Source organism: Equus asinus, chromosome 6 (genome assembly GCF_041296235.1).
Source record: "Equus asinus isolate D_3611 breed Donkey chromosome 6, EquAss-T2T_v2, whole genome shotgun sequence".
NCBI lineage: Eukaryota > Metazoa > Chordata > Mammalia > Perissodactyla > Equidae > Equus > Equus asinus.
The window spans coordinates 8,023,202-8,167,380 of record NC_091795.1 but is presented as its reverse complement, the minus strand read 5'-3'; the positions used below and the strand labels follow the sequence as shown (position 1 = coordinate 8,167,380).

The 144,179-nt window shown below is 40.5% G+C and overlaps 1 long non-coding RNA gene across 2 annotated transcripts; it reads right to left on the bottom strand.

Annotated features, from left to right (window-relative positions):
• Positions 1-90,897: 90,897 nt before the first annotated feature.
• On the bottom strand, positions 90,898-141,622 carry LOC139045482 (uncharacterized). Of its 2 annotated transcripts, XR_011503813.1 has the most exons (6): positions 141,456-141,622; positions 133,741-133,839; positions 132,990-133,086; positions 109,207-109,250; positions 106,108-106,324; positions 90,898-91,523 (listed from the first exon to the last, which is right to left on the bottom strand). It is a non-coding gene; the product is annotated as an uncharacterized lncRNA (long non-coding RNA). The 2 variants fall into 2 exon arrangements; XR_011503814.1 differs by lacking the exon at positions 109,207-109,250 and having other exon boundaries at positions 141,456-141,620.
• Positions 141,623-144,179: the final 2,557 nt, after the last annotated feature.

Sequence of the window (144,179 nt, the reverse complement as noted above, 5' to 3'; positions counted from 1 at the left end):
GAAAGGGCTGATTATTGAAGTTGGAATTGACACACACATGTATAAAAAGATAAATAAATTAATACACACACACACACACACACACTATACTGGTTCTGTTTCTCTGGAGAACCCTGACTAATACATACAGGAAAAATAGTAAAATAGTTTGAGTCCTTACTCTGGGACCATTGGTATGCTTTGTAGTGACCTCTATTACTGCTGCCCCTCCCCTTTGGGACAACTGCCAAAATCAGGCTTGGCTGTGTACCTAGTGGTACCCCTTCCTACAGGAGAATTGTACTTCCCCACTCCATTAACAACATAAGGCTTGCCCATGTGACTTTCTTTGGCCCATGGCAAGAGAGTGGATATGACCTAAGTGATTTGCAAGCATATGCTATTTTCCCTCTGTCGCATGAACAGCACCGCCTAGAAAGAGACTGTTCCTTCATACTGAACCCCAAAGTGAAAAGGCACAGGGACTAGAGCTGTGACTAATTTATAAGCACTGAGCATAAATGTGAATAAAAGATAAGCCTCGCTTGTTTTAATGATTTTACAATGTACATTACGATAGGAAAACCAGCCTTAATGGACTGATACCATCTTAATGGATTATTGAACTAATGACCTCCCTTGTCACCAAAAAAAACTTTATGAAAACTTTATATATATATATAAAATATATATATATATATAGTCAATGCAAATAACAAAGAATCATTCTATAGATAAGAGAGATAAGGTGTTTTACTGGAGCCAAGCTCAGGACCAGCCCAGGAATGCAGTTTCCACAAAGGAAGAAAGTGTTCCAGAGAAGCATTATTTTCAGTACAGTTTTATATCTTTTTAGAACAAAGAACATACATCAAACATGCCCAAGATACATATTTGTGAAAATTTCAAAGAGCTATTTAGTTACAGATTAACAGGTCAACGTGACCCTGCTGTTTGGGAGAGGAAACTTATCTTCAGGAGTACTGATACTGGCATTATAGGAAAGGAAGTGTGCATTCTTATCTTCAAAGAGTATATTATTTTACTTTGAGATAATGTTTCAGGCACTCTTTACTTTAATGGTCCAAGCAGACGCACAATGTATGTTTGACAAGCCATAAGTCAGGTTTCTTTAGTTCAACCTGAATCAGGTTTAAACCAGAATAGCTACCTCATATATCTCAATGTGTGAAAATTTCTTATCAATATATATGCTATTTCTGTATCCTTGGGCAAAGACTGTGTTGAACATGTGACACATACTCAATATTCTTGAATGCATTTTGTTCTCCATTCATGTATCAAGTCACTAGGGCAGTCCCTGGCAAGCTAGGTGTCTGGTTGCTTCAATGACAGAGTTAGAATCTCATGAACTTAATCTATGTGTAGTAACCCTATAAACCATTAATTACCAATCCTCATAGGCAGCAACGGTAGCATAGGTAATCCTAAGGAAATAATGGAGATGCCATTCATATCATTCATTCTTCCATTCATTTGTTGAGGGAGAGGTAAGCCAAACTGCCAGGGCACTACCAAAATAATACCTATTGAGCTGCTGTCAACTTCTCTGCTGCCTAAGGCTGTGATCTTCTTTGGGGCAAACAAGAGCCTGGTCAGGAATTAAAAAGAAATCCTGGAGAACTACATGACTAGAAAACTCTGAAAATCTCTAACAGGACATATTCTGGAGTTTCTAAAAGGATGCCCACCTGGCCAGGAAAGACCTAGGACAGGAGAAGGCACGAGCTGCTCACCTATGATTGACGTTGTCTTGTGCAACCATGAAATGAAACTTCACACTGTCTCATGTAACGTGTGAAGTCTGAGGTGGACTTTCTCACACAAACCCCCTTGGCAAACGGTGAGAAACATATAGGCAATGCATTTAAGGAAATATGACCCATCATTAACAGACCACCAAATTACACTGACACAGACGTGGCCTCTAGGAAGCGAGCTTAAAAATAAAAACAAGAACATAAACAGAATAAACAAACAAAAGGCTGGTAGAAAACTCATTGTCCACACACTACAGGTAAGACAGAAGCTACTGAATTAGTCCAGGAAGATTGCTAAACAATAAGCAGCAACAAGAAACAAAAACTGCAACAACAACAAATACTAGAGAGTGGAGAAACCTCATCCAGAGTTGTCACATTTTTAAAAGTCCAGTTTTCAACAAAAAATTATGAGACATGCAAACAAACAGTAAAGTATGCCACATACAGAGAGTAAGAAAAAGTAGCCAACAAAAAATGTTCCAGAGGAGAGCCTCAATATTGGAATTAGTAGACAAAGACTATTATCAGCTATTATAAATATGTTTTTAAAAAAATCAAGGAAACCATGCCTAAAGAAGTAAAGGAATATATGACAATGACATCTCATGGAAATAGAGAATATCAATATCAATAAAGAGTGGTATGTTACAAAAAATAGACAGAAATTCTGGGGTTGAAAGTACAATAACTGAAATGAAAAGTTCACTGGAGGTGATGTGGGGTCGGTGAGCCAAGGAGTTGAAAGAAAGATTTCTTGGACTCTCAAGATCTGGGAGTAGTACTTTTATTTAGAGAATAGTGTGCAATAGCATGGGGACAGGACCCATGGGCAGTCAGAGCTGCTGCTGCCACTGCTGCTCCTGGGAACATGGGTGGAGAGTAAGGCTAACTTTAAGGCATAGATATTTGAGTTATGTCTTTACAAGACAAAGGAAAGAATATGTGAAAAGAGTTGTTAAAATGGTATCAGTGCCGTAGGTCTGGTTATTGGGTGGTCCTATAACTTTTAGATAAGGATCAAACTGCATTAAGTAAATGGCAGAAGCCACCACTTAAATATTATCTTCAGCTAAAGACAAAGGAGGGTGTTGCGGGGGGGGGGGTCAGTTACATGAGGTTGCCAGACAGTAAACAACTTAAGTTCTTGCCTTTGGTATTGAATTGATTAAGAGTTTCTAGAGATAAGGTCATCCCCCTTCTTCCTGGCACAAGAGAGGAGGCATCTTTACAGATGGAGGTTTCCCTTACAAATGTAAATGTTTCCCAACAAAGTGCAAGCAAACTCCACTCCTCAGAGTTGCTTTTATTAAAGGTAACCAGCCCCCTTCTCATCTGCAGTTTTAAAAGCAACCAGCCTAAAATAATCCTCATCAGAGGGACTCAACAAAAGACTTGAGCTGGCAGAAAAAGAATCTTTGAACTTGGAGAGTGATCAATATAGAATTTTCAGTCTGAGGAGCAGAATCAAAGGAAAATGAACAAGGCCTGAGAGACCCGTGTGACACCACTGAGTGTACCAACATACACCTAAAGAGTGTCCCAGAAGGAGAAGACAAAAGCAAAAGGGTAGAAAAACCCTTTGAAGAAATAATGGCCAAAGACTTCACAAATTTGGTGAAAAATATTAGTCTACTCATTCATGAAGTGCAATAGAATAACCTGAAAGAGATCTATACTTAGACACATGTTAGGCAAATTATAGAAAGGCAAAGACAAAAGGAAAAATCTTGAAAGCAGCAAGAGAATAATGACTTATCACATATAAGAGATCCTCAACACGATTAACAGTTAACTTCTCATTAGAAGTCATTGAACTAAGAGAACAGTGATATGACATGTTCACAGATTTGAAAGAAAAAAACTGTCATCCAAGAACTCTGTATCCATTAAAGTCTCCTGCAAAAATGAAACAGATATTAAGACATTATCCAGATGAACAAAAACAGAACTCATTGCTAGCAAATGCAACAGGGAGGGTGGATGAAATGGGTGAAGGGTGTTAAAAGGTACAAACTTCCAGTTATAAAAATACATAAGTCATGGGGATGTAATGTACAGCATGGTGACTATATTTACTAATTCTGTATTGCATATTTGAAAATTGCTAAGAAACTAGATCTTCAAAGTTCTCCTCATAAGAAAAAAATTTACAACTATGTATGTTGATGGATGTTAACTAAAGTTATTGTGGTGATCACTTGGCAGTACATACAAACATCCAGTAATTATGTTGTGCATCTGAAACTATGTTATATGTCAATATACCAATTTAAAAAAACAATAGCAAAGATTTAGACTCTTCGTGAGATATACAATTGGCCAATAACATGTGAAAAGGTGTTCAATATCTTTAGTCATCAAAGAAATGCAAGTTAAAGCCATGATGAGATTCCTTTTCACATGGACTAAAGTGACTAAAATCAAAATGTCTAATAACAATGCAAATGTTAGTGAGGATTTGAAGTAGCTAGAGCTCACACATTGCTGGAGTGAGTGTAGAATAGTATAGTCACTTTGGAAAACTGCTTGGCAATTTGTTTATAAGTAAACATCCATCTATCCTATTCATAACCCAACAATTTCACTCTTAGATAGTTACCAAAGAGAAATGAAAATATAAGTTTACAAAGACTCATACAAAGAATGTTTAGAGCAACCTTTTTCATAATAACTAAAAACTGGAAATAATCCCAATGTACATCAACAGGAGCATACATAAGCAAATTATATATTTATACAACAGAAAACAACTCAGCCATAAAAATTAACTGTCAATACTCTTTCATGATTAGAAACAAAGATCTCAGCAAACTGAGAACAGAAAATAATTCCTCAATGTGATATCAGGAAAAAGACACAAACATTTACTCTCTGCTTCTATTAAACATCGTGTTGGAGGTGCTGGCCAAGACAATTAGGCAAGAAAAGGAAATAAACGGCTTTCAGATTAAAAAAGAAATAAAACTATCTCTATGACATGCTCTTGTATATAGAAAATTCTAAGGAATCCACTAAACAAACTATTAGAACTAATGTACAGGTTCAGTAATGGGTCAAGGTACAAGACTGGTATAAAAAATTGGATTTCTATCTGCAACTGTAATGAATAATTCAAAAATTAAGAAACAATCTCATTTATAAAAGCAGCAAAAGCAATAAAATATCTAGGAAAAAATTTAACAAGTAAACATAAGAGGTACACTGAAAACTACCCAACACTGTTGAAAGAAAGACCTAAATAAGTGGAAAGACATCCAATAACTTAACACTGTTAAGATGGCAATACTATCCAAATTGATCTATAGATTAACACAGTTTTCATCAAAATTCCATCTGACTTTTCTGTAGAATGACAAGCTAATTCTAAAATTCAAATGGAAATGCAAGGAAAGGTGAATGGCCAAAACAGTTTACAAAAGACAACAAATTTGGAAGGCTTATTATTCTTTATTTCAAAACATACTATAACTCTACAGTAACTAAGACAATGTGGTCCTGGCATAAGAATAGATATATAGATTAATGCAAAAGATTTAAGAGTCTAGAAATAAACACTCAATTTATGACCAATTTATATTTGACGAGTACCAAGACAATTCAATGGTGGAAAGATTGGTTGTTTCAATAAATGGTGCTGAGATAAATGGATGTCCAGTTCCAAAAGAGTGAACTTGGAAACCTACCTTACATCATACACAAATATTAACTCAAAATGAATAATAGATGTAAATGCAGAGCTAAAATTGTAAAACCCTTAGAAGAAAACAGGAGTAAATTTGTGACCTTGGATTAGTCAATGGCTTCTTAGATATGGTATCATGAAAGTCTAAGCAGTGAAAGAAATAATAGACAAACTGGACACAATTAAATTTGAAAGCTTTTCTGCATCAAAGGGCATCAAGAGAGTGAAAAGATAACTCATAGAATGGGAAAAATATTTGGGAATCATGTATGTGTTAAGATACTGCCACCCAGAATATATAAAAAACATTTTCCACTCAACAATGAAAAGACATGTAACCCAATTTTTAAAAGGGTACGGGCTTTGAATAGATTTTTCTCCTAAGAAGGTGTACACATAGCCTATAATTACTGGAAAGATGCTCAACACGATTAATTACTAGGGAAATGCAAATCAAAATCACAATGAGATACCACTTCACACTCACTAGGATGGCTAAAATAAAAAAGACAGACAATTGCAAGTGTTGGTGAGGATGTGGAGAGATTGGAACCTGCATACATTGCTGGTGGAAATGTAAAATGTTGCAGCCACTTTGCCAGGTCCTCAAAAATTTAGACATAGAGTTATGATATGACCCAGTAAGTCTGCTTTTAGGTGCACACTTAAGAGAAATGCAAACATATTTCCACCAAAAACTTATACAGAGTGTTCATAGCAGTATTAGTCATAACAGCCCAAAATGGACAAAAGCTAAATGTCCAGTGACTATTGAAAGGTTTAAAAAAACATAGTACACCCATGCAATGGAATATTACTCAGCAATAAAAAAAATGAAGTAGTTCGGGGACCAGCCCGGTGGCAAAGTGGTTAAGTTCACATGCTCCGCTTCGGCTGTCCTGGGTTCATGAGTTCAGATCCTGGGTGGAGACCTACACACCACTCATAAAGCCATGCTGTAGCAGTGTCCCAGGTACAAAATAGAGGAAGATGGGCACAGATGTTAGCTCAAGGACAGTCTTCCTCACCAAAACAAAAACAAAAATGAAGTATGATACACACTACAACATGGATAAACCTTGAAAAATTTAACTAAAGTGAAAGAAGTCGTTCACAAAAGACCAGATATTGTATGATTCCATTTATATGAAATATCTAGAATAGGCAAGTTCATGGAGACAGAACGTAGATTAGTGGTTGTCAGAGGGTGGGGAGAGGGTTAGATGGGGGTCACTACTGATGAGTACAGGGTTTCTATTTGGCTAAAATTCTATTGCGGTGATGGTTGCAAAACTCTGAACACATTAAAAACCACTTAACTGTATATTTTAAATGGTGAATTTTATAGCATATGGAATATATCTCCATACAGCTGTAAAAAAGGGAAATTATGAATTGTACTATAATGTAATCTGTATTGCCAGGCAACTCAAATAAAGGTTAATAGTCATTAAAAGCCATATTTATTAGTCAAACTGGCACTGGTTACGGAAAAACATTTTAATCATAGCATTTAATAATTAAATAGAAGTCTAAATAGAAAGTTATATGTTAAAAACACGGAAAGTAAAAACTAAGGTAAAATAATGTTCTCATCAAAAGTATTTAAACTATAATCAAGCTTTACACATTCACACTTCGAAGACTCAGCATGCTTTGCTAGAGTAAATGTATATGTTCTTAGTGAATATTTACATAAGAAAAAGTGCTTTTTTGATAATAAATTCCATATAATTTTGATTTAATTACCAAAATACTTATTAGTTACCAAATAACATAGTCATCCCAGAGGGCAGAGTAGAAAAGGGAAAATGTGAGTGCCAGTTCTCCCACTTGCTTCAGCGCCATATTGTCTTGCTTGGTAGGCACTGAGCATCCTTACATTGGGACACACCCCTTCATGTCATATCAAATCTATTTAAATCTGAGTAAAGGCTGTATTAAATATATTGGCTATAAAATTTTGAAATTTTAAAATAAATTTGTTTCGATCCCTCTGGCCATGAATAACTGAATTTACGATTGGCTATGATTTCTCAGTAATCATTGTGTGAAGTGACAAATCTAACAACAAATTCTTTTCTAAGTGAAACAAAATTTTTACGAATACTAAATGTAACACAATCAGGCTGCTAAATCTAGTGACCATTTAGTTAAATATTTCTTCTTTCTATTTTTAAGATGTTTTATATTTTTTACCCCATTTTCCCCACATTTTATGCACTTTAATAGTCTGTGGGCTCTGGGTGCAGTGTTTAGAGTTTTTATTGGATATACCAGCTTGACTATACAAGTGACCTTGTGCAAATCAATTAAATTATCTTGTTTCTGTTTTCTCATTCTAAAATAAGACTGAGTAGTGTTTATATATGGTTGCTTTGAGGACTAAAGTCTATATTGCCTTAAATATTATTTAAATGGAGGATACATAGAAAATGTTTATTAAATTCAAGTTAATAATTATTAATACTTTCTTGTGCCAGACATTTTGCTATGCACTAGAGATAACTGAATAAGGCATAGTTTCTTCCCGGAAGAGGGATTTCACTGAATCCATCGACCACTTTGGGTGGTGTACATGTTAACAATATTAAGTCCTTCGGTTCACGAACACTGAATCTCTTTCCATTTGTTTGTGTCATCTTTAATTTCTTTCATTGACGTTTTCAGTTTTATAGTATATGAGTCTTTCACCTCCTTGGTTAAGTTTATTACTAAGTATTTTAATCTTTTTGGTGCTATTGTAAATGGGATTGTTTTCCTAATTTGCTTTTCAGAGAGTTTGCAGTTACTGTATAGAAACACAACTGATTTTTATACATTGATTTGTATCCTGCCACTTTCCTTGACTCGTTTATGAATTCTAACAGTTTCTTTATGGAGTCTTTAGGGTTTTCTGTATATAAGATCATGTTGTCTACAAGCAGGGACAGGTTTACTTCTTCCCTTCCAATTTGGATGTCTTTTATTTCCTTTTCTTGTCTAATTGCTCTGGCTAGAACTTCCAGTCCTATGTTGAATAAAAATGGTGAGACTGTACACCCTTGTCTTGTTCCTGATCTTAGAGGAAAAGCTTTCATCTTTTCACCATTGAGAAGATGTTAGCAGTGGGATTTTCTTACACAGACTTTATTATATTGAGGTAATTCCTTCTATTCCTAATTTGAGAGTTCTTATCCTGAAAAGGTGTTGAATTTTGTCAAATGCTTTTTTCTGCATTTCTTAAAATGATCACCTGATTCTATCCCTTATTCTGTTAAGGTGGTGTTTCACATTAATTGATTTTCATATGTTGAACTAATTTTGCATCCCAGGGATAAATCCTACTTGGTTGTGGTGTATGGCCAAATTTTACATCTATCTTCGTCAGGGATGTTGGCCTATAGTTTTTTCTTGTGGTGTTTTTGTCTAGCTTTGGTACCAGGATAATGCTGACCTCATAAAATGAGTTTGGAAGGATTCCTTCCTCTTCAATTTTTGGAAGAGTTGGAGAAGTATTGGTATTAATTTTTCTTTAACTATTTGGTAGAATTCACCAGTGAAGCCACCTAGTTTTTGGCTTTTCTTTTTTGTGAGAGTTTTGATAGCTGAATCAATCTCCATACTAGTTATAGGACTGTTATAGGACTGTTCATATTTTCTATTTCTTCATGACTTAGTCTTGGTAAGTTGTCTATTTCTAGGAATTTATCCACTTCTTCTAGGACATTTAACTTATTGGCATATAATTGTTCATGGTTGCCACTTATAATTCTTTTTATTTCTGTGGTATTAGTTGTAATGTCTCCTTTCATTTTTGATTTTGAGTGTTTCTTTTTTAATTTAGCTAATGGCTTGTCAAGTTTGCTTATCTTTTTGAAAAGCCCTTAGTTCCATTGATTTTTTCTATTATTTTTCTATTTTCTATTTTGTTTATTTTTGCTCTAATCTTAGTTATTTCCTTCCTTCTGATAGCTTTGGGCTTTGTTCTTTTTCTAGTTACTTGGGATGTAAAGTTAGGTTGTTTGAGGTCTTTCCTCTTTTTTTGTTTAGTGTGGGTGTTTATCACAGTAAACTTCCCTCTTAGTACCGCTTTTGCTGTATCCCATAAGTTTTTGTATGCTGTGTTTTAATTTTTATCTGTCTCAAGGTATTTTCTTTCTTTCTTTTTTTAAAGATTGGCACCTGAGCTAACAACTGTTGCCTATCTTCTTCTTATTTTTTTAAATTGCTTTCTCTCCCCAAATCCCCCCCAGTACATACTTGTGTATTTTAGTTGTGGGTCCTTCTAGTTGCAGCATGTGGGATGCCGCCTCAGCATGGCCTGATGAGTGGTGCCATGTCTGCACCCAGGATCTGAACCAGTGAAACCCCAGGCTGCTGAAGCCGAAAGCACGAACTTAACCACTGAGCCCTTGGGCCAGCCTCTCAAGGTATTTTCTAATGTCTTTTTTGATATCTTCTTTGACCCAATGATTGTTCAAGAGTGTGTTGTCTAATTTCCACATTTGTGAGTTTTCCAGTTTCTTTTTGCTATTGATTTCTAGTTTCACTCCATTGTGGTCACTAAAGACACTTGGTATGATTTCAATGTTCTCAAAATTTTACCTTTGTTAAGATTTGCCTTGTGATCTAACATGTGGTCTGTCCTGAAGAAAGTTCCTTATGCGATTGTGAAGAATGTGTATTCTGCTGCTGTTGGGTGAAATGTTCTGTACATGTCCATTAGGTCCAATTTGTCTATAGTATTGTTCAAGTCTGCTGTTTCCCTATTGATCTATCTGGATATTCTAGTTTTCTATGTTTTTAACCAAAGGAAAAGGTATAATGTGCTGAAAATACTGAGTGCAATAGCTAAAAATTTATTTTTTGTTAAAAGACATTTGTTAAAGAAAGCATAAATAAAATATTAAACATTTTGTAGAAGAAAATAAGATAAAGTTTGACTATAATTGCAACATATTTCGTGATCTGATTTGATAAAATCAGTTTGTACTACTTTTTAAATAGTACACATTGTCTTAAAAAAATAACATACAATTTTTTATCTTTGGAATTTATCCAACTTGCCTGGATGATTTCGTAGCCCCTGAAACATTTTAGTTAAAAATTAGCATCAGTAATCTATTCTGCTTTGGCTTTCTGTGGCTGTTATTATTTGCAGCTATTTACACGTCCTGGGCATAGGGTCTAGAACAGCTGAGGATGGAATAGCTTATGTTAAGTACTTGAAATGCCACATTTGGCAGTTAGTAGCTTTTGCTCTCACGGACTCTTCCTCTCAGACGAAAAAACGCATTTTTTTTTTTTTGAAAATGATGTGGATGAGGATGGAGATGTGGATAAGGGGCAAATTATTGAAAAGAGAATTGTTATTCTATCCAAAACCATATACTAGCATGTATCTGAACTCAGAACATCTCAAAAGATCAAAATAGCCAATTTGCAAAAATTATGCTTCACTTTTGAAGAAGAAACATACACAAGGAAGGAAAATGAGGGAGTGCTCAGGCTCTAGGACCCTTGATTAACCATTAAAGGATGCTCGCCCTTTGTTTATGTCCCAGAGGTTTTTATACACTGGAGCACTGCACTGCAGCAATTTGGGGATCAACAAAAGGGACAGCCAAAGGATTGGGGATCGTCTTTCTTTTGTAAAGGAAAAGCGTCATTGTGCGCCCAGGACTGTCTGAGGCAGAGTGATTTTAGGAAAGTATGCGAGATAGTTGAAGATTAGAAATTGCCTGTGTACCTCTTTGGAATTCTCAGTTTGATGACTACCAATCTAAATCATAACTTTTGTTAATAGGAGAAAGCTGGAAAAACAGAGGGGAGGAGAGAAGCAGAAAGGAAACAGCAATGGCTTAACTTCGCAGTAGGTTAGAGCCTAGTAGGAAGCTGCACGGGGAGAAATTCACGATACAGGGGTGTCCAAGGAACGTGAAATGTCTTTGTGGTAGGTTTCTGAGATGGCTCCCAACGATCCTCACCTCCTGGTATTCATGTCCTCGGGTAGCGTCGTCCCTTTGAGTGTGCAGTGGACCTAGTGATTTGCTTCTAACAAATAATACTACAGAAGTGATTAGATGTCATCTCCAGGTTAGATTACAAGAAGACTTTGACTTCTGTCTGTCTCTCCTTCTCTCTCTGACCTCACTCTGGGGGAAACAAGCTGCGCATTCTGAGTAGCTGCATTCAGAGGTCCTCAAGGCAAAGAACTGAGGTTTCCTAATGACAAACAGCCAGAACTGAGACCGGCCACCAGCCACACGAGTGAGCCTGGAGCGCCCCCTACTGAGGCGTCTGCAGCTCATCCCTTGATTGCAGCCACGTGAGACCCTGTGAGTCCAAGGCATGCGGCTAATCTGTGCCTCTATTCCTGACTTCAGAAACTGTGAGAATAACTGTTTGCCGTTTTCAGCTGCTGGGTTTTGGGGTAATGTGGTATGCAACAATGGGGGACTAGTACAGACACGATTATCTAATATTCTATTTTTAAGTTGTTTAAGTGCTTAGTGTGTAACTATTATCAAGCGAAATACAAAAGACTAGTGTAGGGTCCTTACCTTAAGAATCAGTATCAGAAATCCCATGATTGTAGCACAAACATATGTAGGCACACACATATAAACACAAAAGAAGATGAATTTAAAGAGCTGAACTCTCTAAGACTTTCCAGTTCTCAAAGGCACCGTTCCTCATGTTCAGTTCATCCCGATTTTCTCTCCAGGCTCTCTTCCATTTCCCCCCTGCAAACACAGTGCACGCCCAGGCACACACACTGGAGAACCACCTTCTATCACTAACCAGGTTGACTATTGCTGTTGGATGGAGGCTAGGTAGTTTATGAAGCATCTGACACACAATTCACACTGTAATTCAAATTTGGAAAAAAATACCATTACATTGTTGTTTTCTATAACTACCCTGACTCATGGAAATTGATCTAATTAGTTCTTGCCACAATTGCACCTATGTTTTTTACCTATGAAATAGGATTACACATCTGTAGTTTTAAGAATTTAGTGAGAGTTAAAATGACTACAGGTTAATAAAGCTGTTTAGAGCTTCCCTTTCAGCATATTTGACTTGTGATTTCTCGTTTTTGATGAAATATCATTTGCTACCCACAGAAGGCATTCTCTTCTTACGAGGTTTCAGCAAGTGTCAGCACCTCTCATGGAGACAGACATCAGCCTTATATCCTGAGCAGAGATACTGATTGTATTATTTACTTTTTTAAAGATTCAAAGTATTGCAAGGTGACATTCATACTACATATATTGTTCACTTAGGAATGGTTTAATTTATTCATACATTTGAACCTCTTCGTAGCACTGTCCTCATGTTCCTTGCTTGAAAACTCATTGCTTTGTCCCTTGTTCTTTCTGACATTTGAGTAGCTCACATGGAGTCTGCCACATACTCATTCTATACTGCACTTGTTACAAAAAATAAATAGTTCTAATCCTCAAATACATTTTATTTCCACTTCAATGAGACATACTCCTGTTACAGAAGAATTTTCTCTTGTGAAAGTGTGTACTATGCACAGAATAAACCACACTACTCACACTTGGTCCATTTTTCCATTTGGAATATGCTTATATAGAAAGAGAATGTTTCCACCAAATAAAGAGCTGCCATAGATTTTATTCTGAACTAAGAAATCCACTATAAATTTGAGCAAATACGGCTCTGATTAAATAGTCTCAGTGCTTTGTAGAAATAACCTTGGCTGATTGTTTTCCAGGGGGATCATTAAAGGACGAGGCAGAATGTTTGATCTGCAGTGTTACCGGCAAGTTTTGCTGGTTTGCTTCTCTCCATAAATGATCAGCCAATGGGACTTCTGTGCTTGTGACAGGTTCCAAGCAACCCATCTCTCTCAACCTTATGTCCATCTGACCACCAAGTGGTATTTGTCATCAATTCGTCATCTTCTTCTCTTCATGCCTACTGCAGCACTTTTCTTCAGATCCTCATTCCCCCCCTTCTTTTAAGTTCAAATGTTTTATAATTTACTTTTAAATAATTTCAAATGTATACAAAAGCAGGCAGAACTCCCATACCCCCTTGAACCAGAATACTCAATTGTTAACATTTTACCACATTTGCCCCATTCTGCCCCTCTGTATGGTGAGTGGGTTCATGGAGCTCCTCCTGCTGCCAACCCTCAAGAGGAAACTTCTCAATCATCACTTTAAAAAAGCACAGACGATAACGCAGAAGAGCTAAGGCTCGCCCTGAACTCCCTGGGGATTTCAGGCCTGAGAATTAGCCTGATGTCAATGCTTTTGTCCTGAGCAGTTGGGAGGTTGGCATTGCTATTTACTGAAATGAGAAAGCCTGTGGTGGAAGCAGGTTCGTGTGCAATATCAGGAGTTTGATTTTGGAAATGCTACGTTTGAGATGCCTACCAGACAGTCAAACAAGATAGAAGCGGACAGTTAGATATGTAATCCTAGAGTTTAGATGAGAGGCCTTTGGTAGAAGTTTAAGTTTGGGAAAGAACCATTTAGAAATAAGACTACTCAGGGCAACCCATAAAAATCATATGCCCTGGAAGTCTGACCTTATACTTCTTTTCCTGGTTTAATTACTAGTGGCACCTTCTTTTTCTCTTAAAAATGTCCTTATTTAGACAGGAAATTATATGGTATTCTCCCCGTAAGGTATATAAAGTATTCAATAAAGATACTAACAATTATTTATGACATCACACATTTTGAAGAATTGATTCAAGATATCTATTTTGTATAATGATATATTTAGATTAAAATTATTTTGAGAAACTTTGAAAAACAAAGTTATGTATACATATTTTGTGCAGATTTCTTGATGGTAAAAATGAGATTAGATCTTGATAAACTGGACTTTATTATTGGAATATCAAAATCTATAAAATCTATAAAATGTCAAATTACTAAATTTAATTAAGAACAGATAGTCAATTTAGAAGTCTTGAAGAATGTGTGCTCAGTGGCCAAAAAATAATTTAGCAGATCTAAAGTTAAGGTAATTATTTGAATGTTGTCTTTCAAGAGTAGCCATATATCAGCATTTGAATGTTAGTGCATTTAAAATATTCTGTAGCATTTCATTCAAATGTTTCCCTCATCTCTGCTTCAGTTTTCTTACTATAACTTAGCACCTGAAATATATATGTTTGTTTAGCATCTTTCTCCTCCCACTAGACTATAAGCTCCCTGCCTGTTCAGTTTTCTGCTATATTCCCAGTGGCTTGAACAGTGCCTGGCACATAGTCAATACACAATGCATGTGCATTGACTGAATGAAGAAATAATTTGATGAGACAAGATGCTGCATGAGATATAGAATATGGGATGAGTATATTTTAATAAAATCAATTGAAAGACTCCTGTGTTGAAGGAAGGTAACATGTTAGGAAAATGATAGTTAAGGTGGCTAGATCTTCATTCACTTCATGTACATTCACTAAAATAACATAAGCTCCCTTTAGTGCCAGTTCGCCATAACTAGTAGGGTCCCAACATCAGGTATTGATGGCTCAATTTCTGTGCCTATGATGCTATAAAAAGTTCTCCACTGTTTATTGCCTTCTGTCTCCCTAGAAAGCAGGACAATCTTGTCTCCACAGCAAGGACAGGATTATGGGAGGGTGTCAGGTGGCAGGTTGAGGGGAATCAGAGAAACTAAAGTGAGAGAATAGATGTGGAAAATCAGATTCATTGTATTATAGTTCTAACTGGGGATGGATATGGGAGTGTGCTGAACCCAAGAAACAAATTATTTGTGGACACAACAGCAGTTGCTAACTGTTGTATGGTTTGGTTTAATATAGCCTGCCATCCATCGGGAAAGAGTTCCATGCTTAAGTGGATTGCTTGCTAATCTTAGTCATTCTTACTAGCAAGGAGAACATACATTTTTCTCAAACTGTTACTTAGAAACATCTATATCAAAGTATATGTGCTGGATAGAAAGCTGAATCACAAACAATATTTTTATCAGCTCAGAAAGAAATTTGAAAAATAGAATAAAATGGCTTTGTCCAGATTAGGTAATTGCGTATCTTTTACTACATTTTTGGCACAAAGAAGAAATTCCTCTAAATAATACATAATATATAAGAGGATTTATACCTTATAAAACCCCCCAATTCAATGATGATTAACAGTGGAATACCAAAGGTAGAATGGCAGAAATGTCCGTCCTAGATTCAGTCAGTAAAAGGAGAGTGCGGGCAGCTCTCCCAATGTCCCGAACAGTGTACAAGTTTCGGTTTCTTTCACATCCTCATCATCCACATTGCGTATTGTCAGACTTCCTAAATTTGCCTTTCAGAAGGATGTGAAATGTGATGTCATTATGGTTTCAATTTATTCTCCCTGTTTACTCATGAGGCTGAACATTTTTATATTATTTATGGGCAATTTGGCTTCCTCTTCTGCATTACTTCATCTTTTAGCCTATTATTCTCTGGAGATTTTTGTTATTTCCTTATCAATTTGTAGGAATTCCTTATGTATTCTAGACCCTAATCTTTTGTCAGGAATGTGACTTACAAAAACATTTTTTCTATCTGTGCTTTATCCTTCAGTTTGTTTTGGTGTCTTTCTTTGAACAAATGTTTTTAATTTTAATGCACTCAGACTTATAAACGTCTTCCTTTATGGTTCATTCTTTTTGTCTTGTTATTTGAGGCAAGTTCTTTCATTTTGGTTTTCTCTTTTCATTTCTAGTTCATCTATCATTGCTGTTAGCACAGGGAGTGGACCAAGCATCAATTTATCGCTCTATCTGGACCCTCTAAATAACTCTTGAAGACATTTATGAAAGGCCAAAGGGACGTATGATAGCGGTTAAGGTAGAGTGAAGGCCACATCAGGGTGCTTTGAAAAATAAGAAGCAGAAGCTTACTAAGAAGCACTGGAAAGGATCTTACAGAAGGAAGAGATGGTTAATTTGAAGCCAATGGGATGTGTTTGATCGAGAAGAGGTTGAACATGCAGAAGAGAGATTTACTGCGTATATCATTGTGTCATATCACGCATAATCATTGTATGGATGTACAAGGACCCTGAAAAGATGGGAGGTAATGGAAGGAACAGCCAGGGGAGGGTGACAGGCCCCAGGTAGGAAGAAGGGCAGCTTCTCTGCTGTTAACACAAGGGAAGAAGCCGGGCTGTATGAGATGCAGCTGGGTTTGTATCTGTGGAATAAGGAAGACCAGGCTTTCCTGCCTAATGTCTATTTTCTCTGTAAAATGAAAGGATTCCTTGTCTGTTGAGAGTGAAAAGAGTTGAGATAGGAGAGGATGAGTCATTCTCTTCTTTGAAAGAAAGTGGAGCAGCCATGTGACACTGTGAAGGGTGGGAGAATGAGATGAGTAGAGAAATCTAGTAGGGTTGCCAGGCCGTGTTGAGGCCCATTTGAAGATCTTTTCCTCAGGATTCCACCCCCCTGGATGGGCTCGCTCTGTCTTTGCACTGGCTGAGTCCCCAGTGCCTACCTGGTAAGAAACCAGAATCTGAAAATTCCACACAGCTGCTGGGGCTCGTGGTGAGTCAGAGTGAGGCTGGGAGATGCAGCTGACCTAGGGTCTGTGTGACAGCGTGGGGGTAGCAGATTTGGGCTGTCACCCCTGGAATGGAGGCTGACTGGGTGACTGTGTGGAGAAGTGGCACATCTCCTTGGGCCTCTCCCAGTGGAATAAATAAATAGTTAATTATTTATACTTGGGCTATTTGATTACTATTCAGGTGGGATTTTGTCACCTTATCAGTTCTTTTTAAATTAATGGACTATTTTTTAGAGCAATTTTAGGTTTACAGGAAATTGGGCAGAAAGTGCAGAGAGTTTGCATATACTCCCTCCCTGCCCCCACAATTGCCCCTATTATTAACATCTTGCATTTGTGTGGTACATTTGTTAAAGTAGACGAAGCAATACTGATACATTATTATTTATTAAAGTCCATAGTTTACATTAGGCTTCACTCTTTGTGTTGCACATTCCATAGGTTTTGACAAATGTATAGTGTCACGTATCCATCTTTACAGTATCATACACAATAGTTTCACTGCTGGAAAATTCCCATGTTTCTTCCTTCCCACTCTCCCCACACCCCAATCCTGGGCAAACACTAATCTTTTACTGTCTCCATAGTTTAACCTTTTTCGGAATGTCTGGTAGCTGGAATTATACAGTTTGTATCCTTCTCAGATTGGGCTCTTTCACTGTGCTATATATGTTTAAAGTTCCCCCAGGTTTTTTCATGGCTTGATAACTCATTTCTTTTTATCACTGAATAAAATTCCATTGTATGGACCTACCACAGTTTGTCTTGGTTTCTTCCAAGTTTTGACAATTGTGAATAAAGCTATGATAAACATTCATGTGGAGGTTTTCTGTGGACTTAAATTTTCAGCTCAGTTGGGTAAATACTGAGGAGTACAATTGCTGGATCTTGTGGTTAAGACTGTGTTTAGTTCAGAAGAAGCTGCCAAATTGTCTTCTAAGTTGTTACATTTTACATTCTCACTAGTGATGAATGAGAGTTCCTGTTGCTCCACATCCATGTCAGCGTTGATGTTGTCAGTCTTCTGGATTTTAGCCATACTAATAGGTGGATAGTAGTATCTCATTATTGTTTTCATTTACGGTTTCCTAATGAGGGATGATGTGGCACATCTTTCCACATGCTTATTTTCTATCTGTGTATCTTCTTTGGTGAGGTGTTTGTTAAGGTCTTTTGTCCATTTTTTAAATTGCATTGTTTATTTTCTTATTGTTGAGTTTTAAAAGTTCTTCGTATATTTTGTATAATAGCCCTTTGCCAGATATATGTTTTGCAAATATTTTCTCCCAGTTTTTGGATTATCTTTTCATTCTCTTAACAGTATCTTTTACAGAACAGAAGTTTTTATTTCAATGAAGTCCAAATTATCAATATTTTATTTCATGAATCGTGCTTTTGGTGTTGTATATAAAAAGTCATTGCTAAACCCAAAGTCACTGGGATTTCTTCCTATGTTATCTTCTAGAAGTTTTATAGTTTTGTATTTTAAATTTAGGTCATGATCCATTTAGAATTAATTTTTTTGACAGTGTAAGGTCAGTATCTGGATTCATTTTTTTTTTGCAGATTGATGTCCAGTTGTTCCAGCACTATTTGTTGAAAAGACTATCTTTGTTCCACTGTATTGCCTTTGCTTCTTTGTCAAAGATCAGTTGGCTATATTTATGCAGGTCTATTTTTGGGCTCTCTGTTCTATTCTAATGAACTATTTGTCCATTCTTTCATCAATACCATTCTATCTGGATTACTATAGCTTTATAGTAAGTCTTAAAGTTGGGTCATTCCAGTTGTCCATCTTGTTCTTCTTCTTTTAATTTTTTTTTTAGGAAGAATAGTCCTGAGCTAACATCTGCCACCAATCCTCTTCTTTTTTGCTGAGGAAGACTGTCCCTGAGCTAACATCTGTGCCCATCTTCCTCTACGTTATATGTGGGATGCCTACCACAGCATGGCTTGACAAGTGGTGTGTAGGTACGTCCTGGGATCTGAACTGGCAAACCCTGGGCAGCCAAAGTGGAGCATGTGAACTTAACCACTGCACCACCGGGCTGGCCCCTTGTTCTTCTTCTTCAGTATTGTGTTGGCTATTCTGGGTCTCGTGCCTCTCCAAATAAACTTTCGGACCAGTTACTGATATTCGCAGGGTAACTTGCTGGGATTTTTGAATGGGATTACATTAAATCTATAGATCAAGTTGAGAAGAACTGACATCTTGATGATATTGAGTCATCTTATCCATGAACGTATATTTAGATCTTCCTTGATTTCTTTCATCAGAACTTTGTAGTTTTCCTCATATAGATTTTTGTTTTAAAATGTAAGTTTTATTATTATTCAGGTTTGGTGAGAACAACAGATCAGGATACAACTGCTATTGAAAAGATAGTTTGTTTTTCACAGTTCCCAAGAGAAGGGGGCATGCTATGCCAGAGGTGGAAACAAGGGGAAGCACCAAAGTCAGTCAGGAGGCACAGGAGTGGGAGGAAAATATGACAAAAGTTTTATTTCAGTTTCCGTGGAAAGAATAGGTGAGCCAGGCTAAATAAGTTTAGGACTGGCTATTTTGAATAATTTTAGCAGGCTCTGGGGTGTAGGAGCTGTATCAAGTTGTCCAATACCTGGCCCTGGGGTGATAAGGGCAGGGGAATTTTGACCCCCAGAGTGAGAGCCTGATAGAAGAGCTGGGGGAGTAGAGAATACGAGCTCTTGATTGGTAAATTTGCATAGGAAAGGCATGCCCCTGGGCAGGATTTTTGCTATCTCTAGGAATTAGTTAACCCACTAAGAGTAGGCCCACCCTAGTCAGTGAAGGCCCCAGATTCCAGAGCATCAAGAGTACAGAAAATAAGAAAATATAGTTAGTAGAATATTGTACGTATTTTGTTAAATTTATACTTAAGTATTTCATTTTTTGGTGCTAATGTAAGTGGTGCTGTATTTGCAATTTTAAATAATAATTTTCATTTATCATATTTAAAAAAACAATCGATTTTTGTATATTTACCTTGTATCCTGCAACCTCAACATAATCGGTCATTCGTTCCAGTAGATTTTTGGTAATTCTTGGGGATTTTCTTCATAGAAAATTATATCACCTGTGAACAAATTTTTATCTCTTCCTCCTCAATTTGTATACTTTTTATTTTGTTTTCTTGTTTATTCACGAGCTAGAACTTCCAGTGCGATATTGAATAGTTGTGGTGAAAGAGGATTCTTTTGCCTTGTTCCCTCTCTTAGAGGGAAAGCATCTAGTTTCTCATCAGTAAATATGACGTTAAGTGTAGTTTTTTGGTAGATATTCTTTATCAAGTTGAGGAAGTTCCTCTCTATTCCTAGTTTGTGGAGAATTTTTGTCATGATTGAGTGCTGGATTTTGTCAAATGCTTTTCTGCATCTATTGATATCATCATGTGGCTTTTCTTCTTTACCCTGTTGCTATGATGGATTAGATTAATTGATTTTTGAATGTTGAACCAGACTTGCATACCTGGAATAAATCTCACTTCTTTGTGGTGTATACTTCTTTTTATACATTGTCATATTCAATTTGCTAATTTCTTGTTGAGGATTTTGCATTTGTATTCATGAAAAATACCAGTCTGTTGTTTTCCTTTCTTGTAATATCCTTGTCTGCTTTGGTGTTAGAGCAATACTGGCTTCATCGAATGAGTTAGGAAGTGTTCCCTCTGTTTCTATTTTCTGCAACAAATTTAGAGAATTGGTATAATTCACCAACGAACCCACCTGGGCCCAGTGCTTTCTATTTTGGAAGGTTATTAATTATTGATTCAATTATTTTAATGGATGTAGGCCTATTCAGATTATCTATTTCTCCTGTGTGAGTTTGGTAGACTATATCTTTTAAGGAATCAGTCTGTTTCATTTAAGTAACCAAATCTGTGGGTATAGAGTCATTCATAATATTGTTTTATTATTCTTTTAATGTCCATGGAATCAGTAATAATGACAGCTCTTTCATTTTTGATACTAGTAATTTATGTTTTCACTTTTTTCTTGGTTAGCTCGGCTAGAGGTCTATCAATTTTATTGATGTTTCCAAAGAACTAGCTTCTGTTTTTATTGATTTTTTCCACTGTTTTCTTGTTTTCAATTCCATTGATTTCTGCTCTGATTTCTACTATTTCTTTTCTCTCACTTACTTTGCATTTAATTTGTTCTTGCTTTTGTAGCTTCCTGAGGTGAAAGTTCAGGTTACTGAGTTTAGATCTTTCCTCTTTTCTAATACTTGCATTCAATGTTATACATTTCTTTCAAAGCACTACTGTCGCTGCATCCACAAATATTGACAGACTGTTATTTTCACTCTCATTTAGTTCAAAATGTATCTAAATTTCTCTTGAGATTTGTCTATGAGTTATTTTGCATTGTGTTGTTTAATTTCCAAATATTTTGGGATTTCTTAGCTATCTTTCTGTTATTGATTTCTACTTTAATTTCATTGTGATCTGAGAGCATACTTTGCGTGATGTATATTCTTTTAAATTTGTTAAAGCATGTCTTATGGCCCAGAATGTGGCCTATCTGGGTGAATGTCTCATGTGAGCTTGAGAAGAATGTTTATTCTACTGTTATTGGATAAAGCATTTTATAAATATCAATTTAACCCAATTGATTTATGGTGCCGTGCAGTTCAACTCTGTCCTTCCTGATATTTCCCCTGCTGGGTATGTCAATTACCAACAGAGGGGTATTGAAGTCTCGAACCTATAGTGGAGGATTTGTCTGTTTTTTCCTGCAGTTCTGTCAGTTTTTGCATCATGTATTTTGATGCTCTATTGTTAGGAACATACACATTAAAAATTGTTATGTCTTCTTCGAGAATTGACTCCCTTTATCGTTAGGTAGTACCTCTTTATATCCTGATAATTTCTTTTCCCTTTATCGTTAGGTAGTACCTCTTTATATCCTGATAATTTCTTTTCTCTGAAGTCTACTTTATCTGAAACTGAATTATCTACCCCATTTATTTATTTATTTATTATCGAAGTATAGTTGACATAAAATATTATATTAGTTTCAGATGTGCAACATAGTCATGTGATGTTTTTATACATACAAAACGATTACGATAATGTCTAGTAACCATCTGTCACCATAAAAAGTTATGACAATGTTATTGTCTGTATTCTCTATGCTGTACAATACATTCCCATAACTTTATTTATTTTATGACTGAAAGTTTATACTTCTTAGTTACCTTCATGTATTCCACCTACCCCCTACCCTCACTCTGGTGACCACCAGTTTCTTCTTTGTATCTATGAGTTTGTTTGTTTTGTTTTTTCAATTCCACATATAAGTGAAATCATACAGTATTTGTCTTTCTCTGTTTGACTTCTTTCACTTAGCATAATATCTTCTAGGTCCATCCATATTGTCACAAATGGCAAGGTTTCACTCTTTTTTTTATCACTAAATAATATTCCATTGTGTGTGTGTGTGTGTGTACTGCATCTTCTTTATCCATTCATCTATTGATGGAAACACTTAGGTTCTTTCTATATCTTCGCTATTGTGAATAATACTGCAGTGAACATGGGGGTGCATATATCTTTTCAAGTTAGTGTTTTCATTCTCTTTCTTATAAATACCTGGAAGTGGAATTTCTGGATCCTATGTAGTTCTATTTTTTATTTTTTGAGGAACCTCCATGCTGTTTTCCATAGTGGCTGCACCAAGTTGCATTCCCACCAACAGTGTACAAGGGTTCCCTTTTCCACACATGCTTGCTAACCCTTGTTATTTGTTGTTTTTTTTACAATAGCCATTCTGACCGATGTGAAGTGATATGTCACTGTGGGTTTCGATTTGCATTACTCTGATGATTAGCGATGTTGAACATCTTTGCATGTATTGGTTGGCCATCTGTATATCTCTTTTGGAAAAATATCTATTCAGGTTCTCTGCCCATTTTTTTCTTTGAGGAAGATTTGACTTGAGCTAACATTTGCCGCCCACCCTCCTCCTTTTGCTCAGGAAGACTGGCCCTGAGCTAACATCTGTGCCCATCTTCCTCTACTTTATATGTGGGATGCCTACCACAGCATGGCCTCACAAGTGGTGCATGGGTCCACACCTTGGATCCGAACTGGTGAACCCCGGGCTGCCGAAGAGGAATGTGTGAACCCAACTGCTGCACCACCAGGCTGGCCCTGTCCACCCACTTTTTAATGGATTTTTTTTTGATATTGGGTTGTATGAGTTCTTTATATATTTTTGATATTAACCCCTTATCAGATATATCATTTACAAGTATCTTCTCCCATTCAGTAGGTTGCTTTTTCATTTTATTGATGGTTTCCTTCACTGTACAAAAGCTTTTTATTTTAATGTTCCACTTGTTTATTTGTTCTTTTGTTGTCTTTGCCTGAGGACAAAGATGAAAACAATGTTGCTGAGACTCATGGCAAAGAGCTTACTGCTTATGTTTTCTTCTAGGAGTTTCATGGTTTCAGGTCTTACATTGAAGTCTTTAATTCATTTGAGTTTATTTTTGTATATGGTATAAGAAAGTGGTCCTGTTTTATTCTTTTGCACATAACTGTAGTTTCCCCAGCAACATTTATTGAAGAGACTGTCTTTCCCCATTGTATATTCTTGCCTCCTTTGTCATAGATCAGTTGACCATGTAAGTGTGGGTTTATTTCTGGTCTTTCTGCTCTGTTCCATGGGTTTATGTATCTGTTTTTGTGCCAGTACCATACAGTTTTGATAGCTATAGCTTTCTATTATAGTTTGAAATCAGGGGCATGATACCTCCAGCTTTGTTCTTCTTTCTCAAGATTGCTTTGGTTCTTGTAGGTCTTGTGTGGTTTCATGCACATTTTAGGATTATTTGTTCTAGTTTTGTGAAAAACATCATTGGTATTTTGTTAAAGATTGCATCTAATCTGTAGGTTGCTTTGGGTAGTGTGGACATTTTAACAACATTAATTCTTCCAATCCATGAGCACAATACATCTTTTCATTTATTTGTGTTGTCTTCAATTTCTTTCATCAATGTCTTCTAATTTTCAGAGTACAAGTCTTTCATCTCCATGGTTAAATTTATTCCTAGATATTTTACCCTTTTTGATGTAATTGTAAATGGGATTATTTTCTTAATTTCTCTTTCTGATTGTTCATTATTAGTGTACAGAAATGCAACAAATTTCTGTATGTTGATTTTATATCCTGCAACTTTACTGAATTCCTTTATTAGTTCTAATATATTTTGGTCGAGTCTTTAGGGTTTTTCTCTGTATATCATGTACATATATCATCATATTGTAGTATCATGTTGTCTGGGAATAGTGAGAGTTTTAATTTTTCCTTTCCAGTTTGGATGACTTTTATTTTTTTTTGGATGACTTTTAATTTTTTCTTGTCTGATTGCTGTGGCTAGGACTTCTAATATGATGTTGAGTAAAAGTGGAGAGAGTAGGTATCCTCGTCTTGTTCCTGATCTTAGATGCTTTCAGTTTTTCACCAGTTAAATGCTTTCAGTTTTTAACCACTCAGTATGTTAGCTGTGGGTTTGTAATATATTGTCTTTATTATTTTGAGGTATATTTTCCTTACATCTTTGTTGAGAGTTTTTTTCATAAATGGATGTTGAATCTTGTCAAATGCTTTATCTGCATCTGTTGAGATGATCATGTGATTTTTATTCTTCATTTAGTTAGTGATGTATCACATTGATTGATTTGCATATATTGAGCCATTCTTGCATTCCTGGGATAAATCTCACTTGATCATGGTGTATGATTCTTTACGTATTGTTAAATTTGGTTTGCAAACATTTTGTTGAAGATTTTTGCTTGTAAATTCATCAGGTATATTGGTCTGCAATCTTCTTTTTTTATAGTGTCTTTGTCTGCTTTTGTATCAGGGTAATGCTGGCCTAGGAGAATGAATATGGGAGTGTTTCGTCCTCTTTAATTTCTTGGAATAGTTTGAGAAGGATGTGTACTAACTCTTCTTTAAATGTTTGGTAGAATTGACCTGCTAAGCCATCTGGCCCTGGACTTTTGTCTGTTGGGAGTTTTTTGATTACCAAGTCAATTTAACTACTAGTAATCAGTCTGTTCAGATTCTCTATTTCTTCCTGACTCAGTCTTGGAAGATCGTATGTTTTTAGGAATTATTTAATTTCTTCTATGTCTTCTAATTTGTTGGCATATAGTTGTTCATAGTAATCTCTTATGATCCTTTCTATTTTTGTAGTGTTAGTTGTAATGTTTCCTCTTTCATTTCTAATTTTATTTGGGGCCTCTCTTTTTTTTTCTTGATGATTCTTGCTAAAGGTTTACCAATTTTGTTTATCTTTTCAGAGAACCAGCTCTTAGAGTCATTGATATTTTCTATTGTTTTGGTTTATTTTTTTAGTTTCTATTTTAATTATTTCCACTCTGATTTTTATTATTTCCTTCCTTCTACTAACTTTGTGATTCTTTTTCTAGTTCTTTTAGGTGTAAGGTTAGATTGTTTATTTGAGATTTTTTTTCATGTTTCCTAAGGTAGGCCTGTATAGCTATAAACTTCTCTCTTAGAACTGCTTTTGCTGCATTCCATACATACATTTTGGAGTGTTGTGTTTTTATTTTCATTTGTCTCAACGTATTTTTTGATTTCCTCTTTGATTTCTTTGCTGACCTATTGGTTGTTTAGTTGTATATTGTTTAGCCTGCATGTGTTTTGTGTTTTTTCCAGTTTTCTTTTTGTAATTGATTCCTAATTTGATACTGTTGTGGTCAGAAAAGATGCTTGATATGACTTCAACCTTCTTAAATTTATTGAGACTTGTTTTGTGGCTTAACATGTGGTCTACCCTGGAGAATGTTCCTTGTGCACTTGGAAAGTGTGTCTATTCTGCAGTTTTTACATGGAATGTTCTATATATATCTATTGATTCTATCTGGTCTAATATGTAACTTAAGGCTAATGTTTCTGTGTTGATTTTCTGTCTGGATGATCTATCCATTGATGTAAGTGGAATGTTAAATTCCCCTACTATTATCATATTTCTGTCAATTTCTCTCTTTATGTATGTTAATATTTGCTTTATGTATTTAGGTGCTTCTATGTTGGGTGCACACATATTTGCAAGAATTATATCTCCTTGTTAGGTTGATCTTTTTATCATTATGTAGTCCCCTTCTTTGTCTCTTGTTACAGCCTTTGTTTTAAAATCTATTTTGTCTGATATAAGTGTTACTACCCCAGCTTTCTTTTCCTTTCCATTTACACAGAATATCCCTTCACATTCATTCTATAGATTTGAAGTGGGTCTCTCCTAGGCAACATATATATGGTTTTTTTTTTTATTCATTCAGCCACACTATGTCCTTTGATTGGAGCATTTGGTCCACTTACATTTAAAGTAATTATTGATAAGTATGTATTTAGTGCCGTTGTGTTAATTGTTTTCTGGTTGTTTTTGTAGTTCTCCTATATTTCTTCTTCTCTTGATCTCTTCTCTTATAACTCGATGACCTATGTGTATCCTTTAAGCTAAAGTGAGTCTCTTGTTATAGTTTTGTCGTTTTTTAAATCCATTTAGCCGGTCTATGCCTTTTGATAGGAGAATTCAGTCCATTTATATTTAAGGTAATTGTTGATGGATAAACACTAATGTTATCTTATTAACTGTTTTCTGGCTGTTTTGTGGTTCTCTTGTTCCTTTCTTTCTCTTGCTGTCTTTCTTTGTGGCCTAGGGTTTTCTGTAGTGGTATGCTTTGCTTCCCTCCTCTCTATCTTTTATGTATCTATTGTAGGTTTCTGACTTATGGTTGCCGTGAGACTTACATGAAACATCATATAGATATAACAGTCTATTTTAAGCTGATAATTTAACTTTGATCACAGACAAAAATTATACCATTTTACTTCCCCTCATTTTATGTTTTTAATGTTACAATTTACATCTTTTTATACTGTGTGTGCATCAACAAATTTTTGTAGCTACAGTTAGTTGATATTTTTTCCTTTAATATTTGTACTGGAATTAAGTCATTGGTACACCACCATAGTGCAGTGTTGGGGTGTTCTAAATTTAATTATATGCTTACCTTTACCAGTCTGTTTTATATTTGTATGTTACCAATTAGTGTTCTTGCCTTTCAGCTTGAAGAACTCCTTTCAACATTTCCTGTAAAGCAAGACTAGTGGTGATGAGCTCCTTCAGATTTTCTTTTGTCTGGGAAAGTCTTTATCTCTCCTTTATTTGTGAAATACAACTTTGCTGGGTAAGTATTGTTGGTTGGACTTTTTTCCCTTGCAAGGCTTTGAATGTGTCCTACTCTCCCCTGACCTGCAATGTTTCTACTGAGAAATCTGCTTATAACCTTATGAGGGTTCCCTTGTATGTGAAGAGGTTTTTTTCTTTTGCTGCTTTTAAAATTCTCTCTTTGTCTTTGATTTTATTGTGTATCTTGGAATATATTATACATGTATATTGGAATATATATATATTGAAATATTTTATATTGGAATATATTATGTGTCTTTTTGGGTTGAAACTCTTTGGGGACCTGTGAGTTTCATGAACTTGGATGCCCAACTTTATCCCCAGATTTGAGTAGCTCTCAGGCATTATTACTTTAAATAAGCTTTCTGTCTCTTTCTCTGTCTCTTATCTTTCTGGGACTCCAATAGTGTGTAGATTGTTTCTCTTAATGGTGTCTCACAGTTCACGTAGGCTTTCTTCACTCTTGCTCATTCTTTTTTCTCTGTTCTCTTCTGACTGGATAATTTCAAACAACCTGTCTTTGACTCCACAGACTCTTTCTTCTCTTGATCAAGTCTGTTGCTGGTGCTCTTTATTGCATTTTTCATTTCATTCATTCTATTCTCCAGATCCAGAATTTATGTTTACTTTGTTTTTTGTGTGATTTTTCTCTCTCTGTTCAACTTCTCATTTTGTTCACTTATTATTTTCATAGTTTAATTGAATTGTCTTCCTGTGTTTTCTTGTAGCTCACTGAGTTTCCTTAAAACAACTATTTTGAGGGGCTGGCCCCATGGCCTAGTGGTTAAGTTCAGTGCCCTCCACTTTGGTCACCCAGGTTTGGTTTCCAGGCACAGACCTACACCATTTGTTGGTAGCCATGCTGTGGTAGAGGACTAGTCAGAGGAAGATTGGCACAGATGTTAGCTCAGGGCAAATCTTCCTCAGTAACAATGGCTACAAAAAAAAACAAAAGACGCCAATTATTTTGAATTCTTTATTGCATGAATCACAGATCTCCATTTCTTTGGGTTGGTTTCTGGAAAATTATTGTGTTCCTTTGATGGTGTCATGTTTCCTTGTTTTTCATGTTCCTTGAAGTCTTGCATTGCTCTCTTTGCATTTGAAGTAGCAGTCACCTCCTCCAGTCTTTACTGCCTGGCTTCAGGAGACAAATACCCTCTGTCAGACCTGCTAGGGATCCTGAAGCTTCCTCAGACCTTTTATGTGGATATTCCCCCTCCATATTCCTGTTTCCTCTTGGAAGGGAATTTTTAGCTGTATACCTTCTTCAGATCCTCCAAAGCCAGACCAGGTACTTTCCCTAACGTGGCACTAAATGTTTAATTTGTATGTTTTCTCTCAATTCTGCAGAATCTGGCTGGCTTTCTGTGTGTTCTCACTAGCTGTCTGCAAAGGCTTGCACTTGCTGCCCTCAAGGGCAGACACAAGGAGCCAGCCACAGGTTGGTGGTGTGAGGGTGAGGCACATGGATTGTTGGGGGTGCCTGTGGGCCAGTTTGAGGGATCCACAGGCAAGGCATCTCCTGTGGCTTAGGAGAAGGCTTCCTCCTGGAGTCAGCAAGGCACATAGTAGGATCCATATCCCTTTGATGCTCTCTGAGAGCCCTGGCTGCTGTTCTCTTAGCCTCTCCTCATCCCCAAGTCATGCAGCACACTTCAGTATTCTCCATGGGACAAGGAAAAGATGGACTTCTTTTGCAGTATTCTGTACAGCTGTGGAAGTCAGGCACTCACTCAGATGTACTCACTTTTCCCCTTGAGAGAGAGAGAGTGGATTGAGAAGGTCTCTCTTGGCACTGAGCTGTGCCACTGTGGGGAGGGGCGACACAGGCAGAGCAAATCTGTTCCTCTTACCCTCTTCAGTGTGTCCAATATTAGACATTTTTGTTCTCCAACAGTGTGCTGGAACTTCTTTCCTTGACACCTGGACTTCCACAAAGGTCCTCTTATCCTTGGGTAATTGTTAAAGTTGGTTTATTTTTGGAGAAGACAGTAGAAAATGCCTATTCCAGCATTTTGATGATGTCACTCTCCTATACCTGCTTAGTCAATTCTAATATTCCCTTATTATAAAGAATGCTGTGATGAGCCCCATTGTGTATGGAGCCTTTCCCTATATTTCGGATTATTTCCCTCGAATATTTCCTAAAATAAAAATTACTGGCTGCAGAGTAAGAGCAGTTTTAAGCATCCTGAGATACACTGCCAAATTGCTCTCCTGAAAGGTCATGTTAGTTTACAGTTCCGCTGCCAAGAGTTAAACCCATTTGTTTCATTTCATTCCCCATCCTTGAGTATTACCAAGAAAATATTTGCTAATCTTACAAGCAGTTTTCAAGTTTTGAAATTCTATAGCACCCTGTTTGTCCCCAAATACGTGAGCTTAAATATCAACACAGAAATAAAAAAGAATACTCCTCATCTTGCTTTTGTTTAGTAATTATTAAAATAAAAAAATTCAAACACACTTTGTGTTCCTTTCCCTGTGATGTATATAGTAATTTGTATATCCATTTTCAAATCAAAATCATTAGTTGATTATCTCAAGTATAAACAAACATTCAATCAGATGTCATTAGTATTCACACTGGAAACAGCCCGCATCTTCATTGTGGATCATCAAGATTGCTCAACCCACAGGGAAGAGATGAAACAGAGACAGTTGCTAGAAAAACTAAGAGCACAATGCTTGTAAGGTTCCATAATGAGCATGTGTCTTGGCTTCCTGCACACCTGTTTTCATGTGCACTTTCACACTGAGAGAAGTTTACAGTGAGCTCTGACAGCAGCATGGGCCATATGTGTAAGACGATCATTGCCTCAGCCTCTGGCTCGCCCGTAAGAATTGTAGCTGAGAAATACTATTTTCTTTTCCTTTTTGTGTGTGCCTCAGAGTCCTCCCTCGCACCTGTGCACCGGTGTTGGTAGCTATATAAGCACATACCAAATATATAATTTAGGGGAAAAGGATCTAGTAAAAATAAGCATATGCTAATGGTTTAAGCCCAAAAAATGTTTTAATCTTTTGTTTTTGTAAATCATCTCCTTTAAACCTTCAAACAACTCTCCGGGGAAGAAGGAGCCATGGAGGAGATAGAATTGAACCCAGGACAGCCCCCTGGTACGTGGTTGTAAGTTAAACTCTTTAAATCTAGAGCTTCTGCTCTTTCAGTCCTGGGAAGTCTGCCCCTCACTTCTCAAACCAGATCCACAGCCGGCACCTTACTTCCCTGCTCCTTCCCTGGCAGCTGGGGTGCTGGTGTGACTTTGACGGGTCTCATTAAGTTTTGTGAACTTTATGGCCTCCATCCAAAGGACCACTTTTTGCCCCACCCAAAGGCAAAATCCAAGGACAGGAAGGGTGATGTGGGTGTGAGGCTTTTCAGTCCATAGGGATAGCATACATTTGACTGATAAAAATGATGTGGTTGGGCAATTTATCTCTGTATGTGAACTAACGTTAGTCATTATCAATTGGAAAGCCAGTCTGCATCTCCTTTGCCAGGATTCAAAGCTGGTTTCATTCACCTCTGCTCCCGGCTGTGTAGCATCTATGGGCAAGTGGCCAGCCGTTCACCTCAGCCCTGGAGAACGTAGCTACTGAGCCTGGAGGGAGGGTGGGGCAGTGGGAGACAGCTTCCCCTGGAAGGAGAGCCAGTATCTTGGGCACTTCCATCTTATCTTATGGCAGATGGAGATGGCTTCTTTCAGAAGGAAAGCCATAGGAGTTAGTGTTAGAAAAACTCAAGACAGGGATAAAAATAGATGTTAGTCCTGGCTTCGTATTAACTTTCTTTTCGTTCTGAGCAGGCCTCTTAAACACTCTCTAGGTTTTCTCAAGGTCTCAGTTGTCTTATCTGTACAATAGGGATAAGAACTTGGAGATATTGCAAAGATTTGCTGTATCAAATGACATAATAAGTGGGGAAGTACTTTGTAAAATTGAAGCTGTATACCAGCTGGTTGTGTAGATATCTGCTTTCTTAAATTTCTTTTTCCTCTGAGGAAGATTCACCCTGAGCTAACGTCTGTGCGAATCCTCCTCCACTTTATACATGGGTCACTGCCATAGCATGGCTGACAAGTGGAGTAGGTCTGTGCCCGGGATCCAGGCCCGTGAACCCAGGCCGCCAAAGCAAAGCGCACCGGACTTAACCACTATGCCACCGGGCTAGCCCCGTTTTCTTAAATCTTATATTCCTCTTCCCCCTGCTCTGTGACTCCTCATCCTCTCCTCTCCACCAGCAAGTGCATCTTGGAATTCCATCAGAAACGTTAGGCTAAGGCGACTTCCATCCAGAGAGCCGCGTGGAGAAGTCAGTTCCCCGTGGTAAACGCTCCAGGCGTGAAGCATTCTCAGTCCTGTAGAGGGACTGTCTGATCCATGACAGTGCACACCCCTTCACTGCTTCCATCACTGACGTTCTAGCAGAACGTTGCCTTTGCACGGGTCTCAGCTTAGAGAAAGGAAATTGCAGGTTTTGTGGTTGTTTGGTATTAGGCAGCAGAAAAGGAAACATTTGTACCCTGCTAGGCAGCCATAAAAACGGGATTTAGCTCTTCTACTGAAAATTAGAAGACTACTAAAACAGAGCACAGTTCACGGAAGGAAAAGATAACAGAGCATATGGTGAATTGAGCAAATGGTGGCTAGTAATGGTGTGAGAGCTGGAGAGGAAATTGCAGGAGCAAAGACATTCAGTGTGCTCTTAATTCAGCACCTGGCTGTGCACCAGAAACTCGTTTTCTTTAGGACTACATGGTTCAAAGACCAGGTTTAAAGCTGGAGTTTAAAATGAAAAAGGCAAGAATGACCTTTGACTGGACATAGGATAATTCATGCCAGTCTCTACTCAACAGTGCATGGACCTACTTTTTAAAAAAGCTTTTCATTTTGAATTAATTTTAAACTTGCAGAAAAGTGTAAATGATACATAGAGTTTCCATATATCTCTCACCCAACCTCCCCTAATGTTAACACCCTATGTAACATAGAACAATTGCTAAAACTAGGAAATCAACATTATGTATACATGATAGGTGTAATACATTTAACAAAATAAAAATGATTTAATGTAGTTAACAAAATACAGACCTCATTCTAATTCCATCAGTTTTCCAATAATGTTCCATGATGAACATTGCCTTGCATTTGGCTTTTACTTCTTCTTATGCTCCTGTAATGTAATCCTCAGTTGTCCCTTATTTTTCATGACCTTGACGTCTTTGGAGAATTTAGGTCAGTTATTTTGCTGGGTGTCCCTGAATTTGGTTTTGTCTGATGTTTTCTCCTGATTGGCCTGAGGTTATACACTTTTGTCAAGAATACCAGAGAACGAAGTTGTGTCTTCTTTGCATCATGTGAAAGGGACCCAGCTGTCAACATGTCTAATGACTGATGATGTTGACCTTGATCGGTTGGTCCAGGGGATTTCTGCTGAGATTTCTTCATTGTAAGGCTACTGTCATTTCCTTTGCAGTTAGTAGATATTTGGGGGAAGATACATAGAGACTAGTCAAATCCTGTTTCTCCTGAAACTTTACCCACTAATTTTAGCATCCATCACTGGATCTTTTCTGCAACAATTATTACTGTAGTGTTTGCCTAACTGAATTTTCTATTTCCTTCTTTCCTTCTACATTTATTATTTGGAATTATACTACAAGGAAGAACTCTCCCTTTTCCTCCATTTATTTACTTATTATGTCAATTTTTAAAATTTATATCAGAAAGGACTCATGGATGTTTATTTTTTGCTATGTCTTATAACCCAATACTGTCACCATCTATTTTGTACTCCAGATCATTCCAGGCTTGGCATTAGGATCCTTCAGGTTGGCTCCTGTGGTCTTTCTACAAACATTCATCTTTTTTGAGCATTTCCTTAGTTTCTGGCACCACAAAATGCTACAGGGTCCTCTTGCGTGTTCCCTGCTCTTGTCCTGGGATCAACTGCTTCTCAGAGAGCCCTGGCTCCTTTCATCAGTAGAAGATGATCAGAAACAAGATCTGAGTGCTAAGTGTGTTTATCACTACTGGGTGTCATTGCTTCTAGACCTTTCAGCAGACAGAGTTAGAAAAACGTGTACAGACTAACCCACACATGTACACACATCTGTATTTCTGTGTCTGTCTAACTAGCTGTCTGTACGTGAAAACCGTGAATTTTTATACTGCTAGTTCAGATGCAGTCCAACACTATAGGGTCCACTTAGCTTTCTCTCTTTCCTGATTTGTAACTTCCTTCTCTAGCAGTGAGGAACCTGGTTCTCATTATGTGCAGAATATTCCTCGTTGGCTCAATTTTAGTATATGTGTGAACTAGTTTCAGACTTGCTAACCCACACTCTGGTGAGAAACACATTTGTGGTGCGGCCCTTTCTGTCTTTGTTCCTACAGTATTCAGGCAGCGTCCTGCTTTCCCCATCACTCGTGTTAGTTCTTTCCTTCCCCGGGCCCTTCACGTGGTTATGGTGTTCATTCGCAACACGGTTTTTGAAACGACACAGATACTTGAGTTCGTAGGCCACGGTCAGCATGCTCGTGACTGCACCTGTTGAAACTGGCTTCCTCTTTCCTGACCGGATCAGCTCCTGCAGCCTTTCTCTGCACAGCCAGAAGCCCCTTTCCCAAGCTTGGACTTCTGTCCTACACTGACGCCGATGTCCTTATCTGAAGAACAGCGCATGTTCTGGGTTCCTAGGCCTGCCCAGGGTTAGGTCCAGTGCTGTCAGAAGAGGGCCCCTGCACACGCATACCGCAGCCCGAGGTGCCTTTACCCGTGTAGGAGCACGGGAACCTCCCGCTCCAGCTTTGTGTGGCCTGCTTGTAACTAGCCGAAGCCCTGACCCCGGCTGAGACTCTGAAGGGTGTAGCCGCCCCTGACACAGGAAGGGTTAATAATCACTGGAAAAAGCTTGCCAACAAACTGTGACCTGGAGGTGAGAAGGCCGGTTAGCCAATGACGGGTAAGACCCCCGGGGGGGGGGGCGGGGCAACCTAAGACAGGCGGCGGCCGCAGAGGGGCACAGATGGAGAAACGATATTGATATCAGGAGCAGGAGGGACCGTTGCCTAAGAGACCTTGCCTGCTCCGAGATAAAAATATACGAGCACAGCAATAACATGATAATATCAAAACAGAGGCCAAGGGAGGGCTCCTTGAGAAATCACTAAGAATTCTTGGCATTCGCTAATTATTTCATCCAGAACACCTGTGTATGTCTAACAGCTGTAAGCTATGTATATATTGAAACGCTGGTTACAATAAACTCAGAGTGGCCATCAGCCCTCTCCGCATCTATCCTGATGTGTACATTGGATTGCGACACGGACAAGGGGGCCTGAGGATGGGCTGGGGCAGGCCCACGACACCCCAGACAATGGTGTGTGATGCAGTCCTCTTGGGTTTATTGGAGACCAAACACAGAAGGGTCCTCAGGATGTGTCTTGTCGGCATGAAGTGTGCGCTCTGTTGTCTGTCATGTGTGTCTGTCAGGGCTCCTGGGCTGTGGCAGCCATTGCCACCTCCGTGGAACCCCCTCTGCTTTCAGCACCTCCTGCCTCTTGCCCGCAATCCGGCCCCCAGCGCTTCGGTTCCGAGGAAGCCTTAGGTGTGTCCGAGTGTGCTGCAGGCCAGCCTCGAGCCGGCAGAGCGAGGACCAGAGAAAAGGTTTCAGCACCTGTCCCACCCCTCCAGCCCTGTGAGGAAGGAGCTCAGTGCTCCCACTGCCTGGGCCCCGTCAGAGGCAGGGCCGGCCAGGCCGGGAGGCAGAGCCAGCCTGGGGCCCCAGCCCTCTTTCAACGGTGCCTGTGTTGGTCTGCTGGCCGCCAGGACTGCATGCCACAGACCCGGTAGCTTAAACAACAGACGCTTATTCTCCCTCTCTGGAGGCTGCAAGTCTGAGATCCAGGTGTCGGCAGCTTTGGTTTCTCCTGAGGCCTCTCTTCCTGTCCTGCAGATGGCCGTCTTCTTGCTGTGTCCTCACGTGGCCTTTCTCTGTGGGCGCATCCCTGGGGTCTCTCTGTATGTCCTAATCTCTTCTTATGAGAACACCAGTGAGATGGGATGAGGGCCCAACCCAAAGGCCTCGTTTTAGCTTAATCACTTCTTCAAGGCCCCATCTCCTAATACAGTCACATTCTGAGGGACCAGGGGTTAGGACTGCAGCATATGAATTTTGCAAAAGACACAATTCAGTCCATAAGTGTCCAGTGGTTGCCTTCTCTAAGGATCTCATAAATTTGTAATAAGCAGCTCAGAACTGCTGAGGGATCAGTGTCTTCCAGCCTAAGGGAAGTGGGCTTATAAAGAGCAGATCAAATCTTAACTGAAAGGAGTACATCTCCAGTCAAGTAATTTCGGACATAAGCCTAAGGGCCTAGAGTGATATTTTGGGAGTGAGACGCCCATATATCCCCTAAATCATAGCCAGAAGCTCGTGGAGCCGCCGCAGCTCCCAGGCTGCCCTCACGCGGTGCAGCATAAAGACTACAGCTTGCACCAGGCGGGAGGAGTCCTCCGTTCTTGGCTGTTGTCCTACAGATCGCTCCAGTTTTGAAGTGCTTTGTAACCAGAGGCAAAGTGTGGTTTCTCCTTGATACGCTCAGCTTATTTTTTTCTAAATTTTATTGCCATAACATAGATTATAACATTATATAGCTTTCAGATGTACATCGTAACATATTTTGAATTCTGTGTGGATTACATCATGTTCACCACCCAAAAACTAATTATAGTCCATCCCCTCACATGTGCCTAATCACCCCTTCGGCTCTTCCCCTCCCCACTTCCCCTGTGGTAACCACCAATCCAATCTCTGTTGCTATGTGTTTGTTTGTCATTGTTTTTGTCTTCTACTTATGAGTGAGATCATACGGTAATTGACTTTCTCCCTTTGACTTATTTCACTTCACATAATACCCTCAAGGTCCATCCGTGTTGTCACAAATGGCTGCATTTCATCATTTCTTATGGCTGAATAGTATTCCATTGTGTATGTATACCACATCTTCTTTATCCATTCATCCCTTGATGGGCACCTGGGTCACTTCCAAGTCTTGGCTATTGTGTATAATGCTGCAATGAACATAGGGTGCATGTGTCTTTATGCTTTTGTGTTTTTAAGTTCTTTGGATGAATATCCAACAGTGGAATAGCTTGATCATATGGTAGATCTATCCTTAATTTTCTGAGGCAACTCCATACTGCTTTCCATAGTGGTTGCAGCAGTTTGCACTCCCACCAGCAGTGTACGAGTGTTCCCTTCTCTCCACACCCTCTGCAACACTTGTTATTTCCTGTCTTGTTAATTATAGCCATTCTGACTGGAGTGAGGTGATACCTCATTGTAGTTTTGATTTGCACTGAGAAAGAGGCATAATGAGGAGACAAAGGAATACATTCCTCAGCTCTTTTTTTACTAAGAATCCCCAAATGGCCAGTAAGAAGCTATCTCGGATCCCCGCTCGTAAGGAAGGAAGGAGGCACACGCGTCCTGTTTACGCTCTAGGCCACGGATTCCTTCACGGTGTGGGCCAAGGTCACCCTCTGCTGCTGGCTCCACAGGACCAGGGAATGGAGGCCGAGCAGAAACCCCTTGCAGAAGGTGACCGGGAGTGCAGGCTGAGCGCTGGGAGAGGTCAAAGGGGAAGCAGCGTGCAAGCAGGGCCAACCTGTTGCTGATGAAAGGGTAGGTGTAGCCTTTTTTTTTTTTTTTTTTTAGTTTTTATACCCTGAGTTTTTTGTGGTTTTTTTTTTACTTTATTTTTTTTAAAGATTTTATTTTTTCCTTTTTCTCCCCAAAGCCCCCCGAGTACATAGTTGTAGATTCTTCGTTGTGGGTCCTTCTAGTTGTGGCATGTGGGACGCTGCCTCAGCGTGGTTTGACGAGCAGTGCCATGTCCGCACCCAGGATTCGAACCAACGAAACACTGGGCCGCCTGCAGCGGAGCGCGCGAACTGAACCGCTCGGCCACGGGGCCAGCCCCAAGTGTAGACTTTTATATATGACACCCTCTGACTCTACTGTGACTTTCGGTAGACTTTTCTCTCTCTCCTTTTATTATTTATTTATTTATTTAGGAAGAATGGCCCTGAGCTAACTGCTGCTAATCCTCCTCTTTTTGCTGAGGAAGCCTGGCCCTGAGCTCACATCTGTGCCCATCTTCCTCTACTTTATATGTGTGACAGCAACCACAGCGTGGTGGTGCCATGTCTTCACCCAGGATCCGAACTGGCGAACCCTGAGCCACCAAAGCGGAACATGTGCACTTAAGCGCTGCGCCACCGCGCAGGCTCCTTTCTCTCTCCTTTTAGATTGGGAGCTCCTTACAAGCAAAGACCTAGCTTTTATTTTTTTTTATCCTCATAAAACATATCAACTGAATGCAGAGTCCATGGGGAAATACATTAAAAAGGTGAGTTTAAGACATAAGTGTCTTAAGGAAAGGATTGCCAGAGTGGGGGCACCCAGGGAAGGCTCAGGAAGAGGAGCTCGATCTGGGTCACAAGGGGTGGGGAGAAGGAGGATGAGCAGGGAAAGGAGAAAGCCTTCAGTAAGGAGGACAGAGTGACGTGGCTAACCGTAAGAATATGTGGGGGCTTGTGGCTAAATGGATTGAGTTCAGGGAAGTATGAGGAGATCAGGCTGGGAGAGGTGGTTAGGACCAAAGAGTGGAGAGACCGAAGTTGTAATAGAGATGGGACTTTGTAGTCAGACGAAAGGTGAGTTTGGTTTCGCACAAGCTTATGTTTGGGGGACCCTTAACTCTTATGTGGCGTGTTCGTATACTTGTGAAAGTTAAAACAATTCTGAGGTTCAGGAGTGTGCATGTGTGTGTGTCTATCTCCATATCTATCTATCTATCATCTATCTATCTATCTATCTATCTGTCTATCATCTATCTATCTCTCTATCTCTCTATCTATCATCTATCATCTATCTATCTATCTATCATCTATCTATCTATCATCTATCTCTCTATCATCTATCATCTATCTATCTATCTATCATCTATCTATCATCTATCTATCTATCATCTATCATCTATCTATCTATCTCTCTATCTATCATCTGTCATCTGTCTATCTATCTATCTATCTATCATCTATCATCTATCTCTCTCTCTATCTATCATCTATCATCTATCTATCTATCTATCTATCTATCTATCTATCTATCATCTATCATCTATCTATCTCTCTATCTCTCTATCATCTATCATCTATCTATCTATCTACCTACCTATCTATCATCTATCTATCTATCATCTATCTATCTCTCTATCTATCATCTATCATCTATCATCTATCTATCTATCTATCTATCATCTATCTATCAATCTGTCTATCATCTATCTATCTCTTTATCTCTCTATCTATCATCTATCTGTCTATCTGTCTATCTATCTATCATCTATCTATCTCTCTATCTATCATCTATCATCTATCTATCTATCTATCATCTATCTATCTATCATCTATCATCTATCTATCTCTCTATCTCTCTATCTATCATCTATCATCTATCTATCTATCTATCTATCATCTATCATCTATCTATCTATCTCTCTATCTATCATCTATCATCTATCTATCTATCTGTCTATCATCTATCTATCTATCTATCTATCATCTATCTATCTATCATCTATCATCTATCTATCTCTCTATCTCTCTATCTATCATCTATCATCTATCTATCTATCTATCTATCTATCATCTATCATCTATCTATCTATCTCTCTATCTATCATCTATCATCTATCTATCTATCTATCTATCTATCAATCTGTCTATCATCTATCTATCTCTTTATCTCTCTATCATCTATCTATCATCTATCATCTATCTATCTATCTATCTATCATCTATCTATCATCTATCATCTATCTATCTATCTATCTCTCTATCTATCATCTATCTATCTATCTATCATCTATCATTTATCTATCTATCTATCTATCTATCTATCTATCTATCATCTATCTGTCTATCTGTCTATCTATCTATCATCTATCTATCTATCATCTATCTATTATCTATCATCTATCTAGGGTAGTATTAAGTCTATAAAGTTGTTCAATTTGTCAGAGATTGAATTGTGTCTCCAACACTTACTATCTCTGTGACCTTAGGGGAGTCACTTCATCTCTCTGAGTCCTCGCTCCCTGATCTGTAAAGTGGGGTTGGTAACAACAGCACTTGTTTCTTGGGGTTGCTGTGAAGGTGGGATGGCAGGTGAACCACGTGGGGAGGTGCCTGGCCCTGGGAAGAACTAACGTATGCTACTATCGTTGTCGTCAGGATGACACTGATTCTGTGGGAAATGTTGCTCCTTGCCGCCACATTCAAGCAGGAACCTCTCACGTTTCTGAAAAGAGGAGGAACATAAGGAAGCGAAGCTTTGGGAAAGTTGATCCCATAGTGTGTGGAGTGAACTGACATGGGGTGATTGACACGAGGCCTCAAGGCCTCAAAAGCCAGTTGTGGAAATAAATCATACACGTGTTTCATAAACAAAAACACAGCAACACAAGGAGGTAAATAAGGTTCAGGTGGATGACACAGTCGGGGAGAGTTCCTGAGAGGATGGTGAGGAAGAGAAAGGGGGTCAGAGAGGAGGTGTGGAAGAAGAAGTGAGATGGGACTGGTTCGACCGCTGACCTGGACCACAGTTTAGACTACACAGAACATCATTTATTTACGTCTGAGATGGAGTTCTGGGAAAAGCCTCATGTTAGATACAGTGGAAATGCTGGAAGGAGGCAGCGTTATGCTACCTTTCTTGAGAAAATATTATTTTCCTTCTCTTTGCCTAATAACCCTCAGCCAGGGATGATAGCCTGCCTTCCGGAAGACTGGTAAAAGCTGGTTAAAGCTGGCTAAAGGTGTGCGTTACCTTGATTCTCTAAGGCACCAAGCAGTCAGATGTTCTGTTCACAGGGTGCAGAAAAAGTGAAGGTGCATTTTATTCCTTACACATAAAAGGATGTGGTAAGCTATCTCTGGAAATGTATGTGTGGGTTTTCGTGAAGAAAGGTGGTATTTGGTAGGTCACTGCAGCTACAATATGATTTTCTTAGTAAGAGAATGAAAGCAATAAAACTAAAAAGTATATAAATGTCCTAGCAGAACAGGGCAGGCCTGTGGAGGCCCGATGTGCCATGGAGAGGACTCAGCTGGTCTACCCCACGGGACGGGAGTTTGACTGTGTCAGTCATTTGGTCTCACCTGTCTTAGGTGCATCTCCTTTCACTGCCTGAGGGTGTCTGTGGAGCTAATTATATACCACTCATTAAACAACCACAAGTTGTCTGTGTGCATGAATGTGTACACACTTGCTGCCACCAGAGCTCCACGGGAGTGCGTTTCTGATCTGAGCTTCAAGCTCTCCTGCTGCTGGGCGGAAGCATCTCTTCTCTACTTTCTCGTTCTTCTTTCCCTTCCCCGTCCTCATTTTCTCTCTTCTCCCTCCCTCTCCTATTTCTCCTCTTCCTCTTCTTCCCCATCCTTTTCTTTTCCTTTGGTTCTCACGTGGAATCAATATCTCACACAGATGAGTTCTTGTGTCAGAGATGATGTCCTAATGGCAAAAAGTTCTCTCATCCCACCATCATATGTCTGCCTCCACTCTTGGGATCTGCTCTTTGACATTTCAATCTCATTACATGTAACGGGTTGAATTGTGTCCCCTCCAAAGTCCTGTGTTGAAGTCCTAACCCCCCATACCTCAGCATGTGACCTTATTTGGAAATAGAATCATTGTGGATGTAATTAGTTAAGATGTGGTCATACTGGAGCATGGAGGGCTCCTAATCCAATATGACCAGTGTCACTATAAAAAGGGGAAATTTGGAGACAGATGCACGCAGGAGGAACTGTATGTGAGTATGAAGGCAGAGATTTGAATGTTGAATCTACAAGCAAAACAACACCAAAGATTTGCAGCAGCCCACCAGAAGCCAGTGGCGAGGCCAGGAACAGATTCTCCCTCAGAGCTCTCGGAAGGAAGCAGCCCTGCTGATGCCTCGATCTCAGACACCTAGCCTCCAGTACTAGGATTTGTGAGACAATACATTTCTATTATTTAAGCCACCCACTTTGTGGTTCTTTGTTATGACGGCCCTAGAAAACTAATTCTCCACGTTTTTATGTGTTCTTTATGGACGCATGCATTTAATCTCCTTTCTGATTCTGGAAATGACTTGAGACATTGGTACCAAAGAGTGAGTAAAGATTGAAAAAGAATAACATTGGGGTTATAGAAGGAAGGCAGTTGGAAGAAGTAAAGGCAAAAATTCTGACAATGAGCTCATCTTTTCCCTTAGCATTTTTTGTGAATCAAATTAATTTGGAAATAGGAAAAGGTGTGTTGATATTTAAACCTATGAAAAGGCTCATACTTTCAAAGAGTCATGGGTCAAGTTTCCGATTCTAGCTTGAAGCTGTACTGGGGGCTCTGTGAGGGCCCTGGCCATGTTTGTTTTGCCTGTCATTGTGCTCTCAATATCTGTCACATGGCTGGTACACAATACACAGTTATTGACTGCCTGCTTGTCTAGGGAAATGAACTTAGCCATTTGGTAAAACAGAAACCATGTGTGGTAAAAACATGCCATCATTTGAGGGAGAGAAATGTGAAACTTTAGCTTTGATTGGGAAGTGTGTATTATCAGTTCCTACCTGTTCATTGGGGATTATTTGTTAAGCATTCACCAAATACTAGCTGTGGAAGGTTCAAAAGAATAACATTACATGCTTGTTGGCCTCAAGGAGCTTATGATCCAGCTGTGGAAATTAGACTTGAGAGGAGATCTATAGTCATAGTTTAATGAAATGCCCAAATGTGTCTCCTGGTTGGTAATGCTGTGGGCGTCCAAAGAAGAGATGTGGGTGTGGCCAATGGAGGTTCGTGGAGAAGGTGGAACGAAGGCTCCCTGAGGCAGTGTCTTTTCATCTGTGTATCCCCAGGGTACCAGAGAGTCTGGACCTCAAAAAGAATTTGTTGAATAAACAAATGGATGAGTGTAAAGTTGGCTTCTAGAATTGGTAGGTTTAGGGTGGAGACGCAGAAGTGTTCCACAGGGCCAGGGCTGACTTCGTGGGTGTGTTCCTGTACAGCTGCACAGGGCCCCATGCTCAGAAAGGCCTCATGCTTGGCTAATGTGCTGCCGTGGCGTCTTGAGATTCTTAATGAATTTTACACAAGGGGCCTCTATTTTCATTTTTCATCAGGCCCCACAAATTATGTAGCTGATACACCTGTGCTATCAACACTTACAGGCCATGAAGAGGCTGGTCTGAGTGTTTGTGTGAGTGTGCATGGAGGAGCAACGAAAGCCAAGTCTGAAGGAATAAGGTGGATCTAGAGAGAATGAAGGCCAGCCTGGGGGCCAGTGTGTCCCATGGGTGAGACTTGCTTGAATGGCACAGTGGTTTTAATAAGTATAATTTTGAATTCTGCTGTGAAAAGACCTAAGCCAGTCCAGTTACTGACAAGCCTTCAGCTCTGCTTGTCGATTGAAGACGGGTGAGGCGGGAGACCTTCTCCCCAAACTTTCATACTTGCTTCACTACCAAGTGTTAAGGAGCCAGCCTCAGGAGAAAGTCAGCCACACACACCAGCATTAACTAAACAACCGTTCATTAACAGGCAGGCACAAAACCACTGACACGCCTGTCCTGGCAGCTCGATCAAGCCTCTGGGCTGTTGTTTTTGGGGCTCAGGCCACCACTTGCCATCAAGAGTTTATCCAAGGTCAGCATGGGAACATTCCAGGGCAAGATTCTCTAACCTTGTGGCTGGCATCAGGTGACCGATGGACAAATGCAGGGCTCCTTTGGGGTAAAGCCTTGGATGTTATCCAAGGATAAAGGATACAGGCCTCTCTGGACACTTGGCCCTGTTTATGCAGCAATGCACAGTGTCTACAGTATTTGTCAGTCCACATATTTTGAATACATTCGTCTTTACCAATGAGGGCACCTTTCTAACGTCAATCATGCTACAACAGGCCACTATTGTCTCCAGTGAAAACCTCTTCCTGACATTCAGTATGATCATTAGAAAAGATTCAAGTGTTGGTTGAGATGTCACTGACAGGAGCACTTATAGCTGCAGCCTCTAGAACATGGCTCTGTCAGGACTGTCACCCCTAGACTGTGGGTCACCCCCAGAGAGTAGTTTTAATGTTTGAGCAATTAGTTAGCTTGAGCTAACACACATGACACCATCTATTCTGAAGTGTTTTAAAAGGAAATGACGAACACCACAACAAATGCTTTAGGTAGGCCATGACAATTAAACACAGTCCCCACCGCTCCCCACTGTATTTCACCCCGTGGCTTCTGTCGTTTATGCCCCCTGTTTGGATCCTGCAGCCTTTTGACGAGGATGTGAGTGCTGAGGGCCAGGTGAGGGGATTCAGACTTGACTCAGTAACTGACACTGGCAGGCCATGCTGAAGATGGAACCTAGAGGAGCACATGAAGACTAATTAGACGACCGCTCCTGAGATGGGGTCACGTCCCAGTTCCACCCCGACTTGGGTGTGTGGAGTTGGCTGCTCCTTCACCTCTCTGAAGCTGAGCTTCCTCATCTGTAAACAGTGTAGACTATAGACTAGATAAGATATTCTGTAAGGAATCTTCTAACTCCAAAATGTTACTACTTTATACTCTACTCTGTGCACATAGGCAGCTCGGACTATTTGTGGAGGGAATATGGCAACAGTTCTAGTTGGGAGACAAACACAATTTAAAATTTGCATACATATCTGTAAAAATGCCATTCATGGTATGGAATGACTTATTTGGTTTATTAATTCCTACACACACCGTTATGCTATAAGGGACGTTGTTCTGTGGTCCATTTCCTCCTATTTATTTATCATACATGTATTTATTAGACTCTACTCTGTTAAGATAAGACTTAAGGTGGCATTTCTTCCACTCTCCATCCTCCTAATCATTTCATAATTTCTATCGCGAGCACTAGGTGGCGATGTTGTGCTTTTTCCTATTTTCTTTTTAGAATTCAACCATGGCTGAGATGCTGCTTAAAAATAATAATTGGGTTTTCAATTTTAGCTCATTTTGGAATCGTATTTCCTCATTGTCTAAAATGCGACAAGAGCCTTTTATTCCTTAAGCTCAGAGGCATTGGATTTTTTTGTTGTTATTGTTCAAGATAACAATCCCGATATCTAAGTAAAATAAAAAAAACAAATCTATCCTGTGGTATAAAAGGAATTGGGATTTTTCCTTAAAAGGGAATTTAGAATTCACCCTGAAAATATTTAGAGAATTGGCAGAGAGTCTTATTCTCTATGGAGGATGTGACAAGTTCAGTGTTAACCATCTTTTAGTATACCTGTTTTCAGAGAAAAAAAGAAAAGGCTACTCTAAAAAGCAAAAATCACTTTAGGTCATCATAATCATATAATTCTGTGAGAAGAAAGACATTAATCTATCTGAAAGATAACTCTTTGCGAACAAGGAAAATCACCCAGGGCATTGCTTTCTAGAATGAGGGTGAATGCCAGAAAGAAAGAGAAGTTCATTAACCAAGAATTTTCTTCTGCATGATAGTGAAGAGTATGGACTCATCTCTTCCACAGATACTGATTCCAGAAACTACCAGTTTAGAGGAAAAGTTGTTCGTGTGTTCAATGATCTAAGATCGGTTTTCTCCAAGTACTGTTATACTGACATTGGGCAAGTAGGGGCAGGAGTGAAGATGGATAATATGGTACTAGGCTTATTTGCTCTGTCATTTATGTCACAAATCCTCACTGATAAACACATAGCCAGTGGGAGTTGCAATCCTGGTTGGGCCGCGGGCTCTGTATGGCCTATCCTAGCTTTATAGCTAGGGCACCAATCTTTCAGGGCCTTGACTTATTCATCTGTTAAATGGAGGTTCCTACGTTTAGGACTGTCGTGAGGACTCAATAAGTGAGGATTGAAAAAAGGAAGGTATAGGGGCCGGCCCGGTGGCGCAGCGGTTAAGTTCGCACGTTCCACTTCTCGGCGGCCCGGGGTTCGCTGGTTCGCATCCCGGGTGCGGACAGGCACTGCTTGGCAGCCATGCTGTGGTAGGCGTCCCACGTATAAACTAGAGGAAGATGGGCACGGATGTTAGCTCAGAGCCAGGCTTCCTCAGCAAAAAGAGGAGGACTGGCAGTAGTTAGCTGACGGCTAATCTTCCTCCAAAACAAAACAAAACAAAACAAAACAAAACACACACACACACAAAAAGGAAGGTACGGTGCTTGGAGCGTAGTAGCTATTACCATTGTTTTCCCTTTTGTCTAAAGGTTGACCCCAAATGACCCTAAAGTCACCCAACCCGAATTACTGGCCAAAGTGAAGTTTAGATGTCAAAAGCCAACTCAGATCTTTAAAATGGCCATAACTATATTTTAATTTAATGAATGTATATATCTTTCCCTATTTGTATAAGGAATATAGCAAATTCATAAATAGTTTCACTTTTGGAATAAGTCACTATCTTTTTAAAAACCACGTGAACCTCTCCCCCACAAATAAAAAGCAAAAACAAAGAAATGAAAAACCCAATATGTGAAGCAACGGCCTCCACAAGTGACTTAATCCTGTAAGAAGCTCTGTTAAAACTGCCCTGGCTTAGCTGTTCAGAAACGCTCAAGATATGTGAGTACGGGTGTGACTACGGAAATCTGGTTTTGATTTGATTTCTCAAACTCATTTAACTTTTAGATGTAAAGTCTAGGTAAGCATAAATAATTTCTATTACTTTGCCTAATTGAACAGGTAAAGATTGAGGCGATACCAGAATCTACTATATATTCATACGATATATTCTATATATTCATATATTCATATATATATTCCTATATATATAACCCTAACCCTAATATATATATATTTATATAACCCTAATATATATATTTATATGTATTCTATATGTATTCATATATATATTCTATATTTATATATATTCTTATATTCATATATATAATTCATATATATGAATGGAATTCATATGAATATGAATTCATGTATATATTCATATATATATATTTTTTATATATCTATATATTCCTCTAACTTGTTAGTTCCTAGAACCAGTGTCTGTAAAGGGGGTGAGTCCTTTAACCGTCCTTCAGGAGAAAACATACACTTTCTCTGAGTCCTTGGTCTCAGATACTTGTCTTTCTTTCAGCTTCCCACTTTCACTCTAGAAAGCATGCCTTGGATGATTTCCCTTGTTTGTGAAGAATTCTCTCTCAGGTAGATTAATGTCTTTTCTCCCCCAAAGTATATGGTTTGAAATAATGAGACCTCAAGTTCAGAAGTTGCTTTCTTGCAAGTGTGACAAAAATGCTGGGAAGCACAGTCAGCCCCAGCAGCTGGGATGGGGAGACGGGACCCTTGATTATGGAAGGGGCTTGGAGCAATGTCACTAAGATGGAGGAAAACCATGACGATGATGATGAAAGCCAACTGCTCTCCCCGCAGCCCTTCCAAGTCAGAGACGTTGAGCACCCAGCACGTGCTGGACATCAGGTCTACAGCAATGTCCTGGCTCAGAGCAGGGCTTCTCCAATGGGGACAGTTTTCCCCCCCTTGGTACATTTGACAATGTCTGGAGACACTTTTGGTTGTCATAACTGGCGGGGGAGGACTACTGATGTCTAGCGGACAGAGGTCAAGGATGATGCTGAACACGGTACCGTGTCCAGGACAGCTCCCTCAACAAAGACTTAGCCAAATGTCAACGGTGCTGTGGCCGAGAAACCCTGGCTTAGAAGAAGCTTCTGCATTGTGGGGTTCGGCCCACTATGGTGTGGGTTAGGATTGTGAAGTGATAATGGGATATCTGGGCCTTAGGTAAGCACTTTAGAATACCCTATAATGAAAAAACACATTTTTTTAACTCTTTGCTCTTTTTATCATTGTGTCCACAAGAAATGCAAGCTCATAGCTTTTTAGGGCTATTTTATAAGACTTCAACGATATTTTTAAGAAAATTACACAAACTAAACATTGTGTACTACTAATGTTATATGCTTACTCTAACATGATATGAGCTGTCATTCTGAATGAGCCTGTTAGAAATGGTGTTTTACTAGCATACAAAACAAGAGAGAAGTGTTGTTTTTAACACCAGCGTTCAATTGCGGATGCAGCCTGGGGATATGCTGGTGAGTAAAAAGATGCACTCACAGACTTCATGGAACCAATAGTCTTAGGGAAAGACAACCATGAGTCAAACAGTGACCTGAATCAGTGTGAAACTGCAGTGGGCTAAGTGCTATGACAGAGAGGAGTCTGGTCTCCAGGAGCAGAAGGTAGAGAGCTGTTGGCTGGAGATGGGCAAGGGTGCAGGTCAAGGAGGCTAAGAAGGCCCGCATGGCTGGGGAGCAATAGAGAAGATGCTGGAAGGTAGAGCTGGGGAGGCAGGAGGGGCAAACCAGGCTAGGAATTTAGATCTTTATCGTAAGAGCAGTAAGAAGCAGTAAATTAATCAGAAGCGTGAGATAATCAGCTTTTCTTTTTTAAAAAAGGCACTCTGGTTGCAGAATGGAGAATGGATTGGGGGCAAACAATTTTGTTGTTCTTATTCTCATCATGTAAGTGTATCCAATGTCTCTTCCCAAACAGGTTTTGGTGAGATGAAGGAGAGGCCTTGCCTGTAATATCCTGGGATGTGGGATGGGCTTCTTAACGGGGTTGATGTATGGAACCAATGTGAAAACTCTAAAAGTGATGTCCTGAAGGTGGAGCAAGGTCTGAGTTGGGGCAAGTGGTCCAAAGCCCAAAATTCATGTGTTTAGACAAAAAGCATAAACCAAGATGGGCACAAAGGCAAGAAATTCAGTGATGGAGAAACACGCAAGCAGGGGAAAGGGACAGCCTGGGAAGATCCCCAGACCTGGCAGGCATACTTCTTGTGATTTTCATGGACACAGCATGCGGGTAGGCTCCCCCAGCTGGCCTCGCTCTGAGGAAGGGTGGGAACCAGAGTCTCCTTGAGTTGATCAACAAATCCTCTTAATTAACTCTTGCAAATTTCCAATGTGGAATGTGAATTTCCCAAACCACCATTCCAGTTGGCATCTTCCCCAGTGTACCAGTGTAGGACCTGGCCATGGTGTCACCAGGATTCCAGTACTTTTTGTTTAAGATTCTCTAGATTTCTTGCTAATTCAGGTTGCCGGAGTGCAGGGGGGAATATGGAGTCTAAGCAGGCTGGGAAAAAGGCAGGCAGTTGGGAAAGTCAAGTTGAATGCCCATGAAAGGGATAGTCGAGTAGAGAGGCTAGAGGACTGATGACCTCATCATTAGTTTATTTAAGAGTTAATGCCACAAGAATGCATTTCCCCACCACTGTAATTCAGTCACACTCGTTGCAGTACTTGGGCTTTCTTCTCCTTCTGTACCATTCTGTCTCTCTGGAATCCAGGCCTCACACTCCTTTTTTTCAAGAGGGGCGCTTAATGTACCAGGCTACCAATACAGGGCTGTCCTCGTGGGCATGGCCACCATGCTGCACACATGCAGGAGGCGTCATGTGCAATGGAGCCTATGTGAAAGATGCCCCCTAGAGTTGTTCAGTGCACAAACCATGCAGTCACACGTAGCGACGGCTCATGGGGGCCCCTGATGGCATCCAGGAGAATCAGGAAGTGTGTCTGGTGTCCTGCTGGGTGATTCACAGGGGATGTGCAGGCCGGCCTCCCTCCTGCAGTGATGAGGAGGACCCGTGAGTCTGTGTTTGAGGGATGAGCTCACCCCAGTGGAGGGCTGGTCAGCATGGCTTGGCTTGGTTTCCTTCTGCTCCTGGGAAGGTGGAGTCATGTCAGATCTCAGTGCTGGCTCTATCCTTCTGTCTGCTCCTCCATGATCTGTCCTCCCATTTCAGCCCCTATCATCTGCTCACACAGCTCCCACCACCTTCTCCCCCCGTCCCCTGTACCACCCTCGTGGTGTCTTCCTGGGGAGGGAGGGGGAGCTCTCCCCTCTCCCTCTACACTGTGTATGTTATGTTTTAGGGCACACAGTCTCTGCTCCTCTCAGGGCTTTACTCGTTGACCATTTTTGGTCATTTTGTTCTTCGTACCCTTTATCCTATGATCAAGATTCACACTTAGAAGTTTAAAAACAGAACACTATCCGTGTGTTGCTCTCTGCATTCCTTCCAAAATGGGAGGCCTCTGACTGATGAAGCAAACAGTTAGGAACTGTGGGAAAGAGAGGAAAATGCACAAATTAATATAGCAGGAATTCATGTCTCTGAATCCCTGGTTAGTGGCCTAGTTCTCTACTTTCACCACAAGTTCTGGGCGTGGCAGCTTGCCTATCTTCTCTCTGTGGTTTACCTAGCTCCTGGCACAGTGCTAGTCCAACACAAAACAGGGGCTGGGTGAATACTGGGGGGATAAATAAACAGACATTTTCATTTTTGTGGACATTGTTTCATATCAGGATGATTTTCAGCTGCGTGTAACAGAATCGTTCCTGCAGAGGCCTAGCAAACAGGCAGCTGCTTTTTCTCACGTGCGGTCCGGAGGTAGAGGGCCCAGCAAGAGCGGCACAGGGTGGTCCTCGAGGAAACTGTTCTATTTTCCTGCCCTGTTCTTTGCACGAGGCTTTTGAACTCCTAGTTGCAAGACAGTTGTTCCCCTTCAGGCAGGATGAAAGGGAAGGTCAAGGGACAAAACTAGGTGAATCTTTATCTTTTTATTCGGAAAAAAATAGCTTTCCCAGAAGCTTTGCCGATATCTCATAACAAGCTGCACTTTGCGGCACCCGTTGCAGCAAGGCAGCCCGAGACCAAGGTTACTTGATCCGAGCACTTCGCCGCCCAGATTCTCCTGTGTCGGATCCAGCTGCAGAGGGCATCTTAGTAGTGATGGTGTTCTATTTACGTTTAGCAGTCTGTTTTTTCAATTTATATAAAAATAATTTCTTTATATTATTTACTAACAAGAAAGAATTTTATAAACAGAATTCCTAGCCTGATATTTTTGAGAAGCTTTTTAGATAAGACCTAAAGTTCCTTTCACTGAAAGAGGAGGCCTGGAAATATTTCTGACAATACCTTATGAGAAAAAACCCTTACTGTAGTGGTGCTCGTGAGAGTAATCTAAACTGATTGCATCTGATCAGTAATTTAGAATTTAGGTGAAGCAAGAATGGAATTGAAAGATAAATGAGCCCTTTAAGAAAACGTCCAGGCAGTACACTCCTTTTCATCTCTGCTGAAGACGTATTTTTCACATATTCAAAGTACTGGTTTTAGTCATCCATCTGCTCTAGGAACAGTCACCGAGCGCCTGCTCGGTCCAGGTGCTTTGCATACACAGGAATGCATGGTTCAGCGATGTTTACGAAGTGTGTCCACGTGCTGGAGCTGGAGCAGCGCATTCCATCAACAAGGTCCGGGTTCTCGTGGACCCTGCGTTCTAGGGGCAGCAAGCAGAAAATAAACAAACATATGCATAGATGAGTAACACCCTTTAATCAGAAACCAGTGCTTGAGGAAATGAAACAAGGTGATGGAGTGGAGAGCGACAGCAGGAACGGGGGAACCCTTTAGATGGGGAGGGGGCAGGTGGGAAGCCTTCCTGAGCCCCCAGGGAGAGGAAGGAGCCAGCCGTGGGGAGAGGGGAGGTGAGGGCCCTGGGCAGAGGAGACAGCAGTGCTAAGCCCCAACGCAAAATAACTTAGGGTTCTGACCAAGAGAAAACGGCCAGTGTGGCTGGGAGTAATCGTGAGGGGGATGGTGGTGCAAGGTCACAAGGGACCAGATCAGGCAGGACCTTGGGCCATGTGAAAGAGTTCGGACTTTATCCCAAGTGAAATTTGAGGCTGCTGGAGGGTTATGTCTGATGTATGATTTAAAACCGCTCTCTGATGGTTAGCTGTAGGTCTTCAGGCTGGAAGCGGTGGGGTAGGTCGGGGGGGGGGGTGCTGTAGGCAGTGGGGCAGGCGGTGGGGTAGGCGGGGAGAGGGGAACGTAGGGGGGTAGGCGGTGGGTAGGTGGGGGGAAGGTGTTGGGGTATGGTGCTTGGATTGAGGTGACAGCTGTGGGGAAGATCGGGAGGTGGAGCCAAGGAGACGTTCCGTCACATTGTGTGGGGTGGAGCAGGGGAAGAGACGTGCGGATGGCCTCCAGGTTGGGGATGAGGCACAGTGCTGTTCCTGTGTTAGTCACCTTGGGCAGCCATGACTAAGTGCCACAGGCTGGGGAGCTTAAATGACAGTTTTCTCACATTCTGGAGGCTGAAAGTCCAAGATCAAGGTGTCGGGCAGGTTTGTTTTCTCCTGAGGCCTCTCTCTTTGGCTTGTAGATGGCTGCCTCCTCACTGTGCCCTCACATGGTCTCTGCTCTGTGTGCGCCCATCCCTGGTGTCTCCCAATGTGTCTGAATCCCCTCTTTTGAAGACACCTGCCACACTGGATTGGGGCCCACCCTACGGCCTCTTTCTAACTTGGTCACCTCTTTAAAGGCACTGTCTCCAAATACAGTCACAATCTGAGGCCCTGGGGGTTAGGACCGCAGCATATGAATTTCGAGGGGACAGGATTCAGCCCATCACAGTCCCCAAGGAACAGATACTCAGATAAGCCTCTCAAAAGAGCTGATTATGGGAACATAGAGAAGCCCTTGAAAAGCCAGAGATACCATCAAGACAAAGATCGCCTTGAAAACAAAATCTGGAGGTCTAATGCATTTCCCTTGGTTCAAACAGCGCTACAGGGGTTAACAGTACCAGTAAAGAAATTAAAAGAGGGCAGAGGTGGGGGGAGAGGAGGGAGCAGGGGAAATGAAAGTTTTTTTAAATGATTCTGATTGTTTTGCTGTGAGAAACATTATCATGTGCGACTATATTTACTCAGATAGGAACTTTGGCTTCAGAATGTAGGGAATTTCATGATTATTGATAAGCTTTGATATTGTGAAAATTCCTCAGCTCTCTGGGGAGCAATGGATAGAAATGATTTGCATTCTGAGGCTGTGGGGAGAGTTGGTAAAAAGAACGACCTGGCTCCACGTCACATTTGGCAGCTACTTCCTTAATGCCTCAAAATCATGGCAATTCCAGGACAAGATTTCTTCACAATGAAAATACTTTGTTTTTTCCTGATAACATGAATATTATGTGATCATTCATATATCATTTGTGCATGATTAAATATTCAGACAATTCAGGGAATATATAAGAAAGAGTGAAATCATCTGAAATTCCACCCTTTGAGTTAACCGCCATTGACAGCTTTCAATGAGCATTTCTCCGTGCTTTTCTTTATGCATATGCAGTCATGCACCAATTAACGATGTTTTAATCCATGACAAAACACATATACCACAGCGGTCCCATGAGATTAGTACCTTGCAGCCTGGGTGTGCAGTAGGCTGTACCATCTAGGTTTGTGTAAGTGCAGTCTGTGATATTTGCACAACACTGAAATCACCTAACGATGCATTTCTCAGAACCTATCCCCATCGTTAGGTGATGCATGACTGTATCTGCACATCTATAATCCATACCATGCAAGCCGTTTTATTTATAGTATTGTGATTATGTGAGTGTGTGTGCCCCCCTCCACTCTCCCCTTCCATCTTCTGGGAACTGTTTGTATCCTATAGCTGCCTGGTTTGTATCCTTCTCTTTGCTCCAAGGACTTATGTTCACTCACAAATATATACCTATATTTACACCTAAATGCAGGTACAATTTTAAAATTAATGTCTATTTTACAAAAATGTGATCTCAAATGAGTGTATCTGTCTATTCAAGCCGCCCTTTTCCCTCAGCCTGCTTTCTCCTTCTCTGTTCTCTGTGAGCTTTCTGCCTCGTCCGTGCTAATGGCACGTCTGCTCTGTGCCTTGAATTGCTTTTCTGTGCCTGTTCCATCAGCATCCCCGTTAGCATCAAATGCTCAGTCAGCGTTGCCCTGGCTCTCCCAGTTCCTCCTTCTCCCACCTCTCCTTTGTGGAGGAGCTGAGGAGGCACCTGCTGCTGGGCAGATGATGCGGTTAGACGCTGCGTTAGCACACGCCCCATGGATTTCTCTCAGAGCGCTCTCCATCTCTAAGTGTGTTAATTCCGTCTAAATGTCAGTGAGTCAGAGGGTGTTTCTACACATTATTATAGTTAGTTATTCATCAATCTGGTTCACTGTTTGAATTGACCCTGACCTTGGTTTGGAAATCCACAAATTGCTTCCCTGACCTTTTTGTCTTTGTCACTGCTTTTCATGCAGGTAGAGACTTGCTCTTTTTTCCTCACCAGGGAGACTTAGATTCACGTGGGAAGGCATGAATCTAGTTCCTATGGCTTTGCGTCCCACAGAGCCCACCCAGCACCGTCCCTACCACCTGCTTGCCTCTTCCACACCACTTCACTAATCTCCATGCAGCGGATGAGCATCGTTTAACTGAACCTGCCTGATAATCACAGTTGTTTTTATTGAAATTATGTTCCAGTCCTTAAATGAAATGTCCTTCTCTTCAGGGATGCCTGGGTGGCAGAAAGGAAAATTGGTGTATCTTTCTGATCAGTGTGCTTTCCATTCTTAGAAATATTCTTAGTGTGGACCTTGGCCCCAGGGGAGTGTGATCTCTGGTTTTAATGTTATGAAATCTTCACCCCAAAGGGAAAGCCAGATATTACTAGCTGTACATTCTTAATAATGTACACTAAATGAATTGCAATTTATCTAATGTAGATAAAGTAAGAGTTAATGGACACATATTATGCTATTACTAGAGTTTAATGAAAACTTAAGATTTTTATTTAAAATATTGTATAAAAAGTGAAGTTTAATGAAATTGTGCAGAAGTAGAAGTTGTAGAATGATCAAGAAGTAGATTAACTAGCAATGAGCACTTGATCGTGGCAATTTCTCCTGCTGTCATTCTGTCCTAAGCTGATTTATGCCCATGTCTGTATCCTGCAGGGCCAATTCTTCATGACCATTGTTAGCATGGACTGGGGCTGGCCAGGTCTGACACTGCACCCAGGCAGGGATGAGGGCTGGAATCCAGAGACTGGCGCATCCTGCAGGCCAAGCTCCTTGTCCTCTCATGCAGGCACTGAGCCTGCTGGCCACAGGGCAGCTGCGGGATTGGGAAGGAGATGGTGATAGCTGCCAATTTCAGTGACATGCTGAGTGGTGAATGGGTCTGGGTGCCACTTCTGCCGGAGGAATTGTGCCAAGAATCCTGTCCGCAGAATTCAGAGCTCTGCAGGGGACTGTCAAGTAGACGGATGTTCCCCATGCTTGTCCTGCTGTCACAACTTCCGGGAATGTGTGGAGAAAAAAAATCCTTTGTTGCTCAAAAATGAGGCTTCAGACAATGGAATGTTTCTGCGATCATAAACTTTCAGGAGCTAAATATTGACCTGCTGTATGTGTGTGCGCGTGAGTATGTTTTTATGTGTGCAGATGGTTGTGACTTTATTTTGGCAATTAAAGTACGGGTTTAATCCTTTCTGACAGAACCTGGGTTTTCCACCACGTGGGTGCCCAGGAAATTTACTTGCGTCTAACCAACACGTGCACTCTGTTGATGGGATGGATGAATTGTCCGTGGGGAATGGAGACTAGAGACCAGGTGCTTTGAGGTTGGGAGACAGCCGGAAGGAGTGAAATGAATTCCACACGTCATCTGTGGGATCTGCTTTATCACATTAACTCTCTGGCTACGTATGCAGTCTAAGTCTAAGCAGATCACTTAAACCATCTGGAATTTTTTATGTCAAAATTTTATCAATGGTAAAAGGGCTAGATTGACTAGCTTACTTACAAATCCCCTTCCGGATCAAAAATTATCATGCAAGTGTGAAATGACAGCAGAGTTATTACCTTTATCATCAGATGCATATATACAAAATGCATTAAATATGAAGGCATTTGAAAAATCATGTAATTAGGAGAGGAATCTAGTAACTTCCAGCATTTAAACTATAACTAGGGTATAAGTTAGACACTCTGAAAAATCCCTTTTAGTAATTATTGCACAATTATTTATTAGTGATTGTTACAAATCACTACCCTGATCATTTATTTATTCATAAAATATTTTTGAGTTCACACTGTGTGGGAGGTAGTTGCAAGGTGCTATGGACATAAAATAAATAAAACACGGTCGTCGTCCTCAGAGAAGTCATGGGAGTGGGTCTTGGAGAAAGGGTGGGAAAGAAAAGGTAGAGAAACGAACTATCATACGGTATAACATATAGTTGTATTTTCTAAATGACAATTCGCTGTCTAGGAAATGCTGATCCTGTGGCATATTTCTATCCACGTCACAAAAATGTAAGATGCAAGTGACTGCAAAATGTTAATACAGGCTCCTAACTCATTGGTTTTTCAGAAGCTAAAACCAATCACAATGAACAAGAAAATGTGTATGTGAGTATCACATATATACTGTTTGGGAGAAACGGTGTGGGGAAACGTGGGAGAAAGAGAATTGCTCCTGAATAGGGTAGATAGGAATTCAGATTCTGACTCTTTCCAAATCTGTTGCTTTATTTCCGTAACTTAACTTCCCTTGTTTGTGAAAACGTGGTTGCTGAGACAATGAAATGAATAACGTGAAAGTATCTAATTTTCTGTTCCACTCTCTTAGTGTTGTTATTGTTGCAACTGCTGTTGGGAACTGTTTCCCCCTAGTCTCTGGAAATGTTTCTTTTATTTTGCTGAAATCGCCCATTGCACAAGTGACAAAAGGCTTCCTCTGGTCTCCAGTACAACTGAGGCACCTTGTTATCGGCATTAAATTTGCCTTGTTAAATAGTTCCCATTTACGCAGTAGTGGGCCTTCAGCTCCTTTGTGAGGCTCCCTAGAAAATGTGCGTGCAGTGAGGGAGGTCTCCATGGGCTCCCAGGCTGTCTAGAGTGTGGCCTGTCTTCACTGCCACCAAGCTCTATTTCACCTGCTCTCCATCCCCTAAGGGCCATTTTGGCCTCTTCTCTCTCTCTAAGTTTCCTTTCCATTCCCACTCAGCCTGACACCCTCTACCTCTTTTCCACTGGCCAACCGCTATCTATTGAGAGCCTAATATATGCCAGGTGCCGGGCAGTGTATCTTCTGCTTTGTAGGAGTCATTGCCTGTGGCACTGGAACTTTCCTGTTGCGATGGCCTATTATTTCTACTGCCCAGAAAGCCGCTGCTCTGGCTTACCTTGTTTTTGCTTCCAGGGAAATGACATCTCCTTCTCTGAAGTCCACCCTTAGAGAGGGGCTTTGCTGCGTGGTTACTCAGCCCAATGGATTAACATCTCTTTTAATCTATACACAGTTTTGCTTCCCAGCACTGTACTTGCCACAAAGTTGCTGGGCCACTTGAGGTCCCTGAAATCCACACTACAATTCAGTTTCTGATGTGCCTGTTGTGGTTTGCTCCAGATTTCTTTTTAAGGATCTGAATACCACTATCAAACAGGGTTTGAACTCTTTTTCCGTTAGGCTCCTTGACTCCTATATAAATTGGTGGAAACAGACAGACACCTGAATACAAAGTGTTGCTTAACTTCGCTCACAGATATATTCAATATCAAGTTGGGACAAGCAGACACGCTTCAAGATTTAAAATAAAATGGAATATTCCTTTTAAAAGAGCTCTTGACTTCCAATCAAATTGATGGATTTAGCATAGTAAATCTCCTCCTTCTACTCCAAACACAAAGAAATTCTGGATGAAATAGTTTTAAATATTTTCAAAGGTTCAAGAATCAAGGGAGGAAGACCCAGAAGTGAGCAGAAACTGAACTGAGATGGCCCTTGGATAATGGACCAGATATAGAGCTTCTGACAGCTGTATAGGATTGGGAAATCAGTCCCAATAGAGGGAAACCAGTCTGCAGGCTTCACACTAAGCTGGGAGCAGAAACTGAGCTCCTAGGTGAAAACCCGGGGCTGGGAAATTGCTGCTCGTCCTTGAGTACAGACTGGACTGTCTACCCACTAGGCTGAGGTCATAGCAAAGAGCTGACCACTCTTGGCCAGGCTGTAAACAGAATCATCGATGACCAGAACTTGAGGCCTGTGGAACATTTGGTTGTTGAACTCAGATTTACACTCCCTCAGAGATTTAGCAACAGGACCCACAATAGGGCTGGGCAAAGGCAATCAATAAACAAGTGTGTAGAGAAGTCTCCAAGGCCCAGAGAAAGAGTGTTCATGGAGAACCTATGATGCGAAATCAGGTCATACAGAAGAACGACTCGATCTTTGATAGCGTTGGTTCCTTAAAAATTGGTCTACAACCCCCGCACTCCGCAACTTCAAAGCAGTGAACGCATGTCTCAGGGAGAAGCAGTAATAAAAGAATATGAATACTACTTAAATATGCTTAAAAGCCCAAAGAGACAAAGGGGAAAATAGTGAATATGACATAAAAGTATGAGTTCATGAAATGGAACAAGCAGATATGAAAAGTGACCTAAAGTATGGTAAGTGAAAAAAAAAATCATTACATGTGTTAAATGAGACATTAGATAAAACCGTAGGGTTAATTGGTAAAATGGACGACAGATTAAGTAAATCTTTCAGAATTCAGCTCAGAGAAATAATGAGATGAAGAGTAGAAAAGAGAAGTTAAGAGATAAGGAAGATAAGAGCAGAAGGTCCGCTATGCCTCTGATTGGACTTCTAAGAGGTTATGGAGAGAACGGTAGAGGCAATGTTCAAAGAGACACTGCTGAGAACTTTCCAGAAGTGAAGAAACCCTCAGATTGAAAAGTCAGAATAAGTAAATTTTATACATACACAAAGAAATGTTGTAAGGAAACTGTAAAACATCAGTAGAGAATTCTAAAACCCATCAGAGAGAAATCAGAATGCTGATAAAGGAACAACAGTCTAACAGACTGCAGCCTTCTCATCAGAAATAAGAGGGGACAGAAGACAGCAGAGCACAATATTTAAAGTCCTGGGAAAAAATATTGTGAACTTAGAATTCTTGTCTACATAAACGCATACTTAAGGATGAAGGGGCAGCAAAGACATCTTCAGATATACAAAGACTTTTAAGTGTTATTGTTTAAAGGCTTGTACAGAAAGATATATGCAATATACAAAATAATCTACCTAAGCAAGAATAATGAATTCATAAAGAAGGAGTGGGGTGCAAGAAGTAATAGCAAAAAATGTGTAGAATGTGGTGGTATATTTGAATAGTTATTCCCTGTAAAGTAAGATAATACTGAGAATGAAAGTGAAAAAAACGTATGTGAGTGTGAGTTTACAGTCCATGTGGAAATAAACAACAGAATGCTCGTCCTGCGAGTTGGATTAGGAATGTGGGAAGTTGTCAGTCAAGGTGTGGTATTACTAATCTTTGTGCCTTGTTTGGGAAGAGACTAGAGAGAATGATTTGTTTTAACTTGTTTAGAAAGCAAAAATTTAAGTATATATGTTAAAAATTTAAGAGTAAACACACAAATAATAAGAATATAATGCATAATTTCTCAAACAGTAAGAGGAAAGATAGGAAATATATACAGTTTGATCAACCTTGTGGAAGGTGGAAAAGAAAGAAGATAAGTGGATAAAAATATATATTAGAAACCCAAAAAGTAAATTGTATAAATATGCTAAAATATATCAAAATCATAAAATAAGGAATGGACTGAACACAGAACTTAGAGACAGATTGGCAGATAGGAACAGATTGGATTAATATCTAACCATTTGATGTTTATAAAAAACACATTTAAAATATAAAGACACAAAAATGTTGAAAAACAATGGGCTATAAAATATCTCCCAGGTAAATACTAAAATAAGATGATGTAGAAATATTAATAACAACTAAAAGACAATATAAGACAAAAACAAAAAAAGGAAAAGGAAATATTTCATATAAAATAAGAGAAAAAATCTCCCAAGAAGTTATATCAATAATGGTTGTATGCACATGAAATATAATTTCCAAACATTTAAAGCAAGAACTGACAGAATAATAGAAGAAGTTGACAAAACCCCAATGATAGTGGAAGGTTTAGCATACACCTTTCAGAAAATGATGGCTCAAATTTACAAATCATTGAAGTTTTGAAAAACATAATTGACAAACTTTTTGATCTAATAATTTTTATATACAATTTTTCTCTTGACAAAGATTACAATTTATTTTAAGCATATACAGAACTTTAAAAAATATACCATATATTTATTGAAGAAAATATCAACAAATTCCTAAGAACTGATGTTATACAACCATCTCATCTAATGCAATAAAATTAGAAAATAAGGAATTAGCAAGAGCTCAAAAAACCCCTGAAATGTTTATAAAAAACATGTTTCAAAATAATTCATTAGGGGCAGGCCAGGGTTTCTCGCCAGTTCAGATCCTGGGTGCGGACATGGCACTGCTCATCAGGCCACGTTGAGGTGGCGTCCCACATGCCACATCTAGAAGGACATGCAACTAAGACATACAACTATGTACCAGGGGGATTTGGGGAGATACAGCAGGAAAAAAAAAAAAAAAAAGATTGGCAACAGTTGTTAGCTCAGGTGCCCATCTTTAAAAAAAGAATAAAAAAAAGAAAAAAAAAAGAAAAAAAAAAGAATTCATGAGTTATAAAAGAAGTCATAATGGAAATTAAGAAAATAAGAAAAGGAGTATAATTTTTAAAAACGTGGACCATAGTTAAGCCAATTCTCATAATGAAATTCATAGCTTTCAAAAATACATTAGAAAATAAAAGATTTTAAATATCAATTATCAATTAACTAAGCAGCCAATTCAGGAAGTGAGAAGGAAATTAACAATGCAAAGTGATTGGTTTCTTCTCCAATTCTGAAAAAATTAAGATAGCACCTCTTTAAATATTGCCTCTGTCCTATTCTTTCTTCTCTTTTTCAGATGCAGATTAAAAGTATTCTCTGTGCCTTTTTCTGCTCTTTTGATTTTCGTGTATTTTTTGTCTTTCTGCATTGCATTTTTGATAGTTTCTTTTGACATATTTTCCAAATCATTAATTCTTTCTTCTGCTGTGTCTGATCAGCTGTCAAAGACACTTTGTGACTGTATTTTTGGTTTTTGTATTTTTTAGTTATAGATGTTCTGCTTTTTGTTCTGATTTCTTATAAAATGTTTTTATAGTTTTCTGCTCTCTGTGGATATCTTCAAACTTGAATTTTATTTAAAATTATAATTATTTTTTTAAAAAAAGTCATGTAATAATTTCAGTATCTAGTTTTTATAGGCTTGTTTCTCTTGTCTGCTCTTTCTTCATCATGTCTTATTTGTGTGTGTGTGGGGGGGGTGGGGTGGGTGTGTGAACATGCATGCACTAGGTTATCTTTATGTGCTGGTCGTTACATTATTTTATTAAAGATGATTTTATTTAGGGAAGTTTTAGGTTTACAATAAAATTGAGAGAGAGTTACAGAGATTTCCCATATATCTCTTCCTTCACACATGCATAGCTTCCCCCATTATCAGTATTACTACCAAAATGGTACTTTTTTTTTTAATCAAGGATGAGCCTACATTGATACCTCACAATCACCGAAAGTCCATAGTTTACTGTAGGGGTTGCTCTTGGTGTTGTACATTCTATGAGTTTGGACAAATGTATAATGGCATTTATCTGCCTTCATAGTATCACACAGAGTAGTTTCACGCTCTAAAAATTATCTGTGTTCTGCATATTTATTTTCATCCCTCCCACCCCTACCTCCATCCCTGGTAACCACTGATCTGCTTGCTGTCTCCATAGTTTTACCTTTTCCAGAATGTCACATAGTTGGAATTGTATAGTATGTAGCCTTCTCAGATTTGCTTCTTTCACTTAGCAATATCCATTTAAATTTCCTTCATGTTTTTTCATGACTTGACAGCTCATTTCTTTTTAGTCTGGATGTACCAGTTTATTTACCCATTCACTTAATGAAGGATATCTTGGTTGCTTCCAAGTTTGGGTAATTATGAGTAAAGCTGCTATAAACATCTGTGTACAGGTTTTTGTGTGGACATAAGTTTTTAACCCCTCTGGGCAAATGCCAAGGAGTGTGATTGTTGGATCTTATGGTAAGAGTACGTTTAGTTTTGTAAGAAATTGCCAAACTGTCTTTCAAAGTGGCTGCACCGTTTTGCATTCCCACCAGCAAAGAATGAGAGTTCCTGTTGCTCCACATCCTCACCAGCATTTGGTATTGTCAGTGTTCCAGATTCCGGTGATTCTAATAGGTGTATAGTGGTTGATCATTATATTTTAAATGTTTTTTGTAGGAATAATGTGATGCCTAAGGTGAAGATATATTCTTCCAAGGAGGGTTTGCATTTATCTCTACCAGGTCCTTGGTGACACTATCGGTTTGTGGATGACCTTAATTCAAGTTTAAAAGTTTGATGTTATCTGGATCATCCAGGTGATGAAAATTCTGGTTTCCAGAGCTGCTTCATTTACTTTTATCTCTTGAGAGCCAGCTTTTGGAGTCCCTGGTTGATGTGGGCTGCATGTTCATTAGAATCCCACTGGGCGTGTCTGGGCGTGACCCTGGTCCCCTTGGCACAATCTTATAACTTGTCGGTAGCTGTGTGGAGGGTCAGCAAATGGTCTCAGAGGAAAAATGGTTTTGACAGCTGAGTTTACCTGTCTGTATTCTCACATTTTCCTATAAACCCATACCAGTTCTTTTTAGGAAATCCTATGTTTCTTCTTAACCTATATCCCTAAATCTGCAATTATTCCATATTGTGTGTATTCTTGTTACAAATTCTCCTACTTCGTTATTTTCCCCCTACACAGAAAGTGCCTATTTGACATCTCTTGGATGTCTTGTCAATATTTCAAATCCAACATGTCCAAACAAGGCCATTTATTCACTCTCCACCTCACCTACACACACACAGACACACGCACACACACTCACAACCCTCTGCTGTTTTCCATTCTCCCATCCTAATACATCTTCTAAATGCCCAGTGAAAAGCCCAGGAGACGTTATTTTGTCCTTGCTGTCTCCCTCCCATGCACTCTCGACATAACCTCAGAAGCCACCCATTTTTGTTACTCTCCGAATCCACTACGTCCACTGTAGTTCTGAGCCACTGTCATCTGTGTGTTTGAGTAATGCAGACACGGCCTAATTAGATGAAAATTTGGCTTCTCCTCTTGCTGAGGACATCACTTCCGTCTTTAAACCCCAGACAGAATAATCTTTAAAAATGTAAATTGTATCATGGCCTCTCCTGTTTAAATGGCATTCCACAGCACTGGCATGAATTGCATGGGTAGCAAGGCTGTGCTTTAGGACCCCACCACGTGCACTTACATTAATTTCTGTTTATCTGATAGGTGAAGCTTTGACTTGCCGTGGGGACTTATTATTCTGCCTAGGAACATGCTTCCCCAGATCTTTCCTGGGCTTGCTTATTTTTATCATTCACTTCTCATCTCAAGCATCACGTCTTCAGTGAACTCTTTCCTGAGCACCCGCTATAAATTGCCAGCCCCTGCCCTTGTGCCTACTTGTCCTTACTATGTCTCATACTGTTTTATTTTCTTCATAGCCCTTATTTCTATCTGAAATGGTTCTGCTCAGCTTCTTAGTTTTTTGTTTATTGTATGTCTTTTCTAATGGAATGTGCCCCTGTTTTCCAGATCCTAGAACACTGTGTGACACAGAAAAATGTTCAATAGATGTTTTTTTGTGGTTGTTGAAATTGGGGAAATTTCCTATATGTTTCCTGAGTTCCTTTGTTTTCAGAAACACAGGTTGCATTTGAATTTGTAAAGTTCATTTCTCTTTTAGAAATAAAAAAGGGGTGAGGGACAAGGTCTGTGCCTAAGACATCAAGGGAAAGCTTCCTTTCTCTGCTGGAAGGTGGGTGATTGCACCCTATTACCAGATCCTCCTCAGAATCAAACCTGTGTGACAGTGACTGTATGGCACGGGGCCTGCACCTGTCACCATCACCTGGCACAAGATCCACCCGGCCTGGCTCCTCTCCCCATCACTCTGGTCCTTCTCACCTGAAATGGCTCCTCTCCCCATCACTCTGGTCTTTCTCACCTGAAATGGCTCCTCTCCCCATCACTCTGGTCCTTCTCACCTGAAATGGCTCCTCTCCCCATCACTCTGGTCCTTCTCACCTGAAATGGCTCCTCTCCCCATCACTCTGGTCTTTCTCACCTGGCATGCCCTCCCTTACTCTCCAACTCACTAACACTTGCCTCTTCCTTAATTGACTCTATTTACCATTCCTTTACTCCTTCAGTAGTTGTATGGTTTTAAAAAAATATTGTCTTGAATTTGCTAGGATTTGATTCTTTCAGGTGCATTACATATTTTGTTTTCTCCTTTACTTTTGATGGGGTTAAGGATAAATGTAGCAGACAAAATTAAGTATTTGAAAGATGCTTATTACATGAATAAGTGAATTAATGAAAATGTTTGTGTGTAGATTTTAGAGATTTAATTGGTAGTTGGTTAGTATTTACATGATGATTATCGTTCAGTGTTTCCCCTTCATTTTACATCAGGGTTTTTTCTTAATCTGACCAGATTAAAAAAAAAAAAGGAAATGACTTCCTCGTTTGTGAGCTGGAATAAAGAAACTCTGAGGCCCTTTCGTTGTAGAGGGTCTCAAAGCAAATACAGGGAGAAGAGAGAGGCAAACTGGAACTCCAACTTGGCTGCTCTCAGATCAAATTCCTAATTATCCCTGGATCATCTAACACAGGTTTTGAGGGAAAGAGAGATTGATTACAAGCGGAAGTCAAAGAAACATGAGCTGGGTATTTCTGAAGCTGCGTGAGTGGCCAAAAGATGGCCTGTGACTCTGGGTTGCCTGTTGCTGCTGCTCTCTCCCTGTGCGTTCTGTCGGCAGGTTGATCTGTTGGTTTCATCCACGTTACTGTTCAGAGGAGACTGATGTGCTTTACTGCTCTCTCATTCGTATCTTGACCTAATGTTTTACCTCCTCTCCTTGTATGGCCTGTTACTAATATATTCGTTATTATTAACAACATTGTTATTAATAATTTATTATTAATACACTATTATTATTAATAATAATGGTGTGCCTTTATAATATGCAGTATATAACTGTGTATCTTTGTAATATATCCAATTTATTGAGGTTCTATTGTACCAGTCAGGAGGAATATATCTTTACTGTATGCATAAAGAATTTGGAGCTACAGTAATAATAATGAAAAATAAGCAGTCCCTAACTTAAATACAGGCTGGTATATTCCAAACATGGTTTGTAAAGCTCTCGTTTAAAAATTAGGATGCATTTTTCCATAACAAAAATGTTTTCCAAAGTTATTGGGTTTCCAAGCTAACTCAAAAAGGCTAATTAAGTTGTTAAGTTTTGGGGACTAGAGTAAAAAGACTCATGAAAACACAGACTAGAATGAAGTAGAGTTGAGAGTTCTAACAAATGTAATTACCCTTCACAAGAGTGTTTTAAATTCCTGGGGGCACCAGACATTTAACTCTGCTGACACATCTTTCCTCTTCTTATTTGGTTCCTGGTGATACTCAGAGGGGATCCTTTTGTGGAGATTTTCTTGCTTCGAAAGGAAATAATAGGACATTTTCAATGTGGGAGAGGACAGAAGCTCTGGCTGCCAGACTAAGAAAGAAGCACATCTCCAGATCCATGTGGTAATTTCTCATTAGGCGAGTGACCAAGCGGAAGAAAGCTGTTGTGAGAATTGTGAAACAAGAAACACCGAAAGAATTGAAAAGCAGTGAAGTGGCTTAAAATATGAAGCCTGAGGAATATAAAATATCGAGCGGCTTTCTGGAAGCCACCATTTATTTCCTTAGGAGGTAGTAGAAATCATCAACAGAGAAGCAGCAGCAACTCTCACAGAATCAGCTGTTTGAGCCCAGTGTCTACTAGTCCCTTCCATGGAACACCAGAGCCGCATTGCCATTTCTAGTTTAGAATGCACAACTTGTAGAGTCGTTAAATCTTATTAAATCAGGTTAAGACTACTGGGAGTTGTAATTGTTGGTTTTTCTGCACTGCGTAAAGCCTCATCAAACCATAGGCTTCTATAATTGTACTGAGACACTTCCTTCCAGAGCCCACACAAATAATTCCCAATACCGTGGTGCTGGGAGATGCTACTTCTTTTACGTTTGGTCTTATAGGACCAAACATATGGTTGATTTGACCCTTCAGCAAAGTGATGAAATGAATTAATTTCTAGATGATTAGTAACATTTTATGGTGACTCTACTGGCTCAATAGTGAAGAGAAGCCGTATGTGTATGTGGCTCTGCATGGAGATAGATTAAGAAAATGGCAGAAAGCAAATGCCTTGCTATGAGATTGGAATGTTGAATTTATATTATCTTCATGCTACTCCAAGCAAGAGACTGTGATTTGAATAACTCTGCTGATCAGCTTTGGTAATAAGTGTGGCGACTCCTTATCTTACATCTCATTCTTCCAAAACAGAAGTAAACAGCAGTGCTGCACACTATTGTAATTATCCACAAACGCCCCCAAATCTGATAAAAATGAAAATAAATGACTGAGTCAAATAACGTCATTTTCTATTTTCAATTGACATTTGGGGGAAGGCTGTGAGGTAAGTTTTCTCTTCACTTTTCTAGAATTGTAAAAATTTTATTGACACTTGACAAACCCTGTTGTTAGAGACCTCCCATGCCTCCGATATGTTGACTATTTGATCATTTATTGCCATGTTTTGCTGTGTGCATGTTTTTTCCTTTTTTTAATCTCATAAGCGGATGGATGCTTGGTTAAAATTTAGTAGTCTCTAAGATCTTGAAATAAAATGCAGTCTCTGATGTTATAGCTTGTTCTTTTCTTCTCTTTTTCTTTTTTCAATTGAGATATAATTGACATGTAACATTGTGTAGGTTTACGATGTACAATGTGTGGACTTGATATGGTTATACATTGTGATATGATTACCATCACAGCATTAGCTAACACTCTATCATGTCACATACAGTCGGCCCTCTGGATGTGAGGTTTTTGTGTCCATGGATTCAAACAACCACAGACTGGAAGGCCTACAATGGTCGCACGTGTACTGAACATGTACAGACTTTTTTTCTTGTCGTTATTCCCTAAATAATACATTATAACAACTATTTACATAGCATTTACATTGTATTAATATTATAAGTAATCTAGAGATGATTTAAAGTGTATAAAATGGTGTGCAGAGGTTATATGCAAATACTATGCCATTTTATATAAGGGACTTGAGCATTTGCAGATTTGGTATCTTTGGGGTCCTGGAACCAACCCCCTGTGGATACCGAGGAATAGCTGTAATTGTCGTTTCTTTTCTGTGGTGAGAACAATTAAAATCTAGTCTCTTAGCAACTTTGAAGTCTATAATGCGGTGTTGTTGCCTGTAATCACGATGCGTGTGTGAGCTCTCCAGGATTGATTTATCTACTAGTTACAAGTTTGTTCCAGGCTTTAAGGGTACAAACTCGCAACTGGTAGATAAATAAGTTCTATCTTATTCTTAAGAGTTTTGCTTATCAAGTACTACGTCTAGTTTATTTTTCCATTCTTTTTCCTGATTCTTATTTTGACGTTTTATTTGTGAGATAGACATTTGGAAAAAAAAATAATTTAGTTGATTCTAAATACGGAATCTGCTTTCTGTTAACATATGAATTTTCTTAATTTCTTTTGTATTTGATTCCCCTTCTTGTTTAAAGGGGCTCTAATGGTGCTAAAGCTTTATGGAAGAACGTTCTTCCAATACGGGATGAATGCGTGCGTGTTGGTGTCAGAGCTGTCTCCTTGGCTGGGCGAGGGGGAAACAGTTATTGAACCCCGCACGTCAGATTACACCAATGGTTAATTTCGTCTGTTAAATTGTGACCATGTTTCTTTGCAACATATTAAATATTTAAGACACTTTTGGGTTAAAACTGCTAAATTGTGGCCGGAGTTAGAAGCCCAGAGGTTTACATACATTTTTAGGGGGGAGGGTAGTGCATACGTTTAGGTCAAGAAATAGAGTATCTCCACCCCCTCCCCCCGAATCTACCCACCCTCCACCATGTGCTTTTTACCAGTCAGCCCACCCACCTGCCCATCAGAGATAACCATCTCCTGAATTTTATTGCAATTTTTCCTTGCTTTTATTTATAATTGGACCAGCTATGTAGAAATCTTAAACAAAATAATTTCTTTTGCCTGTTCTGGAACTTTATATAAGTGGACTCATACTGGATAAGTTTAATGTGCAAGTTTCATCCATGCATTGCATGTAGCTAGGGCTCGTTAAATTTTATTACCACATAGAGTTCCACTGTGTGCCTTTACTGCAACTTATTTGTTCTTTTGTGGGTGAACACTGGTGTTGCTTCCAGCTTTTGGCCATTATGAGCCCTATTGCTGAGAACGCTCTTGTATGCATCGCCAAGCAAGATTGCCAAAACTTCTCTAGAGCATATGCCTAGGAGTGAAATTGATGGATCATAAGGCATTTGTATCTAAAGGTGACATTTGAGGAAGTCTGTAAGGTAAATTTGTTTCCAACTTTTCTAGAAATGTCTGAGAAATTTTGTTGACGCTAATCTCACCTAGGCTTTTTTGTGCATCTCCAGGTCATCTCTTGGCTGTGCTCAAGGTGGGCTTGGCTGTGATGGCATAACAGAGAAGCTCTGTTCCACATATGTCTTTTCCTTCTCTTGTCCCCAGTGGGCTGGCCAAGGTATGTCCTTCTCATGGCAATGGCCCAAGCACCCGAGGGCAAGTGGAAATCAGAAAATGCTTTTATAACCCTCTGCTTGCATCCTGTCTGCTGACATCTCATTGGTCAAAGAAAACCCATGGCCATGTCCGGAATCAGGGGTCAGGGACATACTCTTTGATGGGAGGAACTCCAAAGTCACCTGACAAAGAGCACAGCTACAGGGTAGGGTTAAAAGTTGGAGCCAATAATACGATCCATTCACCATAAAGGATTTTCATGATGATAAAACAAAAGTGGACAAATGTAGAGGTTGTCGCAGTTCCTGCTCATGGTTAAAACGTGATAATGTTAGTTGTTGTTGTTATTATTATTAAAATCTAGCTATCACGTCTGTAACAAGATGATAACAATACATCTTTTCCTGTTGGCTCAGTTAAGACCAAGGCCCCAGAGCCAGCTCAAAGGGTGTTAACTAAAGAGGGGTCAGGTCATTCATTTATGTATGTGTGTATAGACAGACGTTGCTAAGGAATAACCCCAACATGCTCCAACCGTTCCTCTCCTCAGGGGTCTGCCGGGGGAGCCCACAAATGGTGATCATAAAGTGAAGACTTCCGTGAGAGAACTGTCACTGCCAGAACTGCTTTCCTCTCCCCTTACACCAACCAAGGGCTCCTTTAAAACAATCGTTAAGGAGGCTTGATATATGTCTAGTAGAGTTCGGGGGATGATGTGACTTATTCCTGAATCACATCTCAAAAAATAAAAAAAAAATTAGAAATACACTAAGGATAAAGCTACACAGAGCAGCTGCTATGACAGAAAGACAAACTACCCAGGAGGGAGCCGTCGTCCAGTGGTGGTGGGGCGAGGGGACAGGTTTCCATAGGCTGGGCAGGACCCCACAGAAGGCTGCCAGGCTTGGGTTGTCTAAATGCTACACGGTGCAAGAGGAGTGTGGACCGCTGAGCCAAGAGATGCAGAATGAGCCACGTGCTGCTGCCATGAGGGAAACGCAGGAATGATTCCCAGTAACGACGCCAGGGGTGGGGCAGAGGAGGTCTCTGAAGAACCTGCCGAAGTAAATAAAATCAATGTGTGGATGTCTGCCACACCCAGAAGGCACAAACGCTGTGTTAAACTGTCCCAGTCCTTTGGGGCCATTTCTGTCCCTTCTCCCCAGTTCTTCAACCTTAGAGGAGCCAGAGATAGCACTGTGAGTCTGGAGGAGAAATGGAAGATGAGTCAGAGAGGCCAGTGATTTAGTTCCCCTCCCCCACTGCAGGCTTCCCCGCCTGAACCGGGGCTGAGTTAGGACAGGGGATAAGCTTCGAATTAGATGAGAGAGAAAGTTTTAGTATCGAGCCAGTCTGGATTTTTTTAATACCTGAAAAATCAGACTAATTGTAATGGAACGACCAGAGAAGCTATGGGATCCACCCAACGTAATGTCAAGGCTAGAGATGGGAGCTTTGACCCAGGACAGAGGAAAGACTGTGCTGGTTAAAAAATAAATTTACTTTTTGCCTCTCCCTTGCGAAGCCCAATTTATTCACTAAATCAGCTACAGATACAAATGTAAGTATTCAAAAACAGTATCTGGGTAAGCAGATTTCCTTGCTCAGGTAAAACAACCAATATTGTATTTTAATGCAAATTGCTTTCACATATATTACCTTTGCTCCAAAGTTTCCACCTGACAAAGCATGGCATTGCCTGTCTGTTTCCCAACTATGGACATTGTTCTCGCAGCTGTTTTCACATTCCTAATGTTAATTCAAACCTACAAAACCTGCGAACATGGAGCAGGTAATTCATCCTGAAATTGAAAAGAATAAGAGTGCTTCTCAGAATATGTGCCACTAAAGCATCATTTTCATAGAAATTTCGGTGACCATGAAAAATTAGGAGTTAGTATGTCTGACCCAGATAAAACAAGGTTTTTGGTTTGTAGTCAGCCTCTCAGTGGCTATTCCCATGCCTGAAAGCTTTGTCCTTAGGGAAAATCACATATTTGTCGACCACTGGTAAATCCACCTGATTTGGTGGTCAGGTGCTATTATCAGTGTTGAGACCAACTCGTGCCTCAAAACAAAAACATGGGAGTCTTTTATTTTTTATTTCTTTTTGCCAGAAAACATGTATTTGAATATCTATAGGTAGTATGCATAAAGTTTAAAAACTGACAACAAACACTTATGCATTTGCTCACCGCCGAGAGTAAGAAAGAGAATTTGATGCTTCTAAAGCCTTGGGTTCCCCTCGCCCCAACACAGGCCCCCCACCCCCGTCCTCACCAATGGCAACCACTATTTTGAGTGTTATGTTTATCACGTCTTTGATTTTCCCTAGAGTTTCCCTCAGATGGACACGTCTCTAAGCAGTCTACTCTTTAATTTTGAGTGCATTTCAACTCCAGATAAATGCTGTGACACCGTGTGTTCATCTTTGCATCTTGCGTTTTTCACTCAACTTTATGTTTGGGGTTTGTCTACCATGTGTAGGGCTGGAGTTGATTTATTTTCACTGAAAGAAATTCTTCCGTGCAGAATTACATTTTATAATCACACCACAATTTTATTCTCCTGTCCAGGGACATTTGGATTATTTGTAGTTTTTTGCTATTACAAATAATCTTGCTGTGAACATGCCTGTACATGAAACCTTTAGCCCCCGTGCAGGGGTCCCTCAGGGTATAACTAGGAGAAAAATAGCTTTACAATATAATCCTCTATGTTTGGCATCAGCACAGTATAAGGGTTTCATTGCTCAACATCCTTGCCAATCCTGGCAGGAGTAAAATTATGTCATTTTGGTTTTATTTTCTATTTCCTGATTATTGATAAGGTTAAGCATATTTTCGTGTGTGTGTGTTGTGTATATGTGTGTGTTTTTACCACTGATGGATCCTTTTCTGTGAAGTGCCTGTTGATATATTTTCCATTTTTCTTTTGGATTTCTTCTTTCCTCATTGGTTTTTAGGAGTTCTTTATAAATGCTGGATACTAATCCTTCTCTAGTTATGTGTGTCAGAAAGAGCTTACCTTTTACCTTTTTACAATGTCTTTTCAACCACAGAAGGTTTTTAATTTTAAGATGGTCAGATTTATCAGTCTTCCAGGGTTTTGTTAAAATAATTCCTATGTTTTTATAAGAACGTTATGCTATATCCTCTTCTAAACGTTCGACAGTTTTGCTTTCACGTGCAATCCCTGTTCCACGTGGAGCTGATTTTCATCGTTGCTGTGAGACTTGGATCCTGTGTCCTTCTGTCCCCACGTCTTACCAATGACACCAGCTCTCCTCATTGGTTAGTGCTTCCTTTCTCCAGTGAGCTGCAATGCCGTGCATTATTTATCGTTTCCAGACATGGGTGAGTTTGTTTCTGGTGCCTGTTATGTGTCACTGACTGGTTTTTCTATTTCTAAGCTGACACCACACCATTTTAACTATCGTTGTAATAAACCTTGATGTTTGGCAAGTTCTCTAAGCTTATTCTTCAGAGTCTCTTGGTTTAAAGGAGGATATGGCATATTTTGCTACTTTATTATAACTGTTAGAATTAACTTGCCAAGTTCCATGAAGTAATGTGTGTATCAGATTTTTCAACATTGGCATGCCTGACAAAATTATTCTAATTTGAAGTGATCAGAGTTAGCATTGAGAGTACAAGTCGCATTGCCATCATGGCCTCCTGATGGGATGTGCTCTCTGATCTGTCAGCCTCCACCATTGCCCCTTTCCAAACCATCCCCTACCTGCAGCCTGAATGATCTTTTGCACATGTAAATATGACCATGTCTTTGATTTAAAACTTACAATGGTTTCCTATGGCCTTTGGAAATAAGTCCAAAATCCTTCGTAAGTCCCTCCAGATCTGACTTTTGCTTATTTCTCCAGTCGTATATTGCCTTCACCCTCTTTCCTCTAGTCACACTTTGAGATCCTCATTGGCACCATACTCTCGCACCCCAGCTTAGAGCTATGTCATGCCTTGTGTCCCAAAGTTCCCCTCTGGAGTAGTTGGGAGATTGCTGATCTTTCTTTAAAGCATCTCCCATCTTTCCTCTGTCCTCTCTGCTCCCTCACTTACACATTTCTCGTTGTACCACAAAATGATGCAACCTTGTCTATCATCAGAGTTTTAAGGATCTCTACCAGTTTGGAAGCTGAGGATTATAGGCAACAGAATACTGCTGAAACATGGCTTAAACAATAAGGATTTGCTTTTCTCGCAAAATAAGAAATCCATAGGTAGGTGGACCGAAGGTTGAATTCAGCTGCTCGATGACGTCACGGTAAGCTTCTTTCTTTTCACTATTTCTTCATGGTCACAAGATGGCTACCAGCAACAAGAGGGCTGCAGCAGCTCCCAGCATCAAAGAGAGGAAAAAAGTCTTCTCTTCACTATTGTTCCTTTTATCAGGGAGGAAAAATATGATCTCAGAAATCTACTGTGTGACTCTCTTTCATGTGCCGTTGGTCAGAACTGTCCCAACTGCAAGGGAGGCGGGGGCAGCTCGGGTCTGGCCTGTCAGACAGCTGCTGAAGGAGGCTGCCTCTGCCAGCAAGGAGGAAGGAAAGAGGAATGGCCGTCGGAGAGTGTCTGACTCAGGATCTTCCTGTTTGTGCTTATGAACACTAATGGCCCTGTAAATTTCTTCCGTATGGACTGGCGGAGGAAAGGTAACCTGAAATCCAGGGATGGCTGTCCAAATCTGTTTGGTAATATCTTGAGCTGTGCTGTTCAATATGGGAGCCATTAGCCACATAGAACTTTTTAAAGTTAAATTTAGATTAATTAAAATTAAAGAAAATTTAAAATTCAGTGTCTTAGTCATAGTAGTCACATTTCAAGTATTCAATAGTCACATGTAGCTACTGTATTGAATAATACAGATAAAAAATAACTCTATCACCACAGAAAGTTCTCTTAAATAGCATTGATTTAGAGCCTACTTAGAAAAGCTTTCCAAGAACTGATCCAGATGGGCTCATGAGAGTGTCTTGTACATTGGTAGTCCTCGACAAATATTTACTAAGTTGAAAGAAATTAGAAAAATGGCATAAAATAGATTTAATACATCTAGGTCTACTGCTCTTTGCTCTACTTGGTGATGGGGAACTTTATTCTAGTAAATTCTCTTGATATGTAATCATAAAATCAATTGTATGACACATTTTATACTTGCTTTTCTACTTTTTAATTTAATAAACAAAATTTTTAAATGGCCATGCTCTTGAAAGGTTGAAGTGCAAAATTAAATTGTCAAACAAATCGTGGTGATCTGCACTGCAAGCAGAATTACTGTAAATATATATATATTGAAGACAATTACTCAGAACATTTAATGGGTTCCATTAATGTGAGTAAATTCAACCCATTAATTATTTTGCCAGCAGTTATCCTTATTAATTTACAAGTATGAAAAAAAGGAAAGTAAAACTCAATTATTGTGTAACAATAAACTCAACAGTTCCACGCAATTACTTTAGGCTCCAGCAAAGTTGACACACGTGCAATGCAGTGCCCTGAAGGCACCGGGCTATTCTTCCCCCCACTCCATATCCAAGGGTATTTTATGTGTATACTTTGTATTCTCATTATGTATTTGACTATTTTACTTATTAAAACTTTAGTTTTAAATAATTACAGATAATTCACAAGAAGTTTCAAAGACAGCCCAGGGATGTCGTATGTACCCTTCACACAGTGAAGTCGCTACATCTTATACAACTGTCTTAAATACTGAGAGTAGAGTATCAAAACCAGGAAACTGATATGGGTACAACATGCCTGTATAGTTCTAGGTCATTTTGTCACATGTGTAATGTCATGTAATTACCGTAATCAAGACACAGAACTTTTCCATCACTGCAAGACTATTTTGTTTGTTTTTTACTGTTGAATTTCTCTAGGTCTTTCTATATTCTAGCTATGAGTCCTTTGTCAGATATGTGGTTTGTAAATATTTCTCTGTGCCTTTCCATCTTCTTAAAAGGGTCTTTACAGAGCAAAATATTTTAATTTTAGTGAAGATCAATTCAGGATTTCTTAAAGTGGATCATTCTTTTTGTATCCTATCTGAGAACTCTTCACTAAGCCCTAGGTCCCAAAGAGTCTCTCCTAGGTTATCCTATAGAAGTTTTATAGTTTATTTATACTTCGATGTTTTATATTTTAATCTATGATCCATTTTGAGTTATTTTTACATGAGGGGTAAGATTCAGAATGAAGTTCATTTTGGTTCCTATGGGCATACAGTTACTCTGACACCATTTGTTGAAAAGACTACCCTTCCTCTGTTGAATTACATTTACCCATCTGTCAAAACTCAGTTGGTGATACTTGTTTGGGGTTGTCTCTGGGTTTTCCATTCTGACCTTTGATCTATGTGTCTATTCCCTCTGCTGATAACACACAGTCTTGATTACTAGAGCTTGACAAGGACAGAGATTCCTCCCACTTTCTTCTTCATTTTTCAAAATTGATTTAGTTATTCTAGTTCCTTCGTCTTTCCACATAAATTTCAGAATAATTTTGTCTATATCTACAGAAAATTTTGCTGAGATTCTGATAAGAATTGCATCAAACCTGTATATCATTTTTGGGAGAGTTAACCCTTACTACATTGAATTTTCCAATACGTGAACACAGCATGTCTCTCCATCTATCTAAATCTTCTTTGATTTCTTTTATTAGTATTTTATAGTTTTCAGTAAGCAAGTCCTGTATATGTTGGGTAAGTATTTTTAGAGCAATAATAAGTAAGGTTGTATTTTAAAATTCTGCACATTCATTGTTAATCTGTAGGATACAATTGATTTCTGTATGTTTATCTTGTACCCTGAGACCTTGCTGAACTTGCTCATTAGTTCTATCTACGTGTTTTTGTAGATGTCTGGGGCTTTTCTCCACAGACCGTTATGCCATCTGCAAATAAGGACATTTCATGTCTTTCTTTCCCATCTGTATGCCTCGTCTTTGCTTGCCTTGTTTCCAGTGCTATGCTGAACAGGAGTAGTGAGGGTGGACATCCTTGCTTTGTCTCATTTCGGTATGAGGATAAGAATGACTTTATTGAGTGAACTGAGAAGCATTTCCTTCTCTTCTGTTTTCTGGAAGACATTGTGCAGAATTGGTGTTACTTCTTCTTTAAACATTTGGTAGAATTCTTCAGTGAAGCCATTTGGGACTGGAAATTTCTTTTTCAATATTTTAAATTATGAATTCAATTTTCTTAATAATTATAGGGCCATTCAAATTATTTCATATGGAGGAAGTTGTGGTAGTTTGTGCTTTCCAATAATTGCTTCTTCCTTCTGGCCTCCGTTGCTTCTAATGAGAAATATGCTATCATTCTAATTGTTTTCCCCTATAGGTCAAGGGTCATTTCTCTCTTACCGTTTTCAAGATATTTTTCTTTGTCTTTACTTTTCAGAAGTTTGACTATGATGTGTCTTGTGTGGATTCCCCTCAGTTTACCCTCTTTGGGATTTGCTAGGCTTCTTGAATCTATGGGATTTTGGCTTTTACTAGATTTGAGAAATTTTCAGCAATTATTTTTTTAAATGTTTTTTCAGCCCTACCCTATTTCTTCTCTCCTTTTTGGACATCAATGACATGAATATGAGATCTTTTGTTGTCACCCCACAGGTCTCTGAGGCTCTGTGTTTTTTTTCAGTCTATTTTCTCTGTGTTGTTTGGATTAGGTAATTTTTATTGTTCTATCTTCAAGTTCACTGATTCTTTACTCTCTGTATTCTGCTTTTGAGTCTATTCACTGAGTTTTAAATTTTGGTTATTTTTAATTTTTTAAATTTCAAAATTTTTAGTTAAAAATTTTGTTCTTAACTTCCAAAACTTCCAGTTGGTTCTTCTTTACATCTTCTATTTCTTTATTAAGATCTGTTCTTTTATTTGTAGCATGTGTATTCATAATTGCTGGTTGAAGCATTTTTCTGATGGCTACTTTAAATTCATCATATAATTATAATCTCTCTGTCATCTCTATGTTAGCATCTGTTAACTGTCTGCTCTCATTCAAGTTGAGATGTGCCTGGTTCTTGGTATGACAAGTGATTTCTAATTGACTCCTGGTGTTTTGAATTTGGGGTATTATGAGACTTTGGATCTTACCTAAGTCTTCTCTTTTATCAGGGTTCCTTTGACATTCCAATGACAGGAGAAGTAGGGTACCACCCGATGGTGGTGGGAGTCCAGGTTTCCCATTGGTCTTCATTGACACACTCTAGGCTAGGAGGGTGCCTCACTACTGCTGGGTAGGGATGGAATTTCAGCATCCCACTATGCCTCTGCTGATACTACCTTGACTGGATGGTGAATGAGTGCCTGATTACTGCTTCTCACATGCTCTCCACTGACACATGGTATAGCAGCTTCATTACGACTGGACAGTGGTGAAAGTCCTGACTTTCTACAAGACCTTCCCTGACAGCATCCCATCAGAAACTGACAAGGATTTCTTATTGTTGATTGCTGTGTGGTTTCCACCGACACCTTGAGGGGAGCCACATTACCACCAAGCAGGGATGCAAGTCCTGACTCACAGTTCAGCCTTCTCTGACACCAGTCTGTCAGGAGAGGAGGGGAAACATCATTGCAGCCAGGTGAGGGTGGAAGCCTAGATTCCCCACTCTTTCTTTGCTGAAGGGTTTGGGGTTGGGACTGCAGTTTTATTTTTTCCTTTGGTGTTCAGCTTGAGTACTGCTGTTATTCTCTAAACATTTTTTATCTTTCTAAGCTTTCTCTTTCCTAGTCTTCTGGCTAGAGAGGGCAGTATTCATTTTGAAACTTGTCTTGTCCATATCCACTGGATTTTCTGGATTGCTGGCTTCTTCAGCATCTAGTTCAGAATATATGAGGCCAAAAGAAAACCCAGGGACCTCACCACCATGTTGTTTCCTGGGTCCCACTGTCCCTAGCTGGTCTTCCTTCTTCTCTCCAATTTTCATCTTTATTTTATAGAATTTATAGGTATACTTAAAAGAAGAAACAGGGAAATGAGAGTCTATCCCATATTTCTGGAAGCAGAAGTTCCACCATATTCTTTCACCTTACCCACACTTCCCAGTTTTCCTACAGTTCTCTCCAACTTGTAATTCGTAGAGTATTTATGCACTAAATAAACTCAATGTTCCAAGACAACATCACAGAAGCTTATTTCTCATGCATGTTACTGTTAGTATGTGAGTGCTTCTGGTTGGCAGGTGGCTTCCTACAAGTAATGATTCAGGAGTTCTGGCTTTTTCCTTCCTGTCACTCCCTCATCCCCTAGCATCTTGCAGTCTTGGTTCTAGATGGCAGATGAGGAAAGAGTGAGTGGAGAAGACATCTCTGTCTTCAAAAACCCCAGTCCAGGGGCCTGGCCCAGTAGCGTGTTGAGTAAGTTCGTATTCTCTGCTTTGGCGCTCGGGGAATGCAGTTTCAGATCCCTAGCGTGGACCTACACACTGCTCATCAAGCCATGCTGTGGCAGTGCCCCACATACAAAATAGAGGAAGATGGGCACAGATGTTAGCTCAGTGCCAGTCTTCCTCAGAAAAACAAACAAGCAAACAAAAAAACCCAATCTGGAAGTAACATACAATTCCTCCCACGTTCCTTTGCTGAGAACTGGTCACACAGCTGCACCTGGGATGCAAAGTAGGTTGAGAAATGTAGGCCTTGGCTAGGCTGGTGCCTCCCAGCAACTGTTCCATAGAAAGTGTAGAAGGAACATTTTCTATGTTCAAAATGTTGTTTCAAATATATAAGATACTATCCATCAGTTTGAACCATAGGAAATTGCTGATTTTCCACTATTTTGGACCTAAAAAAGTGGCAACTTCCTTTGTTGTCAGCCTCTGTTATAAATCCTCATATGCAGAATTCAAGTAGTATTTCATAAGTTGCATGTTATAAATAAATGCTATTAGATTGAAATGGGACTATGTTTAATATGTTAACCCAGACAGAGTGAAATCAGTTGTATAACTGGATTAATATACCCAGGATGCATCTATTTCTCCAACTTTCTGGGCCTCAAGTTTCTTCATTTTCCAAATGGTGATTTTGAGCCAGATGCTCCCCCCCAATTCCATGATTCTACATTAAAACACAATCCTCAAAGTAGAACCAACTTTCTAATTGAGAAAACCAAGATACCTAACACAAAATGAAGCAGAAGGAAACAGGTCTTTTGCTATTTGAAAACAGTTCTTTTCACATTCATTCTGGTCTTGCTTCCCTTGCTTTTGGGACATCTGACAATCCTTTTACAGCAAAGAAGGGTTATCAGTTTGTTCCATTTCTCCAGGAGCTCTGGGATTAATTTCAGCATGCTTTGTAGCAGTCTCCTACGTATACGACTCAACAGAAGTGCTTTCCTCTTGGTGGAACTCCACTTCACATAGTCGGATTCTGTCACCAGCCTAGAAGCTCCATGAAGCAGAGGCTGTGTCTGCTTTGCCACTGTGGTCCACACTCTCCCTCCACTCTACACTGGACTCAGCACATGGTGGAATCTCTACAAATTGAACAGACAAACATTTCCTTTTCAAAACTCGTGTGCTGCTGTCCCCATGTAGTATAGTGAGAGAATAACTGGAGAAAAGGGAGCTGTGATAAGGAGGGGATGATAAAGAAGCAGAAGTTGAAGTGTCTCATAAACCTGAGATATCTTTGGCATTTCCCCCTCCCTTACCTGCTATATCCTTTTCATTCTCAAAGTTCGTGAATTTCACTCCCCAAATCTCTCTATAAGTCATCCATTCAACACATTTATTGAGTTTCTACTATGTGCCAGGCACTGATCCAGCTACTGGGGAAACAGTGGTGAGTGAAGTGAACAGTAATCCCTCCCTTCCTGAAGCTCACACTCTAGTGAGGGAGAGAGATCGATGACCAGTAAGTAAGTAAACTGGACAGAGGCGTGATGGTTGGGAATACCAAGGAGGAAAAGAAAGCAAGGAAGGAAATAAGGGTTTGAGGGTTGCAGCTTTTAGAAGGAGGGTGGGTGGGGCAGGCCTCAAGGGAGGTGGTATTTCAGAAAAGACATGAAGGAGATATGGAGCCTGCCATTATGACATCTGGGAGAAGGGCTACAATTAGAGGGAAGAGAAACCGCAAAGGTCCTGAGGCTGAAGAGTGCTGAGCATGTGTGAAGAAGCGAGGCAGCCTGTGTGGCTGGATCAGCGTGGGCAAAGGGTACAGGACTGGGAGATGGGAGCAGAGAGGGCAGCAGTGTGGCCTTGTAGGCCATTGGCTTTTACTCTGAACGAGATGAGTGTCAAGAATGTGTAGGGTTGAACTTTGCCCTACGTGCAAGCTAACAAGTATGTCTGCAGTTTCTTGGATGCAGGCAGAAGACACGAGGCTCCTGGGCTAGACACAACCTTGGCAAAGAGGTAGCCAGAGCTTCATATTGGTTTGTGTCTAGTTCTCTGTGCCCCCTATGTCCACAGAGGAGATACAAGGGCCCACCATGGATACCTGCACACGCAGTGGGTTGTGTTACAGGAGAAGAACTCAGAGTCAAGAGCCCAGCACTTTCTGAACAAGCAGCAAACATTATCAAGAACAGCAAACACACCAGTCTTTCTCCCCTTGGGAAGGGAGCTGTTAGTCGATAGTAATGCTGTGGTCTCCTACTTAGTGGTCTACACGGCCAGCTGCAGAAACTGCTCTCCATCAAGGAGAGAGAAGACTTGCAGTTTGGCTCATCAAGCAGGAACAGGCAGGGATACTCTGGGCCCATGGCAGACAGCTTCTCCCAAAGCAGGATGCTGTCGGGGGCTTTGAGCAGAAGAGTGACTTGATCATACATATTTTAACAGGCTCACTCTGACTGCTGTACTGAGAATACAGTAAAGAGAGGCAAGGGCAGAAGCAAGAAGGAAAGTTAAGAGTCTGTTAAAATGATCTAGGCAAGAGATGATGATGGCTATCAGATGGTAGCAATGGAGACAGTGAGAGGTGGGCAAATTGTGGATATACATTGAGGAGAATCTGGCAGGATTTGCTGATGGATTGAACATAGGGTGTGAGAGGAAACAGGAATCAAAGATGACACTAAGGCTTTTAGACCAAGCAAATGAAATAATAGGGTTCCCACGTAGGGAGGTGGGGAAAACTCCAGGAGGAGCAGTTTTGGTAAAACAAAAGTGATCAGGAGCTCAGTCTTAGACATGTTGAGATGAGAAGCCTCCAAGGAGAAATGCTGATAAGGAAGTTCAGAGGAGAGGTCCAGGCTGGAGATATGAATGTGAGGGTCTGAGTGCATAGACGATGTCTTAAGTCTGCTTCCTTAGAAGCAGAGCCTAAGCAGGGCCTCTTGTATAAGTGAGTTATTCAGGGAGTGCTCTCAGACGAGATCTGTAAGAAAGAGAGGGAAGCAACACAGGACAGGGGAAGAAGCTAAGCAAAGGTGTGGGTTCAGGTGACATCTACTCTCAGCCTGATCGCATGGGGCGCCCTGGGGAGTGAATGACATTGGAGTGTCCCACCTGGAGGCACAGGAGTTGGCCATTTGTACCCCCCCCCCCCCACCGCCCCCCACAGCAGTCAGGAATTGACCTGGGTCGGGCAACAAGAGCGTTTAGTAAAGATAGTGAAAAGCCATGATTCTGCATGAGCAGGGGCATAAATGGAAAAAGAGAAGAGTCGAGGAGAGGCCTTGGAGCATTGCCTGCCATGGTGCAGGAAGAGCAGGGGAAAAGAGAAAAGGCAACACCATTTTAAACAGACTGCAGAACACCATGAACAGAAAACAAAGGCTGCCTACCAAGGTATGGCTCAAGGAATGAGCACCAGTCCTGCGTAATCCGTGAATTGCTTGTCAACCTGCCTCTTTCCCTTTTGAAATCTCTTTTGTCCACTTTGAGGGATTTGATCATTTCTCCTGCCTTCAGGTCATTGATCGACATCCTCAGCAATCCTCTCGCATGTGCCACAGTCACAAAATATAACCCATCCTCATCAACTTGAGGAAATTTTTCTTTCACAGAGTCCATAAAGCTTTGGATGTTGCTTTCCAAACCAACTGGAAATGTGCACGTTTCTTTACCTGCTTCACCAGTACTAAATTTACACCCTGCTGTTCTGTTGTCATGCCATCCTGTGAACCCCAAACATTTTTGTTTAAAACCAAATCATAGGGGCCAGCCTCGTGGCTGAGCGGTTAAGTTCGCATGTTCCACTTCGGCGGCCCCAGGTTCTGCCGGTTCGGATCCTGGGCGCGGACATGGTACCACTCATCAGGCCATGTTGAGGCGGCATCCCACATGCCACAACTAGAAGGACCCACAACTAAAATATACAACTATGTACTGGAGGGTTTGGGGAGAAAAAGCAAAAAAGAAAAAAAGAAGATTGGCAACAGTTGTTAGCTCAGGTGCCAATCTTTAAAAAAAACAAAAACAAAAAACAAAATCATAATGTAAACTTTTTGGAGACATTTAAAAGTAATTAAAGCCAACATGTGTAGCAGCAACATGCACATACTTGCTATCCATGCCACAATAATATGGACAAGGGGAAAATCAAGCTTACATGTGCCCAGAGAGGCTGCCATACCTGAGGCGGATGGAGGACTGAGGCTGAAATAAGGAGATTAAGCGGAAGTCTCTGACAACAGCCCGGCTTCCAACCCAGGAACCTATACACCACTTCAGGCTGAATGTTGACCAACCACGCATGGAACTTCCAAGTGAAACAAAGGAAAAAATGAAATAGATTATTTTTTTTCCTAAAGAAATTAAACTCCTTCTGGGGAAAGCTAGGGCAGCTTCTGTGAGGACTGGCTCTCTAAAGTAAGATATTAAATATTTCTACATCTCAGACATATATGGTCCTAGCTGGTGCTTGCTCATCTGAGCAAAGCCTGCTGATCAGCAACCTTGCACAGCCCCTAGAGCTCCCATCACCCTTCCTACTGTGTCTTCTTATGTCTGAACAAACATCCATGAATCACCAGACACAGGAGGAAGGTCTGTGTAACAACAGAGAAAAGCAAACAGAAAGAGAAAAGCAGAGAAGCATCGAGAACTTAAAGAAAGTGATTAATAAGTGAGGGAAATTCCAAAAGACATTATATCCATTCGGTAAGAACTGGATGCTGTGGAAGGAAAGTACAAGAAAGAGCTCTTAGAACTTAAAAATATGATGGCTCAAACCACCAAATTCAGTAGAAGTCTAGAAGGTAAATTTAAAGAAACCTCCCAGACCAAAAGACAAGGAGGTACTCAATTTGAGAAGACAGATCAGACAGAGGATCCATACTGAAGATGAAGCATCTAATAGGAGTTCCAGAAAAAGAACAGCCAAAAGGAGGGAAACATTTTTTTTTCCAAAGAAATAATACACAAATGTTTATACAGTTGACAGTAGCCCTGTTCCTCAGATGGAAAGAATCTACCACACGCAAACAGGATGAAAAAGCCTGCGACTCAGGTGCATCGTTGAGGAATTTCAGAATGTCAGGATAAAGGCGTTTGCAGAAAAGAAAGTCACCTGAGAATCATATTGGCATAAGATTTCTCGTCTGGACATCAGATGCTGGAAAAAGGAGGGCACTTCCAGTTTATTTATTTCAAGATTTTGCTCTTGTTGTTCATTATTTGTTACTTCTGAATTCTGAGGAGGGAAAATGGATGTATTTGCATATTCTATGGCTGATTTGCTTTTAATAAATCAATGAATCTAGGAGTTGAATGAGAGTGGGTGAATTCTAGACCTTCCCATCAAAATAATCTTCTTTGTTGAGTCAATGTTCTTTAAGATATGCTGTGCATTTGGTTCCCCCTATGATCACAGGGTGTTGTCCTGGCTGGGGTTCAGGCTGCTGGGAGGAGGGAGAGGACAGTGGGGCAAATCCCCTCCCTTGCTCCGAGGCATGGAGCCAAGGGACCAATCTGAGGAGAGTTTCCAAGGGCAAAGGTGAGAAGTGAACTCCAGTCCAGAACTGCCAAGCCAAAGGGGTACTTGACAGAGAAGCAAAACTTAGCCCCAAGTGAAGTTTCTATAACTGGGCTCAGCGAGCAGGTGAGATGATTCTAGAGGGCACAGAGAAAGGAGACTGGAGAGATTCTCCAAGGTGCCAAGGGGAGCTATATACAGTTGGGTTTCCTTTTATATGGCCCTATGCATTCAAAGGAGGTTCGAAAGCTCTTTCAAGGGTGTCACATTTGTTCTAAATATCCACCCATAACACAAATGGAAATGCTTCAGGGGAGCAGCAGAAATAATTAGCTGGGACTGCTGGAGAGTAAAAACCATATATATTTGCCATATATAACCTAACTATATATCCTACAAATACAAATGACAGTGGGAATCTGATATCAGTTTCTAAGTCTTTCATAGCAAAGTCCTAGTGAAACCTCCAGCAGACCGTAGTTTCTCTTCCACTTTGTTGCAGATTTCTGTTGTTACCGTGCAGTCCAGGTTGTTTTGTGTGTCCCAGGGTGGTCAGTCAGGGATGATCAAGTCATTACAGCAGGGCCCATATTAATGTCTTGCCAAAATTAAATATACACACAGGTATTTGAAGTTCACTTGGATGGATGGTTTTCAGGGACTATGGACGAGGTTTGCTTTTTCCCAGTAGCTCTCTGCAACACTTAACTAGTACCGGCCCTGCCATTTCATAAACTAAATTAAAGTAAACTAAAAACTAAACTAAACTAAACTTCCAAGCCTTTCTCCTCATTTGTGAAACAGTTATAATAGGATATAATATAACCTTCTTCATAGGCGTAGGAGTGTTATGAGGTTTAAATGAGAAAAAACTTGTAAAGCCCTTTGCAATATGTTTGGAAGAGAATAATCCCAAACAATTTTAGTTATTAGTACTACCATCATTATTGTCATCACTTTTATTAAATTTAATCATCAAAAATTCTAGTAAAAAGATACAATTATTCCAATTTTGCAAATATTCTTATAATTTTAAAAAGTAACTGAGAAAATCTAGCTGTGTCATATATTTAGGTATGGCCTTAGCTCACACAATTATTTCTCATTTTTTTCCTACTGAATTAGACAATTTTCTATAGACTTTGAAACTATCAATGATTTAAAATACTTCATATCCCAAATGGGAAATTATTGATTTAAGTAATATTGGAAAAAAGCTGTCTAGTGTTGAAGCAATGCATCCATTTGGGGTTGGGGTCCGTAGTGTGTCTTCTGAATCAAAGTCACCAAGGGGCCTTGGAGACCTCCGTGCTGACTCAGTTTTGTTCTCAGGTTGTCAGATTTCAAGTACAATGAATGCCCTTCAAAAGTCTTTTATAGTGAAATAGCGTGCTGATTTATTCCCAACATACCCAAAGAGATTTTTGGTCAAATCTGGCTGACTGAAAAAGCTAAGAAAAAAGTTTAAAATTCTCTGCCATTCTGCCAGACATCTCAGTCCAAAGTTGCTTAGCGAAGTGACCTGACAGCGTGATGCCTAAGATGGAAGTGCTTGAATGAAAGATGAACGTTTATATTTGCTCCGACTTCCATTCCCAGATATCAAAGCAAATTAGGGACACTTAGAGAATAATTTCAAGGCAGTGGGGACTGAAAATTATGGGTTTTGACTTTGAAGAACACCAAGAAACTGCCTTTATTTAAAAAAAGGTTGGCAAATGCAGAGTAATTTTCCTCTGTTTGGAGTGACTCATGACCGCTTGTGTTTTAATTTACAGTGTTTCAAACCGAGCCTCGCAAATTACCATCTGTGTGACCTTAGGCAAGAACATTTGGGCAATGGTGAGAATTTTTAAACTTTTCGTTTTGGATTTCTCAACTATATACAAAAGTACCCCAGCTTCCTAACCATAAGACCATTGTCTCAGGAAAAATGAGCAATAATTCTTTAGTATCATCATATATTCAGTCTGTTTTCACATTTCCCTAATGGGATGTTTAAATTTTGTTTAAATTGAGATTCAAACGAGGTCCACATTTTGATAGCTAGAGTCTCTTTTGTTTTCCCCACATCAATTTTTCTGTTGAAGAAACTGGGAAGTCTGTAGGGTTTCCCACAGTCTGGATTTCATTTATTTCAACTCGGCAGGATTTTTAGCACATTCCTCAGTTTCCTATGGCTCCTGAAAATTGGTAGATAGATCTAAATGTTTGATCAGATTCAGGCTTGATTTTTCCTTCTTTTTTTTGACTAGACTTCATAATGGCTGTCCTTCCTTCAGGAGGCACGTACTGTCTGGTTCTGCCTTCCTTTTTTTTTTAGCTATTGTTTGTCAGACATTGATAATTTTTGCTTAGATTTATTAATTCATTAGTATTGCAAATGTGATATTCTAATTCTATCATACTTCATTCATTTAAAGCTGAGATAATTCAAGAAAGAAACTTTCCCTCATTAATATTGGGTTATTCTGATGTGCAGATTTTATAGGAAAGTCCTGACAATTGCTTGATTCCCTCTCTCTTCTTTTTAAAAACCAGTTTTAAAATACTGAGTTGGCTTCCTAGCATATATCTAAAGTTGATTAATGTGTTGAGGGTTTTCCCTTTTTAAAAAAACTATTATAATACACTGTTATATTTAATGTGTTTCAATCCATTGCAACAATATCTTTGTCGATGTTCAAATTATTCCATCTTTGGCCACTAGCAGCCTATTCAGGTTGGTTCCTGGGTCCTTTAGACAAGGCTGTGGCAATCTTGATAGCCTCCTTGCTTCTAGTATGATGAGATGTTCCAGGCTTGTCTCATACATTGGAATCAGCCATTTCTCAAGGAGCCCTGCTTTCCTTAGTGAGAAATGTTATTTGAAGGCTGCGATGTTTATTTATTTATTTATTTTTTAATGTGGTAACGTTGGTTTATAACATTATATAAATTTCAGGTATACATCATTGTATTTTGATTTCTGTGTAGATTGCATCATGTTCACCACCCAGAGACTAATTACCATCCATCACCACACACATGTGCCTAATCACCCCTTTTCGCCTCCTCCCTCCCCCCTTCCTCTATGGTAACCACCAATCCAACCTCTGTCTCTATGTAATTATTTGTCATTGTTTTAATTTTCTACTTATGAGTGAGATCATATGGTATTGACTTTCTCCCTCTGACTTATTTCACTTAGCATAATACCCTCAACGCCCATCCATGTTGTCACACATGGCCAGATTTCATCACTTTTTATGGCTGAGTAGTATTCCATTGTGTATAAATACCACATCTTCTTTATCCAGTCATCCCTTGATGGGCACCTAGGTTGCTTCCAAGTCTTGGCTATTGTGTATAATGCTGCAATGAACATAGGGGTGCAAGTATCTTTATGCATTTGCGTTACCAAGTTCTTTGGATAAATACCCAGCAGTGGGATAGCTGGATCATATGGTAGATCTATTCTTAATTTTCTGAGGATGCTCCATACTGCTTTTCATAGTGGCTACACCAGTTTGCACTCCCACCAGAAGTGAACAAGTGTTCCCTTCTCTCCACATCCTCTCCAACATTTGTTGTTTCCTGTCTTGTTAATTATAGCCATTCTGACCAGAGTGAGTTGATATCTACATCAAACTAAAAAGCTTCTGCACAGCAAAGGAAATGATCAACAAAACGAAAAGACAACAATTGGGAGAACATATTTGCAAACCATATATCAGATGTGGGATTAACATCCAAAATATACAAAGAACTCATACAGCTCAACAACAAAAAAACCAACAACCCAATTAAAAAATGGGTAAAAGATCTGAACAGACATTTCTCCAAAGAAGATATACGGATGGCCAAGAGGCATGTGAAAAGATGCTCAATATCATTAGCTATCAGGGAAATGAAAATCAAAGAATCTGCTTTTTGAGCATAGTACTCTACTAGTTTTGCTCAAGTGACCCCTTAACACACTTTGGAATCACTTCATCTGGAAATAAATGTAGGAGCTGATGGCAAGTCATCAAAACACAGTGTTTTTAGATGCCTTTATTTCGTTTTTCTTTCTTTTTTTTTTTTTTGAGGAAGATTAGCCCTGAGCTAACTACTGCCAGTCCTCCTCTTTTTGCTGAGGAAGCCTGGCCCTGAGCTAACATCTGTGCCCATCTCCCTCTACTTTATATGTGGGATGCCTATCACAGCATGGTGTGCCAAGCAGTGCCATGTCCACACCCGGGATCTGAACCAGCCAACCCCGGGCCGCCGAGAAGCGGAATGTGAGAACTTCACCGCTGCACCACTGGGCCGGCCCCTATTTCTTTTTAAAAGTAATTTGTTTTACTTTTAAAATCTGGAAATTGAAAATATTAAAGAAGAAAATAAAGATCATTCACAATTTTATCACTTAGAAATAGCCAGTGTTAATATTTAGTTTATTTTCTTCTAGCCTTCTTTTCTATCCAACTGCTTTTTAAATTAGAATTGTGATTGCATTTATAATTTTGTGCTTTGATTTTTTATTGTGATTAAAATTATTTCCTGACCAATTATCCATGTCTTTTTAAATTTGTTGTTTAAAGACAGCAAAATATTTCTTTATTTTCATTAAACTACTCAACATGTGTGTATGGAATTACTTCTGCGTGACAGGCACTGCCAGAGACCCTGGGAAACAAGAGGAAGTGAAATAAACAGACACTTGCCCTCATGGGGCTTATATGTTACGCACACACACACATATCCACACACTTTATTTAGCACACTCTGAGCATTGCGTGTTTGAGTTGTGTGTAATTACTTGCCATTATGAACATCATTCTGATGAGCATCCTGATACATAAATCTTTGTTTATACCTGTCACTTAGGATAGGTCCCCAGAAGTGGAATTATATATACAAAACATAAATGACATGGGTATAAAAGTCTAATACATTCTAACTAAGGAATTGTCAAAAATTCTTGATGGGGAGTGGCTAAGAAAATTGCATCTGTTCTGGTGTATTTGGTGTGTGGGCGGGCGTGGATATCCTGATTCGTCTGGTCTTTTTTCTGTGGCCCAGCCTCTCCTGTGCTGGGATGGAGAGTAGATGGTGCAGGGGTGGAGCTGAAGGGCTTGACTGTGGCTACAGGAAACTGGTAGATTGGATCGCATCTCAGGGCGTTAGCAGAAGAGGAAGAAGAGAGTCAGCCAACTGCAGAGTCTCTTCCCTGTCATCAGAGCTCAGGCTTTCCCACACTCCCATATGGGCCCTGAACATCACATGTCTGTCTTCATCAAGCTTTTTATATGAGAGAAGAGTGCTCACTTCTTAAGGACTTATTAATTGCTAAGAATTGTTCTGGAGTCAGAAGGTCTGAGCTGAATCCTGACTCTATTGTGTACTCACTGTGTGACTTTGGGGGAGTTTTTAACCTAGCCAAGTCTCAGATTACTCACTGTAAAATAATAAGTCCCCATCTCAAGAAGATGAAGTGGAACAAATAACATAAAACATTAATTGAGGGTCTAGCCACGTATGAAGTACTGAATAAATGCCAGTTATTGATGAACACTGGGCTACAAAACCTTCTGGCCCTCAAGTCTTCATGACTAGCATGCTTATCCTTAATACACTGAGCCAATGCTCTTCAAGCCAGAATACAGAATTTTTAAGTAATTTTTTCAGATTTGACCACATCCTCATTTCAAGGCACACATTAATTTTGACAAAAGATTCTTTATTTCTGTTTCTGATTTGCTTCAAGCTTGTGGTAAGGATCAAACATACGGTAAGAACTTTGCTCCCTTGAATTATTCCCTGTAAAATGCAGGCCTCAAATGGAGGACTGACGTCAGCGAAAATAACGGAGCGGAAAACACCAAGGGGCATTGCTTCCCACAAACACTGAAAAAACTGGCAAAATCTGTCAGAATCAGTTGTCAGAACTCTGGAAGGCAGCCAAAAGCTCACAGCAACCAAGCAGGTGCTTAATCGGGAAAGAGGCAACTGGAGCACAGTCGGGAGCTTGGGGGCACTTTAAGCTGTTGTTACCCACCCCTACCCAGCTTGGCTGTGGCCTTGACGATGGCAGCCCCCCTTCCCAGTGGGGGTTCCAGTGCCAGGGAGAGAAGAGCGTATCTTGTTCCCAAAGAATTGTGTTTGTCTATTTGGACCTGTCAGGGGCCTCCCTGAAGGACTGATGCACAGGGCTTTCCTTCATTTTACCTAACGTGGAACTCTCTCGGGGTGAAGAAGCAGCTAGGGGAAGTTGGCCCTTGAAGACACTGAAAGGTAAAAGGAAAAGCTGCTGCTGCCTGGGACAAGAGAGAACACTCGGGGCAAACATTAGACCTACTGAAAGCCCAGGAGAGAAGCTGGGGAATCAAAGCCTTTGGAGAATAAGGGCTTTGAAAGTCTCCCATGCAGCCCAGGGAATCTTGAAGGCCATGTTCATGCCCAGGGCAGGATGCACTCTGAGAAAAGATCTGAGAAGAACCATCTGATATCCAGAGTTATCTCATTATAATATTCTACATGTTCAGTTTTCAACAACAACAAAATTATGGGACAAGAGAAGAAACAAGACTGTGATTCATTCACAGGAAAAAATTTATCAGAAATTGTCCCTGAGGAAGCATAGACATTGAAACTACCAAAGATTTTAAATCAACTGTCTTAAAAAATGCAGGTCCCTAGTTACTACTTATCAAGGAAAGGACTTCAGTTCCCATTATATGGCTGTTTCTTTGCATCTTCAGTTTCTCTTTCCCACATCCTAGTGTTTGGTCAATAAGTTTTTGGACACAAATATAGGAATCTAAGTTTATTCATACTGAATGTTACATTATAAAATCTAGCCTCCCTCCTTGGAAAAATGGCTGATTTTAGGACTGGAGCAGGAAATATATAAGACAAGCCTGGAGCATCTTGTAGTGCTAGAAAGCAAGGAAGTGCTCAAAAAAATTTACAAAAACTCAAAATTATGGGAATATGCCAAAGGGACACAAGAGCCAACTGGAAGAGCTCCCAACAGCCAAAGCTGGAACAATGTGAGCAACAAAATAAAGTAGTATAGGATGATGTACCAAAGTATAAATATCCATAAAGCCAAACTGATATAAATAATTTCAATAAATAGTAAGTGAGGGAGAAGAGACAAGTCTCCCAAGCAGAATAATTCCAAGCGATTTGTGCAGACACCCCCCTCAAGGAGCTGGAGCTAACCCCACCCTCCAGTGTGGGCTGCCCACAGTGGCTTCCTTCAGACAGACACTACTGAAACCCGCAAACAGCCATTGATGATTAAGTATCTAGGTACTAAAGTTTTTTCATTTTTGCAATTACTGATTATAGCTTTTAGCTGTTTAACCCTCCATTGTTAACTGTGCTGCTTAGGCAATATGCTATCTGACTCCCACTGGGTTCCTATAGATAACATCTCCCTGGAGCCTGGGTCACCATGGTAATGGGTGTGGGAGCTGTTTTTCAGGAATTAGAACTCCTTGTCCACTTCAGGCCAGTTGAGACCACCAACCCATCAACTGGGCCTGTGCAGATGTCCAGTAGGTGACCTTTGACATCAAGAGGCTGAAAACTCCACCCTCAGATCATGCTAATGCTGCCATTTTGTGAACATGGGTCCTATGAAGAGGCATGAAGTCTGACTTCGCTTGTGCAGATCATCAGTTACCTCCCCTCTCCTCACCTCCAATCAACTCTCTCCACATTTCAGACCACCTTGCCCGCATCCCATAAATATCCCTGAGTCTCTATTTTTGGGGTAGCGGATTTGAGGCTTATGCTCTTGCTTCCTCATGTGGCTGCCTTGTGAGTAAACCTTCTCTCTGCCACAATCTCGTCGTCTCAGTGTTTGGCTTTCTGGGTGGCAGGCAGAAACGAACCTGGTTCAGTAACGCTACCTCAGTCAGATGATCAAGATCCATGTCAACTGTGGTAAAGCCTGTTGATAGTCTGTACACTTGATAGAATGTGATGAAAGGACATTCTAGTCCTGTGATATTGATATAGAACCTGAAGTGAGTTCACTCACCTGTTGCACAGCAAGCCAATCTCTCACACCAGGTGCAGTGGAAGAAAGTAGGAATTTTATTATTGCACAGCGCTGAGCAAGGAGAGAGGGCAGCTAATGCTGAAATCCCAAACTCCCCGAAAAGCTAAAAGGAAGGGTTTTTATTTGGGGTTTTACGTAGGGGAGGGGGAGCATATGGCCTTGCTGGTCAGAGCTTTCCCCACCAGCCTGTATTTGGCCTTGAGACACTTGCAGAGAGGAGGGAGCCTGTGACCTTGCTGGTCAGCAGCTTTCTCACCAGCCTGGATCTCTTTGTGGGGAGGAGATAATGAATCCAGGTGCTTGTCCTTGGCAGTGTCTGTCTCCATGGAGGATGGTGGATTCTGGAGCCAGGAAACCAGAGGGTAAGCATGGAATGAGTGTTTTGGTTTTAACCCCATATATGCTGGGTTTAATGTGGAGAAACTGATATCAGAGTCGGTGTCAATTCCTCCCTATTTTATGTCCATCCCTCAGTCTTGAGGGATTTGGGGCAGCTACTGATGTAGCTACTTCCTGCTGACACAGGGCATAGGTTGTTTCATCTCGCTGAATCAGTCTTTTAATAAGGCAGTGATGCTGGTGGGCTCCTGAAGTTAGGCCTGATATCATGTAAGTAAGTAAGCAGGTATTTCATAAGAAGTTTTTCTAGAGAAACAAAAAGAGAAAAGCAAGGTTAATGGTTGGAGCAAATTACAAACCAGTTTCTGAGCCCAAGGGCAGCAAATCAAGATTCCTAGAAGTTAGGGTTGAAGCATCTTTTGCAGTTTGAAATGTCTCTGATGGTGTCATTGGGCACTCAGGTAGCTTTTTGAGTGGCTTACACAGCAGTAGACATGAATCTTTCTTAAGTTTATATTAAGTCCTCCCACGTCTGTTTGCAAGGCTTCAAGAAAAAGGGCAGGTTTAGTTTTCAATGACTCCAATTGAAAATGATGGGAAAAAAACCTGACAATGTTAGTTTGGAGTTTTGTAGCCAGATGTTTCAGGAGACTAAAAGAATTCAGGATCTAGTCCAGTTAACAGATATAACAAAAATCTTAAAGACAATTGACAAAACCAAAATCCAATTTCTACAAATATGTGTTATAGTTTTTATTGAAACATAATCTTTTTCTCTAAAATCACCCTCAATTTTACTAGACATAGCCAAATTAAGACTAACTGGGTTGCAAAATAAGTCTAGTTTTAATAAATTTGGCATAATTATTTACATAAGTACAGCAAGAATAGTAATTGATTATATAGACTCTTTTAAATCTGCTTTGCTGGAACCTTATAAAGAATCTCAGGTTGAACTTTAAAGGCCTCTCGAGGCAAGGAAAGCCAGACCAAGAGCTTGTCATCAGATTCTTCCTGCAGTAACTGCAGATTTGGGTGAATTCCTCTCTTCATGAGGTTCCCCAAAATATTGAGGTTTCTTGTACCCGCCAGAGGGAGCAACGTTCTTTGCTCAACTTTACCAGGTCACTGAACCCATAAGCAAGGTACGAGGTCAATATTTCCAAGCGGCTTTATTCCAGAATGTCAGCCTTTGTTCCTCAAAATCTGTCTTGTTATACCCAAGCCCATATTTTTTTTCAAATATGATGTTCCAGTCAAAGCCTTGGTAATAGAACCAGTGTTTCCAATTGTGTCCTGTTATAAGAGCAGATTCTTATTGGATTTATGCAAACAACCATATTGCCATGAGAATAAGAATACTTACTCATCAGGAGTTTTTATGTTTTGGACGGCTCAGATAGGGAGAAAAAGATAAATGTTTCCATTTTTTTTACAAATTGCTATAAATCATAGTTCTTTAAGAGAATAGAGAAAAATGTTTTTTAAAACTGGAAAAAAACCCCAAAACATCAAAAATCAGCAATATCTCCATCAAAAAGCCATAAAAATTATAATCATCCCTATTGGTTTATTCTGTCCTGTGTAATTGGTTCTTGATCTTAATTGCGTCAGCAGCTTGTGAGGTCATCAGTTTCTCTGTTAGAGTTCTGGAATTTTCACCCAGTTTAGTTTTATAATCTGAATGTTTATCAGAACCTGTACTCTAGAGTAAGCACCAGAGTCCTTTCCATGAATATCTCTGAAGATGAAACATATTTGCAAAAACATCAAAGTAAAACAGCATCTGTCTGTCAATAACAAAACATATAAAAGTGGCAATTTAAAAAGACATTTGACCCATTCTTGTGATATATAATACTTCGTGACAACCAGAATTATGGCTGACAATCAGAACATATCAGAATTTTAGATAATTTTTAAAATGTTTATATCAATAACACTCATTCACATAATACCATTTAAGAATGTTTATCATTACTTATTTGACAACACTTCTCATGGAATTTAACATACAAAATAACCTTATTAGTTTAGTATTTTTCTTATAGAAAGAAAGCAAATTTCCCTGAGAAGTCCCAGGGGCCCTCTGAAAATCCCCAGAGAAACTCTCCCTCCTCTTCCAGGTCCAAAGAAAGTTTTTATTCAGGACTTGAATATTGTGTGTGTGGGGAAACTTGTCAAAAATATTAAAAGCTTTAGGGAGTGGGCAGAGCAAAATGGTGGGGTGAGCTGACCTGGGACTTTCTCCCCTCCAAACTACAACAAAGGACTGGAAAAAAACCTGAATTTCAGCAAATAAACCTAATGCCAGGACTCACAGACCTACAGTATCAAAAATACAGAGGACTGAGACCCAGCTGCTGGCCTCAGAGGAGTTGGAACAGGGTAGGAGAGAACTTCACTCCCTTCCCTAGAGTCTGAGATCCCTGCTGCAGGTATGGGAAGGAGCGGGGGAGGGGCCACGCAACCAGGGGATCAGCCAGGACTTCCGCCGCTGGTACAGTGGAAACCTGCTGACGGGGGAAAGCTTCCGTGCACGGGGACCCCATAAATCTAGGACCCCGGGAGACCAGAGAACAGAACTGATCCGAATACAGATTGGCGCATGAGAAAAACTGCCCCTCCCCCTGGCAAACTGCGCTGGGCACTGCCATCTTGCCCGAAGGCCGAGAGCTCAGAACGCGTGGCTCTCAACCCCCCATCTAGAGGCGACAGGCTGTAACTGCAACCAAATTCTACCACCATGCGAAAAAACCGCTCCTTTACCATCCAGCAATTTATAAAAGCCCCAGGCCAGAAGGAAAACAATAAAAGCACAGAATTAAGTCCTGAGGACTTGGAAATAGGTAAACTAAGTGAAAATGAGTTCAGAGCAGCTATAATCAAAAAACTCAATGAGGTAGAGAGAAAGATAGAGAAACAAGCCAACGAGTTCTGGAGTTACTTCACAAAAGAGATTGAAATTATAAAGAAGAATCAAACAGAATTACTACAGATGAAAAACACAATGGACCAGATAAAACAGAAAACAGATTCCCTGAATGCCTGGGTTGACACCATAGAAGTGCAAATTAGCATAATCAAAGATAGACAGGCTGAATGGCTCCAGACAGAGGAAGAAAGATAACTAAGAATTTAAAAAAATGAGGAACATCTCTGAGAGATAGCGGATTCAATGAGGAGAAAGAATTTAAGGATCATAGGAATTCTCGAGAACGTGGAAAAGCAAAATTGAGCAGAAAGTGTGCTTAATGAAATTATAGAAGAGAACTTCCCAAATCTAGCAATTGAGGGAGAAATGTGTGTAGAGGAAGCTTTCAGATCTCCTAGATTTGTCAATGTAAAAAGACCTACTGCAAGGCATATAGTAGTACAAATGGCAAAAATGAGAGACAAAGAAAGAATACTCAGGGCAGCAAGACAGAAGAAAATAACCTACAAAGGAACTCTTATCAGACTTTCAGCAGATTTCTCTACAGAAACCTTATAAGCTAGGAGAGAATGGAGTGACATATTCAAAACTTTAAAAGACAAAAATCTTCAGCCAAGAATACTCTATCCAAGAAGAATATCCTTCAGATATGAGGGAGAAATTAAATCTTTTCCAGACAAACAAAAGTTAAGGGAATTTGTAACCAAAAGTCCTCCACTACAAGAAATCTTCAAGAAGGCTCTCATACATGAAAAAAGAAAAAAGGGAGAAAGGGGTCACAAACCACAGAGCAGGGAGACAGATAAATAGAACCAGAATAGGATAGCAAATATTCAACTATAGCATTAGGATAAAGGTAAGGAAACGACCAAAGCAAAGACAATCTTATCACTGTAACTACAAACTCATAACATGAGTTGGAATAAGAAATGAAAATAATAATTTAGGAGGGGAAGAGCAAAGGGACTAAATCAGTCTAGGCCAAGTAAGTAAGAGGCCACCAGCGAATAGACTATATTATACATGAGATTCTAAATACTATCTTCAGGGTAGCCACTAAACTAAAAAACAGAACAGAGCCACAAAACATAGATAAGGAAAAAACCTAAGAAACCCAGCATAAGAAATTGCAGTATTAAATGGGTAGGCTAAAGAACACAGGAAGAGAAACACACGAAAGCCAGATAACAAGCAACAGAGTGACAGCATTAAGTCCACATGCATCAATAATCACTCTCAATGTAAACAGATTGAACTCTCCAATAAAAAGACACAGAGTGGTAAACTGGATTAAAAAACAAGATCCAACAATTTGTTGCCTCCAGGAAACACACCTCAGCCCCAAGGACAAACACAGGCTCAGGATGAAGGGGTGGAGGACAATACTTCAAGCTAATAGCAAGCAAAAAAAAGAAGGTGTTGCAATTATTATATCAGACAAAGCAGATTTCAAAATAAGACAGGTAAAGAGAGACACAGAGGGACAATATATAATGATCAAAGGGACACTTCATCAAGAAGAAATAACGCTTATAAATATCTATGCACCCAACATAGGAGCACCAAGGTTCATAAAGCAACTATTAACAGACCTAAAGGAAGATGTTAAAAACAACACAATAATAGTAGGGGACCTCAACACCCCACTCACATCAATGGACAGATCATCCAGACAGAAAATCAACAAGGAAATAGTGGAGCTAAGCAAAAAACTAAAACAATTGGACTTAATAGACATATATAGATCACTTCATCCTAAAACAGCAGAATACACATTCTTCTCAAGTGCACATGGAACATTTTCAAGGATAGACCATATGTTGGGAAAAAAGGCAAGCCACTACAAATTTAAAAAAATTGAAATAATAACAAGCATCTTCTCCGATCATAATGCTATAAGGCTAGAAATTAATTACAAGTAAAGGCTGTGAAAGACACAAAGATGTGGAGACTAAACAATACACTACTGAACAAGCAATGGATCATTGAAGAAATTAAAGAAGAAATCGAAAAATACCTGGAAACAAATGAAAATTATAACTTGCTATACCAACTCATATGGGATACAGCAAAAGCTGTATTAAGAGGAAAATTCATCGCAATACAGGCACATCTTAACAAATAAGAAAAATCCCAAATAAGCAATTTTAAAGCACACCTAACTGAACTAGAGAAAAAAGAACAAATAAAACCCAAAGTCAGCAGAAGGAGAGAAATAATAAGAATAAGAGCAGAAATAAATACTATTGAAATGAAAAAGGCGGTAGAAAGGATCAATGAAACAAAGAGCTGGTTCTTTGAGAAGATATATAAAATTCACAAACCCCCTAGCCAGACTTACAAAGAAAAAAAGGGAGAAAGCTCAAATAAACAAAATCAGAAATGAAAGAGGAGAAATAACAACAGACTCTGCAGAAATACAACGGATTATAAGAGAATAATACGAAAAACTCTATGCTAACAGAATGGATAACCTAGAGGAAATGGATAAATTCTTGGACTCCTACAATCTCCCAAAGCTCGCTCAAGAAGAAGCAGACAATTTGAACAGACCAATCACAAGGAAAGAGATTAAAACAGCAATCAAAAACATCCCAAAGAATAAAACCCCAGGACCTGATGGCTTCCCTGGGGAATTCTACCAAACTTTCAGAGAAGATTTAATACCTATCCTTTTCAAGCTATTCCAAAAAATTAGGGAGGATGGAACACTTCCTAACACATTTTATGAGGCCAACATCACGCTGATACCAAAGCCTGACAAGGACACCACGAAAAAAGAGAACTACAGGCCAATATCACTGATGAATATAGATGCAAAAATTCTAAACAAAATTTTGGCAACCAGAATTCAGCAATTCATCAAAAGGATCGTACATCATGATCAGGTGGGATTCATACCAGGGACACAGGGATGGTTCAACATCCGCGAGTCAATCAACGTGATACACCACATCAACAAACTGAGGAATAAAAACCACATGATCATCTCAATAGATGCAGAAAAAGCATTTGACAAGCTCCAACAGCCATTTATGATAAAAACTCTGAGCAAAATGGGCATAGAAGGGAACTACCTCAACAAAATAAAGACCATATACGACAAACCCACGGCCAACATCATACTCAATGGGCAAAAACTGAGCGCCATCCCCCTGAAAACAGGAACAAGACAAGGATGCCCTCTATCACCACTCTTATTTAACATAGTACTGGAGGTCCTGGCCAGAGCAATCAGGCAAGAAAAAGGAATAAAAGGAATCCAAATAGGGAGGGAAGAAGTGAAAATCTTGCTGTTTACAGATGACGTGATCTTATATATAGAAAACCCCAAAGAATCCATTGGAAAACTCTTAGAAGTAATCAACAACTACAGCAAAGTTGCAGGGTATAAAATCAATTTGCATAAATCAGTAGCATTTCTATATTCTAATAACGAACTAACAGAAAAAGAACTCAAGAACACAATACCATTCACAATTGCAACAAAAAGAATAAAATACCTCTGGGTAAATTTAACTAAGAAGTGAAGGACCTATACAATGAAAATTACAAGGCCTTTCTGAGAGAATTGGATGACAACATAAGGAGATGGAAAGACATTCCATGTACATGGATTGGAAGAATAAACATAGTTAAAATGTCCGTTCCACCTAAAGCAATCTACAGATTCAACGCTATCCCAATCAGAATCCCAATGACATTCTTTACAGAATTACAACAAAGAATCCTAAAATTTATATGGGGCAACAAAAGACCCTGAATTGCTAAAGCAATCCTGAGAAAAAAGAACAAAGCTGGAGGCATCACAATCCCTGACTTCAAAACATACTACAAAGCTACAGTAATCAGAACAGCATGGTACTGGTACAAAAACAGGTGCACAGATCAATGGAACAGAATTGAAAGCCCAGAAATAAAACCACACATCTATGGACAGCTTATCTTCGATAAAGGAGCTGAGAGCATACAATGGAGAAAAGAAAGTCTTTTCAATAAATGATGCTGGGAAAACTGGAAAGCCATATGTAAAAGAATGAAAATTGACCATTCTTTTTCACCGTTCACCAAAATAAACTCAAAATGGATCAAAGACCTAAAGGTGAGACCTGAAACCATAAGGCTTCTAGAAGAAAGTTTAGGCAGTACACTCTTTGACATCAGTATTAAAAGGATCTTTTCAGACAGCATGTCTTCTCATAGAAGGGAAACAACAGAAAGAATAAACAAATGGGACTTCATCAGATTAAAGAGCTTCTTCAAGGCAAATGAAAACAGGATTGAAACAAAAAAACAACCCACTAACTGGGAAAAAATATTTGCAAGTCATATATCTGACAAAGATTTAATATCCATAATATATAAAGAACTCTCACAACTCAACAACAAAAAATCAAACAACCCGATCAAAAATTGGGCTGGAGACATGAACAGACATTTCTTCAAAGAGGATATATGGATGGCCAATAGGCACATGAAAAGATGCTCATCATCGCGGATCATCAGGGAAATGCAAATCAAAACTACACTAAGATATCACCTTACACCCGTTAGAATGACAAAAATATCTGAAATTAATAGTAACAAATGTTGGAGAGGTTGTGGAGAAAAAGGAACCCTCATACACTGCTGGTGGGAATGCAAAGTGGTGCAGCTACTATGGAAAACAGTATGGAGATTCCTCAAAAAATTAAAAATAGAACTACCATACGATCCAACCATTCCACTACTGGGTATTTATCCAAAGAGCTTGAAATCAGCAATTCCAAAAGTCCTATGCACCCCAATGTTTATTGTAGCATTATTTACAATAGCCAAGACATGGAAGCAACCTAAGTGCCCATCAACAGGTGAATGGGTAAAGAAGATGTGGTATATATACACAATGGAATACTACTCAGCTGCAAAACAGAACAAAATCATTCCATTTGCAATAACATGGATGGACCTTCAGGGAATTATGTTAAGTGAAATAAGCCAGTTAGAGAAGGATAATCTCTGTATAACTCCACTCATATGAGGAATTTAAAAATATGGACAAAGAGAACAGATTAGTGGCTACCAGGGCAAAGGTGGGGTGGGGGGTGGGCAGAAAGGGTGAAGTGGTGCACCTACAACACGAATGACAAACATTAATGTACAAGTGAAATTTCACAAGATTGTAACCTATCATTAACTCAATAAAAAAAATAAAAAAATAAAAAACAACCTTTCTGGTTGCGGAGAGACTGCCCCTCCTGGGGTAGCAAAGAAAAAAAAATTAAAAGCTTTAAAACATTTGTTCATACAGGAAACCAGTTTTACTGCGAAACCATGTTCGGGTATCTATTCAAAGTAACAATGGAAACAGTCAAGGGGAAACAGAGTTAAAATAGTACAAAAAACCTTTTTATAATCTTTTTATCAAGAGCAGATTTGAAGTTTAGGAAAATTATCTTTTTAAGAAAGAGGAGACCAAGTTGTAATTTTGTACCAGTTTACTTTTGACATATAAATTTATTTAATTAATTGGATTTACTTTAATCTTAGCCAACTTGACCATACATAAAACTCTTTAGGGCTTTACTTTTGCAAACCTTTGGTTATTTTTTTTATATTCAGAATTTGTCCCAGTACTTTAGCACAAATTTATCTTTCTCAACTCAAGAAACGGAAACATTTCCATTCTTTATACCTTTTTATTGAAAACATGTATTTTACTTTCCTTGTATACAGACCTTTTAGAAATACATGTTTTCTCATAGAAAATTCCTCAGCATACATATAACATGTTTATCAGTAAACCTAAGCACTTTTCAGTCTCTTTGATATAAGACACCAAAGGCAGACAAATATATGGTTAGTAGTTAACCTATAATATTTTACCTTATGTGGAAATGACCTAGATACCCAATAAACTGTTATTATTTAACTTACTGAGTAAAGCTATAAACTTTAAGTTTCCAAAAAGATTTTGGAAGCTGTTTCCTAAGTATGCAGACTATAAAACATAATTATTGTACTTAAAACTCTTACCCAGTTTTAACAATCACTCTTTAAAACTTCACGTGACATTACAGCAGTTAACTATCATCCTCAGTTGTTTTAAGTACATACATCATAATACATATAATTGTTAAAAAGTTTTTCCAAAAGCTTTTATCCTTTTACATTTATTTAGTTTACCTGTTCTTAATAATTATATTTAGATCATCTACAAAAACCTCATGAGACATTAAACAAAATTAGCTATTACACTGAGTTATTAGTTTTGCTGATAAATTTTGTAGCAGAGATGACACGATAACAGTAAACCCAGGTTGTGTGTCTGCATCATAGCCAATGCGGATAAATCTGACATGTTTATTTTAAATCAAACCAGCAAACTTAAACAGGCTTTTATTCATCAAAGATCATTTTATATCATGTTAAATAACTTTGTGTCTTAGAAGTTTTTGCATATTCATTAAAGACTGCATTCCATTGTGAGAGATTCTGAATCCTCTTCTGAAACAGATTTCCAGAATGGCCATTACAATCCAAATTATCTCAAAAGTTTACTTATTTTTACTTGTTCAATTTTAGATCATGAATTTTGGGGGAGTTGAAACGAAGCTCAGCTTGCTGGGAAGCTCAGCAAGAGAGGAGACAAAAGCAGCAGATTTGGCTTTGTCTGCTGGCATGTTTAATTAATTATTTCCTCTTAAAAAGAAATTTTATTTTATTTTATTTAGAAGCCTCAAAAGATTAAAACAGGCTTCTTGTTGTTGTAGCTGGCTTTCCAATTGCATATGTAAATACACCAGTTTGGGTAAACTGAAACTGCCCCATTTAAGTATATCAATTTTTATAAACTTTTATCTTAATTTTACCAACTCTTATATTTTTAATTATAACTTATATTAGAATTCCATTAACAAGTTTTGGTATTACAATATCGTGTAGGGGAAGCACTTCCAGTTAGACATAACATTGATTCTCAAAGCAAACATCCAGGCAAAGTTGGCATAGCCTCTTCATATAATATTAGCTTAAACACTTGAATTTTTATAGTCTTATTAACCTTAATAGCCTAACTGTTGCCCCAAATAATTGCTGGTCTGGTGTCTTATTCTGATTTTTGCCTCCTGATCTTTTAAATTTTTTCAAACTGGGGTGAATAGAACAGGTTTTTCTGATGTCCTTTAATGCTGGGGAGCTGATGGTGGGGGGTCCCTTTAGCCCATCCAACCTTAGGCAGTGTTTTATTAAAACCTGTTTTAACTTTCTTTATATCTGTTTCATTTATCCCATTTTTCTTTTAATAACTAGCTAAAGATTTTTGTCCCATTGGGATGAGTCCTGTGACTCTTCTTTTTCTAATTTCTTTTTGTTAACTTAATGTTTTTATTAGCATCTGTAAGACCATGAGAAGAAGCTGAGACCCCAAGTTTGATTAAGTTCTTAAGACTAGTCATTGTAGTTTCCTCTTAATTTGGTCTTTTCATGGGTACCAATAAAACAGTTGTTTATCATAAGAGCTCTCTAAAAAGTTTCTCAACTTAAGGATCCACTGTTTGGCCATTTTTTTCCTCTGGAGTCTAAAGAATATTGTGGCCATGTGGTGTTACAAAAGAAAATCATCCCTCTTTAGACATTGGCTTATAACTATAGGTCAACCAGTCAGCCAAAGTTTTTCCCAAGGGGATCTTAGGTGGAATAGATTCGGCACCTTCCATGTTAACACTTTTAAAAGGAAAGACAAACAGCCAAACAACAACAAATACCAAACAAGTGCGCTTTCCCAAAAACCCTTAGCCACAAATGGAAGCCAAAACAAAGACCAAAACCAAAACCAAAAGCCAAAGTGCTTCCAGTCCCAGCTTAGTCCATGTCCTACACTCGGGGGGCACCCAACAACTGAAGATCTGTTATGCAGATCTTCCCAAATGAGCAAGGACAAGGGACCTCTGTGTGCACACCTGGGGACTTACCAAAATCTGGCCAGGACGTTGTGGCAACTTCAAAACAAACGGAGACCAGAGGGCTGCCAGGTACCTGTTATATTTAGCCCATCTTGTTGGAAAAGGTTAACTAACACAGAGACAAAGATGAAAACTACCAGCTACTTACGAGACATCTTCCTAAGTCCTGAACGTAGTTTCCTCCACCACCAAAGCAAAAGTGCCCTGGGCCAATGCCATCTGGCTATCAGCCAGTATCCTGGGGCTGTCCCTGAGACAAGGGGCTCAGGCAGCTGCAGGACAGCTTCCAAGAGAGGCCTTCAGCCAGAGGCCGTTGTGCCACAGGCGAGACGTCCACCTGGGACGTTGTCCAATCTGGGTCGCCAAATTGATATTGAACCTGAAGTGAGTTTGCTAACCCATTGTGCAGCAAGCCAATTTCTGACACTGGGGGTAATAGAAGAAAGTAGGAATTTTATTATCGCACAGCGCTGAGCAAGGAGAGAGGGCAGCTAATGTTGAAATTCCGAACTCCCCGAAAAGCTAAAAGGAAGGGTTTTTATTTGGGGTTTTAGGTAGAGGAGGGGGAGCATATGGCCTTCTTGTCAGAGTGTTCCCACCAGCCTGTCTTTGGCCTTGAGACTACTTGCAGAGAGGAGGGAGCCCATGACCTTGCTAGTCAGCAGCTTTTCCACCAGCCTGTATCTCTTTGCAGGGAGGAGATAATGCAGGTGCTTGTCCTTGGTAGTGTCTGTCTCCATGTAGGATAGTGGATTCTGGAGCCAGCAAGCCAGGAAGTAAGCAGGCAAAGAGTGTTTTGGTTTTAACCCCATATATGCTGGGTTTAATGTGGGGAAACTGATATCAGAGTTGGTATCAATACGTCTCCCTAAAACCTGTAACCCCAGTCTAACCCCCCCAAAATCAGAGAAATCCCAGTCTACAGAGCACCTGGCCAGCTCTTCTCAAAGCTGCCAGTCATCAAAACCAGGTGATTCTGAGACATTGCCACAGTCTCGAGGAGACTAAGAGACATGAGGACAGATGATCTGTGGTCTCCAGGATGGGGTCCTGGAACAGAGGAAGGGTATTAGATGCGACGAAGGAAATCTGAGTAAAGCATGGACTTTAGTTAATAATACTGTGGCAACACTTGTTAATTGTAACAAACGTACTGTAAGATGTAAATAAGAGGGGAAACTGGGTGTGGGGTATATGGGAATCTCTTTAATAGCTTCACGATTCTTCTGTAAATCTATGACTATTCTAAAACATAATTTGTTTGTTTATTTTGGTAAGATTAGCCCTGAGCTAACATCTGCCACCAATCCTCCTCCTTTTGCTGAGGAAGACTGGCCCTGAGCTAACATCTGTGCCCATCTTCCTCTACTTAGTATGTGGGACGCCTGCCACAGCATGGCTTGCCAAGCTGCGCATAGGTTCACACCTGGGATCTGAACTGGTGAACCCTGGGCCACGGAAGCGGAATGTGAGAACTTAACCGCTGTGCCACTGGGCTGGCCCCCATAAAATTTATTTGTAAAAATCCGTCTCCCATTTCAGTATGAAGAGAAACTGATTCTCCATCTTGCCACAGTTTAGATACATCTGCTATTTCTGGGTCGTTGGTCAGCTTGACCTCTTGAAGGGCAGCCAGAACAGGCACTGAAAGAAGATCCCCTTAGTTTTATTGTATGTAATAAAAGTCTTTTACTATACATAATAAAACCACAGACAGCTGCCTTTTAGGATGTGTGAAAAATCCTTGGGTTCCAAATAGTCTTAGAGAAACTGCTTTCCTTGGGGCCAATTTAGTTCATCACCAATTTGGTCTCTTTGTGTGTTTGCATGGACTAAGTTAAAAGTAGCATTTCTTCTAAGAAACTTTATGCCTCACCTTGGAACAAGAATGAAAACATGGCTTTTGCCAATGTAGAAGTAAATTTTAGCAGTTGATGAAAACATTTACTGTAAGAAAATTAGAGTATACGAAAACATCATGGGTTACATCAGAGCCTTAGTCACCATCCCGGGAGGAGAATAAAAATCCGCTCAAAAGGTTTACCTAGTGGGGGAGAGGTGTGGGCAGGGTTAAAGGAATCCACAAAGAATGGGGAGAGACTCGCACCAGCAGGAAGCCTTTACCACCCTCAGGCCTGAAGAGGAGGAGAGGGTCTTATGGGCTTCAGGGAGGAGGGGCCTTTAGGTGTGCAGCCTCCGCCAGGACTGTGGCACTGAAGCAGAGGGCGAGAGACCCTGACCTCTCTCCCCTCCTCCCTGCTGCCCTGCTGTCTCCACATTTGGCCAAATCCAGCTGGAAGCCCAAGGGCAAAGCAGCCCCAGTGAGGACCACCCTAGGACTCAGCCTCCTGGGGCACCCGGCAGCCCAGAGCAGCCAAAGGATGGATGTGGGGCACCTGTGGAGAGCAACAGACCATTGGAAACAGTGCATGCGTCAGACTTCATGACAGGCAGGAAGACGCGTTTCCCAGCTCTGTCTTTACTAAACATGGTCCTGAAGTAGTAGGAGCACTTTTTCTCCCACCTGCTCTCCAATGCCCAGACTTCACTCTCTAGTCTATTCTCCACAAAAGGAACCAGGAATTCTTGTAGGGTATCTGATTTCATGTCTGTAGCAGTGAAAAATCCAGATGAATCTGGAAAATTCAGTGGCCCGAAAGCAAGGTGCTGTGTTGAAGGCACAACCTAAAGGGATATCCACTGGCCACACGTGATGATTTAGGCCTCGAATATAACTGTGGCTACGGTGAACAGGAACAAGGTTTGTCCTGAAAAGCGATAGATTCATAACCATAGGAAAGAAAAGTTAATAAAAAGAACACAGACAGGTAGTTGTAACACAAAAGAAGGATAAATATAATGAAAAGGTTTTAAGGATTTTATGGGTTTTAATAGGTAGGTGACATTAAAATGTGTGGCGTTCTGCTTCTAGTAATTCTATTTATAAAGAATGAATGCGTACTTGCTTCTCTGTTGTATGTAAGAAGGAATAAACAGGAAGAACTGTAGACCAGCCAAGGCGTCCAAGGACAAGCAGGTCCTGTCATCTCAGAGAGGAAGGATTAACCAGCTTGTGGTCACCTACAAACAGGAGGGCACCGTGTCCCACAGTGCCCGAAGGAAGAGAACCCAGCACATGGACTCGGCCCTTCTGCCAGGAGATGAGCCCTCTCTGTGGTCCTGCTCACTATGATAACATAGTGATGAGAAACACGTGTTTTTAGTAACTTGTACAGACTGCAGGCGGCGATGCGTCCTCAGGATTGGACTCTGGACTGTGTGCTACAGGCCAAGGAATATTTTAAGAAGTACTTTTGGGGCAAGTCTTAGCTTCTTGTGGGGGCCGTAACGAGTTTACCACAATCTTGGTGTGAAACAACAGAGATTTGTACTTGACGGTTCTGTGGGCCAGAAGTCTGACCTCCAGGACTCAGCAGGGTCCTGCTACCTCCAAAGGGACTAGGGAAGCTTCCAATATCCACTTCCGCGACTCCTGTGGTCCGCAGCTAGGGCCGCATCCTCCCAGCCTCTGCCTCTGTGCTCACGTTGCCGCCTCCTCCTCTTCTTGTCCAATCCCTCTCGTGTTTCTTACAAGAACAGTTGTCAATGTTTGCAGAGCGCACCAGTAATCCAGGAAGATCTCTTCCTCTCAAGATCCTTAACTTATTACATCTCTGAAAACACCCTTTTCCAGATAAGGTCACATTCACAGGTTCCAGGAGTTAGGGCACTATTCAACCCACTACAAGACCGAGTATGACTAGAGTTGGTAAGAAAAAACAAAACAAAACAAACCCAGAAACCCAGAAAACCTATGTGGAAGATTTAGAATTATACAGTCTTATTGAATAGCAACTCATTTCCCCACTATTCAATGGGTATAAAGTTTTAGTTACACAAGACGACTAAGTTCTAGAGATTGGCCATACAATATTGTGCCGATAGTTAACAATACTGGGGTGTACACTTAAAAATTTGCTAAGAGGATAGATTCTATGTTAAACATTCTTACCACAATAAAAATAGTCAATGAAATTTAATTATAAAAAGGAAATCCAGGTTGATGACTTGCAGCTCCAGTTGGAATGCCCTTTGGAGAAGAAATTGGGTCTGGAGCTGGTGTCTCAGCTTCCTGAACAGCAGGTGCCCTGAGAGGAACTCCTCGTCTCTGGGATCTGGTAAGATCACTGCAGTACCAGGGAGGAATCCAAAGATTACTTCTTAACCACCTGGAAAACATCAAAATAAGTATATCAACTACCCTGGGAACATATGAAAATAGTAACAGAAGTAATAAAGAAATGAAGTAATTCCATGGTGTTGACAGCTTAGAAAAAGTTCTGAGTATAAACGAGGAAATATGTTTTGTGGTCATTATATGTATGTTTCGTTTTTCTGATGCATCAGGTGTTTGAAATAACTATTGAAACAAATACGCTTGCTAAATTGGCCAGCATTTAAAATGTCTTTAGACATATAACTAATCAAATTTGTAATCAATGTATAAATTCTCAATTCTAAATTTTATCATATAAACATATTAATTTATTAAATTGAGCATTAAACAAATAGTAACAAATATTCCACTTTGCATACTCAGGCCTCTCGGACTTTAAAGAATGCATTAATTGTTTCAATCAATATTTGAGACACTTTTCAAAGGGAGGCCTCCTCCATTTTCTCCCTCCTCCAGTTTCTCCCTCCTCCAGTTTCTCCCTCCTCCAGTTTCTCCCTCCCCCATTTTCCCCCTCCCCCATTTTCCCCCTCCCCCATTTTCCCCCTCCCCCTCTCCTTTGAGGCCTCATTCAGCTGATGGAGGGCGCCCAACCCTCCTCCTCAGCCTCTTTCTGAAAGGAGGTAGGACCGTCAGCCCTTCGAGCTGGAGCTCAGTTGGGTCCTCCTTCTCTGACATGGGGTCTCCCCAAGCAATCCACATCGGATTTACAGTTAATTCAAATCTCACATCAATTTATTCTTATTAAATCAGATGTTCAGTCATATTCAAGGCACACTACTATTATTTTAATAGGGAATTGATTCTTATGGAATAGATATTTCACTGCAATACCTCATTCTCTGTTCCCATTTCTTCAACAAAATTTGATTATGATGTAGCATAGGAATAAATATCTTTTCCCAGGAATATAGTGTTTGCTTTTATATATGACAAATTTATTGAGTTTTTTTCTCTAAGAACTAATTCTAAATTCTCTACTCAGTTACTTTTGATGTAATGACTACATCTGTATTTTTACTTTACTTTCTGACATTCTCAACAATGGTTTTGAAATACAGTCAGCTTCAGTCATTGAATGGATACAAACGATGCTCCCTCCGGAAATGGGTACCCATAAAATGGCCAAACGGACAACTGGTAGGTATATTTGCTTTCTCCTCCTCACTCAGCAAGTTGATTCAGAATCCACTGAGAACAACTTTAAATAAAAGTTGGGCTCACTTTTATATTTGTAGTTTTATTGCTGGGAGAAGGATAAGAAAAGAATCCATATGGTGTTTGCAACAAAGGAAAATTTAGCGTAGAAATGTACAACTCTTTCCAAATTGGGCAGAAACTGGTGTCATCCTCACCAAGAGGAACATGAGAGGTTGCCTGGAGATCATTGGGGGAAAGAGGTCAAGGCCTGAAGTCCAGCTGTGCTCTGGAATTGCATCACCTCATCTTCTTATTTAATGGTCTAGAAATATGAACATTTTCTCTTTGCCTTTTGACATTTCTGGGTGCTGTCTTCTCATTTTATAAATAGAAAAAGTGATGCATTAAGAGATAAGATTAAACAATTCCTTGGAAAGAGAGCCAGCTCATTCCTTACTTCAGTCTACGTTCATTAAGCATGTTTCACCAGCCAGGCACGTGGCTGGGCACTGGGGTTTCAGAAATCGAGAACCCAGGGATAGGCCGAAAGTCTGGTGCACTGCAGCAGCGTGTCTGGGCCTGGGGACAATGGTTCTGTCTGTATGCGGATCCCTTCAGGCCCTGTCCCTCGTGCTGCCTTTCCACCCTGTGAATGATTAGCATACAGACCATTGCAGGACTCGGTTCAGCAAGTGGGGTGAGACTTTAACTTTCCAGGGATAGAGGAGGCTGCCAGACAAGAACAAGAAGACAGTCCCAGAGAGTTAGTGAAAGCAAAGAGGGAAGGACTCCGTGGATGTCTGAAAGGTGTGTTGGACAGTCTTAGTGGCATATGGGATCAACTCTACCCAGGATTAAAAAGGACCATGCCCAACATCACTGTGGAGGTCAGCATATACTTTTGTTGGTGACATGCAGCCCAACAAAGTGGCCCCCTTACTTCCCCATGTGAACTTTCCCCGTATGATGCCAGGACTAAATTTGAATGACACTTCATGTGGCAGGATTTATTTGCTCCCGTACAACTGGACCCAGGTCTCTAAAAATAGAAAGAGTGGGGCAAGGAGCTGGTGGCTAACAGTTAGCTTCCTGTTCTTTGTCTGGTGTTCACTGGCTTCCAATTCCATACCACAACTTTGGAAAACTCTTGAGTTATTTTCTTGGTTGTTAGGGCCACAGTGCACATGTTGCTAATAAAGAATGCATCTCTGGGATCCAACGTGATTGAGTCAATGGACATATTTTCTGCGAAGGTCAAGGGGGGATGGTTGGAAAGGCTGCAGTGCCCTGCCAGAGGATAGCTGGCATAAGGCACAGAGCCAACCCCTCCAAGATGCTGTTCAGTCACACTAATCGGCAGCCATTTGGAACCCTTTTATGAGGGCAGCTTGTGGCACAGAGCCTCCCTCATGCTGAACGGGACAATAAATACTTCATGCTTTCCCTATGTGGCTCTCTAAGCAGCTGCCCAACAGCTACATCCCACACCAGTCATCACATAAGAGAGAAATGTCAGCACTCTCTGGCTGAGAACCTCCATCCCTCCTGTTCTTGTCCTTCTGCTTTCTTGCTTTTTGGGGAATTTCCTTCCTGTTGGACTTCCCATTTATTTATGATATGATGAACAGCAGCACCTTCCCAGCTCTGCACTTCAGTCTCAGTACATGTTTTTCTGCCTCCAATTGCCTTAGACAATGTCCCTTCTTTTCACCCAGGTCTGCAGATCTTCTACTATACCTGCACTCATCCACGCAGAGTGGGGTTGCTCCTGGTCCCTGGCCCTGCAAGGCGGAACAGATGCCACCTTTTAAATGTCAAGGAACATAATAATACAGAAAAAATAGTTCAGCAACATGAAAACAAACATGCCTATGAAGACAATAAGCTGCTGATAGTAGGAAAAAAGAAACTCTTCTTGGAAATTCACTCTGCAGGAAACGTTAAAAAAATCAATTAAAAACTACAGTGGCAGGAGCAACAGAAGCTCCATGTCACGACTCAAAGCAAGAGAAAAAATGCCACATGTGTAATACATATTTCTTAGAACTTTTCACTTGATGAAGACTGTGTGGCATGGCATTTCAACATGGTGTTTCTAGGGTTACCAGTTGGCGTGGATTCGTTCTTAACAGCGAAGTCTTACACCAACATCCCACATGAGACATCTTTGCCATCTCATTCTGGTTGCTAATAGGCTGATATCCACATGATGATTCACATTAGCCCCAGGTATGCCCAGAAGAGAGAGCAAAGACTCTGAGTGACTGGATCTTCTAATATGAAGCACATATTAGACAATGGTTTGTGTTTGCCTTCCATTTAGAACTCAAATTTGCATTGTCAAATTTCCATTTGATTTTGCAAGGTGGGATCTTAATACTTGGCAATACTTATAATTGGTACTTTATTTAAACAAATATATACCTGTTCTCTATAAAACAAAGATACTGAAGAGATCAAACACAATGAAAGCCCAGGTTAACTCAATGTGGGGATCACTGCTTGTTTCACACTATTGATTGCGTCTGTCACTGTCTACGTGTATTTATTCTCCAGACAACTGGTGGAGTAAGATCAAGTAGACTTGAGAGTTGAAATTGGAAATATGATAATTCACATAACAAGGTTCAATTCGATACCTACAGTTCTGGCTTCACTGCACTACCAAATTCCATTATTTAATTTCCACATAGAATTTTCTCTTATCTCATATAGAATTTCAAATGTCAATGTACAAACCTCCCAGTTAAATGTCATTCATGTGAACTTTTTCTCGAAAATACTTTAAAATTGGAAATACCTGAAATAGACGATCAACGTTAGTGTAAGAATCAGAAGCAGCGTGCTCCAAAGAAGCCCAGCAAATTCAAATTTAGTCCACGATGGGAAGCACTTGTCGTTCCCTACGTGTTATGCACATGCAAATATGTATGTGTAAATATATAATACATATTAAAATTCACCCAAACTTTAAGCTACCTGTGTATAGCTACATTAAAAAAGAGAAACTACATCATTGGAAAAGGGGCATAAAATGGCTTCTGAAATATCTATAAGGTATATGGATCTTTAAAAAGTCTGGGGAAGATGCAAGATGCCAAGAAGAAGGAGTGAAGTGCTCTCTAATGCAGACTGTTTTGAGTGTATAATTTATTAATGATGTGTCGATGTATTTCCTGTTCATTGTCACTCGGACCATCCACTAGTTACAAGAAGAGCTTGCCTGAGGAGCAGCAGATTCAGCAAGGCGTGATGAAGCTGTTTGCTGTGCCCTTTAGAGCAGCCTTCTGCGAGGGTATGCCGACAGAAGCTGCGTTGTCCTGGCTTACTCCTCTTTCTAACTATAGGCAAAATGGATAATTTGCTTTTGGTTACTGTTTTTGTACATTTCAAGATATATTTTTTTTTGTAGGATATGATTAACCTGTCAATAAGCCTTCAGATATTTTTATGAGATTGCTTTAAGATTATAGTAGTTGGTGCACATAAAATGATACACTTGAGTCTAAGCTCTTCTCGAGAAGTCTGATTTGATCTGTGGAGCTGGAGCTGTGGAAGGTAAGGAAATTATTTTGCCCTTTCCTTCAGCTGCTTCCACGAGCTCTGATTATTGTCACACATGGCTTCTGCTTCTCTCAATTGTTCTTTCCTGCGGCAATTCCCCCTTAGATCCCAGGTCTTCGAAGAGTTGACCTTCGCTTCATTCAGTAAGTTGAACCTGACCTTGAGCTATTAACCCCTAGAATTTGACCCTTGAATCTGACATTCTTGTTTACGGAATCTATTCACTGTCAGTGTTTTCAAAACCAATGAGGTCAGTGGCCACATGACATAATGGGGAGTGAGAGGGCATGGGAGGAACGAGAAGTTTGCCTAATACAAATTCCTCTTTGGACATAAATGCTCAATATTGCTGAAGATGGGGATTTGGGTCTAAAAAGTAAGGAAGGAAGAGTCCAATAGAAAAATTTGTTCTGAAATAAATCTATGTGAAACCAAACCCAAAGGGTCCTCTGGGCTGGGTGGGAGAAGCTGGGGGTGGGGGAGGGGGTTACAAAACCTCTTCCTTTTAGAAACCTTTTAATTGCAAAGTAAACTTTCTTAAGATTGCTTTTTTTGGAGGATAGAACTAAAAATGTTTTATGAATAGCTGTTAGGATCTGGAATTAACAGTCACCGTGGTTCGACATTCTAGAGACAAGATTCTAAGTGACTAGGAGAGATGCTGATTGTATAGCTCTTTGAAAATACAAAATGTTATAGAAATGCTAAAGAACAGAGAAAATAATTCTACTGATTCTGACTGCAGTTTTGGTTATTATCAAAACTTGATTGATCAATGATGAGGGTTGGTGAGTGGTAAGCGTGGAATCAGAATTTCTGATCCTGGGTTTCCATTTTGACAAGGAGCTGTACTTGGATGTGTTGTTTATAGGGCTAACCCTGTATTTGCTAAGCCTAGCTCTGATGAATTTATAAAAGACTGAGGAGCTAATACATGCCTTCAAAAGTGTTTTAAAAATCTGTGACTTGAGTTTTGTATGCACAATTATGTCAAACGTATCATCTGGGTAAAATTTCCATGTCAAGAATAGTTGTCATACTCCATTTTCTTGAAGGAACATGAGCAACTGCATCATCTAAAAGTCCACCTAGTCATTGACATTTCACTTTTTCAGCAGGAAAATGTGAGAAAGATAAGAAAAACTCTTCCTTTAAGAATATCTGAGTAGGAGAATATAGGTGGTAGATATTTAAGTACTCACTGTAAAGTTCCTTCAACTTTGCTGTGTCTGAAAATATTTGTAATAAGATGCTGGCAAAAATCTATCCTCTCTTAAGGCTTTGCAAACAATTAGTGACCTTCGACACGAAGGCTCTTCCTAGCAGCGGGCCAGTCTGAGAGCAGCAGGACACCCCAGAGCTGGAAGAGACTCAGCAACTGTGCCCTCAGACCTCTTCCCAGCCCAGCACCTTCCCCGTCCACATCCCTGACAGCAGGCCCCTGCTTCTTCTGCACTATTTCTGAGCATGGCTTTATGATGGAGTCTGCCCCCTTGCTGGGTATCTATAAAAACTGAAAGTTGGTTCTCACCATCAAGTTGAAAACTTCCTCCTTAGTTCTGAATTTATTTCATACTTTAGGGCAGGGCCTCTCAACTTTGATACTATAGACATTTGGGGCAGAATAATTCTTAGTCGTGGGGGACTGACCTGTGCATTTTGGAATGTTTAGCAGCATCCTCAGTCTCTACCCACTAGATGCAAGTAGTACCCCCTAATTGTCACAACCAAAAATGTCTCCAGATATTGCCAGATGTCCCCTGGGAGGCAGAAGCACCCCTGGCTGAGACCCACTGCTCTAGAGCAATTCTTAGAACTTTCTCTTTTTGGTGAAATGCTGTCGAATAGTTGGTGTATAATTAATATTCTAATATAAAGCAGGAGTTTTACTTTTATTTGTATTAAATTCCATCTTGTTGATTCAGATACATCACTCAGCCCACTGATGTCTTGGAATTGTGATTTGCTTGTATCCTATAAGCTCTCTCCTCCTGAAGCTTCTTCCTTGGCAGGACATTCAGACAGGCTGGCTTGGCTGGCATGGCTTCTGTGTCAGTCAGGGTCCCAGATGGTCACTCACTGGGAACCGAGCAGTTTAATACAGGAATTGCTCTCAAAGATATAGGCTGGATTTCAGAAATCAGTGAGGCACTTTTTACAATAACCAAAAGGTAGAAGCAACCCAAGTGTCCATCGATGGTTGAAGGGATAAACAAAATGTGGTACACACACATGACGGAATATTATTCAGCCTTAAAAAGGAAGCAAATTCTGCCACATGCTACAACATGGATGAACCTTGGGGACTTTATGCTAAGTGAGATAACTCAGTCAAAAAGGACAAATGTTGTATGATTATACTTATACAAGGTCACTAGAGTAGCCAGATTCATAGAGACAGAAAGTGGAATGGTGGTTCCCAGGGGCTGGAGGCAGGAAAGAATGTGGAGTTGTTTTTGATGGTTATAGTTTTGGTTTTGTAAGATGAAAAGAGTTCTGGAGATAGATGGTGGCAATGGTTGCACAACAATTTGAAGGTACTTAATGCCACTGAACTGTGCATTTATAAAGAGTTAAGATGGTAGACTTTATGTTATGTGTATTTTACCACAATTAAAAGAAAAAGAAATCAACAAGGAATAGTGTGGTAACGGAAAGCTATCAATAGCCATTGAGGAGCAAGGAGAGAATTTTCCAGAACTTGGGAGGGTAGCTCTATGGGGAAGGCTGTCTGACAGAAGCTGTGGCCTTCAGTAGAGGGACACCACAGAGGGACATATGTGGAGAACAAATACATCAAGCTCACTCTTCTTCCTTCTTCTGATTTCTGCTCTCACCTCCAAATGGCAGAACTGAGCTGGAGCTGGTGGGCTGGGGAGCTCGCTCATGCCATCCATTCAGATCAGCTGCCTGGGGCTCACATCAGCGTGAAGGTCGGGCAGGGATTCTAGGAGCAGGCACAATAGAGGACATCCAGCTCAGATCCCATGGGCACACGCTAGTGGGAAAGGTGGCTTCAGAGGGCCAGAGGACAACACTGGAGACTTTTCAAGAAGAATCAGAATCAGAAAAGAGTGGAACAACTGATTATCCATGTAGAGATATCATGAGTTGACTATGGGGTCCTAAGAACATGCCCACGACAGAACAGAGCCCTGTTCACACACCCACATAAGTGGATGGCTGGTGACAGTGGCAAGCAACAAGTAGGAGGCAGTGAGCAGGAGTGCAGTTTTTTGGGTTTTTTTAATAGAGTCTGCAGGAAATGTCAATGACTAGATAAACTTTGAAATAATGCAGTTGCTCATGTTTCTTAAAGGAAATGGAGCGTGTTTTTAATTTGCATGAAATCCAACTCCTCTGTTTTTTCTTTCATGGTTCATGCTTTTAGTGTTGTAACTAAAAAGTCATTGCCAAGCCCAGATTTTCTCCCTAGTTTATTTTATAATTTTATAAATTTTAAATTTATAAATATAAATTTTATCATATAAAATATAGATTTTATAGTTTTATATAATTTTGCATTTTTATTTAGGTCTATGATCCATTTTGAGTTAATTTTTGTCAAAGATGTCAGGTCTGTGTCTAGATTCCTTTTCTTTTTTGGTCTGTGGGTGTCCAATTGTTCCGGCACCATCTGTTGAAAAGACTGTCCTTTCCCCATTGTATTGCTTTTGCTCCTTTGTCAAAGATCAGTTGACCATTATTTGTCACTAAGCCTATTTCCTGGCACTCCAGTCCAGTCTGTTGGTCTGTTCGTCTATTTCACCAATACCAAACTGTCTTAGTCACTCTAGCTTTACAGTAAGTCTTGAAGTCAAGTAGTGTTGGTCGTCAGTGAAGTTTTTACATTAGTTCTTTGTGGCTATCATTCCATTCTTTAAAAAATCTGAGTTTATCACAAGGTGCTTGTTGTAGCCTCTTTCTTCTTACTTTATCTTTCTCCTATTATTCCATAGCTAAATTCTTTGCAGATATATTGTTGAAATTTAAATTTGGGGGCCCTCCCCCATCTTTGCTACTCTGTTGTTTCCTCATTTTGAGTGAGGCGGGCTAAGGCATTGTCAGAAGGGACATGTCAGAATACGGCTGTAGTGAATAAATTTTGGACTGCCTCAAATAATTTCCTATATTTGCAAAGGGCCAGCTTGAATGTGGCAGTTTAGCAAACATAGGTGTAAATCAGAACATTTCTGCTGATGAGCTACAATATATATTTCCTACTTGATAAGTTGTAATTTTATAATATGTAATACTATTATTATTTAAATGACATCATACATATTCATAAAATGCTTTTGCATATCTAATATTAATACAGACAAAAATCAATGATGCATTAAAATTTTAAAGGAATGGGATATGAACATAATTTCTGGGGCAATGACAAAACTGAACTGATAAAACATTCCAAAGATGGCATCACTTAATTGATATATTCCATATTACTCAAAATAAGTCCCACAGTATTTGAGACACAGATGCAGATGCTAAGATTTGCATTTTAATGTTTCTTAAAGACTCAAGCACACACAGCTAGAGGTGGCAGGAAAAGACTTGCATCTGAGCTATGATTTATCAAATCATCTGCAGGCCTCTACTGTTAATAATTGCTTTGAATATGGCTCTTTTCTCTGAAGTTGGCTTTTTAATCAGCATTTGTACAGCTGCATCATCGGAGCAATTTGTTTATTGCTCTTTCAAGCTGGAAAATGACAGGCCCTCTCTCTTTTTATTTTACTTTTTAGAGTCAGTGTTGTGTTTGTAGTGTCAAGATTTACATTTTAAAGAGACAGGCAGGGAAAGGAGAGAAAATGAAAACCCTCTTTCAGAGACCTCTCATTCTCTTCGCCATGAATTTCACAGTGAAAAGAAGGTCGCCCTGCTCTTCCTTTTTGCTTCCAGAAGCTTTCAAGGTATGATTTTAATAGTGCCCTGTTTTTCTTATTTTCTTTTCTTTTCCTTTTTTTTCACATGAAAGTATCTGACAGTGGGGTTAATTATTTCACTCTGTCAAGTAAGCGTTCGGAAGCCATGCCTGCTTAGGACGTCGTGGTGTACCTTAACAGAGAAGTGAGTGGTGTTTCAGTCCATTGGGGTGACTGGGTGAGCTGTAGAGCTTGTGCAGTTAATGATGGTGTTGCTTCTAAGGGACACCATTTATCCCACTGACAGCACAAATTTCCATCTTTATAACAAGAGTTTTCCAGCTGGTGGAGATAATGCCTTATGCTAACAAAATTAATATATTATGAAAAATTTCCGATAGACGGAGTAAAGTGTCTCATGGAAGGGGCACTTCTTTTCTAATTTGCACAACTCAGGGTATGATTCTGTTGATCAAGGTGAGGCTGACTGGAGGCAGAAAACTTTTGGAAAAGAAAGTTCTTGGGTTCAATTTTTGATCTGTTAAAATTGTGCAGTAGCAAAGCCAAGAAGGCAATTGAATATATTTAACTTAAAAGAGGGATTTAGGTTAGACATGAAGACATAGGAAGAAACACCACCCAAACAATGGTGATGATGTGGTAGCTTAAAACCACCCACGGATAGAGGGTGGAGTCACAGGAGAAGTCCCAGCGTCAGAGGAAATCCGCAGTTTAACATGGAGGAGAGGAAGAATCAGACTAGGAGGGGGCAAGAAGGGAGTCAAGAAGAAAGATGCAGCCAGGTGAATCTCAGGAAAGCCAGGCGAAGAGAGAGTTTCAAGAAGAAAGGAGTCACCTTGAGGTTGGATACGAATGGCAAAGGGTCCCTTGGATTCAGGGGTAGTGGTGAACCTCAAAACGCAATGGTGTGAGAAGTGACTGAATGATGAACGAATAAAAACCCTTTGAGATACTTAGCTGTTGGGAAAGGATAGTGAGAGGGTAGTAACTGCAGGAAAATGGGGGCCAAAGGAGTATTTTCTTTTTTAGTGATGAGAAAGATTTAAGTAAGTGTTGGGAGACAATTCTTCCTGGCCTCTCATATTTCTATATGTCTTGCAAGTGGAGGCATTAACTGCCTTTACTCAGAACTATCTTTTCAAGAATGTGTGTATGGTGAATAGTCTTGCAAGAGAGTATCTTCCTCTGAGCAAAAGACAGATCTGTTCACTGTCCAGTAAACAAGATAATGTCTCCTTCTTGGACAAAGCTCAGGCAAGCTTCGTGCCCAGTATAAAAGACCTGGGCTCTCTAAGCTCAGGGTTCCTGTAATGTACCCCATTAGGAGCGCAGGAATTTCTTGATCCTCTTCACATTGTCTTGTGTGCATCAGGACTCAGGGAATAAAGATAAATAGGCTGATGATGCTTATGCTGTTTGCTGTGTTGCAAGTAATAAAATAATTCATCTCTAACCCAGTTGTGTCTTTGTCCATCATTGATAAAATTGCTGCAAGCTGCTTGTTTGCTTGCAAGGTGGGTCAAATCTCAAACTTTCACGGTTCTTAACAGTGAGTATGGATGATAAGAAATCTGTGGAAAGGAAGAGAGGTGGTCCTTATAGCCAAGGTTTCTGAGACCAGTATATGGCTAAGATCTAGTGGATAGTTGGAGTTTTGAAGAACTAACTCCAAAATTTAGAAGACTTCTTACAACTCAGCCAAATAGATTCTAGTTCTTTGTCATATTGTCCTGTCCATGAAACATGCTTCTGCTCTCAGCTAATATGATGTTGATCATTTCAGCAAGTTTCCAAACTGGGGCAAAAGAAAGCTAAAATCTTATATTTGTACTACAATCATGTGCTTCTTATATTTGTAACATACGTTTTGTGATCCTAGATACAGAAAGAGTTTGGCATTTACTGATGGTTCATAAAAATATTTTTTCTTCAAAGTCTTATGTCAATGTATGCGTGTGCATATGTCCTTTTCATTCTTCCATCAACTGCATTACTATGAATGAGGCTTTCTTTCATAGATGGCACACTTTGCCTTTAAATTAACTCTTCTTTGAGTGGGAAATGAACATGATGAAACACAAGGCCAATCCAGGTGAACAAAGATGTTTCCTATGGTTACCTCTATGGGACTGGTAAGTGTCTGTACATATCACTTTTTCCACTTATAAACTCCCAAATCAACCTAGGAGAAAACATAAGCTCATTGACATTGGTCTTGGCAGTGATTTTTTGGATTTGACACCAAAAGCAAAAATAGACAAGTGGGACTATATCAAACTAAAAAGCTTCTGCACAGCAAAGGAAACCATCAACAAAATGAAAAGGTAATCAACTGAATGAGAGAAAATATTTGTAAATCATATATCTGATAAGGTGTTACTATCTAAAATATATAAAGAACTCATACAACTCAAGAGAAAAAAAAATAATCTGATAAAAAATGGGCAGAGGACCTGAATAGACATTTTTCCAAAGAAGACATCCAAATGGCTTCATACCTATCCAAATAGGTACATGAAAAGATGTTCAACATCACTAAACACCAGGTAAATGAAAATCAAAACCACAATGAGCTATCACCTCACACCTGTTAGAATGGATATTAAAAAAAAGGATGAGAAATAACAAGTGTTAGTGACGACGTAGAGAAAAGGGAACCCTTGTGCACTGGTGGTGGGAATGTAAATTGGTGCAACCACTATGGAAAACAGTATGGAGGTTCCTCAAAAAATTAAAAATAGAATTATCATATGATCCAGCATTTCCACTTCTGAGTATTTATCCAAGGTAAAAGAAAATACTAACTCACAAAGATATATGCACCCCCGTGTTCACTGCAGCATTATTTACAATAGCCAAGATACGGAAACAATCTAAGTGTCCACCAATGGCTGAATGAATAAAGAAAATGTAGTGTATATATTCAATGGAATGTTATTCAGCCATAAAAAAGAAGGAAATCTTGCCATTTGCAACTACATGGATGGAACTTGAGGGCATTAGGCTAAGTAAAATAAGTCAAAGAAAGACAAATATCATATCATCTCACTTTATGCGGAATCTTAAAAGCAACAACAACGACAACAAAGCCTGAAGTCATAGGTATAGAGAACAGATTAGTAGTTGCCAGAGATGGGGGCTGAGGGATGAGTGAGATGGGTTAAGTGGGTCTAAAGGTACAAACTTCCAGTTAGAAGATAAAGAAGTCCTGGGATATAATGTACAGCTTGGTGACTATAGTTAATAATACTGTGTTGCATATTTGAAAGTTGCTAAGAGAAGAAGTTTTAAAAGTTCTCACAAGAAAAAAATTTTGTAACTATGTATGGTAACGATGTTAACTAGACCTATTGTGGGGATCATTTCACAGTATATATAAATATTGAATCATTATGTTGTACACCAGAAATGAATATAATATCGTATGTCAATTATACCTTAATTGAAAAAAAAGCCAAACTCCCAAATTAGAATACCCTAGGAATCTTGATCCTGCAAATTTATTTTCCTCTGCAAAATTTACCATTTTGCTTGAACTAAGTATGTCATTATCTTCAGAAAAAAAACTTTCTTGTTCATTTTCATTCAGAAAAATATTTTGTTTCTTCTAATTTTTGCTTCCAATTTGGAATTTAAGTTAAATTTTAAGAATTTTTAACCTAGAAGGAATAACTTTTAAAGATAAAACATGCTTTAAGATAACTGTTCATATGGGGCTGGCCATATGAACTGGCATATGTGGCCGAGTGGTTAAGTTTGTGCGCTCCCAATCCGTGGCCCAGGGTTTCGCCCATTCGGATCCTGGGTGCGGACATGGCACCACTGGTCAGGCCACGCGGAGGCGGCACCCCACATGCCACAACTAGAAGGACCCACAACTAAAATATACAACTATATACTGGGGGGATTCGGGCAGAAAAAAGCAGAAAAAGAAAAAAAAAAGATTGGCAACGGTTGTTAGCTCAGTTGCCAATCTTTAAAAAAAAAAAAAAAGATAATTGTTCATATCCATAGATAAAATAATTCCATGATTGTCTTTAAATAAGAGCCATCATTTCTCCTGCTAGCTCCTTGCCTAACCTCTATTTCTGCAGTTACATAGCTCCTTCTTCTCGAGCACGCTGTAAATAAGACGGTGTGCACGCCCGAGACAATAAGCCAAGCAGCCTTTCCCTCTTCCGTTATAATCTCAGTGGCGCATTAGACTTTAACTTAGCCTTGTGAGATTCTACCTTTTAAAGGCGTTTTTTAAATGAAAAGATCCACAGTCACTGGTACACGTTTTTCTTGTATGAGAACCATTGTAGTTCTCACAAGTTGAGTTCATACCGTTCATTAATGGATGTGGTGAGTGTGACTTGTTAAAGTGAACACGCGTGACACTTTATGTGGAGAGGGATGCTAATTATTGGAACGTTCCAAGGACGCTTTTAAAAAATTACCTGCTTGAATATACCTTCTGTGTCTACATTTGGGGACTGGAGACTCCCAGTTGTTGAGGAAGCCCTTTGTGATATTAAAGCACGGAACAGAAGATCTTAACTTTTACGTACCATGACTTTTTTCGTATCCGGCTTTTTTGGCAGTCTGGTGAAGATGACTGACGCCTCCCCAGAACGTTTTTTAAGTCCATAAAATGAACTATGTGGAGTCACATAGTATAACAGACACTGCTGGCACTCTGTCCAGATCCACTTGGAAGACTTGGGCATTTCTGGGGCCCGTCTCCCAGATTTGGGGTGCTCTGCTTCTTGACCCAGACCTTGGAGTTTCCTCAGAGGACGGCACTTGGCCAGCGGGGACTCCGTCCACAGACAGAAAGCCAAGAGAGCCTGACAGTTTGTATCTTCTGAGCCCCTGTGCTAATGACTGACTGGTCCCAGAGTGTGAAACCCCAGGTCCATTGCCTCTAACTGGGACATACTCTGATTATAATGTCCCCTGCAGAGCTCCCTGAGGGATCAGGACAAGGTTGAGACCTCCCCTGAGGTGGGACCCTACTTGTCTGCTCTCCCTTGCCTGTCACGCTCCCTCACTCCTTTGCTAGTCTCTCCTGGGAGCACTTTCTTCATAAACCACTGACACTTGACGAGTCCTCATCTCAGGGTCTTTTGTCTGGAAAACTGCACTAAAGATACAAAGGAAACTGGAAATCCAGTTGTCAAAATATTTTTAAAAATGATGACACAGTATGTGCTTCTTTATTGTCATAACTAATAATAAGACTCAGTGGCCAGTCTGGTAACCACAGTAATGTTGAAGTAGTGACGAGCGTAAATGACACAGCACGGGGTCTGCCACAGCTCTACAGTGGTATTGCGAGTACTATGGTGGTTTATCGTCCACATTCATAATTGAAGGAAACACCAAACTTCAGTTATCATTAGTGAAAATAAAGATGCAAGCTTTTTCCCACCTGTGTAGGTAAAATAATAGTCCCCCAAAGATGTCCTAATCCTCGAAACCTGCCAGTATGTTACCTTGTGTGGTGAAAGGAGGTTGACTGACTGATTAAGTTAAAGATCTTGAGACGGGCAGATTATCCTGGACCCAGTGTAATACGCGGGTCCTTGTAAGAGGGACACAAGAGGGTCAGAGTCAGAGCAGGTGACGTGGTGATGGAAGTAGAGGTTGGACGAGACAGCCACGAGCCAAGGAAGGCCAGTGGTCTCTGGAAGCTGGAAAAACGCAAAGAAATGATTTCTCCTGGTGAGTCTCAGCCAGGAGCGCAGCCCTGCCTACACCTTCCTTTCAGCCTTCTGACTGCCAGAGCTGTGAGGTCATCAGTTGAGGTTGTTGGAAGCCACACAGTTTGTGGTGATTTGTAACAGCAGCAATAAGAAATTATCACACCACTCAAGTTTGTAGATGTCCGCATTCATTCACTGCCCTGTGGGTCCAGAGGACCCAGGTTAAGAACCTTCCATAGAGGTTAATTCCTCGAGAAGGATCTTAGTTCCTCCATCTGGACAATAATGGTGCTTTGTCTTAATGATGTGCATGGCCTTTCTTGTTCCTTGATTTACTCATTCCCTGTCACTCACTGCCCTTGTCCGTCTAGCCCAGGGAAATTTGGTGCCTAGTACAAGAACTAGGAATGCTGAGAAAAATTCCCCCATGAACCACGCCCCCACCCAAACCAGGAAACACAGACGTTCTCAGCCAAGTAGGTGGGAGAGGTGGGAAGGGCTGGGAGCTGAGTCTTGGTGCACCATAGCTAAGTGGTTGGGGACCCACATAAGGCAGCCAGGGAGAATGGGTGTTGCCAGGGCTTAGGCATCAGCTGGCCCTAGTGATGCCGGAATAATCAATGGGTGGAAAAGGACCTCTTACCCACGAAAAGCATATTCAATCACTCAGTAATACTGATATCTGTTCAAAGAGCTTATAACACAGTTGGAGAGAAAAGACAAACACACAAGAAACACACGAGTAGGTGAAGAAATTTTCCCTGAGAGCCAAACTGTGGTTGGAATAAAGAGTGCTTTAGGATTTTAGAGGGAAAAGGATCAACAAAGGGCTGTGCTAAAGGGCTGCATGGAGGAGCTGGGCACTGAGCTTGTTCTTAGTGGATGGTTAGTATTCTAACAGCTAGAGTGGAGAACAAAGGACAGGCATTGTGGATACGGAACAAAATGAACCAGAACGCGCAGGTGGGGAGAGGGCTGTGTGCTTATTTCAGCGACCATCATGAGCTAAAATAATTCAGCACTGTTCCCGGGGCCCGGCACGGGAGCTGCAGCGTGGCCTTTGGCCTCCAGTAGTGCACAGGTGGCAGAGAAGGACAGACACAAGTGGCAGCTCTGTTTGATGAGAAGGGTTCACTCCCAGTGCGCGCGAGTCCTGAGGATGAGGGGCGCAGACAGGAGGGCCATGTGGAGGCAGGGGGGCTTCTGCTGGGACGGGGCTGCACAGGCGAACAGAGTGGGAAGGTGGGCATTGGAGCAGAGTGACGAGCGGAGTAGAAGCCGCGAGATCTCAGCCCAGCGTGCGAGCCCACACTGAGCTACGTGGCTGGAGAGGGGGCAGGAAGGCTGCGCGGGAGCTCGGCCCCCCCAGTCCCTCCGGCAGAGGCAGAGAGGGGGAAGCCAGAGAAACAGACTAAATTCTAAGACTTGCCACTATATTTTATTAATCCTGAGTGCCTCCCTTAAAAGGTCAGATCCCTCTAACACAGTCCGAGGGGTTTATCGATTTCTGTGGCACAGAATTTTGCTGCATTACTAAAAATCCATTTCCAATTTATAAGACTAGAATGAAACAGCTGTTACACAGCCTTTCTTTATTGAACGAGGAAATGAAAAAAAGTCTTCAGCAAACAGAGGAGAAAAGGAGGAAATTGCATGAATTCTTCAAACTGTAGTGCCTACAAACAAATCCTTTTTCCACCTCCATTTTCCAAGTATTTGGTGGATGGTCTGGGAGATGAGGTTTTGTCTCTTTCCGATTCATTTTCCCCAAGTCTGCTTGACTAGAAATGGGCCGAGTGAATCATGTATGCTTGGAGAACGTCAGGACGACCAGGAGGAGCTCTGTCACTCCCTCTCCGAAAGAGCCGGTCCAGTTAATCAGAATGGGCCTCGCTTTGATGGGCCCGCCCCAGCCGGGAAGCTCAAGTGCTCCAGGACTTTCAGCACAGCGACTTTCACAGCGCTATCCCGCTGACAGTGTTACAAGTGAGCCTAAACAGCAAACGTGCCTAAGCAATCAGGGACCACGGGATCGGAAGCCCTGTTCTAAATGTAGACGATGGCCTGAGTGTCACCCCAGCTGCCCATGCCGTCTCCAAACCCCTCAACCACACCTTTAGAGCAAGACTGTGGCCACTGAGGGCCAGTGAGGGAGCAGGATGGAGCCTCGGGGCCAGGCCTCGGGGGGCACCCGTGACAGGAGCACAGAGGTGCCATCTGTTCCATCTCTGCTGGGCCCAGAGGCCTGGAGCAGTGACTGAGGACTCTGGCTCCCAGGACATGCTTCTCCACAAGGAGCTTGGAATAACAGGGGAAAGTGTTTTGACCCCCTGTATGTGGCCCCGGAAGCAGCCGCCTGGTCTTGCTGGTCCCAGAGAGGGTGACGGGCACAGCACTGGAGGGCCAAGATGCTTTGCGGTGTGGACTGAACTGTCCCCACCCCCCAACCCCAATCAATGTGTTGAAGCCCTAACCCTGTATGACTCTAGTGAAGATGGGCCTTTAGGGGGTGATTAGGGCTAAACGAGGTCATAAGGGTGGAGCCTGAGCCAACAGAACTGGTGCCCTCATCAGAAGTGGAAGAGTCATCAGAGCTCTCTCTCCCCCTCCCCATCCCCCTTGTGCCCACCCCCCCCCCGACCCCAACGAGGAGAAGGCAGCTGTCTGCAAGCCATGTGGAGGGGACACATCAGAACCCAGCCATGCTGGCACCCTGCTTGCAGACTTCCAACCTCCTGAGAAAATCCGTTTCTGTTTTGTATACCCCGGTCTGTGGTATTTTGTTATGGCCAACTGAGCTAAGACACTGTCAGTCTCTCGGGCTGGAAGAGGCTGGTGCTTAACATCACGAGAGAACTGGGCACCCAGATGCTTCCCCTCAGGCCCACAATTTGGGGGGACACCTTAGCTGTGGGCTGGTTTGTCAGAGGAGTGGAAATGGCTCTGCCTCCCAACATTGGCTGGATTCTTGAGAGACAGCAGCAGCTGGGCCTGCATTGATTAGGGATTGCCTCCAGCTGGGGATAACAGACAACTGCTCTAGGGTGCCTTAAACAAGTTAGGGGTTCTGTTTTCCCCCGTAATGAAGTCCAGAGAGAGGCATTCCAAGGGTGGTACAGCAGATTCATGATGTCATCAGAGACTCGTGCTCTTTCGTCATTCTGCTTAACTGCGTTTAACAGATCACGTGCTTGTTCCCTGTGGTTAAAGATGGGTCTCTACCTCCAGCTTCTAGTGCCCGTTCCTGGCCACAGGAGACGGCAGGGCAGACAGCATGTGCTAGCTGGTTCTGCCCACCCGGCGACTTCCACTTATATCCCATTGGCCAAACTGTGTCACTCCTGCCTGAAGGCAGGCTGGGAAACTTGGTGTTTTCAGGGGACACATCAGTACCCCCAACAAAATGAGGGTTCTTTTGGTAAGAAACAAGTGGAGGAGTACCTGGGGAAGGCAATGAGCAATTTCTGACACAAGAGACTCATAGAACCAAAAGCAGGCAAAAAAGAAAAAAGAAAGCAAAACAAAAAACTCTGTGCCCTGCAGACCCAGCTATTAGAAGGAAGAAGGCAGAGCAAGACACTTAGAACTGGGGCCGCCGCTGAAATTTAGGAGTAAAAGGAGCCAGAACTTTAACAACAAAAAGTAACAGGTGCAATTAAGGGGATTCAATTAGGTCAAAACAGGGCTTGCTCAAACTCAGACGCATGATTTTTAATTTAAACAATTTGATAAAATTCAAGGGAGAATAGTCACAGATCAAAACAAAGTGAAAATACAAAGATGTGGGAATCATGAGCAAAAAGCTAAGTGACTTGAAAGACCTGGCTAGAAGGTCTAACCTGAGGAGCTCGAGTGTTCCAGAAGGGAAAACAGAAAGATTTGGGTCTGCAGATGGAAAGCGCTTATGTTCCTGACAGGATGAATTTCTTTGGGAAATCCTCAATTCCAAGGATGAAAAAGAAAATCTTACAGAACCAAGATCTGGGCAAAAGCAGTGACTTACAAGGGAAACGGCCTCAGGGAGGCATCACACTTGCCCTCTGCACCACCAACCAGAAGCCGAATGACAATGGTGCACGCCTCCGGGCCACCAGCCCCCTGTCCTGGTGGGAGGAAAAGGGCGTTTGCAGATGTGAAGGATTCCAAGGGGATATCATGCATTAGTTATCTCAAAAACATATTCAAGAAAGTACACCAATCACATCAACAAACTGTTTCATAATTACGGGAAACCAGAACCTATGAAGATTGTGAATCTAAGCTAGCAATTAAAAGTAAACCTAGGAAAATCTTCAGAAACTTCTGTTGATCATTTAAAGGGAAATAAAGTGAAAAATTCAGTATTGCTCTGAGACCTTTGCCAACCAGTCCAATTGCAGGCTCCCCGACTGAATCGATGGGACCATTTCCTTAAAGGCTTAGATAAGAGTAGTAGGGACTGACTGTGACAAACATTCGAACAGAGAACTAGCCCCAAAGTTGGTGTTGATTAAAAGAGCGCTAGATGGCTGAGGCGTGTGGGAGAAAAGGCCAAAGGAGAATTTAAAGTCAGTGAGAGTACAAGGGAGAAGCACACAGGCATCTGTTGCAGGTGATCTGCTCATGTTCCCCAAACACCTGGCCTGTGAGGCTGGGGGTGGAGGGTTGGGAGATGCTGGGGTGTGGGGAAAAGTAGGGGCTCGTTGCTTGCTGGTCATTCTTGACGAAAGGGTTTGGAGGTCCCACCTGGGGCCTTGCACCTGAGTGGAGTTCAGAAGTTATTTCTTCTAGAACTGCGTTTTCAAAAAACCAGATGAAAGGAAATGGAGAAAAAGGGAGTATAAGGAAGGGGAGAAGAAAGAGTCCTAGCTGAGAAGTCAGAGGGCCGGTTATGACTGGCGACCCAAGTGAAGGGAGACGAGTGGCACGTTTTTGCCCAGAACATCAGTGTTAGGTGACTTCTGTGTACGAGGCTGGGGTCCATGCCTCTTGTTCAAGGTTTGGGTGACTCGAAGGAGAATCCTTTGTCTGAAAGCCATGAAGATAGACTGAGAACCCAGACAGAAGAGGACTATGATTTTCCAAAGGACTAAAGCAAACTAAAAAGTATTGGGCTTGAGGGTGAAAAGAAGGGGCGAGTTATCCAGAAATAATGGTAACTCTGACAGGTGGGGCCTCAGGTGGGGCCTCAGGTGGCTCTGCTGTCCAGTGGGATGTGGACGAATGAGTCCGACGAGGAGCCTTTGGGCTGGAGTCAGAATGGCAGGGGCCCCAGCACCTGTCACCTCCCTGTGCACTGAGACACACCAGGATTCCTGGCGCTCCCAAAAGCATCTAACTCACTGACTGATGGAGGGCCTCTTACAACGAGCACGAGGCCCTTCCACGTGCCAGGGATGCCCTCTCAGCCATATCGGCCCTTCTGTGTGTGCACTGCTGAGCTACAGCCAGAATTTCGCAGGAATAGAGATTAACTCCGCCTCGTTCCTGGTTAGCCTCCTAGTCCCCTCTGGATTTGGAACTCTGCCCTCAAACCAAACCCACCTCCCGTAAGGCTGGATCATCTCCGACCATCTTCCCAGCCGCCCTGCTGGCTGGGCTGCCTGATGTCAGCTGACTTTCATTTTAGGCAACAGTAAATAGTTCTGCTCACCGCAGACTTTGAGAACACGTTACTCTCACCTGTGAATTCTCTTTTAAAGCTATTTATTCCCCACAGAAAAAACGTGGGTTTTTTTTTTTTAGGGAGAGCGTTTCTCACTTAATCAAACCTTCCTTTTTACATTCATTTTGTCCAATTCCTCCGGGATTTGGAGCCAGTTGTCTGTGGGAATTTGAATCATGGGGAGCAGCTTATAGCAGCCTTTGCAACTTTAACAGTAAAGATCTTTTTCTCTTCTTTTCGGCTGACGGGGCATTAAAGGTTTGAGCTATATCATCTGTAGTTTTGAAACTGTACCTAACTGTGGCGTTTTCAAATTTGGAGAAAAAAATAGAGGAAGAAAAAAAGGAATTTCTTAAGGTACAATAAATAAGCAAAACTGTGTCAAGTGAATAATTGTTATTTCTCTCTTGACTAAGGAATCCAGCTGGTTCTCTGTGTCATTTGGGGACTTAATTGTCTCCATGACTGCGGGGATTCGCGTGTCACTCCGCATCGTATTAGCTCGTGGAATCTACGCTCCTCGCTGTGGTTTTGTTAGACAAACTGGCTGTCTTTTTGAATAGTTGTTAGATTGTTGTCTTTTATGTCGTTGCTTTATAAAGGTGTTAAAAGTGCCACTTTAAAAGACAGGACTGGCAAATTGTTCAGTTAAATTGAGCGTGGCAGACGTCTATGAGTTCTTCACACCCGTTACAGCTTCCCTGTACAGCGCATCATCCGGAAGAATTACGCTGTGGATCTTTGCAGCTTTCCTCCAAAGCGATGCAGCAGTATCACGTGGCCCGCTGGAAACGCCCCCCGGCCGCCAGCAACAGCTCGTGGTCTATGAGCCCACGGTTCCACGCACACTCTGGTTTCACCATCCTTCATGCCCAGGCGCTAGACGGGGACTTTGAGATGTACCCAAACAGTGAGGGACCCCATCTTGATTAAGGTCTAAATGCTGGATTGGTGTTATGGAACACCTGATTGATAGTCATTCCATTTTGTGTGTAGGGCTATTAAATATTGTTGAGAGGAAATATAGTATTTAAGAGGCAAAACCCTAAAACTTGAGTATAAAATAAGGATTTTTCCAGAATATATAACAACGTATCGGTCTTTCCCTATGAGCATATGGAGATGTAGAGATTTTACTAATGTTGCAACTTTATTATAAGCTTTTGGGCTGGGGAGTTTCTTGATTATGTAAGCAAATCTGATCATTAATCCTCCTCCCAGAGAAAAGACCATCCTCGTGTTCTTCAGGGCCTGGATACTGGAGTTGGGAGGCCCTTTCAAGATCCTACAGTCCTGGCTCAGGTTTTGGCCTTTTTTTTTTCAAGACTGGCAGCTGAGCTAACATCCATTACCAATCTTCTTTTCTTCTTCTTCTTCTTCTTCTCCCCAAAGCCCCCCAGCACATAGTTGTATATTCTAGTTGTGAGTGCCTCTGGCTGTGCTATGTGGGATGCCACCTCAGCATGGCCTGATGAGCGGTACCATGTCTGCACCCAGGATCTAAATGGGTGAAAACCTGGGCTGCTGAAGCGGAGTGCGAACTTAACCACTCGGCCAAGGGCAGGCCCTGTCCTTTTTGTATGTGCTTTTTTTTTTTTCTAGTGAGCAAGATTGGCCCTGAGCTAACATCTGTTGCTAATCTTTCTCTTTTTTTTCTCCCCAAAGCCCCAGTACATAGTTGTACATCCTAGCTGCATGTCGTTCTAGCTCTTCAATGTGGGTTGCGGCCACAGCATGGCCTGATGAGTGGTGTGTAGGTTCGTGCCCAGGATCTGAACTGGCGAACTCCTGGCCACTGAAACAGAGAGTGCAGACTTAACCACTCGGCCACGGGGCCAGCACCCACATACAGGACAAATGACAGAATCCTGTGTGAAACCCTCCCTCTGGCAACCCAAAACTTGTCAATTCACTCTGCAACTCAGAAACTTTTACCAAAATTCAAGTGATTGAGAGGGATACAGTTGTGGGATATTCTTAAATTGGTCCTAACTTATTTTCTTTTTGAGTTTTTCAAAAATTGAGGTAAAATACACATAAAATAACATTAACTATTTAAAATGTACAATTCTGTGGCATTTAGTATATTCACAATATTGTCAAACCACTACTTATGTCAAGTTCCCAAACATTTTCATCACCCCCAAAAGGAAAACCTATTAAGCTCTTACTTCCCTGTTTCCGCCTCACCCCAAGCCTTGGCAACCAACAATGTGCTGTCTCTAGATTTAGCCATTCTGGATATTTTTACAAAAATGGAGTCATACAATATGTGATCTTATGTGTCTGGGTTCTTGTAGTCCCTATGATGTTTTTGAAGTTCCTATATGTTGTAGCAGGTGCCAGTACTTCATTTTTTATGGCTGAATAATATTCCATTGATGTATCTATCACATTTTGTTTATTGAGTCAACTCTTGATCAATTTTGAGTTGTTTCCACCTTTTGGCTATTGTGAATAGTGCTGCTGTGAACATTAGTGTACAAGTATTTGTTTGAATATCTGTTTTCCTTTCCTTTGGTATATGCCTAGGAGTGAGGTTACTGGCCTGTAAGGTAATTCTATGGTTAACTCTTTGGAGAATCACCAAACTGTTTCTACAGCAGCTGCACCATTTTCCATTTCCACCAGCCACGTATGAGGGCTCCAGTCCAATTTCTCCATATGCTTGCCCACACTTATTTCCTTCCTTCCTTTCTTCCTCCCTTCCTCCTTCCCCCCCTTTCTCCCTCCCTCTCTCCATCTCTTTCCCTCCCTCCCTTCCTCTCCCTCTCTCTCCCCCACCCTCTCCCTTTCCTTGCCCCCTTTAATTATTATGATAGCCATTCTAGTATGTGTGAAGTTGCATTTCATTGTGTTTTTGATTTGCATTTTCTTAATAACTAATGATGTTGAGCATCTTTTCATGTGCTTGTTGGGCGTTTGTGTATCTTTGGAAAGATATCTATTCAAATTCTTTCACCTTTTTTAGTTGGGCTATTTGTCTTTTGTTGCTGAGTTGTAAGTGTTCTTTATGTATTCTGAATACTAGACCCTTATCAGACATTTGCAAATATTTTCTCCCATTCTGTAGGTTGTCTTTTTTACTTCCTTGATTTTGTCCTTTGATGCAGAAAAGTTTTTAATTTTGATGAGGTCTAATTTATTTTTTCTTTTGTTGTTTATACTTTGGGTATTATATCTAAGAATCCATTGGCAAATCCAAGGTCATGAATTTTAACCTTATGTTTTCTTCTACGAGTTTTATAACTTTAGCTTTTACCTATAGGTTGTTGATCCATTTTGAGTCTATTTTTGTATATGATGTGAGGTCGCAGTCCAACTTCATTCCATATCCAGTTATGCAGCTCCGTTTGTTGAAGAGACAATTCTTACCCCATTGAATGGTCTTGGTACTCCTGTTGAAAATCAATTAGCTGGAGATGTGTGGGTTTGTCTCTGGACTCTCGATTCTATTCCATTGGTCTGTGTGTCTATCCTTATGTCAGTACACACTGTTTTGGTCATTGTAGCTTAGTTGTAAGTTTCAAAATCAGAGAATGTAAGTCCTCCAAATTTGTTCTTTTTCAAGGTTGTTTTTACTATTCCGGTTCCTTTGTAATTCTGTATAAATTTGATTGGCTTTTCTATTTCTACATAAAAAGGCATTGAAATTTGAATAGAGAGTGCATTGAATCTGTAGATTGCTCGAGATGGTAGTATCACCATGTAGACAACATTAAGTTTTCTAATCCATGAACACAGATGTCTTTCCACTTTTAGGTCTTTAATTTCTTTCAGCAATATTTTGTAGTTTTCAGTGTACAAGTCTTTCATCTCCTTGGTTAGATTTATTCCTAGATATTTTATCATTTTGGATGCTATTGTAAGTGGAAGTAGCTTATTTTTTAAAAGGTAAGTTAAGTTCAGGGGCTGGCCCAGTGGTGCAGCGGTTAAGTTTGCACGCTCCCCTTTGGCAGCCCTGGGTTCGCTGGTTCAGATCCTGGGTGCAGACCCATGCACTGCTTGGCAAGCCATGCTGTGGCAGGCATCCCACATATAAAATGGAGGAAGATGGGCACGGATGTTAGCTCAGGGCCAGTCTTCCTCAGCAAAAAGAGGGGGATTGGCAGCAGTTGTTAGCTCAGGGCTAATCTTCCTCAACAAAAAAAAGGTAAATTAAGTTCAAATTTTGATACTTTAACTATTAGTAACAAGTTATCTACCACTAAGCTCGCCTTTGCTTTATTAACACTGCTGTGTTGTCATGGAGGTAGAAATCTCTTAATTCTTTCACCTTTCCTTATTATTAAGTTTTTGCTTTCACAATTCTTTAAATTAGTGCATAGTTAATAACTGAGGGTGGCGAGTAATAGAAATTCATTTATTTTTACCTTCAGAAACTGCTCACACCATGACTAATACACGTGATATATGACTCTCCATATTAAGGCAGTGATCAGCTCTGAGTTATTTTAATTTCACCACTAACTTTGTGAGAAGCCAATGGAAAATGATTAACTTTTTGAGTTGGTGAGACCAGAAATGCCATAACGTAATGTTTGAGCTGTGGCAGTTCTGCATGAGTTAGTGGTTCTGTTACCAAGTATTAGTCATCTTCTTTTGTAAGTGAGCAGCCACTGGAAACTTGTTTTTAAAGGCGTTGGCACTTTTGAATTGCTTTGCTGAGATTTAAAAAAAAAAGTGAGCACCAAAACTTACTGCCTGGCTGCAAACTGATCAAACCCAGTTTTCTTGGGAATATAGTATGATATTGTTGAGAGAATTTTAGGAATCTCTTGTTATTTAGTGTGCAATAAAGTTTAATCAAGTTTGGAGATTCTTTAATGGAATCCCTAAGGACCTTAGAGGACTTGTAAGGAGAAAATAACCCAGTTGGACGAAGATGTTCTGGAGGCTAGGAGAAGCAGAAAATGATTTTCTGGGTCCCAGTCCACAGGAAGACACTGAAGTGTGCTGTTTGGTGCGCCAACACTGACCTTCGCTCAGCGTTTTACTTCTGTAGCCCCGGGTCATGGTAATTAATTATACACCGAGGTGATTAGCATGACCTTCCCTAGATGAACAGAGCTTCGGTGAGATGAGAGACAATCTTTCCTCTAAGCCTAAAGACTCAAAGTTAGAGAAGTGGGAAATATTACATCATTTTATTTAGACCCATTTCTCTTATTTATGCTGATGAATTTATAAACTAATGAATGGTTTGTAAAGAAAAAACAATATGAGTACAGCCTTTCTGACTCACGATTGAATTTCATCACCTGTATGCTGACAATATGTTCACAGGAATGGGTTAAGGCTTTTGAATTAGCTGGGTGTAATAACCTCATTATAAACTAAGGTTTTGTCTATTCAGCTTCAATAGTCAAAAGACAAACTGTATTTGGGGATAAAAAGACTATCTATAATTTTTTTTAGCCACTAGCGACAAACAGGAACCTAAAGGACAAACAGAAATAAAGGACAGAAACAATGTCATTTTCTGTCAGGTTGGGAAAACCAGGAAGACAGCTGCTCAGGAGAAGGCATGCCGTGTCCCCCTCATGGTCTTCACTAGCGCCATCTGCTGTCTCATCTGCTGGGTGGCCTATGGAGTATTGCTTTACTCTCCCCGCTTGGGTCCCCTGAGTGGTGTCTCCAGTCATAAGTATTCCACCATCCGTTCTGACAAGTACCTGTATGCAGCCGGCCATCCACATATTCATAAACAAGCAGGTGAGGGCTGTGCCTTACCATTCCTGTACCTCAGCTGGATTCACAGTGTCCCAACCCCGTCATGTACGTAGATAAGTACCCATGCTTCATCAGGGAATAGATACTTTCGCCAGCCCTGTGGAATTAGGATGGCAATAAGATGGCAGAAATCATCATCAGGTTTTCTTGTTTGGTATAAATTTTTAAGAGGCCAGCAGTGCCACTTCTAAGAGCGTGCTGACCCAGATCTGGCAGCCGTTGTGTCTCCAGGCCGTGCTGACTCTTTGGGGCTGCTCTCCGTCCTTGTGGATTACAGTGGGTGGACTGTTATTAATGCTCTTCGCTAATGTTTCCCATTTTCCCCCTCACGGAGACATGGAAGGATTAAACTTCTCTTCTTCCCAAAGTTAGTATAGCCAGGAGCCAGGTAACTTGTTTTGTCCAATAAAATGTGAAAAATATGTGTGCCACCTCTGGGTGGAAGCTGTAAGAGCCAGCAGAGGATTTGCCACCTTCCGCATTTCCTGCTTTGGTGGTTACGGGAGCACGTGTGTCAGGAGAGGCTCCCTTGAGAGCAGAGGGGCTTCAGACGGGAGGGACGAGGACGGGAGGGGTTTTGGCCTTGTGTCTCTGGCGGGGTCAGGATTCCCAGAGCCGACACGCCCTTACATAAGACAGAGCTTTGCCTCCAGGACTCACTTTTTCAACTTGTGAAGTATTGAATTAGTTGAGTTTTTAATTTCATATTTCTATAAATATAGCACCACACTGATGACAAATCTTCACTTACCAACCAGCCTGTTCAGTAACACTGTCAATATGTCAAGCACTTGTAAGAAGCTTTATAAAATTACTGCCAACATAAGGGGAAAATCAACTCTCGGAAAACCTGCCAATAAAAGCAGAAAATATTGAGTCTTATAAAGTGTATGTGTTTAAAAAATGTTTATTAGAAAAGTTTTTGTAAGTCAGAAATTAACCTAAATTGGGCGGTTAGAAACTTTATTACAGCTAGCATCAAATACGTAGATTGCAATTTGCTTCAAAATTTCAGAGCGGGCTGATGGAAAGCTGAAATGTTTTGGGTATTGTAAAATAAAAAATGGGATAATTTACATACATACATATATATGCACAACTGTGTGTGTGTGTGTGTGTGTGTGTGTGTACTTTCCTCCCCAACACAGATGTTCTTGTACTTTCTCCTGAGCTTCAGAATCACGTTTATCATCTCTGCCCATCTTAAATTCTGACATTTGATTAACATCTGTGACATCTTTGTGAATGATTTCTCAAGTTTCTTCTCTCCGTTTGAAAATTTCTGAAAGGCATCTTTTGAGTTCTTGGGCTTGAGAAGTTCTCCACTTGTGACTATAGTTTGAAATAATCAGAGGGCTACTGTGAGTCAAATACAGCAGTACTGTGTTTTCTGTTGGTGTAACTATTTATAGTTTCTAAATTGCTTTGAAATAAATCTTGCCATGTGATCACAAGTGTATGTCTCTACATATTCACATAATATTTTAAATGATTTTAATAGCTGTGAAATTCAAGTCAATAAGCCTTATTTTAATAATCAAATAAAATATATTTGAGCAATATATAACAGCTGGAATACTATGCTAGTTACTCTGGAGAAGACAAATTATTAGAATTTATAGCCCTCAAGGAACTATTTCATAATTCTAGATTTGAGATATATAACTATTTGATAATTCTAGAGTTTTGGTGAAATTAGAAAAATAGAGATGTGTGCATTTTCACATTTTAAATAGTCTTATTTGATCTTGAAATAAAAGGCATTTAGAATTTCATGATTAAAAGTGAGATTGGTTGTCTAAAGTCAGTTTTGGAATAACTTGGGAAAATATATAGACAATCTCAGATTTTGTGCCAGCGTTGCTTCTGCCTCCCATGTAACCCCCGCCCATCCCCTTGTCTTCAGGGCAAATGGCTGCACGATCACAAGGGTCCTGGGAGAGGGGCGCCAGAGCACATGTGCCTGGGTCTAAGAGTACCCCAGCCATCTGATACTGGATCGGCCAGCTTGCTTTCTGATCCTGGCTGACGGTCCACACCCACACTACCTCTTACCCTGGGATAGGAATGGAGTCTCTCAAAAGAGTGAAAATTAAGAGAAATTCAGCGAGAATTCACTGATCTTAAAACACAGCGTAACTCAGATTGACTGTTTAAAACTTTTTAAAATTAAATTTAAGTATGTTGTCTCCCATTACCCTTAATTTTTCCCTTCTGGCAATGGCCTGATTTGAATTTAAATTGAGGCATAATTTAGGCTAAAATGGATTAGAACAATTCAGCTTTTCATTTGTCCAAAAGAGGGTCTCCATCTGGGCCTGAGAATTAAATTGACATAAGACAGATTAATAGAAGAAAAGCGTACAGATTTTTACACGTACATTGGAGCCTCCATAGGACAATGAAGACCCAAAGGTGTGGCTAGACCTAATCGTTCATATACTAGGTTCAACAAAGAGAGGCATTTGTGGAAAAGTGACGAAAATCTATGGGGAGGCTAAAAGAAGATAAGAGGTATTTTAACAAGGTTTGTTTTTACATAATTCTCCCGGCCTTGACTCCCCATCTCTGATGAAGAGACTGTTTCTTTCCTCTGGGTACAGGAAGGACACCTTTCGTAGGAGCATTTTGTCTCCTGCTTTCAGGAAGAAAACAGAAGATCAGAGTGCCCTTCTTGCATCTGCTGATTTTCAAGAGCTCTTAGCTCAAAATAATGCTTACACTGAAGTGGTGTATTTCGGGTTGCCTATCCTGCCACCCTTCAGACATTAGGTCTAATCATGAGATGTGCCACGCTTCTTCTCACCCTTGGATCTATGCATTTTGGCTGATGATGAGAAAGCACCACATGTCGATGGCTGTTTCAGTGCATGTTTGTACCCACAGGATAGTATCCCAACCTTGTAAGATGTTCCTTCTCACCTGGGGTCAAGACCAAGTCTTTAATATGTATTTTACAATGTATCTACTGTCTATATCTGGATGATAATACACCTGATAAGACCAGTGAATCCCACAAACATTAAAGCCTTACTGTCTTTTGTTATAAAATTTATTTCTTTGTCTGAAGCAGTATAAGATGAATCAACATGACAATGTGTAAGATATTTATAAACCCCAGGGATGGAAATGCCAAAAGAATCATGAAAGAAAACTGAAACACAAAATAAGTAATTGTTCCAGTGAAGGGAGAGGCCTGTGCTTCTGTATGGAAGGTGTTCTGTGCAGTCAGTTTGCCTCTGGGAAGCTGGCTGTTCCCCAGGGTGTGGTAAGTGTTGGGTTCGCAGTTTGGTTTATGTGCCAGCTACTTGGGCACTCTCTCAGAGGGATAGCAAAGAACGTCCTGGTGAAATCATTTTTGAGTCTGTGCACAGCCCCCCCTTCCTGCCAGTTTAGTCACTCTCTAGGATTGCATTGAGCAAGCAATGGGGTGGCTGGAGAAGGATACTGATCAGTAGCCATTGAGTAGGACATCTCATCCAGCTGGTGGGCAACCACATAGAGTACAAATATTCTGACACTCTTGGTCTATTCTGAGAAGACAATCCACACCCTCTTTTCCAAACTTTTTGTCTCCAATTCTCCTATTGTGCTTCTTCTAAATCCCTGACTATTTGGCCATTGCACTAACCAGTGATGGATCAGTGCAGCCCTATCTCTGGCCACCTCTCATTCCAGGAAATTTTGGGAATGGCATATGCAGCTTGAAGTTCTGTTCACTGAAGGGATGTCCCTCCTCCACTGGCCTTCAGAGTCACCACTGAATGTTTCTGCAGAGCTTGACTGGTGCTGCAGTGCCACGCAGAGCCACCTGTTTCCTCCTAATCAGTTGTTCATCAGGTGTTTCCCCTGAAGACAGAAGTGAAGGGTAAAGAAAAGGCAACAAGGTGGTAAGACAGGCTCTCTGGGAGTGGGTGCTCCAGGTTTGCTAGATGACGGAGTGCAAAACTTATGCAAGATGCATCCATAATTCCCAGGTAATTATAGCTCAGGCCACATGGCTCCCTAATATTTCAGTTAGGAATGCTTCAGAATGCAGAGTCCAACAAATGCTAACTTGAGCACTTTGCTTCTCTCGTGGAGAAAGGAGTCCAAGGGGAGGCAGTCAATGGCTTGGTTTGGTGGCTCAGTGAGTCACGGCCAGGGCCTCTGTGATTCTCTTGGCTTTTTCCTTTTGATCTTAAAATAGCTCCTTGATCCAGGATGGAATGTGGAATATCTTCATTCCCAACATCCACATTCCAGGCCTGAGGAATAGAGGAAGAGGGGCGACAGTTCAGGATCCCCTATGTTAGGAGAGGAACGTCTTCACCAGATGCCGCAGAGACCTCTGCTTTCGTCTCACTGGCCAGAACTGTGACATAGGCCACTCATACCCCCACCTCCAGTTGTAAAAGTGGTTGGGAATTTGATGCTGTAGCTTCTTCGGTCCTGGTAATGGCGTAGACATGGGAGTAAGAGTTTGAGCACAGGAACTGATTTGGCAGTCAACAGTGTCAAATGCACCTGGTGATGACAGGCATTCCGTTTCCACAAGAGTCTCGTAACAAACCACAAGTTGTTTCTCAGAAGGAAAGTAATTACTGGTGATGAGGACTAGGGGCCATTCATTCTCCACTGGGCCTCGCTCTGCCAGATTATAGAAGGTGATTGACCCAGCTGCTTGTACCGCAGCCGATCACTTGAAAAGTCTTATTTTCCTCTGGGCACCACTCAAAACTGGAAGTAATTTAGGAAAACAGGAAATGAGTCAGAGTGGGCTGTTCAAAAGTTATGGAATATGTTGCCTCCAAAGTCCCAGTGTGCCTCCTTCTTGGTGGCAGAGAGCGCTGGGTTTGGCAGCTCCATCAGGGAGAGGTGTCCTGGTACGCCCCGGAACATGAGACTCCAAAGCTTCACCAGGGCAGCACCACGTGTGTCCGCGGCATTTGCCTCCCATCCTCCAGCCGACCTGTGTTTTCCCAGGTCATCTACAGTGTCTGCTGCCTCCTATTTGGCGTGTCCAGAATGTGATTTCATCAGTCTCACAGGTTCAAGGGCTTCTGAGTTTTCCTCCCTATTTGATGGGTCCAGGAGCCAATGCAGGAATCATTCCAGGTACTGAGGATAACTATTCAAAGTACACGTATCCCCCTGAGGAACTAGAGAACAACCACAGGAGGGATGGGGGTCTCATTTCAAGAACCGTGAAGGGAAGTCAGGTCTACACTCCGTTTATTCTTAATCTGCATAATGCCCTCACTGTGACCAATGGATGACAGAGGTGTTCTAGGTCCCCAGGAAGTTTTTCACAACTTTATTGAGACATATTTTACACATCATATAATTCATCCATTTCAAGTGTACAATTCAATGATTTTTAGTAAATTTACCAAGTTGGGCAGCCATCACCATAAATCAGGTTTAAAACATTTTCATCACTCCAAAAAGGTCTCTCTGGCACACAGATAAGAGAGCTCTTACTGGAGTGATGAAAATATCATTAAGCAGACTTTGAAAAAATGTAAAAATAGTTGAAGTATAGTCCATCTTGTTGATGAATGACCATGACTTATTTAACCATGATTAACATTCAAATTGCTAACATTCTGTAATGAAATATATAGTAATATAATGATTATCACAGTTTGTAAATGTTTGTGTACATTTCTTAATATACACTTAGGATAAATTTCTAAAAGTGGAATTAGTGGAGATTAATATTTTTAAGCAAATATTTTAAGCACTTAGAAATTATAAAAGCTATAGAATTCTGAACAAAGAATAAACATAGTCGAAGGGAATTTACTAACTCTGCAGTTGGCAAAAATGACAGGGGAACAATTATTTTTGGTGACAGCTGACACCTACTGTGATAAAGAAGGTGCAGCTTTGTCCCCAGAGGCCCTAACGTGCACTCCAGGCAGTTCTGGGAGCTTCCCTCTGTGCGTGCCTCTGCTGCCGGGAAATCAAGTCCTTGGAAACTGCCTGTTGAAATTTAAAACCTGATTGTTCCTAAAATGTTGAAGCAAAAAGCCACACAAATGATCTAAGGTCTGGGCCAGAATGGGCAGCTGTGATTTCCTTTCCTCACATTTTTGTGTCTGGTTTTCTATTTTTAGAAGACAGGGCCACAGGGACTGTAACCAGGGCTGCTCAGGGAGCAAACTGGACACATCCAGGCCAGCAGACGGGCTCCAGCATGTAGAGACAGGCTCCGCTGCCTGTCAGAGCCCTCACGCTAGCAAAGCTGAGAAGACACACTGGAGCTTCTCAGCGTGAGTCAGGGAAACAGCGGGCCTGGAATTCAGACCCCGCCGTCCTCAAGTGGCTCCCCAACTACCAATTTATCATCTTTACTTCACAACATTTTTCCACCACCACACCCAAGTGGATAGCCTGCATAAATCTTCAAGTTAAAAGAACTAAACTCATAGCAAAAAAATTTAAAATGACGTGTATTATTTCAATAGGGGTACTTTTCACATGCTTTGCTATTTTCCAGCAAATTCTGAAGAAGACTACAAATGGCTTTGCATTCACAGCAATAAGTTGGCGGAGTTGGATGATTCCATCCAATTTTCACTGTTTGAGTACAGGTGCCTTGGTTTACCTTCTCCTCGTATAAGAGGGGGAGAACTATCTTTGCTTTTCTAGGCTTTTGAAGGCGTTTCCTGGGTTCTCTGAGTCAAAAGAGATCTGGTGAGATCCCAGCCAGGCTACTTCTGAGGGTCTGGGCCCCGCACCCGGCATCACTGTGCTCTGAGAGCTGGCCTCCTCAGGCCCCAGGGAAGCTCTGGTTCCTAGGGCTCCTTGAGCCTCCTATTGCTCGTTAATAGGATCACCTCAAACAAGCGAAGAGCAAGGCTAGAATGAACCCCGGGACGTCAGAAGAGATCAGCCTGAACTCATGTAATTTTTAATGTATATACTGAGAGATTCAACAATAAATAATATACTAATTTATTTTAAATTATCATTTTATCTTGAATTATTATTAAAAAGAACTGTGTGTACACATGGTTTAGTATCCATACATGTATTTCCCAGCTCTGCCTGCTGCGAGGGCCTGGGGCAGTGCCATCCCAGGAGCGACAAGCGCACCTAATGCCCAGGTCTTAGTGTCTAATAAAATAAACCAGGACTCCTTGGAGAAGGAGCTGGGGTTAAGGCCAGGCCAGGGACAGTGCAACATGAACCTGGAGCATCTTGTGATACCAGAAAGTAAGGAAATCCTAAAAAAGAAAGATGAAAGTAGGTCGAAAGGACATAGGAGCCAAGCTAAAAGAGCTCCTGGTGAACAAAACTGGAACAATTTGATCAACAAAATAAAAGACCATGTTATTGGATTGTCATCCAATGAATAAAATATCTATGAATCTCTATTACATAAATTAATAAATAAACAAATGGAGAAGAGACAACCAGTCATTACAGAAGAATTCAATTAATACATGTAGCAGGAATGAGGGAAATGGAAAATTACCATTAGAATCCCACAGTATTAATTGCTGTAGGTGAGAACAACTGACGGATGCCAAATCCAGTGGGCAAAAAGTTAAGGAAAAATCGATATTTGCATAGCCTCAAAGTATCTTCCCCAAATATTTATTATTTACAAAGGGAAAAATATCTTATTCATAATATATTAACCATTAAAGAAGAACCTTGTCTGTTAAGCATATTGTAACTATTAACATTATAGAATAAATATTAGCGAATGTGATATAATTTTGATTTTCTCAAAGTCTTACGACTTTGTTTCTGAGTCTGAATACCTGAACTCAAGGCTGTTTTTATGAAAGTGTAAAATCTTGACTCCGTAGATCTAATGAAACATTTTTTAGGCCACTAGTTACAAAGACTCTGATACACTTACTGGTGTCTTCATTTGAGTATTTTCAGGTAATGCCCTAGTCTCCTACTAATAAGTGGAGGCTGGGCAATAAGTTCTGGATAGTTCCTTGCTCCCAGACCTTGGCTCCTTCTCCTCCCCATCCTGCTGAGCCATCGGATCTTCTGGAGAAGTCACGGCACATGAACCCCTGTCTGCTGCTTTTCCAAGCGGCAAGGGGTGGGGTGCTAGAAGGCTCAGGTCTGTGGGCGGTGCACAGGCAGGGCTTAAAAGTTCTGAATTAGTTAGGATTCCTATGGTTGCAAAATCCTAGATCTGTTTATCAGGAGGACCAGATAAGACCCCGGCTGGAGGGATAGCCGAGCATCTGGACCACATGGACCTGGGGACTCAAATGCCATTGCAAGTTCCTTGTCTCTGCTTTTGTCTGTTTATTCTACAGCTTGGCCACTGAGTCTAGAAACATGGACTCACGCATATTTATGTAATATATACGCTTTTATGATGCATTTTTATGAATACATAATAAATGATTTATTGATATTACATTACAATATGCAACCAAAAATGGCATCTATGTTTCTAGACTTTATTGGCACCCTATATATGCACATTGGATAAATATGACTTACCTGGGTCATATGGTAGAGGCAGGAGGTGAGTCAAGAGGAGATAGAGAAATAATCTAATAGTTGCCAATTCTATGTATTACAGACCAGGCACTCCAGATAGCCTGACTCCTTTCTCAGGCCATTTCTGCCATTCCCAGGGAGAAATGCTGACTGGCCAGCTTGGCTCAGATCCTCACTGCTGCCTGGACTGGTCAGCTGACACCAGGAGGGCACTGCAGCTCCTGCAGCTGTCCCCTGTGTAGGGTGGAGGAGCAGGTTTGACAGTCTAATAGCTGTCCCCTATAGCCTGTAGTAATGACCATCTCTCATATGGGACCAACCATGGGGCAGGCACTGTTCTTTTCATAGACGACGTCGTTCAGAGCCAGACTGTGACCCCAAGCAGTCTGGTGTCAGTTTGCACTCTTAGCCACTAACTATATTGCCCATCGTTTAAATACCTGGTTTTCTTTTTGTGATTATAATGTTATAGATGTTTATTGTGTAGAAATAGGGAAATACAGAAAATATTAAGAATAAAATAAATCATCCTTAATATCACCATGCAGAGAATAATATTATTAACATATTGGTGTATTTATTCATAATATTTTCTATTTGTATGTGTGTTTTCTCAATTGACTTCATATTATTTATTCACCTTGTATCTTGGTTTTGTTTGTTTTTTTTTGGTTTGTATTAAGAGCACTTTTCCATGTCGTTAAATCTTTGGAAATCTTCGGAATTTTCCAAATCTTACTGTATAGAGCTTGATTTTATAGAGTTACACTTATTTATTGAGTAATTACTTCATTTCCTACATTTTTCTGTAAATGATTTCATCATAAATATGTTTGTGTAAAGATTTTCATATGTTTCCAAATATTTCATAAATTTGTTTCTAGGTAAATAACTTTGTCATTAATTTCCATGAAATTTTAATTTTATGAAATTTATTTCATGGATTGCATCTCAAAGGAAGGTCTGAGATTTTAAAAGACTTGAAAACTGTTGCCCAATTTCTTTCCTGAAAGTGTATCAATTTCTGCTCACGTTGCACAGACAGTTTGAGAGGGAAAGCCCCTGGCTGGCTGTGGGAAATGAAACTTTGTAAACAGAACAGAGGAGAGATGTTCAGTCTCAGATGACTGACTCTTAGAGAAAGATGAGCTTTTGGAAGTATGACCTGGGAATGCGTGTGTGCCTTAACATTTTAAATGAAAGACACGGCTGATTGGATGAGGAAAAGAAAAGACAGAACCAATTAATCTCTCTGGGAGGGTCAACAGTGGACCGGCTGGGGCAGATACCCTTCAGGAAGCATAGATTTGGGTAGCAGAGAAGGTGTTTAGACTTAGAAGATGGAAAAGATGAAAGGTTTATATTACTCACACACACCCTGAAACCAAGCAAACAAACACATACCAAAGTGATAATTTTTTTTTTTTTGAGGAAGATTAGCCCTGAGCTAAATACTGCCAATCCTCTTTTTGCTGAGGAAGGCTGGCCCTGAACTAACATCCATGCCCATCTTCCTCTACTTTATATGTGGGACGCCTACCACAGCATGGTGTGCCATGCAGTGCTATGTCCACACCCAGGATCTGAACCGGTGAACCCCAGGCCGCAGAGAAGCAGAACATGTGAACTTAACCGCTGTGCCACCGGGCCGGCCTGAAAGTGATCATTTTTAAGAAAGCAAAAGAGACACGATCCATTACCCAGTGGCACTAAAATGAAAAATGGGACATGAGGTAAGGGATATGCTTTTCTTAGATGACATGAGGAGAAAAGGATCAATTAACCTCAGAGGACAGAACAAACTTGGAAAAGGAGACCTCGAGAGAGCAAATTAGGTTTAAAACAAGGAGGCAAAGGCTATGCTGAGCCCCTGACTAAGGGCAGGGCGGCTGCTCCCCACCCCCCCATCCCCCCATCCCCGGCCCTGAGTGTGCACAGTTACCAGGAGAGGCTGTAGGAACAAAGGTACTGAGAAGATTGTTAGGAGCAGGCGCAATGCCCGGGAGGGTGTCAGCGCACGGAACTCAGACGTTGTCAGTGAGGAATAGGCAGAAAAACTAAGGAGAAAGAGCACTAAAAAAAAAAGAAGTAACGAGAGAGAAGAATGCCCTGACTTTAATGTATGTTCTCTGACTGGTTCTAATAATGTGAGAGAACTTTCAGAGTCATTTTAGAGAAAGAGGATTGATTAAAGTTCCTTTGCCCATTTCGACTCTTTATTATTTGGGCTAATGGAGGTCACATGTGCGGTATTAAGTCGGGACCCTCAAACACTAACACAATCCCTGTAAGGGGTGAGGCTGGGGGTCCTGCTGGGTGTGGGGTCAAGGGAGGCAAAAGCCCTCGGGTTTGCCTAGGTGGCCACCAAGGATCCCAGTGGAGACTGGATGCAGGAAGCAGAGCTGTCTTCAAGAAGAAGGGCCTGCGAGCACCACGGGTGGTGGCTGGAGGCCTGGGGCAGTGGCCAGACACAGGTCAGGCTGCCATCTGCAGCCACCGCCCCGGGCTGGCCATGAAGGCCTATGGGACAGACGCAAATACAGGTTATTAAGGTAAAATAAACACGATCACATGATTGTAAAATAGGACTGATTACGCACTATGATTTGGAGAAAATCAAGTAATGAGAAGAACCTAAGAAAACAGGAAAAAATTGAGGACAAGCGAATTTATTCCCTCATTTTTTCTGCATTTTTGTTATTGAAAAAAGTGAGTATAAAAGAA